The sequence below is a fragment of the Rhinatrema bivittatum genome, chromosome 1 (assembly GCF_901001135.1).
Source record: "Rhinatrema bivittatum chromosome 1, aRhiBiv1.1, whole genome shotgun sequence".
Classification (NCBI taxonomy): Eukaryota; Metazoa; Chordata; class Amphibia; order Gymnophiona; family Rhinatrematidae; genus Rhinatrema; species Rhinatrema bivittatum.
Window position 1 is genome coordinate 496,964,916 of NC_042615.1, and position 144,179 is coordinate 497,109,094.

The window sequence follows — 144,179 nt, forward strand, 5'->3', positions numbered from 1 at the left end:
TTATATACCGGTGTTTAGTTGAAGGATCATCACGTCGGTTTACAAAAATATACAATTTAAAAATTCACAATCCATACAGTAATACAATAAGCAATAACTTATCTAAAATTATAAAATTATAAAAATACTTCAGAATGAAAAATGATATAACATAAATCATTTAAGCTCGTAGTTTCTGCATTCAGGATTATCAAAATATATCTCTTAGCTTGGGCTAGTGTTATAAGCCTGATTAAATAACTGTCACATAGGCCTTGCATACTGTTACAGAGACCTTCCTGTTCGAGAAGGCCTTGCATACTGTTACAGAAGGGGAGCGCTGGGAGAGCGATCCCATCTTGAGAGGATTGTGTGCCCTTGGGCTTCGGCACAACCCCAGAGAACTCCAAGGCAGCACCGAGGGTTGGTGAGGCGTGTCCCAGCATGGGTGCAGATGGACGGTCTGACCCTCTGCCAGACCTGCATGCTTCTGGAGCCAATACAATGGTGTTGGTTATTGAACAGTCCTCTGACCATTCCCAGGCTTTTCGGACCTGCCACAAGGAATGACAAGAAGCAGCAGGCTGGACTACGGATGAGGGCAGATGAAGGCTCTTTAACATAGAGACTCTAGATGTAGACGAGGAACTTGGAGGTGCAGACGAAGACTCGTGCAAGGATTTTGGACGAAGGTTCAGAAGTAAGGTACTGCAGGCAAAGGTATTCAGAAGCAGGATCAAGTACTGGGTTGAGACTGCGACACAGTGCACCCTACACGGCCACTACCCATGGGCTGGTCGCGGACCACGCTTGAATGCGAAGCAGGCTCCAGAAGAGGTATGGAATGGATGAAAACCGGAACATGGTGAAGATTTGGTAGAAGCCTGTACCAAGGCGTGCCCTACACAGCCCATCCTAGGCTGGTCGCGGACCACACTGGATTGGCACAGGTTCAGTCAGAGTCTTAGGCATGGACGGACGCAATGCAAGGAACTCCGAAGACCAGGACAGACACAAGCAAGGATTCAAAGTCAACTCAGGACTGAAGCAGAAGTCTTCCGGAAGCTTTTACTTGCGCAGGTGAAGATGGTCTTGTATCATGAGCACCCTACACAGCCACTACCCATGGGCTGGTCATGGACCACAACATGACACGCCAGGAAAGGAGGCAATGAGGAACCTGGGGTACAGAACATTAGGAACAGGCAAGGAACATCAGGACTGGATCACAGACATCAGGAATAGGTGACGGACATCAAGACAAGACATGGAGCTCCAACGAAGAACGAAGGCCTGACGGAGTGCTGGAAGGCGAGACATCCAGGAGCAAGTAACTCCAATACAAGGCAAAGCAGAACTGAAAGAGAAGTCCTTTTATAGAGCAGGAAGCTGGCAACTCCCTGGTAGGAGTTTAGATGGGCCACACCCGGCTGGCCCTATAACTAAAGAGAAGAGCTGCGGGCCGACCTGACACTTTAGCTGATGTTAGGGATGGAATGGATAAAAGTCCTTTGTTTGCAGATCTAAGATGACGGGATGGTGTGTGAATTCTTATAAATGCAGTTAACCATTCAACTTGTTTTCCATATATGACTTTGTGGAGTATACATAATGATTTATATTGTATTCTTTGTTCTATGGATAGCCAATGTAGGTTTATTAGAATGGGAGTGATGTGATCTTGTTTATGTGAACTAGTCAAGACTCTAGCTGTCGAATTCTGTAGTATTTAAAGCGGTCTGATTGTAGACGAAGGTAGACCTAACAGTAATGCATTGCAATAATCTAATCAATTTAAAAATGAGAGCTTGCAGTATAATTCTGAAATCGTTTATGTTTAACAGTGGCTTGAGGAAGTGAACCATTCTAAGGTCTTCCCATTAAGACCTATTTCAATGAGCCTACATATCAAAATGACGTGATTCACAGAATCGAATAAACACACTGGCCCAGCTACTGCCTGCCATGGCTAAATAGTATTCAAATACGAAAAACACAAAGTCACAGAATCTTGATAAACATGTAACATCAGAAAAATACCTACCCAAAATCTATAATGAACCTCAAGGTTAAATCAATAGTTAATAGTTTTAGAAAATGTTTTTAGAAAAAATGTTTGTGTAAAGGAGAAAAAAGACTTCAGAAAGCAATAGGGCAACAGATTGCCACAGCAGTTGGGCTTCTTAATCATAAGTAAAAAATCCTCCTTTAGTTGTGTCCATATGTGTCTTCAAAAAATATGAAAGAAATGTGAATCAACAAAATTGAATTTAACTTCTAGAGATCCAATCTATCTTCAACCTGAAGCAAAACCTCCAATATAGGTAAAGTCGTATTATAATCCAATGTATGCTACTCTGACAATGGCCAGCACTTTGCCAGAATTGGCTGCATCAGGGAGTATTTTTTAATTCCCACTTCCAACAGACATTGTTATATTAGCTTCTACTGGGGAAAGAGAAATCTAAGATATGTTTATTCACAGATGATATGCTGTTGATTTTGGGTAATCCTGCTTCATTGCTCCATTTAATTTTAGACATAATTAACAAGTTTGAGACTTGGCAGGTTTAAAAATACATTTTACCAAGTCTGAGGGTATGCCTATCACTCCAGAGACTAGACAACTTTGGCCTAATGATTTTCCTTTTCCATGGGCTTTTTCTCATATTAAATATTTTGGGGTGGACTTCCGGTGATGTCATGCAGCTGTGACGTCATGTGTCCAAAGTGCTCTGCTCGGGCTGCCACTTTTACACCTGAAATCTGCCGTTTTACTGCGAAAAAAGCTCCTATCCCAGAATATAAGGGACAAGCAACAATAAGTCAAACAACTAATGAGAAGTGTGTGAAGGTATGATGGCTAAACTGCAACAACAAATGCGGGATAAGGTAAAGGCCGGAGATTTGCAAATGGAGTCGGGGTTCGAAAAATCAATGCAGGAACTTAAAGCTGATCTAATTAAAGAAATTTCAAAAAATGGGTCGGCACTCTTGGAAGATAAGTTAATTAAATTAAATTCGTCAATAGACAAAATAAAAGAATCTGTTGAATCACAGAACTGTAGGATCAAGGAACTTGGGTCCTGCATGGTGACGCAGGAATCAAATATGAACCACGTGGAGACGGAATTGCAGGCCCTAAAAAAAGAAAATTCCATTTTAAAAGATCGGTTTGAAGATCAAGAGAATAGAGGATGGCGAAATAACCTACGCATCACTGGCGTCCCGAAATCAGTGAGAAATCCTGATTTGCTGCTACTAGTACAGGTGTGGCTTCCAGAAATTTTGGGCCTATCTCTGATGACGGAGCCGGTGGTAGTGGAAAGAGCTCACCGGCTAGGCACAAATAACCAAAATGCTGTTAAACAGAGGCCGGTGATAGCTAGGATATTGAATTTTGCCAACAAACAAAAACTTTGCATAAACATAAATGGAGACTTAGCTGAACCCTTTATACTTGAAAGTGGCAGAAGACAGGGTTGCCCCCTATCCACCTTGCTGTACATCCTGACGATAGAACCGTTGGTTATTAAAATGAAAACCACCCCGGACATTCGTGGCTTTCGTTTAGGGTCGAAAGAGTATAAAATTTGTCTATTTGCAGATGACATGCTGTTATTTTTAAGAAATCCTCATATTGTATTACCAGCTCTAATGTCTCTTATTGAGCTATTTGGGCAATTCGCTGTCTTGAAGATTAATTTTTCCAAATCCAAAGCCCTACCTATATCACCCTCCCTACAGGCAACATGACAAGGTGTTTTTCCCCTATCTTGGTCTAAAGAGTCTTTTAAATATTTAGGTTTATGGATACCACGTGATCTATCCCAATTATATGATATGAATATTTCAGCTCTAATAGAAAATATCCGTGAGCAGCTGACGGCATGGAAAGACCTCCCTTGAACAGTGCCCTGTTCAAGATGGCCCTCTTGTCAAAATTGCCGTATAAACTGCAAACGCTCCCAGTTTGGATTAGGTGACAAGATTTCCTGCAATTATGAAAACGTTAATACATTTTCTTTGGAGGGGAAAGAGACAAAGTTAAGCTATAAAGTACTTATGTTGTCAAAAAAATATGGTGGTCTAAAATTACTGCATTTTTACTTTTATAATATAGCTTGTTAAATGTGATTTTGCTGGGATGGTATCATGCACAATATAAGTTTGAAGTTCCAGATTTAATAACATATTTTGTGCCTTCCCTTTAATACTACATTATTGAACTTGACCTACAATCCGGCATTTCTGCCTGGACTGAACAACCAGATGTTTGCAAAGTGGGAATCAAATGGTATAACATCTCTGGAGAACATATATTGTGCAACCCTTTGATCAATTGAGATCTCATTTTCAAGTCCCATCTAAGCAATTCTATGTTTTTACAAGTGAGACATTATTTGATGCAAATGCTGTCCTGAAACCCTAATCTCTTTGATCCAGAATCTGTAATTACCCTGTTCACTAAGGTGAAAAAGAATTACAACACATTAACTTTCTGGTATAAACTACAATTTAGCAACGAGTCTGAACAGCTCTGTGCACCAATACCCAAATCATGGATGGAATTGCTGGGGCACTCGATATCACAGAAAGAAATTATACTTTATTTCGGATGCTCCTTCTCCACAATAGTAGAAGTCAAAATCCAAGAAATGCAATTCAAGCTGCTGCATAAAATATATGTAGATAATGTGCGTACCTGTAAGATGCATATTTCTGCTACAGATATTTGTTTAAAGTGTCATAGGGATAGAGGCACTCTGGTACACAATTTCGTATTTTGCCCTTCTATATTCTCTTTCTGGAATACAGTTTTTCCAAGTTATTGAGGGTTCCATCCAGCAGAAACCACCATTCACTGGTGACTTTATATTGCTGGGATCCACACATTGGTTGTCTATCAATACTAATGCCATTGTGAAATATGACCTGTTTGGCCGAAAGTGTATTCTTTTTCATTGGATTAAGCCTCTTGGCCCTACGCCTCTTATGTGGTTCCGGAAACTTGTGGATTGAATGCAAGTGGAGAGATTAGATGTCAAATTTACTAGCCAAAAAGATCATGTGAATAGTTTGAAGCTCTGGGAATTAACCTATGCTCAATTGCTGGAAGCACTCAGGCAATCACTATTGGTTAGCGACTATACCAGTGACTGGTAACTTGCGAAGATCTCAGGTGCAAATTCAAAATGGAATTTTCCATTCAATTCCACTCCAATCGTTGAGTGATTGAATGGTGGACCTTATATAATACTTGGAGAAGACATCATGGCACAGCTGGATGAATGATAGGATGACTGAAGAGTGGTGGTGTGATTTAGATTATGAATGGTCGGTGTGAATGGTGTAAAACTCAAAAAATACACACTGGAATGGGATATTATAGGCATTTATTGTGAACTAACATTCCATCCATAAATAGTTTTTTTGTTAAGCCAAAAGTTTTGCAACTATTGTATAATCAAGCATTCTTGAGCTGTATCCCTCGTGTTAAATAAAGATCTAAAAAAAAGTATATATTTATTTTTTGGGATACTCATACTATATGATCAATCTCTATTATATATGTTGAATATTTCTCAAACAATTGCAGACTACAAGAAAAATTGTTGGCTTGGCAAGATTTACCTGTCCTTTTTTGGCAGGTGAGCATTGTTTAAAATGGTCTTCATGCCCAAACTACTTTACAAACTGTAAATGCTATCGTGCTGGCTTTCCACTAAAGATGTTCAGGCATTGTGTTCTATGGTTCTACAATTTATTTGACAAGAAAAAGGTGCAGAATTGGGTATACTAAATTATAGGGATGTGCATTCACTTTAAACAAATTTTTAAAAAATGCGACAAATAAGGGCAATTCATTTCATTAGGGGGGGCCCCAAAACGAATTGAGGGTCCTCCAAATGAAACAAACCTTATATGTTACATTCATTTAAAATGAATGCACTGGGACTATGCCTAGGCTCAAAGCCAGGGCATAGGCTGAGGCCCAACGGCCTATACCAGAGCATGACTCCAGCACCTTGGCCTAGGGCCGAAGCCTCATCTAGGGCCTAGGCCAAGGCCCAAAGCCTGGGCAATGCTAGAACCTTGACCTATGCTAGAGCCCAGGCCCTAGCCTGATGCTGGGGGGCTGGCCTGAAAGCCAGGTCCTTGGCCCAGAATCAGGCACGAAACCAGGGTCCAGCACGGCAGCTGGGTCCCAATGCCTGATGCTGCAGCCTGGCCCAGAGGCCGGGTCCCGATGCCTGAACTTTAGCTTAGATCAGAGTCCCTACCCAGGTCTAATGCCATGGCCTAGAGGCCAGGCCCCAATGCCAGGGCCTGGGCCAGATGCCACAGCCGCAGTCCAGTTGGATGTTGACCTAAACTGGAGCCCGGGCGCAGGACTGAAACCGGGGATCAACCCGGGGGCCGGGTCCTGATGCCCGTGCCTTGGCTCGGACTCAGGTCTGATTCTGGTGGCCAGCCCAGACACCAGGTTCTGATGCCTTGACTTTGGCCTACTTCCAATCACAGGTAATCCTAGTTTCATTCATGGTTCATATAACTCAGTCTTCCATGAATGGACTCACAATGGATTACATGATATTTCACAAATTTATTGTACGGGACAAAGTAGACTATTTTCATTTGAACAACTGCAGACACAACATCAGTTTAATCATAAGTATTTTTATGCCTATTTTCAAATTCAATATTATATTGGTTTCCAATACTTTTCTTGAATGATACTTTTATACCAATGTTTCAGTCAATGAAAAGTCAACGTAATAAGTCTTTTCTTCTTGGTACAAAACTCTACAATTTTAAGAGAAAATGTCAGAGTTATGTTCTTCTGTGGTGGCCTTTTAGACTGCAAATACAGGAAAACAAATTTCTTTAGAGGTTATGATATCTTATTTTGATATAGCCTTTAAAACAATGATAGATTCCAAATATCAAGAAATGCAATTAAACATTCCCATCATTGTCACATAGATGGGATTTGAGGTTATCGTATGGGTAAAGCTGATTCAGATGATTGTATCAAATGCCATATTGAAAAAGGTACCTTTTCACATTCTTTTTTATTGTGTCAAAACATTTTTCCGTTTTTGGGAATCAGTGTTTTTGACTATTGAAAAGGTAGGGGCTGCTAGGCCACCACATGAAAGTTCCACACTACTACTTGGATCTATGCATTGTACTTCAGGTTTACCTAAAGGTTTTGTTAAATCTATTAAAATGGCATTGTTGACAGCTAAATGTTGCATATTGGAACAGTGAATGCAATCATTACCTGTGTTGCTTTGGACCCGAAACATGGTGACGTGGATGCAGATAGAACGGTTAGATGCTAGATATCTACTTATATAAAAATGTTAGTAAAACTTATATGTATGCCTGGGTGGTATTTCATTCTCAATTTTCTATGACAATGAGAGATAAGTTATCTTTGTTAGGTTATACCATTGAATGGATTTGATTTATTATGGTTGTTCTATACTCTGGTAGGTTGAAGGGTGGGGTGAATGTGTGAAAATGATGAATGACAGTGTGTCTTGTCTTGCTGCCTTGGAAGTTCGTTTAGGTGCTTTATTTTATTTGTGTTTTGTTATTCTCATATGAATTGCACTGTGATGTATACCTTACCACAGAGTGTTGCGCAGGAGGTGAACCCTTGGGCCGAGGTGGGGTTGACGCTACCTGTAGGAAGGATCCTACGGGTCCCCACCATCAGCAGTTGGAATGGGCTGACTAACAGAGGCTGGCTGGAGCTTCGCCAATACCAGCCCTCGTTCCCCATGGGTTGAGTCTTTGGGTACAGGGGCCGGCTGGACTTCGGTATGTCGTCGTCGGAAGGTTGGAGAGGTCAGCCCAGAGGCAACAACAGTAGAACTGGAAAATCTGTACTGGACGAGGCAGAGTCCCAGAGACCCAGGCGCCAATAAAATCAGAGTCAGACGGGGACGCCCGAGCAAGAACAGGCCGAAGCCTGAATAGGCCAAGTCCAGGACGTAGACAGCAGAGGCGTCGTAGAGCAAGCTGGAATCAGGGCCGGTGGCAATCAAGGAGCGGCGGCAAGGCAAGGCTGAGGTCTCAGCTAGGAGATGATCGGTAGCGAAGTCAGGCAAAGTCGAGGTCTGGGCTTGGGAAGATCAGTAGCGTAGTCAGGCGAAGCCGAAGTCTGGACTTGGAGAAGATCGGTAGCGTAGTCAGACAAAGCCGAGGTCGGGTCCAGGAGAAGATCAATGGCATGGTCAGACGAAGCTGAGGTCGGGTCCAGGAGAAGATCAGTCTGTAGAAAAAGCAGATAGCAGGAACTCAGGAATGGGGAAAACCAGGAACAGGAACTCGAAGAGAACAGGAACCAGGAATGCGATGAAATCACCAGGAGGCAACGAAGTTCATGACCAGCATGGAGATCTGTTGCAAAGGCGACTAGCAGGAGCTGAGCCCGGCCTTATATACCAGAGCTTCAGCGACATCATCATCCGGGGCCGCAGCCAAGTTCCAGCCACGGGCCCTTTAAAATCAAGAGTGATGCGTACACGCCTAGGGAGGGCTGCGGCGCTGAACAACGGCGTCTCTCCGCAGGCCATGCAGAGAGGCCTGTCGCGGAACACAGGGGCTTGTTGCAGTAGCTGGAGCACTGGGGGTAGCCCAAGGATGGAGCCTGCAGCCCACTGCCGCCAGAGATGTGGAACCAGATGCTGGATTCAGCATCGGAAGGTGAGAGGGCTGGGCCACGGGCCTGCCGCAGCCGGCACACGCAACAGTACCCCCCCTTCCTTATGCCCCCCCTTGGAGGTCTGGGTTTGCCCGGATGGGCATGATGAAACTGGAGGAGGAGGTTTTTATCCAGGATGTTACGGGCTGGTTCCCACAAATTCTCTTCTGGGCCGTAACCCTCCCAGGAAAGGAGGTATTCCCACCGGCGGCCCCTATGGCCAACATCTAGGACTTCAAGGACCTTGTAAGTAGTGTCAGACTCCGCAACCAGCAGAGATGGTTCGGGAACTTTACGTGAAGGCCAGGATAGAATCACTGGCTTCAGAAGTGATACGTGGAACCTATTATAGATTCCCAAAGTGGGTGGCAGCCGAAGCTGGTATGTAACTGATCCAACATGACGAATAATTGGAAATGGTCTGATGTATCTCGGTGCAAACCTTTGGGAAGGTATCTTAAGCCAAATGTACCAAAGTGCTCAACCAGTCTTTCTGGCCAGGGAGGAACTCAGGAGCAGAGCGTTGATGAATATCCGCAGACTTCTTGGCCCGGGATGCAGCTTGGTGTAAGCGAAGGTTCGTCTGATTCCAGAGTGCCTTGAGGGCATCTGCAGTAGCTTGTGCAGCAGGAAAGGGTACTGATAATGGTATGGGTAGTGGTGGTCGAGGTTGCTTTCCATAGACGATAGAGAAAGGCGAAGTGCCTGTGGCAGTGGCAATGTGGGAGTTTTGGGAGAACTCCGCCCAAGGAAGGAGTTCGGACCAATTGTCTTGATGGTCATTGACATAGGCACAAAGGAAAGATTTTACAGAGTGATTCATTCGCTCAGCTTGCCCGTTGGCCTGCGGATAGTAAGCTGTGGTTAAACTGATGTTAATGCCTGTTATACTTGAACTTGGTTTGTGGGCCCCTGGGTCGTGGAGAGAGCTGACTCCACCCACACGGAGGAGCCCTGTGAGGCTCTCCACAACAGGCAGGGTCTCAGCAGTGATGGACACAGGAGTCAGAGATATATTTATTATACAGCAAAGAGAAACCCGAGGAATGGGTTTGTAAAATCAGTCCTTGAATAGGAAGACCTGAGATGGATTCTCCGGTAGTGGTCCGCAGAGCGAGGTAACCCGGGAATACTTGCTTCTTGGTAGTTCTTGTGCTTAGTAGCTCTGGTAGTGGTCCACAGTGCGGGGTAGGCTGGAGACAGATGTTGGCAGCAGGCACAAGACAGTGTGGATCCAGTAGTGGTCCGCAGAGTGGGGTAACCCAAGGATCCGCACAGTAAGAGAGAAGCAGAGTTGAGATCAGGTCTTGTTCTCACTCCGTGGTGTTGCAGTAGAGATATCATTATAGCAGCAGTGGAGACCTGGAGCAGGAACAGTGAAGGGTCGTCCGTAGAAATAGCAAGAGGTACTCACTAAGCTGGTGAAGGTGAGACTGGCAGAGAAGGCTCTTCGAGGAGCGGATAGCCCTGAGTCCAGCAAGGCCCCCGAGGAGCAGGTACCCGAGTCACTCAGTCTGGAATGCAGGAACAGCAAGGCGAAGCATCTCTGAGAAAGGAATTGAGCAAGATGGAATCCTTGCTAACTCGTTGGTAGGAATGTCCGGTAGGCTTAAGTACACATAGGCAGGTACATCATGCGGAGGAGACGACCCCGAGCTTCCCACCCTGACGTGGATAAGACTGAGGCAGGCATGCGCGTGCCCTAAGTTACACCAGATTCAAGATGGCGACCGGGATCGCCCATGCCGTCCTGGGAACGCCAGGGAGGTCGGCGTGCAGAGGCAATGGTGGCCATCTTCACTAGAATCGGAGCTATAGGGCAAAATGAGGTGAGCAGCAAAGGTCACAGCCATCTGGACCGAAGGGCGCAACAATGCCAAACTTGTTGCAGAGAGCGTGCCAGTAACGGGCGACAACCTATGAACCTCTGTCAGAAATAATGTCCTTGGGTAAGCCGTGCAGCCGAAATATGTGGAAGAAGAACAGGTGTGCCAATTCTGGAGCAGATGGTAGGCCCAGTAATGGAACAAAATGGGCCATTTTAGAAAACCTGTCAATGGTAACCCATATGACCGTGTGACCCTTGGATGGTGGTAAGTCCACAATGAAATCCATGGAGAGATGTGTCCATGGTTCTTCGGGAGCTGGAAGTGGTTGGAGCAAACCCCATGGTCGACCAACCGGGGGTTTCTGTTGAGCGTAGGTATTGCAGGAATCAACGTACGCTTTAGCATCAGAGACCATAGTGGGCCACCAGAAGAACCGCTGGAGCAAGACTAGAGTTTACGCTCGCCCTGGGTGGCCAGCAAATTTGGAATCATGTGCCCACCGGAGAACTCTTTCATGGAGGCGACGAGGCACAACAGTTTTCCCAGCTGGGACTGCATGAGTTGCAGACAAGCAGATACAAGCTGGGTCAATAACATGACCAGGTTCTTCGGGAATGTCTTCTGGTTCGAAGGAACATGACAGGGCATCTGCCCAAAGATTCTTTCCAGCTAGATGATAGCAAAGTTCAAAGTTGAACCTAGAAAAGAACAAGGCCCATCGGGCATGACATGCTTTGAGACGCTGGGCATGACTCAAGTGTTCAAGGTTCTTGAGATCGGTAAATATTGTGAATTTATGCTGAGCACTCTCTAACCACGGGCGCCATTCCTCCAAGGCTAATTTAATAGCAAGTAGTTCACGGTCTCAGATGCTATAGTTTTGTTCTGCAGGGAAGAACTTGCGTGAGTAGAACGAGCATGGAACCAGGGATCCAGAGGTTGAATGTTGACTCAGAATCGCCCCGGCCCCGATAGCAGAGGCATCTACTTCGACCAGAAAGGGACGGTTTGGGTCTGGATGATGAAGGCAAGGTCCAGCAAGGCAGGCCTCTTTGAGGCACTGGAAGGCTGTGACGGTTTCCTGGGTCCAGTTCCGGGTATCTTGGCCCTTGCGGGTCAATGCAGTAAGAGGAGCCGCCAAAGTTGAATAATGGGAAATGAAATGGCGGAAATAATTTGTGAATCCAAGGAATCATTGCAGCGCTTTAAGGCCTACGGGCCGAGGCCAATTTGGATTCCTTTGACCGGGGGAGAATCCTTGTTGTGAGATTATATACCCTAGGAAGGGCAAGCTGGATTTTTCAAAAAGGCATTTGTCCAACTTTGTGAAAAGATGATTCTCACGGAGACGCTGAAGGACCGTGCGTACATCTGATCCTTAGAGAAATCAAGAATGTCATCAAGGTATGCTACAACCATAGGGGCGGATTTTAAGAGCCCTGCTCGCCTAAATCTGCCCAAATCCGGGCGGATTTAGGCGAGCAGGGCCCTGCGCGCCGGTAAGCCTATTTTACATAGGCCTACCGGCGCGCGCAGAGCCCCGGGACTCGCGTAAGTCCCGGGTTTTCGGAGGGGGCGTGTCGGGGGGGGGCATGTCGGGGGGCGGGCCCGAACCGCGCAGCATTTTCGGGGCGTGTTTGGGAGCGTTCCGGGGGCGGGCCCGGGGGCGTGGCCGCGCCCTCCGGACCCGCCCCCAGATCGCGTCCCGGCACGCTAGCGGCCTGCTGGCGCGCGGGGATTTACGTCTCCCGTCATAGCTTTGGTCTCTGGAAGTGACAGAGGGTAGGTCCGCCCTTGGGGAGGAGTAGTTCCAGGCAAGAGTTCAATAGGACAATTAAACCTCTGAAAAGATGGCAGGATGTCTGCCTTCTGCTTTCAGAAGACATCTTCAAAGTCTGCATAAGGAGCTGGTATGCCTGAAGAGGTGGTAGCCAAGGGAACTGTAGGGGGTGGTACCACCTTTTATAAACAAGTCTGGTAGCAGGTGGGACTCCACTCCACCAGCTGGAGCGACCCCCAGTCAAACTGAGGGGGAATGACATTGGAGCCAAGGTAGCCCCAGGACTACCGGGTGAATCGATATTTCCAAGACTAGGAGTTCAATTTCTTCAACATGGAGGGGGCCAGTGAGGAGATGAACTGGCTCCGTAGTTAAGGAGATTCGGCCAGGTAATGGCTCACCATAAATCGAAGCAATACACAAGGGAGTTTCCAAGGGATGGGTATCAATACCCAAAAGTTGAACTAGATCCTTAAGAATATAATTTCCTCCTGCTCCGGAATTCACCAGAGCGAGGACAGGGAAGGACCGGGAATCTCAAGTCAAGGTGACTGGAAAGGACAGTTGAGGGGCCGGTGAAGCTGCACCCAAGTTCAGGACCCCTACTGAACTTAGGCCGGGTAGTTTCCTGGACAGCCTGGGCAAGTCTGTAGACGATGCCCTGGTGCTCCACAATACAGACATAGGCCTGATTGTCTCCGCTGGAGGCGCTTTTCCGGGGACAGCCACCCACAGCCCAACTGCATGGGATCTTCCATTTTGGCCACAAGGGGGACCCTACCGGAGGCAGGGCTAGGGTCGGTGGTGAGCTGGAGCGTAGCCGAGAAGGCCTTCTGGGCATCCAATTCTCCCGGTGGTGCTCTTGGAGACGATGGTCAATTCGGCCAGTTATATCGATAAGATCCTCAAGCGAGAGAGGGAGCTCCCAAGCTGCCAGTTCATCCTTCAGCAGCAAAGATAGTCCATCCAGATAGATAGTGCACAGGCAGTCTTCCTGCCAAGAGAGCTCGGTAGCTAAAGTCTGAAATTCAATCGTGTAATCAAATAGGCTCGTTTGGCCTTGTCGAAGATGAAGCAGATTAGCACTTGCCACAGCATGCCACCCAGGATCGTCGAAGGTCCGCCGAAACACAGCCACAAATCGAGATTGGATTCGCTCGGGCAAAAACTGTCGCTCCCGTAAGGATGAGGCCCAAGTCACCGCCTTCCCCTCCAGACGAGACAAACTTGTCCTGAGGCTCCCACAGCCTGTCGGGTTTTCAGGATATCCACAATAAATATGCATGAGATACATTTGCCTATCATGCAGACTTTTGTCTTTCTTTGTTAGGAAAAGAACCCAGAAGCATTTGTTGTAAACAGAGGCGTGGACTCATACTGTTTCTGCCCGATAATTAAATTCAATAATCACAATCAGCCCTCTTGAGAACGATCTTGTTAAATCATAGTGCACTAGTATTACTGAGGTCCTGCTGGTCTTGTGGGGGCCAGTTTTTAAAAACGACACCAACCACACTGGACGAGCCAAGTGAATACACTGTCTTGGTTGATTCTTACAGTCAGTTTCTTATCAAGGGGCTCGCACTAGTTCTTTTCCACTAGGTGAGGCTTTCCTTGTTTTCACAAAATTATTTAACTCTCCACTACCTCTCTCCATATAAGAAACAATACATTTTAGATATAACATACAATAATTTAACATTGAAAATTACATTCTAATCATGGGAATCTTAGCAGATTCTGAAACCTTTTATTGGTTCATTGTATGAATTAACTAAAAATATTGTACATGAGCTTTTGAAACCACAGTGACCACTTCTTCAGATAATTTATCAGAGACATTATTCACATCTGAAGAAGGGACCTATGTGGTCTCCAGAGTTCATGCATAACATTTTTGGATAATACTTATGTGGAGACTGGGATCTCCTCTAGATGGCTGTAGCTTAAGTCCTGAGTTAGGAGATAGGGATGGAGTATACAGTCCTAACTTTCTGAGGTTACATATTGAAAGTAGCAAAAAAAAAAAAAAAAACCAACAACAACAAAAACAAGCAAAATCCTAAAAAAATGGTGTTCCTTGCTTTCATTTTATGATCCTTACCCAAAAGAATGTTTCCTTCATGTAAGTGTCATCTCTACAGTCTGGATTCAAAATTTGCATCTAATTTGTTTTTTCTTTACAGTTCCTGATGTGCATCTAGCATCCTGTCCTGGTTTCCATGAGAGATATTAACTTTTGCTTCCACAGGCCTTGAGGGAGGCAGTGCTGAGGAACAGGAGAGTTGTGTTCCCTAAGCCAAGGAACCATTTAGTGATTTTTTTTCTCGCTCTTGTCTTCATCTCTTCCTCCTCTCTCCTGACATCTATAGAAACATGATAGCAGAAAAGACCATTACAGCCTCTCTAGTCTGCCCATCCACACCAATTATTCAGCTTTACAATGCCTACCACTCCCTCAGGGATTCTCTGTGTATATCCCATGCTCACTTGAATTCATATACAGTACTTGTCTCCACCATCCCCACAAGGAGGCTGTTCCATACATCCACCACCCTCTCGTTAAAAAAATATTTCCTTAGTCTACTCCTTTTCACTCTCATCCCATGACCCCTTGTTCTAGACACTCTTTTGCTTCGATACCTTGGAGGAATTTAAATGTGTCTATAATATCTCCCCTATCCTGCTTTTTCTCTAGGGTATACATGTTTAGATCTTTCAGTCTGTCCTCATATGCAGTAGAGCAAAGACCAGTGACCATTTTTGGTAAGCACCCTCTAGCCCAGTGGTTCTCAACCCTGTCCTGGGGACCCCCCCAGCCAGTAGGGTTTTCAGGATATCCACACTGAATATGCATGAGAGAGAACTTGCATGCACTGCCTCCATAACATGCACATTTGATTTCTTGCATATTCAGTGTGGATATCCTGAAAACCCGAATGCCTGGGGGGTCTCCAGGACAGGGTTGGGAACCACTGCACTAGACCAACTCCAACTGGTTCCACTGTATGCAAATCTATCTCATGCATATTCATTGTGGATAGCCTGAAAACCTGGCCTGTTTGTGACATCCAAGGAAGGGAGTTCGCCATCACTGCCCTAGACCATTCCTCGAGCTTCATTAGATTCCTTCTCATGTCTTTCTGGTTGTCTACTCTATTGCAAATTTTGGCATCATCGGCAAAAAGACAAACTTTTCCCAATAATCCTTCCATAATGTTGTTCATGAAAATCATGAAATGAACCATTCCAAAGACGAAGCCGTGCGGCACACTGCTAGTAGCATCTCTCTCCTCTGAGTGAGCTCCATACATCACTACCTTTTGTAATCTACCACTCAACTAATTTCTAATCCAGTCAGTCACTTTAGTTCCCTTACCAAGGGCACTGAATTTATAAGTCAACTACGTGAAACCATGTCAAAAGCCTTACTGAAATCCAAGTGCACTACTTCTAGTGCTCTCACTGATCCAATTCTCTGCTCACCCAATAAAAGAAATTGATCAGATTCATCTGACAAGACCTATTTCTGGTAAAACCATGCTGCTTCAGATCTTGTAATCCAGAAACTGCACTATCCTCTGTCATAGCAGCAGTTCCATTAATTTGCTCACCAAAGAGGTCAGACTTGCTGGCCTGTAGTCTGTGGTGAGCAAATTAATTCAATCGCTAGTATCTTTTCCTTTCATGTAATTTTCCTTCACATCTCTCTTCTCTGCCTCTAAATCTTTCCCTTCCATCACAATCACTTCACTCCCTTTATCCTGTCACAACTGGATCTCATCTCTTCTTCACCCTCATTTATCTTCTATCCTTCATCTATCACCCTCCAGTTCTTCCTGCCCCATATTTCACTTACCCAACTCTCACCTACTCCCCCGAGAGCCTCCCCTCTCTCATCACTCATCTTGTTCACTCATCCCCTCCAGTTTGTCTCCCTCATGGAGTCTTTATCCCCACTGACTCCCATGGCCCTCAATTATCCTCTTTCATTCTTTTTATCACCACACACTCTCTTATTCACTTTCATTTCAGTTGTCCCCTTGCATACTCTCTCCTCCCCCATTCAATGTCCTCTCTGACACACATTTAACCTTCACCCCTTATGGCTCTTACACACCAATCCCACATCACATCTCTCTCTCACATACTTCCTCCTCCCAATTATTCACTACCTCTCACAACCCCTTCTTCACCCCATCACACTTCTAGCTTTCCTCCCCCCCCCCCCCCCCCCCATCACTATCGCTAGCTTTTTTGTTACCATTCTCCACTTCTCCACCTCCGTCATCATCACCATATCTGACCCACCCCATCTCTGGCTCTCATCACCCCGTCACCACCTCTGGCGTTATTTGATACAGTCTATGCCCCTCCAGCAATTTTCACCCCTTCCCCAAATACTGTACCCCTGCACTTCCTCATATGCATCCCCTCCTCCCACATGGTTTTCATGAACCCCATATACTGACTCTCTCTAATCACCTCAGACAGTTCAAGTTTGCACTAATTTCAGGGAGATGGGGGAAGGAAGGCACATTCACCTTCCCTTATCCTTATCCTGCTACCCCCAGAATTCACCTACCTTTCCTCATACTCCCAGGAGAATTCAACCAGCTCCTCACTTCCCCAGTATTCACCCCCTTTTAGACCACTCCTTCCTGACAACCCCCAACATTAACCCTCCTCCCATTCCACTATTCACTTCCTCCTCATCAGTCATCCTTTCACACCACAAACATTCACCCACTCTTCACTCACCCCCTTTCACTTTACCTCCATAAAGATCACTTACAACTCTCTGAATCTTTATTTGTTCCACCCACGCTTTGCCCTCAGCTGAGTCCAGAATCCTGAGATCAAAGGTTGTGGCTAAGTCTGGTCCCCAGTTCCTCCCCTCTGTTGAAAGACGGGAGGGGATGAAATTAAAAAAAAAAAAAAAGCACATCAGAACAGAAAACAATTACTCTCTTCTCCTGTCCAGACACCTCCTTCCTCTTTCTCACCACATGCCGCCTGCAGGGGCTGCTCCTGTCTCAACCCCTCCCCTCCTGCGGGGACAAGAGGAGAAGGAGGGGACGATGGAGCAGGCACTGGAGAGAAGAAAACAATTGAGCTCCCTTTTCCAGCCCCAATCTTCCTGTTCCCTGAAAGCTGCCCCCAGGAAAGGGGCTGGAGCAGTCAACAGACAGATGTGGGGCATGAGCCCCTTGTACCCACTGCATCACTGGCGTTTGCATTAACGTTAACAAAAATCCACCCTAGGGGAAATGAGAATAGAGCCATGTGAAGCAAGTGCGTCCGGGAAAAGGGGGACCGGAAGTAGAAACAGACTGGCTCAGGCTGAAAATGGTGCAGGAGGGGAGAAACAACTAAGGGTAAAAATCACAGGGAGGAGCCGCCGAGTCCCTGGACCCCACCCTTATCTTCCCTAGAACTGGCTCCAGAGTAGCTGGGGAACAGGAGAGGAGGTGGCAGTGATTCTGTGCGGTTGAGGAAGAAGGTCCTAATCCTATCTACTTGCTGGTAATTAGAAAGGAGTTTGTTGTGCTGTTGAGTTAAGGAACATTTTTTTGCTTTGACTGCTCACCTGGGGCCAGGAGCCGGTCCTCAGGGGGCTTGTACCTGATGTTGGGGAGGGAGGGGCGCCTGCTCAGCACCTGAGCATTCTTCATGTACCCGAAGTGATAAATATTCTTAATGTGGCTAATCTTAAAACTATGTTTAGTGCTGTTTCATTTCATGGTTGTTGGGGCTTCAACTTCTGTCTTATGGATGGAAGTGTTTTGTCTTTATTCTGTGTAGGTGTGATAAATGTGGCTAATAAAAGGGGGTCTGTATGATCATCTTCTCTGTCGTTTTTTGTTAAATCTTTACAAGAGGCAACGTTCTAATACAACAAAAATCAAACTGTAAATAGCCATCTCTTCTGCCCCCCCCCCCCACCTCCATTTTCTACACCTAAACCCAGAGAAGGTGTAAATGTTTCCATAGTAATGAGGTAGATGATTTAAAGGGGGGGGGGGAAAAGCAGCTGGCCCCTGTACTCTGCGTGTTGGCTTCGTGTAACTAAAACTATATCCCATTTGCCAGCCCTAGAAGCGTCAGTGCTAATATTGCTCTTTATTGGAGACCTGTCAGCCTCTCCTTGCCCTCCTCTTTCCGGGTGTTTAGAGGCAAGTGGTGCCCCGGTCTGCTAGTGCTGATCACTTTTAATTAATCCCCAGATGAAGCTTTATTCTGTTACTTGGCAAATGAGCCTCGCTAGTAATTACTGTTCCTCCTAAGCTATGAGGAGCTGTGCTACCTCTGCTTTCTGTAGCTTTCAAGTGTATTGTCCAGTATTCTTCTAAGCCTTTTGGGATAACTTTTTAACAGACTTATATGTAAATGTAACTACTGTTGTAGCAACTGTCAAAAGCCATTTATGCATGGATAAAGCCTGTAGACAACTTGGTGGCATAATGTAGCAATCTTGAAAGGCCCACTTACCCTGAGTAAAGTGCATTTACATGTGCAAATGCTTTTTTTTTAAATTGGACCCTTTATTTGTATACATCTTACTGAGTCATCTAAATCTTTGTAATCCACTCTGGAGTGGCTAGCTGCCTTAAGTGCAATCCGGTTTAGACTCAACTTTAAAAAAAAAAAGGGGGTGGGGGTTCTACTTAGTACATTTTGACAGATCCATATCACAGGTAGTGAATGATGCTCTTTTAAGCTAGTAGAAGGGTTGGGTAACCTTGGTGGCAAGGATATGGCAAAGAGGGCAACAAAAATACTTATTCTACACAACTAAATGCACTTTAATGCTAGCATTAAAAGAAGCTGAGTCCATTGTTGGCCTACCACCTAATCTATATGCCACTCCATGTAAAAACTACACTGCTACTTATTTGCTGTATGTCTAATTACTACTTAACTTATTTTTTACTCTGATTTTTGTGATCCTTGTTGTAAAATTGTCATTGGGTTTATTGCTGCATTGAAGATATTGAAACACTAGCCCTGTTTTTATAATGATAGGGGAGAAGTCCTATAAACTGTTTGCAGAAAATAGACTTCAGCATATGCCTGAAGCTGAAATATTGTACTCTTATTTCCTGCTCTCAAAAAACCTTAGCTAACTTGTTGTGGGTTTTTTGTTTGGTTTTTTTTCTTTTGAAGGCTTGAAAGAATGGCTTCAGAAGCAGCTGAACAACAGGTAGGCATGAAATACTTTTGCTTGAGCTTGCTCAGTTTTCCATGGTTGCACTGTAGCTGGATTGCTAACTCTCTCCAAACTTTGACTTGCCAGAATGTGGCAGTGAGGGTGGCTAACCTGCCCTTGGTGAGCTCTACCTGTGACATGGTTTCATCTGCTTACGTCAGCACGAAAGAGAACCATCCCTACCTGAAGTCTGTCTGTGAGGTGGCAGAGGAGGGGGTGAAGACCATCGCTGCTGTGACCCTTGCAAGTACAAAGCCCATCATCCAAAAACTGGAGCCACAAAGTAAGTGATGGCAACTGCTCAACTGAATAGGATTTTGTTTTCCATCCATTTGAGGGAAAGCAAATGATTGAGGCTTGAGCTAATAGTATTTAACTAGAACTGGCCTTTTTAATAAGATCTTGTGGGTTTTACTTTTTTTTTTTTTTTTTTTAAAGTACACTCTTATCAATCTTATTTAATACTAAATATACCTTAACTCAGAATATGCATGGTTAATTTAATGTCTATTCACAACAACAATAATGGTTCAACTGGTCAAACTTAATTGAAATAATTCCTTAGCCAACATTAAGGTAAACTGGAATATAGGGATATTTTGAGGTAAGGATTGTGAGTGGTAACTTAGTGTCTAAACATCTGTTTTTTTAATGGTGTATGTATGAAATGGTGCTTAATATTGCATGATCTATAGGAGTAAGGGCCCTCTGACAACTGAATGGGAAATGCATACAAGGACATGCTGTACACCCTGCTGGCCAAAACTTCACTAAGGAAACGCACCCTCTCCACAGCTGGTCCTCCCCTTTGGAACTCACTCCCACCGGACCTCCGCCAAGAGCCCTGCCCTTTGGTTTTTAAAAAGAAACTCAAAACATGGCTATTCAGCCAGGCGTTCCCCGAGAGTTAAGGTCCAATGACACCCTTCTTAACCTCCCGGCTTGCTACTTCAGTTCTCCCCTGCTTTCCTATGGTGACCCCCCCTTCCCCGCCCTCTTTGGTTACTCCTTTGGGACTGGAAGTCCCAGCAGGTTTACCCCTCTGTTCCCTCATTATTATTTATGACCTCCTATTATTAATTATATTTACTTCTCCTCACCCCTCTGTATTTTTTTACTATTCCATAGCCAATAGCATATGGTAATTTATCATTGTTACTGTAATAGTCGCTAGCATTATCTTTATTCTATCACCATCCTTCACATCTACACTCATAACATTTTACTACAGCCTCCTCCGAATTGTTCCACTTATTCCACTGTAAATGTTTTTTAATTGTACTAATTATGTTAGTTAATCATGTTTTAATGCATTCCACTTGTTCACTGTAAATACATTGAAACAAGGTTGAAACGATATCTGCCCCTGGGGTGACAGTTCAGTTCTCTGTAAACCGGTGCGATATGTATTCTATACAGGAACATCGGTATTTAACAGGAGACTTTTTTTTTCTTATTCTCCTTTCATTAAAGGAAATCCAAACCTTTATTAGCTATGAGAGGGAGGTAGCATGCCACATCTTAAGACTTTTGCCATGGCAATCACCTGTACCTCTACTTGCATTTGCTGGGATTTTTTCCCTGTCTTTATTTTTCTCAACAGCTCTCAGCTGGTGGCCATGCATAGATCTCTGGCCAAAACTCTATAATTATGAGCTCTAAGTCTGGGCATTAAGTGGTGCATGGTGAGTGCAACCCCAGGCCCCCTAGGGACAGTCTAATACTGCCTCCCCAGCAGATTTGATCCAGGTCCTCCACATGGTGCACAGTAATGCTGCTGGGCCATCCCATCTTCTCTAACAGGACTGGACATCAACTGCAGGTAGAGCATCACTGCTACATTGGAAGACTTCATTTCCTGAATGAGCGTTCCCCCTTTTATCCAGCAGACCTTGCCTGATCTTTTGGTCTGCGTCTAGTATCTTTCCTACTTCTCTGTTGCATATGGCAACTTGGATTCTTGTTCTGGTGGTATTCAATTTCAATTAATACAAAAAATTATAGTAAATGAACTAGTAATGTGGGGGTTTGTGTTTGACTCCATCCTCCCTAACAAGGCAAGGGGAGGAGGTGTCACCTTTTGGTAGCTGCAAAGGTGGTAAAAGCCAGCCAACAGGCCTGGAACCAGGATTCTCCCACTAGGGAATAATCAAAACTTGAGGCCCAAGGGAATTATGTACCCAGCAAGAAAAAGTCAATACCAAAATTGTTTTAAAACAATCTGAAAATCAAGGTCTAGATGGAAAACATCAGCAGCATATTTCCAGAGTTAAACTTCAAAACCTTTCTACCCAATCAGCTGACCATTTTCAGAGCTTTCCCATTCAGTTGTCAGAGGGCCCTTACTCCTATAGAACCCCAGATGTAGCACTGGGCAATGTCTCTTCTCCTGCAAAAGTCTCAAGCTGTGGGCTTTCCAAGTTTAGACTGAACCCCACAGTCAACTAGGACAGTCTTTATCTCCTTGTAAACCTTCCTGGGCTACTTCTCCAGCTCTAAACCAATTTAGGCACTGCACAAGGTTACAAGCCTCCAAACAGACTTCTGACTCTCTCTCGTCTTTAGTGCATCATTTCTCAACTGCTCCAATCTCCTTTAGGAATAGAAAGCCTTCTCTCATTGTCCAAAATGCACCTTCTAGAACCTTCCTTTATTTGGAAAGTTCCCCATGTTAAACATAGCACAATTTAACCTTAAGCTGCCTCAAATTTTTTTTCCACTGGTGATCTGAGTTATTCTAGTCAAACACCAATTTCATCTCGTGCCTTCCTAGAGTGGTTCCCTGTCCTTTAGGTTGTTGAGGGAATGGGTTAGATGTTGACTGCTTGGTGTAATGGGCAGCAGGCAGGTTGCAATCTATGAACCATCAGGTAAAGTCAACCAGTACAGCTTATTCTCTGGGACAGAGAGCTCCATCTCTGCCTAAGCTTCCCAGCACTATTGTGGTTATAGGGGGAACTTCCCCCAGCTTATTGCTATAGGAAGTCTAGAATAAACTTATTTGTAGCCAGATCCAGGTGTGCTTAGTGGGTTTCCCCATACCTCCATGAGAAACATTACTATGAAGGAGAAATGACTCTGCTCTTCTGTGGAGGCATGAAAGGAATTCACTTGCTAACAAGTTACATCCTTTCTAGGTAACACTTAAATTCCCACCCTGTTACCATACAGGGTCTGACACAGCCAGGAAATGCTGACTAGTTTGGATGATGACCTTGTGCTAGCAGTCCTTGAGCTGCCTTCCTCTGCCCATAAAGCTGGTGTGGTAGCACCACTCCTGCTTTATTAGTGCACTTGTAGCCAATGGCAGTCATCCCCACCATTGCTTCCAGGCTTTGTTTGTGGGGCTGTCTGACAGGCCCTGCTTTTGTGGCCTTGTTCAGTCTCACTCTCGCTCTTTCAAATGCCAGCACTGGAATCCCCAAATAGTGTGCCTGCTGGAGTTGGCACATTGGCTCCTTGATGGGAAGCAATTTTGAGAAGCAGGGAGATCTGGATTGGGGGGGGCCACAACACCAGGGTCCAACTGTAGTCACTTCTCTTGCTGGCAACCTGTTTATAATGGACTTCATAGTTTCCTAGTCTCTCATCTTCCTATCCTGCTTGTCTGAATGTTCACTGAGCAGGAGTGTAGCTGTCTGTCTTTCTTTTGTAGTTGCTCTTGCCAATAACTGTGCCTGTGTAGGCCTGGACAAAATTGAAGAGAAGCTGCCTGTCCTTCACCAATCTACTGACAAGGTGAGGCTGTTCCTTTGTTAATCACAGCAGGTGACAAGAGATCTGCATTACAGATACAGTCTTTAAGGTGCTTTTCTAAACAGAAATAGCAACAGCACACGACTCTCTACCTTTCTAGGTATATTCCCCCCAAGGAAAAACTCTATCACCTAGAAAGGTAGAAAGTCATGTGAGCTGCAGCCAAATTCTAGCAACAAGCTGACCCCATTCTACTGCTTTCCTTTTTTTTTTTAATCTTTATTCATTAAACTGAACTACTTACAGGTGACTTATGAATGCTCACAAGTTTCCCATCCCATGGGTATTGAGAGAATGCAGGGTGCGCCTCAGGGTTGACTACTAGGGATTAACCAGGTTCTGTTTTTCATGGACAAATCAAAATGTCATGCATCTGAAAATCTGATCAGAATGTACTGAGGCTCTTAAAGCAGTGTTTCTAGTATATATAAATGCCTCTTGAATCTGTGCAGCTGAAGCTTCTCTATGCAAGGAAGGGTCAGTAAATGATGGTGGCTTCCATGTGGAACAATAGACAAAATGGCTAGATGTGATCATAACTGAACTGGAGTAAGGAAGGCAGTGAATAAAGATTAGGTAGGAGCAGGTTACAGCATATTGTAGAAATGAGGGCAGTTGATAACAGGGCCATAGATATCAAAGCTTAGTGTGATCAGGATTCCTGAGCTTGGACCACATTCTGTTCTCGCAGCCTGTGGAAACTTGATGCAAACAAGTGGCAGTCCTCAGATGTGACCATCTAGTACTAACTGTGAGATTCTTCATGTAGATTGTTGCTAATGCCACAGACATGGTGGTTGGTGCAAAAGAAGCTGTAGCAGGGACTGTGATGGGTGCCAAGGACACTGTTGCCCATGCAATCACTGGAGTGGTGGACAAGGCCAAGGGAGCTGCACAGGAGAGCATGGAAATGACAAAAGCTGTTGTGACTGGGAGCATTAACTCTGTTCTGGGAAGCCCCATGGTGCAGGTGGTGAGCACTGGGGTAGATGCTGCACTGAGCAAGACGGAGGCCCTTGTGGATCAGTATCTCCCAGTGACTGAAGGGGAAGCAGGTAAGGAGAAACTGGGCTTGCAAAAAGCTTCATGAAATGTCTGCACTAGCTTTTTAGAATAACTTGTGCCACTGACTGACAAAGTTGTTCCTGGATTCCTATCCTTCAATTATTCCCTTTCCTCTGGTTTTCTGTTTAGAATTAGTCATGTTGAGTATGGCCTAATGGGCAATTCCTGGCTTTTCTCTTTTTAGCCTTGGTGGTATTCCCTCTAATGCTGTTACTTTGTCAATGTAACCTTCTCCCCATTCCCTCCCCCAGGACTGGTTATATCCTAAGGTCCTTAAATGTATTTCTTGGGGCCAACTTCTCTAGTTCAAGGAGTAGATTCTCCTATTTTGGGGAGGGAGGCTGACATTCAAGGCCCAGGCAGTGTAGTGAAAATACCTCTGGTGTTACTGTACCCACTCGGTGATGGTGCTGCATGGTCGTCAAACTTTACTGTGACCTTTCATCATAAGGGTTCTGCTTTTCATCTGTGCCCCACCATGGTGTATGTACACATTGGATCCATTCCCCCCCCCCATGCATGTATCCTCAGAACAGGGTCCTGGGGTAGAGCTGGTCCCTCAGCATGAGAGGGGGGGGGGGGGTTCCCTTGCCCAACCAGGATCTCTCAATGGGAGGAGAATCCACTTTTAAACTCAAAATGGTGCCTGAAGTCCACATGAGTCAAACCCTCAAACTGAAGCCCCTCCTCCACGCCCACGACTTCCGCACTGTTATGCAAACCACCATACTATCTAAAATCGACTATTGCAACTCCCTTCTCATAGGTCTCCCAGCCTCCACTATTAAACCCCTCCAAAATGCTATGGCTAGAATCTTAAACACCAGGAAAACTGACCACATCACTCCCATACTACAAGATCTCCACTGGCTCCCCATTTCCTACCGTTCCCAATACAAAACACTTACTATCCTCCATAACACATTATACAAAAACAACTCCCCCTGGCTTGAGGATATGCCACATTTCTGCCAAACTAATCGCCCCACCAGAAACTCCCTCGCTGGCACCCTCCAAACACCTTCACTCAAAATTGGGCACCTTACTACTACCCGGGACAGAGCCTTCTCCATTGCGGGTCCTACCCTCTGGAACTCCCTTCCTGCTAAACTCCACTTAGAACCGTCCCTGAGCCATTTCAAAAAAGGAATCAAGACATGGCTCTTTAAACAGGCATACCCCAACTCCTCCCAATCCTAGTCATTGTCATGCCTCAAACTTACTCGGCTCCCGCTCAGCCTACACACCCTCTCCTCAACCTCCCCCTCACCATCCTAACTCCCCCTACCCCTCCCCTCTCTTCCTCCAAACAGCCTTTCCTTGAAAGTGCCATTGCCTTAACGTTCTCTTATACCCCTACCCCCTCCTCTCCCTGCCCCTGCATTTAATATTGTAAATAAGTTCATATGTTAAGCTCTTAAGTGCACATGCATCCTTAACATCCTGATGCATACCTAAACTTAACATGGATAATCATTATCCAGTTCGTTTTACAAAGTTGTATCCCTGCTCGTTGACTCTCTCTATCCTCGTTCATTGTAATTTCCTTTCTCAGTTAATTGTGAACCGACATGTGTCCTACGAATGCCGGTATATAAAGTGTCAGATAAATAAATAAAATAAACATAAGTCCAGTTCAATACCTATCCTGTGTCCCAAAATATGGATATCCAGAAACCATCCTCTGAGAATGAGTTACTGCTACCCTTCCCATTGCAGGGGAAAGGAGTACACAGGTCTTCTCACTCCTGGCCTCTGTATTCAGGTCTTGTCCCTTACAGCCTTGACAGTTCTACCCAGGGTACACCCAAAACTCACAAACTGTTACCAAAGGAGGAATAGACCCTTCCTGGCAAGGTGTGTACTAGAAAAATGAGTATCTTAAAGATGAGCAAAATGAGCTCCTTGCCTCAAACACAAATCACTGACCACCCTCTCAGGACTTCTAACTGTTGCTCTCCCCCCCCCCCCCCCCCCCCCCCCCCCCGGCATGAATTCACCCATTTCAGAGCTCCTCTGAGGGAGGTGCTCATGGGATGGTATCTCCTTCCTTGCTATCTATCCTAAGGGCAGGGATCTAGGGCCACCACAGACCAGGGATTTCTACATCTTTTTACTTCTGTCTCAAGATAAAAATGAGACTTGAAACCAGGCTGATAGTTGCTGTCTTCTTTCATTTTAGCCAAAGAAGCTACTGGCACCCAGAAGCCAAGCTACTATGCTAGACTGGGATCTCTGTCTTCCAAGGTTAGCAAGCAAGCTTATGAGCAGGCCTTGATCACAGTGAAAGATGCTAAATGCAGGAGCCAGGAGGCCATCTCTCAGCTCCATCACACCATTGATCTGGTAAGATGTGTGGTCTCCATTAATCTTGTTCCAAGAGCAATACTAATGTGCTAGCTTGGATGAAAGGAAGCCTGTACTGAACTCATCTGTTTGCCATACTTAGTATTGTAATTCAGCAGTGCAGGATAGGCTGGGTGCCTTTTGGTCTTGATGCATCAGCTGATGGTGTCCTGGTTTAAGACTGCTTGCAGGTATTGTCATTTTACCTTAACTAGTGTTCAGATTTTGGTTTTCTCCAGCTGGAGGAGAGGAGAGTGCTAAAGCAGAATGATTTTACAGTGAAGACTAACTTATTAGATGAGCTTCAGGTTTTTTCCCCCAATGTGTACCAAGCCCATTTATTAATAGCAGCACTGTCTCCTGATTTCAGATGGAGTATGCCCAAAAGAGTCTGTCTAGTGCCAACCAGAAGCTGCAGGATGCCCAAGAGAAGCTGCACCAGGCTTGGGTAGCATGGAAGAGAAACATAGGACAGCAGGATGGAGAGGAAGCTCCCAGTAGAGAGGTAAATGGCTTTTGAGTGGCTTAATTCAGTCTGCATAAAGCCCTAACACTGGCAACAGTCTAGATGCATTTCTGACATGCCTTGATCATTGTTCTCAGCCAGTTTAAACTTCCCTTCTGTAGAGAGCTGTATAGACAAGCTATAATTGTCTCTGCCCAATATAAGCAAAGCTATCCTGAGGCTGGAATGTCTTTGTATTCTCTAAATGGGAGGTGATGTTCAATAAATTACTCTTCCTGGACACAAAGGCCAACTTCTGAACAAAATTGATTTTTACATCAACCTCTCAATTCTACTTTTTGTTTGGGGTTTTGTTTTTTTGGGGGTTTTTTTTTTAATTGCTGATCTGCCGTCTTGGCCCCATATGCATTCTGAGCTACTCAGCCCAGCCATCATAGCAAGAGTCCTCTGCCTCAGCTCCTTCACAACATGAGATGTGCACCCCAAATCCAGCCACTAGGTATTGTTTCAGATGCCATACCTGACTAGCCGAGGGCCATAAAACCTGAGTCAAACTGCTCACAAGTACTGTGCATAGCAGTGGACAGCACAGCTCCTGAGCCATGGAGTCGGCCCCTCAACTATCTTTCTGATCCATTTTGACAAGGTGTATTAAGCTGGCGCCACTAAGCCTAATGAGACCAGTTGCCCAGAGCTTTGCATTAAGGGTGGCAGGAAGAGACCCAGCTCTTGATATCTAAGCTTTATGGGACATGGGTCTGTGATAAGCATTGCCCATCCTTTGCAGTAGTTGGTTTTTCTCCTAATATAGATCCAAGTTTCTGCCAAAAGACTGACTTGCTCAGTAATCTTTCCTGCCTTCCTCCCAGCTCCCATTCTGCTTTTATAATGGGCATATCTGGGAGTTATGGGGCCATGAGACTGCCAAGGTGGTTCTGATTTGGGAAGGACTAGGATTCTAGGACCTTAGGGCCAAGGATCCTCTACCTCAAGTAACACTTATACAATAAGTTGGTGATTCCAAAAAGGTTTATGGTAACAACTTGACCCCCCCTTCAAATGACATCATAGAACAAAAATCCAAACTGTTCAGCAGGGACTCTGGGGCTTACTGACACATACCTTATGATTCCATAAGAGAACCTCTCAGGCTATGACAACCTTTTTGATACTTGAATTGTGTGGATGGTTTCTCTTCTCACAACCCTCTTAAAGTAGGGCAACTTCCTTTGGCAGAATGCAGTGCTCCTCACTCATTATCTTATGAGACTTCTGACAATTCACACTAGAAGTGTCTGTAGCTATTTGGTGTAGGACCTCTTCTGCTGGTGCACACTCCATGGAGGTTGGACTACTTCCAGGATGTGTATTTCGGAGGTTACGTTAGTTTTTGTTTTTTTTAGAAAACAATTGAAGACTGACTCTAAATGTGCTTAACTCTGAGTTATGTGTTCTTTGTTTTGTAATCCACAGTGAATATTTAGAGCTGTGGAATAAAGTATTGCTAAATATTCCACAGATTCCAAAAGAATATGAAATCTGATGGGCTTATTCCAGTCACCTGCTCCAAGCACTCCTTCCCTCCTTGTGGCTCCAGAGATTTCAAATTTGAGTGCTGGACTGCTTCAAGAGAACAACAACTTTAGTTCCTGGCCTGTATTGTCTAAATATTAGACTTCAATAAGATGCTTGTCAGCACTTTTTCAAACAGATATGACTCAGAACAAATATAAATTTAATATTTCATATCTTTGGATGCACAGATGCCAACCTTGCAAGACAGAGCATCACTGTGTCTTACAATCTCTTGTGAAAGCTGTTACTTTATAGTTTTCAAACCATACATAGAAAATGCTTGTGAGGATCATTCACCAATTTGAAAGTGTCATAAACTGACCTCCTCTAACCTGAAACAACCTCCTCCCACCTTAAGTTCCTTTGTCTTAACATGGCTTTGATGCACTTTGTTCCTTCTGATATTCTTTGTTTTGTCAATAGATAGGTATATATTTTGTTGCTGGTTCAAAGCCTTTAATTAGTCTTGACCTCCAGGAATCTCCAGTTCACCTGGCTTGTCAGTCGAGATAGGAATCTGTGAGAACCAAGCTTGTATTATGGCTTAGATATCTGCCATTGATAACCTCATGGCCTTTAATTATAGGCTTTGCAGAGCCTACAGGTTTCCCAGCTCTTTCCAAAGTCTTGAATCTGAGGTCCGTCAAAGGTTCACTGTATCCCAGCAGTTTCAGTGTGAAGCAGACAGCTAAGGATTCTGGGACTGGCTAAATGAACCAAAGTTCTGAATCTTCATTATAATCGGTATTCAACTGATCAAACTGGGACATCTACCAGTGGGAGTGTCTAGAGCCACTCTGACACTTGACTAGTAAACATGTAATGACACAGACACCCTCCCCCAGACAAGCAAAGTGTAGCCATACAGACTTTACTCAATAGCCTGGGACCTCTGAGAAAGGAACAAAACAGAATGATTGGCAGAAATACTACCAGTATCTGATTTTTCATATCTGTAGGTCAGCTTTATCCAGTGAGCAGAATATAGAAGCCAGCCAGTTTCTGTGATTTAGTCTTTAAGGCTGTGATGTCTTTTCTGTTTTTAGCACATTGAATCACGTGCCCTGGCTATTGCCCAGGACCTGTCTCAACAGCTTCAGACACACTGCCTCACACTGGTATCGAGCATCCAAGGTCTGCCCCAAAACATCCAGAACCAAGCCCACCATATAAGCTGCCTGGCTGGAGATATCTACCAGAACCTCCACTCTGTTGGCTCCATCAGAGACCTGTCTGATCAGCTCCTCAGCACCAGCAAAGAACAGCTGAAGAAAATGAAGGAATCCATGGATGAGGTGATGGCTTATCTTGCTAACACCACACCACTCAACTGGTTGGTAGGACCTGTGAGCCCAGAGCAGAAGCAAGAACAAGCCAGCCAACAAGAGTCTGAACACAGCAGCTAAAGTGCACCAGTTCCAGTTCTGCTAAACTACAGAAGTGACTGTGTGGAGATGTTACATACAATATCAAGCCTGAACGATTGCCCTCTTGATGGGTCACATAGTATTGTGCTGTCTACTAGCCACTGGTGAGATGGATGTGGGAAGTCAAGGTGTCTTTCAAAAGGAACAATGATACAAACTACACTCTAGCACTGGTTCCACTTAATCTTTTCACAATAGGCATGACTGCCCCTTCACTGGTTTCCATGTGGGACTTGCAAATAGGAATAGTACTAAATATTTATAAAGAGAATAACTGTTTGTAATGGTGGCATGTGTGGTATAGCAATAAATGGTTTTGGCAACTACACTTGTTCATGATGGATTTCTTTAGTTTTGACAAATAGTGTTGGATAACATGTCTGTCTGAAAGGGTGATAGATGCTGAGAACTAAAATACCTGAGCCTATTTAGTGCATGGGGGTAGATTTGGGAAAGCAAGAGTGGGGGTTTGGAAGGGAGTTGGAAGATGGTAACCTATGTGTTCCCTTGCTTCAGCACCATATAAAGCACAGCAGATGCCAAGCTGGTACGCTTGTATATTTGTCAGGCTTCCCTCTACTAAAGCCCTACAATTTGGCTTGCAGCCTCCACCCTATGTGATTGCATTAGCTTTTGAGAATACTTGGTCCCTTGGATAGAGACTCCAGCTCTCCTCCTTCAGACAGTGTTTCAGTAATTCCTGCAGCTGCTAAACAGGCCATGGAGCTTCCACTAGCAGGCAGGCAATATATTCAGCCTCTTGTGAAGTGTCTTACTCCATTACATAATAAAATCCAAGTCCTAGCAGTGACTGAAGAACACTTGTAGAATCATGTTGCAGTCTACCACTGCTGTGATGGTCTGTATCCTTGGCCATCCACAGTAAGTTGATTATCTGAACTTGCTCTCAATAGCTTCACTAGTAAATAGTGGGAGAGGCTGGAAAAGCTATCAATTAGAGATCCTGAATATTCCAAAAGCAGCAGAACCTATTCCCTGCCCCTACTAGGACTGAATCCCTTCCTGAGAAGGGAATCATCTCAACTTTTATACCTTGCAAGATCCCTTAAATTGAGGGCAGTGTGGCTCCTTCATAAAAGAAACAGACCAGAGTGCCATGTACTATTTCCTTTTTTTGACACACTTATAGGTCACAAAACATAGATATGGTCCATTCCATAAAAGGATTGACCTCTCAAGAGGTTCTTGGTGCAGGACTAGTCTTCATTGCCTTTGCAAATGATAGTGTATATGCTACTTGTGCCCACCCAACATCTGGAACAGAGGTAGGCACTGGCATGCTGCAAACAGGTCGGTTTCAGGATATCCGTAACTAATATGCATTGGGTATATTTGCCTGCACTACCTCTATTGAATACAAATCTCACATCTTCGGTGTGGATAACTTGAAAACCAGACCTGGCTATAGCACACTACAACTACCTACCTCATTTCTAGAAACATAGAATGACCAATAGATTCTACAGCATTGCCACTTTAACTGCTCAGCATTTCATAGTCCATTCTTGGTGTACTTGTTCCATTCTCTTGAATGCTGATTATGGCTGTTCCCTCCTTAGGAAAGCTATTCCGGCTTCACAACTTTGACTAAAGATTTTCCTTAGAGCAGGAATTCTCAACAGACTTCAGGACACTGACCCAGCTGGGTTTTCAGGCTCTCTTCACTGAGTAAGGTGTGCAGATCATTCGTGCATGTTCAGTGTGGATAGCTTATCAACCAGGCTGGCTGGGTTTCTCTTTTTCCTGAGGATGGGTTTGAGAAACCAGTCTCACTTTAAAATACTTATTACCTGCTCTTCCTCTGGTTAGGGAGGAGTATAAGACATACATGTTCTATTTTAATCCATTTTATAAATCAAGTAGCATTAAAAGGTACATATGCCTCTGCTCAGTGCTCGGATATACATGGAATATACCTTTTTGAAACAGGTTTTCAGGGCTTTCCTAATTCTTTTCTCTTGTATAGGCCTAGCCATAGAAAAGGCATGCTGGTCCTTTTCAGCCAAGTGCAGTGCTTTTGTTGCAGGAATATCCAATACCGTAGTCTGACTTGAGAATCATAACATTCTCAAGGAAGTGTGGCCTTTCAACACAGCTGCAATCCATGGTGATGAAATGTTGTGCAGAAGAGTGAAGTGAGAGCAAGCTTATATTGAATTTGATAAGAGGATGCCAGTGTTAATGTCTCTGTAAAAATAGGAGTAATGTCTACTAATGTGGTCATTTTGGTGTTCATAGAAATGACAGCAGAAGACGACCAACTGGCCCATCCAGTCTGCCCAGCAAGCTTTGCATTTTTTCTCACTTATCTGTTTCTCTTGGTTCTTAGTAACCTTTTGATTCTATTTCCCTTCTACCCTCACCATTAATGCAGTGAGCAGTGTTGGAACTGCATCTAAGTGAAATAGCTAGCTTAATTAGGGTAGTAACCACAGCAATAAGCAAGCTACACCCATGCTTATTTGTTTACCCAGAGTATGTAATTCAGTCCTAGCTCTGTAACAAATAATAGTCATAAAAAGTAGCCAAATGTCCCACTTGTATGTAATAATTCAAAAAACACCGTGTTATGGATTTTTTATCTTATCAATGGGCCTCATAGGCATAAAACTCATTGTATGTAAGCAGAGATTATTCAATGCCAGATTGTAATCATAGGTCCAATAATTTTTTATGCTTGTGCATTCACCAATAATTGCTATCCATTTAAACATTTGTTAATTCTTATACCAGTTACAGTAACATATTCCAATTAAATGTTAGCTTCTTAGTAATTCATCGGAGAAACGCTGTTTTTAACTTCATGAGGCTAAGAATATCCGACACGGACCGTGTTTCGGCGGGAGCCTTCTTCCAGGGGCCAAAAATCTGCAAGAGTTTGAAACGGTCAAGTAAAAACATCTTACATATAGAGTCTCAATTGTAAAATACAGTGGTACTAGTAGATTGGTGGCATTCCTTCCAGCTAGCGGTGCATTTCCTCTCACAAACATTATACCAGCACCATTATTAAAGGGCTGTCAGCCAATAGGTTAACAACACGTCAGGTGAATTAAGTGACGTCAATACTTCCTACGATAATCAAATGACTGAATACCATTCTATGGACATGTTCAAACCATTGGGCTGCATACTATTTAAGTAAAAAAATCCATCGTTGCTCTTGCAAATTGAGGATAGTTTGTCGGACTAGTAATCTTAGACTGACAAACTAAGATTACTAAATATAAATGTGACTAGAAGGACGGTTTATCCCTGGCAATGCCGTCAAAATGCTAAAGGCGAGTGGCTTTTGCCAAATAGGATGAATCATCCTCTAGATCAGACGAAGTCCCTGCAACTTCTACAAATATTATGGGTGATAACCAGTTCAATTATTATAGAGCTTCCAACAGACTACCAGGATGACGGTTTTTTCGGAATCGGGGGGGGGGTCGCCCTCAGATGCGATCACAAAGTCAGCTAATTCCATCATAGTTCATTTATCAAATTTACCTCTTACCATCTCGCAAACCAGCTTATTGGAAAAAGGTCTGTTATTTGTATCTTTTTACTTTTATGATGCCTTTCAGACAAGACGGGATCTTTACCGGTTTTTTTGGAAAATACAAATTAAATTGTTTTTCGCAAGTTAGCCTTCTCAACTGGATGCTTCTATTGTTTTTCCAAAGTCCACATGGTTACCTCCAGGTCCTATCGATCCTCATGTGAAGACTTTCATAGACTTTGTACTTTTTGAATCAGATAACATTGAAACTGTTGTTGATCCACCTCGATATAATTTATCTAAATCAGTCAGGCTCTAAAAGAATTAAAAATATCTTCTTCCATTGTGATTAAACAAGCCGATAAAGGTGGGGCAGTGGTACTTATGGATAGATCTCATTATATTGATACAGTTAATGATCATCTATCAGATTCTAATAGTTATCAAATGCTTTCTAATGATCCAGGACCTGATTTATTGAGCAAAATTGAAGAATTAGTGGAAGATGGGTTCATTACTGGGTTTCTATCTGCTAAAGAACGCTCCTTTTTGAGCAACAGCTCATATCAAGCACCAACATTGTATATGGTCCCTAAAATACATAAAAACATCACCAATCCTCCTTGCAGATCTATAGTTAGCACGATTGGCTCATTGTTAGAACCGTTGTCTATTTTTATTGACATTTCTCCAGCCTTTGATCCCCAAGTTGGCATCTTACATTAGGGACACAAACTATGCTGACTAGATTAGCATCTATACAAGTGACCGATGTGTATTTTTTGGTGACATTAGATGTATGGGCTTTGTACACAAGCATTCCACAAGAACATGCGATATTGATCCTTGAACGAGCTTTGGATACCACATCGAGTACCGACTGGTTTTTTTGAAACAATTAGCACAAATAGCATTACAGGATAATTATTTTTTATTCAATGAAAATTTTTCAACAAATTCACGGCACTGCCATGGGTGCCATGATGGCCCCTAGCTTGGCTAACCTGTTTATGTCTGATTTTGAAGATACATACTTATATCCAGATGCAAGGTTTCATGATGTTTCCCATTGGACAAGATATATTGATGACATCTTTTTTATCTGGCATGGAGATGAACAACACTTACATTTATTCCTTGATTGGATCAACACTTTGGATACTAATTTTATTTTTTACCATGCAATTTCATTCTACACATTAATTTTTTTGATATCTTGATCACTCGAAAAGATCATCTCAGTACTACATTATACAAGAAACCTACAGACAGGAATACTCTTCTACATTTTTCAAGTTTTCATCCGTATTCATTAAAAAGCAATTTACCGATTTGGTCAGTTTTTAAGGTTACGCCGTTTATGTTCTGATAAATCTGAATTTCAATTTCAAGCTCAAATTCTTGCGTCTTGTTTACTACTTCATGGGCACTCTGCATCTAATCTAAAGAAAGCTATGAAACATGCAAATAATGCTCAACGCGAATGGCTTTTACTCGATAACCAGCATCTGACTGAAGAAACACCATTAGTGTATACATTAAGATATACATCTAAATCATCAGCAATAGCAACGACTATTTGTAATAACTGACATGTTTTAAAAACCCATTCTATTTTTGCTGATTTCCCCCCCCCCCCCCCCCCCCCCACCATTGCATATAGCCGTGGCAAACATTTGAGGGATTTGCTCACCCATTCTTTTTTACGTCCAGAACAGCCAGAACAAGATCACTTACCCATTGGCCGTGTAATAAGTGCTCATATTGTGCTAACACTTTTTATCTGGTCCTACATGGACCGATAATACTGGGAAAAAATACATCTGGCAAGATCATGCTCAAATTGTTTGACATCCCATGTGATTTACATTATTATGTGTCCTTGCCACAAGATATGTGGGCAGAACCAAACGCCCAATTTGAATCCAACTTACTGAACATCGTAGTTGCTTATCTACTGGTAAATTGCAGGCTCCGATTGTACAACATTGTTTACAATATCAACATCAATTTGTGGATTTGCAATGGATGTCGTCGCAGGGTGGTAATCCACAAACTATCCTCAATTTGCAAGAGCAACGATGGATTTTTTTTTACTTAAATAGTATACAGCCCAATGGTTTAAACATGTCCATAGAATGGTATTCAGTCATTTGATTATTGTAGGAAGTATTGACGTCACTTAATTCACCTGACGTGTTGTTAACCTATTGGCTGACAGCCCTTTAAAAATGGCGCTGGTAGAATGTTTGCGATAGAGGAAACGCACCGCTAGCTGGAAGGAATGCCACCAAGCTACTAGTACGTTAGTACCACTGTATTTTACAAGTGAGACTCTATATGTAAGATTTTTTTACTTGACTGTATCAAACTCTTGCAGATTTTCAGCCCCTGGAAGAAGGCTCCCGCTGAACCACGGTCCGTGTAGGGACCCGATATTCTTAGCCTCATGAACTTAAAAACAGCGTTTCTCTGATGAATTACTAAGAAGCTAAGTAACATTTAATTGGAATATGTTACTGTAACTGGTATAAGAATTAACGAATGTTTAAATGGATACCGATTATTGCTGAACTCACAAGCATAAAAAATCATTATTGGACCTATGATTACAACCTGGCATTGAATAATCTTTGCTTGCATGCAATGAGTTTTATGCCTATTTATGAGGCCCATTGATAATGAGATGGAAAAAATCCGTAACAAGGTGTTTTTTGTTATTACGTACAAGTGGGACATTTGGCTACTTTTTATGACTCTCATTCACTGCTATACATTCTAATTCTCCCATCTTACTTCTTAAACTTCTGGCATTAGCATACAAACATTTCACAGTGTGTTTTTTATTTGTATTTTCATTCTGCTTTTTAATTGATATGGAATCCTTAGAATTTTTTAGCTCAGATGAGTTTTTAGTTACAAGCACTTGGATTACTTTTCTTATTATTGGAATCTCACTGTTGGGATACCCTAATTCTAATGCATCATTAGTATCCTTTGAAGATACCTCCCTCCGAACCATGCGCTGCTGAGCAACTGTCGGCTTTCTCCTTTGTTCTAGTTTAAAAGCTGCTCTATCTCCTTTTCAAATTTGAAAGGAAAAAAAAAAGAAAATAATCAACTGGAATCTCAGTAACAGCCCCAGCACAGATGACTTCACTCTTCTGAGCACCTTCAGATGGTAAGACAAAACGAAGCCCTGCTGGGAACAGATGTGCAGGCAGAGCATCCATGGTGGACTACAGCTCTGCTCTGGGACTTCCTTCTCCATATCTGGGTCAATTTCAAGGTTACAAGGCCCAGCTTCCCTTCCACCTGACAAATCCCTTCCTCCTTAACTGCTGGGCTTCCCAAACTTGTCCTGAGGCCCCCACAGCCTGTTGGGTTTTCAGGATATCCACAATAAATATGCACGAGCTACATTTGCCTATCATGCAAACTTTTGTCTTTCTTCTCTGGGAAAAGAACCCAGAAACATTTGTTGTAAACAGAGGCGTAGACTCATACTGTTTCTGCTCGATAATTAAATTCAATAATCACAATCAGCCCCCTTGAGAACGATCTTGTTAAATCATAGCGCACTAGTATTACTGAGGTCCTGCTGGGGGCCAGTTTTTAAAAATCACACCAACCGCACAGATGAGCCAAGTTAATACACTGTCTTGGTTGATTCCTCCTGTCATTTTTTTATCAAGGGCTAGCACAGGGGCGGATTGTCCTATTGGTGCTTCGGGCATGCCCCGGTGGGCCGGTCAGGTCAGTCACATGACTGGTGTTGATCGCAGTGGGCCCCATGCCTGCAGAGCCGCTGCGATCACTATAAGGTACGCAGCAATTCATTTAGCAGAACAGAAGCCTCTCCTGAGGCTCTCTGCTGACTTCTTTATGTTTGCTTTTTGTGGAGCTGGAGCCGCGTCTCCACCTTTGTCTCCCCTCCCCGCAGCCGTGGCTACAGGGGCCTGCCTTTGTTATGCAATTGACCTCCCTCCTTCCCTCATCACCGTGGTGACAGGAAACACTCTCTCTTTTCACATCTCAGCTGCAGGAAGCCTCTCCTTAATCTCTGCCGGGGAGCCTCTCTTTGCCCAGGTAGTTTCAACATTAGACCCCAGAGCTTACTTCTAACTCTTAGGATGCTTCTTTGCTCAAAGCCCCTTTCTTCTGGGCAGCCAAAACAGCAGATTTCAGCCTAGAAGTGTCTGCCAAAAGGATTTTTTTTCTTCCATAGTTCCACTGAAGCAATTGGAGACAAAGCCACAAACGGTGTGACTTGCTTTACAAGTACAAGGTGATGTTCTTTGTAATTTTGCTTGCATCAGAAAGAGGAACGTACTGCATTAAAAAAAAAAAATCCACAAGAAAGCCCTGTGAACTGTAACTTACGCATTACAATAAAAATCGTATGTAGCTGTTGCGTTCGTGCCTGTTCTCGCCCTCGCTCCACCCTCTTTACCTTAGTGGCGACTCCCTTCACGTCTGACGGACAGATGCTGCCGTGGCTTGTAATAATACTCTATGCTTAGGGCCAGGGACACAAGAACACTTAGACTCAGTAAAAAGTATAAAGTAATTTTATTAGGCATTATAAGTGTTCTTGGGAAATGCTGGATACTGGGTGCCTTTAGTCTTTCAAACTGACCAGCATCTCGTTGGATACAGGAAGTGACCCTTCTTTTATAGTTAAACATACAATATTGTTGAAACTTCTAGACTTATGTGACTGCCCAAAGACTCATTTACAGAGTCACATCATCCTGTTGACATGACAACCTATCCCTGAACTGCCCTGACCAGTCTTCCCAGATGTAGCCCATTTGCCCTCATTCTCATGATAATCCTTTTGTTCTGTTAATTATCTTGTCCAGTGAGATAGTGCCTGAAGCTCCCGCGTTGGTTTCTTCCTTGTGACCCAATGAATAGGCTCACCTTTTTTGGTGCCAGCTTGTCTATCTGCTCAGAGACATTCTGCAAGTCATGCTCAGAAAGTCACTCAGAGTTCATTCAGCCCAGGCAGGCCAAAGGAATAGCGGATGTGTCTGGGTATTTTTCTTCTCTATGTTGGTTTCCTGTTTAGACATACTTCTCATTTCCCTCTTGTGCCACTGTCAAATGGCAAAGTAGCACACCCAAGTACCAGAGGTGAAGACAGAACAGTGAAAAGTGACTATGGCAAATGGGCTAAATGTGTAAGCTAACAACTAACCTTGTGTGTGTATTGTTATCCCTCTAGATTCCCCACTTTAAAGTAAATGAGGCTCATAGGCAGACATGCACTCATGAATTGACAAATAATAACAGCATAATTAATTTTCACTAGGTAGCCATTAGCTCTATAATTGAGCTATACAGATACCTGCATTATAAAAAGGACCTACTTCATAATAGCAAGACCACATATGTTATCTTTCAGAGTCAAGTAATTACATAATAGTGGTATAACATGTAAAGATAAGAAGAACAAAGAGAGACCAGTATGAAAGTATTATGTTTCTCATATAATACTAGATATACTAGACAAGTTTTTTCAAGGCGTACTGTTATTGTAAACAACTACCCAGGATAATATTCATTAAAATGGCAAGCAGGGATATAATCAATGCACGTTACCAGAAAAGTGAAAGAAGTCAATAGAATAGAAGAAAACCAAGAATCAGCAGAAGGACTCATACTGTGCTGTACATACATAATGTGGATCAAGTTATAAAAGTGTTGCAAAGCATAAGACATATTCTGGTCATAGGCTGCAGTGATGGAAGATCCAAATCATCGAAAGCAGAGGCATATGCATGGTAGGCAAAGGCATAGCAAAAGTCCAAAACATCATGCTAGTTCTGTAGGGTATTGATGGTGCTATGCAGTATTATGACAACAACCTGTAGCAGTGAAAGCAATCACTGTATGACAGTCCTAATTCAACTGTGGCAGTCACCTGTCCAAGAGATGATACAGCTGTGGATGGGAAGGCTTCTAAACCAGTTTTGGTCAAGGGGTACAAGTTGTTAAGGTAGATGAGGGCTAGTAATACTGCTTCGTCTTCAGGTACTTCTAGGGAAGCGGGGCTAATACCCCTCTTAGATGATGGTAAGTCTAAGTGTAATTGGAGATAATCATAGAAACAAGTGAAAGCTGACTCTGTGAGAGTCTATAGCATGCTATGCGGTCTAAAACAAAATAATGTACTTTGCAGGATTGATAAACCATCAGTGTGAGTTTTTGCACAGGGAAAGGAAGAAATGTAATAAAAATAAAAAACAGAAATAAGGAAAATTATATCTTCCCCTCTGGAATCCTAAATGGAAACAAACTAGCTTATAAATAGAGACAGAAGAGCATGTCAAGAAATCACATAATAGAAATGTTTGGACTGGAAATTTCTACAAATGTAAAAATTGCATAACCTCAAATTATATCATTAATTTAGGAAACCGAAATCATGGCACTTGCAAAGAGGCATAATAACTAGATACATATAACAATCAATTATCGCATGGCAGATCAAGGTGCATTGATACATGTGATCAAAAGAACTACATCAGAATAACCAAACATAAAACAAAAAAAGAAATCAGGGTAAAAAGGAAATAAAGATCAGCAAAGCGATTACCATAAGTACAGACCGCAGAACAAAAGAATAAGAATATAGCAAATAAATCAGTATGTATTTTAACATATGCTGGTGTGGAGGAGAAATATATATATATATATATCCCTCTTGAACCATGAATTATCATATTTGAATCACACTGAGACACATCACCCTCTATATGATCAAGGCAGCTTCCATAGATAAAGATAAAGAAAAAGAAAAACCTAGTACATATTCATTTAGCTGATTCAGCCTAGAAATACATATAAGTATTAAAAATTCTAAGACTGGAAAATTCTACTAAACTTGGAACATACAAACTAATAAAAATAGCATCACTTCAGATGATATCATTAACTTGAACACCTAAGTACTGGTAGAGAATGAAAGAACCTAGATTCTGCATAGAGTCACTCCCACAGAACAAAGAGAAAAACAAAGATCAAGTATAAATTGTAAGCATTTCAGTCCATATAGTATGTAATAACGTCTGTGGCCAAAGATAATTTCTGCAGTCAGTGCTGATGGCAGAGCAGAATCTCTTAGCTCCTTACTATGTGGGATACATATGGAACGAATTAAAACCTAAATGAAAGCAGAAGAAATCAAATTGATCAAATTAATCAATAAGGAAATTCCATATTTCATGGACTCCCAGTATCTAATTTGCATAATATTTCCACATTGTGTCAATGCAGCATGCACTGGTCCAAACCATAAATATAAATACTCAGACATTACATTAAAACATATATTTCACAAAACTGACTACATAATGCATGCATTCATTCATTCTTCATTCCCAGTATCACACATTTAACATATAACAGACAACATGACAAACTTTTGAGCTCAAAATTAAAAATAAAAAGTACTTTAAAAAAATAAAAGAATTGGAACGATCCACAAAAGAAAACAAAAAATCAGGCTTAAAATTAAAATAGATCTATTAAAAAAATGAAAAGGAATCAAACTGGAAAAAACTGTAACCGTCATCTCCCATGGAACAGAGACAGATGTGCTTTGTGCCTTGATACCCTGGAAAGAAATCTAGCATATGACAGTTAATATAATGATTAGAATTAAATTTAAAAATGACATTACAGGTTCCTTAAACTTCAGCATTCTGTTATACCTTACTTAAGCAAAAAGCAGTCAAAAAGCTACTTTCCTTTCTATAATGTTCCCTCTCTAGGAGGCGCTGTCCCCTGTGATAAGAGCGACTTCCATTTACAAATCTAAAACCCTTTTTTTTTCTGTGCTATAAACTCCTAACTCACTTAAAGAATGGACTTTGTTATACCAGAGAGCAATTAATTCCCTACTGTGCCCAACCCTGGGCACTCATTCATATGCATTAGCCAAAACCTGCAATTATATATGAGGGATCTCCCTGTTTTATTGTGTTGTTAAGCACACCACATCCCTCTTCCAAAAGTTAGCATTTAGTGAGATATAAGCAAAACTAAGAAATATCTATCATCATTAGAATATAACATAAGGTCTTTAATTAACAAAAACTTCAGCCGGGATGGTAGGCATATGAGGTTCTTTCTCCCTTTTTTTTTTCCTTCTTCTTACGTCAGTTTAATTAAATAACTTATATCCTTTAGTCCATCTTCTATCACATACTCACTCTATCCTCTAACATACCCAACCAAACACTTTACAATATCAAACAAAAACCTCAAAACTCTTACATCAGCGGAACTGTACAATTCATTTTAAAAGTGACTCACTCGCAGGTTTTTGTTTTTTTTTTCTTTCTCCTCAAATACATTCCTAAGGGGGGGGTCACCTCCTCTCCCGCCAAACAACTGTTACACTTCAATGAATAGGTTAGTTAAGTGATAAAACACTTTACATACCCTTATCCAGCATAAAAATAAAGCTCAATCCCCTCTTTAACATCACGTCACCCCTCAGCCCTAATATTCACTTCCCCATACTTTCCACAACACAAATTTCTTTAAAGCTGACCACTAATAATTTACTCCATGGGACTTCTAAAACAAGAAAAAGACAATACATCCCTTTCCAATGATAAATCATATCTAATTATGAATGGCTTTAAATAAACAGTTTCATGTTTTCTTACCCAATGAAAGTCTAGAATTTCTCAGAAATGAAACACAGCTCACATTGTTCTAAAAGCTCTTCACAATAAACTCTCATTAATAACACAGTTCTGAAAGCTTAGATGAAACTATGAGCATCTCTACATTAATGGTGGGAAATAGTACCAAAGAGCTAAGAGAAACAGATAAGTATGAGAAAAAATGTGTGAGGCTGGCTGGGCAGACTGGATGGGCCGCTTGTTCCTCCTCTGCCGGCATTTCTATGTTGACTGTAAATATAAGATTCCTTGTACCAGGCAAGGGTTAAATCACTCAGCCCTGTGCTCTCCTGAGAGAACCAAAAGATTCCTTTGTCTGTTTAATAATAACCTAACAGCAATCACGCTTTAACTCCAAAGCAAACTTAAGTATGACCTTATAAAAACTTACCCTATTTAACTTCAAACTTTTCATAATTCCCTCTTCCTCCTTTTGAAGCTACTGTGCTGCAATCTGTAAAAAAATCACCACTGCTCTCAAAGGTGCCTCAGCTTCAAACAGAAAAAAAATCACGTCATTTACTCTGCAGCTCCCCGTGCCCTCACAGGTGTAACTTGAAACCGCTGCAGAGCCAAGCTTCTAAGCCATGCGGTCTGAGGACAAAAGACCGACTTTTGCTAGCTAACCCTCTGTATACTGAAAATTTACTAAACACTAAAAAAAACCTGAAACAGCTGAATAAGTTATCATAAAATATACTACAAACAAACTTCGAAATTTCCTTATCTGGACCTGCTTTAATAACTTCTATCCCAGTCACCAATTTATTCTGATCCTCCCCCTTTCTCTCCTTTTTCTTTTTTTTTTAAACAGAAACCCTAAAACGCAATATTTGATACAAGATCTAACACACAATCTATACACTGTACAACATATGGAATATAAAATTTATACGCACAGATTGTTTTTGTTTTTTCTGAAGATTATTTACATACTTACAAAATGGATCCTAAAAAAACGCCGAACCTCCAGGATAGCATAAAAACTTCATTAAACCTCTTCTCTGAGCTCACATGTCTTCCGGGTAAATTCCTCCAGACCACTTAAGCCTGGGAACACTTCCTTCGGACTTAAAGCCAATTAAATGTCCGAGAACGTAGTGTATAATGGAGTTCTGTGCACCAAAATTCCAAACACTACCTAAAACAACAATAACCTCAGCTATTGATTGAGTCCCTTCATGGTCGCCAAAAATGTAATAATACTCTATGCTTAGGGCCAGGGACACAAGAACACTTAGACTCAGTAAAAAGTATAAAGTAATTTTATTAGGCATTAGAAGTGTTCTTGGGAAATGCTGGATACTGGGTGCCTTTAGTCTTTCAAACTGACCAGCATCTCGTTGGATACAGGAAGTGACCCTTCTTTTATAGTTAAACATACAATATTGTCGAAACTTCTAGGCTTACGTGACTGCCCAAAGACTCATTTACAGAGTCACATCATGCTGTTGACATGACAACCTATCCCTGAACTGCCCTGACCGGTCTTCCCAGATGTAGCCCATTTGCCCTCACTCTCCAGATAATCCTTTTGTTCTGTTAATTATCTTGTCCAGTGAGATAGTGCCTGAAGCTCCCGCGTTGGTTTCTTCCTTGTGACCCAATGAATCTGCTCACCTTTTTTGGTGCCAGCTTGCCTATCTGCTCAGAGACATTCTGCAAGTCATGCTCAGAAAGTCACTCAGAGTTCATTCAGCCCAGGCACGCCAAAGGAATAGCAGAGGCATCTGGGTATTTTCCTTCTCTTTGTTGGTTTCCTGTTTAGACATACTTCTCAGGCTTCTCCTTGCCGTTCTTCCTGGAATCCCCGGGCTGGCCTGATGCTGTGGATCCGCCATGTTCCTGATGACATAAGGGTGTGTGCTTCAGAGTTTGTACCGGCAAGGGCGCGAACCTTGGGAGCATCACCCCGTAGTGACGTCATCCGCTTTCACCTTAAAAGGTCTTTGCTTGCTACTATGAATTGAGTTAGCAAGGGGAATTCTTTCTCCGCTGCTCTGCCTCCACCTAGGGTACCCGCTCCTCGGGGGCCCCGCTCTCTCTTCTTGATTTCAGATTGCTAAGACGGGATCTGGTACTCGCTCCACGAGGGCCTATGTCCCTGAATGCTCAGAAGATTCCTACTAACTGGAAGTGATCGCAGACGTGAACACAGTGAGTTGTATTACAGATAGGAACCGGTATTCGCTCCACGAGGGTCTATGTTCCTAATCTCCGAAGACTCCCTTCTGTCTAAGGCGTTATCGCAGGTTTGGAGATCGTGTGTCATTACTGCAGATTGCAGATAGGAACCGGTACTTGCTCCACGAGGGCCCATGTTCCTAAATCCCTTCTATATCAGAATCTATCTTATCTTCTATACCAGAAGCTATCATATACCTATATCTTGTGCATTATAGAAACATAGAAACATAGAAACATAGAAATGACGGCAGAAAAAGACCAAACGGCCCATCCAGTCTGCCCAGCAAGCTTCACACATTTTTTTCTCTCATACTTATCATTTTCTCTTAACTCTTGGTTCTATTTCCCTTCCACCCCCACCATTAATGTAGAGAGCAGTGATGGAGCTGCATCCAAGTGAAATACCTAGCTTGATTAGTTAGGGGTAGTAGGGGTAACTGCTGCAATAAGCAAGCTACACCCATGTTTATTCCCTTTACCCAGACTATGTCATACAGCCCCTATTGGTTGTTTTTCTTCTCTCCTGCCGTTGAAGCGGAGAGCCATGCTGGTTATGCATTGAAAGTGAAGTATCAGGCCCTTTTGGTTTAGGGTAGTAACCGCCGTAACAAGCCAGCTATTCCCTGCTTTGTGAGTGCGAATCCTTTTTTTTTTTTTTTTTCTTCTCCCCTGCAGTTGAAGCTATTCTGGATATGCGTGAAGCCTCAGCTTTTCTTATTCCCCTGCTGTTGAAGCAGAGAGCTATGCTGGAAATGCTTGATGTATCAGCCTCTCCCATGCCATGAAGCAGAGAGCCATGCTGGATATGCATCGAAAGCGAAGTATCAGGCACATTTGGTTTGGGGTAGTAACCGCCGTAATAAGCCAGCTACTCCCCGCTTTGTGAGTGCGAACCCTCTTTTCTTCTCCCCTGCCGTTGAAGCAGAGAACTATGCTGTATATGCTTGGAAAGTGAAGTATTAGGCTTATTTGGTTTGGGGTAGTAACCGCCGTAACAAGCCAGCTACTCCCCTCTTTGTGATAGCAAATCCTTTTTTCCACATATCCTCTTGCCGTTGAAGCTTAGAGCGATGTTGGAGTCACAGTAAGCATCTGTATGTTTATTTAATAAGGGTATTGTCTCCGGGCAGTAGCCATCTTTCTGGTGAGCCACCCACTCTACATTGGCGGTCTCTTGACTTTATGGATCCACAGTGTTTATCCCACGCCCTTTGAAGTCCCTCACAGTTCTGGTCTTCACCACTTCCTCCGGAAGGGCATTCCAGGCATCCACCACCCTCTCCGTGAAGAAATACTTCCTGACATTGGTTCTGAATCTTCCTCCCTGGAGCTTCAAATCGTGACCCCTGGTTCTGCTGATTTTCTTCCTACGGAAAAGGTTTGTCGTTGTCTTTGGATCATTAAAACCTTTCAAGTATCTGAAAGTCTGTATCATATCACCTCTGTTCCTCCTCTCCTCCAGGGTGTACATATTTAGATTCTTCAATCTCTCCTCGTACGTCATCCGATGAAGATCCTCCACCTTCCTGGTCGCCCTTCTCTGTACCGCTTCCATCTTGTCTTTGTCTTTTTGAAGATACGGTCTCCAGAACTGAACACAGTACTCCAGGTGAGGCCTCACTAAGGACCTGTACAGGGGAATAATCACTTCCCTTTTCTTACTCGATATTCCTCTCTCTATGCAGCCCAGCATTCTTCTGGCTTTTGCTATCGCCTTGTCGCATTGTTTCGCAGACTTCATATCATTAGATACTATCACCCCAAGGTCCCTCTCCTGCTCCGTGCACATCAGCCTTCCCCCCCCCATCGAATACATTTCATTCGGATTTCCACTCCCCATATGCATGACTTTGCATTTCTTTGCATTGAATCTCAGCTGCCATGTCTTCGACCACTCTTCCAGTTTCCTTAGATCCCGTCTCATTCTCTCCATTCCTTCCGGCGTGTCCACTTTGTTGCAGATCTTAGTGTCATCCGCAAAAAGACAAACCTTACCTTCAATCCCGTCCGCAATGTCGCTCACAAAGATATTGAACAGGACCGGTCCCAACACCGATCCTTGCGGTACACCACTTATAACCGCTCTCTCCTCAGAGAAGGTTCCATTTACCATCACACATTGTCTTCTGTCTGTCAACCAATTTGCAATCCAGGTCACCACATCGGCACTCACTCCCAAGCTTCTCGTTTTATTCACCAGTCTCCTGTGCGGAACCGTATCAAAAGCTTTGCTGAAATCCAAGTATATGATATCGAGTGCTCTTCCTCGATCCAATTCCTTGGTTACCCAGTCAAAAAAGTCAATCAGATTTGTCTGACAGGATCTTCCCCTGGTGAATCCATGTTGCCTCTGGTCCATCGATTCTCCGGACTGTAGATTGTTCACTATTCTCTCTTTCAGCAGTGACTCCATTACTTTTCCCACCACCGAAGTGAGGCTAACTGGTCTGTAGTTTCCAGCCTCCTCCCTGTTGCCACTCTTGTGAAGCGGGACCACCACCGCTCTTCTCCAATCACTCGGCACCACTCCCGTTTCTAGGGATCTATTGAACAGGTCACACAGTGGAGCCGCCAGAACATCTCTGAGCTCCCTCAATATCCTTGGATGGATACCATCAGGCCCCATGGCTTTGTCCACTTTCAGGTTCTTTAGCTCTTCCCACACATTTTCTACTGTGAAAGGATTTTCATCTATTCCACTTCCCTCCAGTTTCTTGTTGTGTAGAGATGGTCCTTCTCCAGGGTCTTCTTTAGTGAACACAGAGCTGAAGTATTCGTTTAATATTTCTGCCATTTCTTTGTCACTCTCCACACATTGATCATTACCACCTTTCAATTTTGCTATACCACTTTGGACCTTTCTCTTTTCGCTGATGTATCTGAAAAATGTTTTGTCACCATTTTTTATCTCCTTGGCAATCCTCTCTTCCGCTTGACTTTTTGCCAACTTGATTAATTTCTTTGTCTCCCTCAGTTGATTCAAATATGCTTCTTTGTGCTCCTCCCTTTGGGATCTTTTATATATCTTGAATGCTGTTCTTTTAGCTTTAATTTTGTCAGCCACCTCCTTTGAGAACCAGATAGGTTTCAGTTTCCTTTTGCTTTTCTTTACATTTCTAACATATAGAGCAGTTGCCTTGGTGATTGCTCCTTTTAGATTGGTCCACTGCTGATCCACATCTCTCTCGTTCTCCCATCCTTTTAGTTCTTCCTCCAGGTACTTACCCATTTCCTCAAAGTCTGTGTTTTTGAACTGTAAAACTCGGGTCTTTGTGGTTCTTTTCCCTATTCTTTTATTGATATTAAACCATACCGTTTGATGGTCACTGCTGCTGAGGTGGGCTCCCACCTGGACATCTGAGACATTATCTGCATTAGTGAGCACTAAGTCGAGTATAGCTCCTTCTCTCGTGGGTTCCAACACCATTTGTTTGAACAAAGATACTTGCATGGCATCCACTATCGCTCTACTATTTTTAGTTTCTGCAGATGGGATTTTCCAGTCTACATCTGGCATATTAAAGTCACCTACGATCACCACTTCTCCCTTCTTACCTATCTTATGGATGTCTTCAACCAGCTCTCTGTCCAGCTCTTCCTTTTGGTTTGGAGGCCTGTAAACCACTCCAATATAAATGGATGCTCCGTCATCTTTTTTTAGGTTGAGCCATAGAGCTTCTTCCTTACCCCAACTTCCTTGTAGCTCAGTTGCTTGGATGTTTTGTCTGACATAAAGAGCCACACCTCCCCCTTTTCTATCCTTTCTGTCCTTCCTTAACAAGTTGTAGCCTGGTATTGTTGTATCCCATTCATGAGATTCTGTGAACCATGTTTCTGTTATAGCAACAATGTCTAATTCTGCCTCAGCCATTAGGGCCTGCAGATCTGGGATTTTATTTCCCAAACTATGAGCATTTGTGGTCATTACCTTCCAGGTACTCTCTTTAAGGTTATTGCATTTCCTGGACTCCTTATAAGATACTAGTTGAGATTTGTTATTCACTTCACTCTTTCTTTTTGTAGTTGTGCCACTGTTGACAGAGTTATTCCTCTCAATTACTATTATAGATTGCAGATAGGAACCGGTACTCGCTCCACGAGGGCCCATGTTCCTAAATCCCTTCTATATCAGAATCTATCTTATCTTCTATACCAGAAGCTATCATATACCTATATCTTGTGCATTACTATTATAGATTGCAGATAGGAACCGGTACTCGCTCCACGAGGGCCTATGTTTCTAAAACTCTCCAGACTCTCTTCTATTCCATAAGCCATCTCATACACAGATATTGTGAGTTCTTATTTCAGATTGCATATAGGAACCAGCACTCGCCTACGGCTCTTGTTCCTGAATATACTGAAGACTCTCTGTTGCAAAGAAGCCATTACAGATCTCTACAATTGTGAGTGTATCATCTACTACTGGTTATGTATCCAGCATATCCTGTCTACTCACTACCTATAGTCTCTCTCTACAGCTCAGCAACCCAGAGACTGCAATTCCAGTATCTGAGGGACTTCAGCCCTGCCGGGCACATCAACTCACTACTGCCACCTCTGGTGGTTCTACTTCCTGTCTAATAAAGAACTATCTGTGTTTGTCTCCATACTCCAGCCTAGCCGGTGGTCCCTCTCGGGATATCCTCCTGCCATCAGCCCATAGATTCATCAATTTACCTCTAGTGTTCATTCCTTACACTACTAGAGCGGTATTATATGACTGCCACTCTGTGGGAAGCCAAGCCACAACAGATCATTAACTCCACCTACGGAGTATTATAAATGTTAGCTCCTCCCCCTGGCAGACTTATAACAGATTGCTACGCCTAGCAGCAAGGATTGATAACAAATTGTTAATTCCTCCCTCTTCAGGAGGAGATCCATAACTGACTGCTAACTCCTCCCCCTACAGGAGGAGCACGATAACAGATTGCTACTCTGAGCAGCAGATTTATAACAGATTGCCAAATCCTCCTCTCTGGAGGAGCAGATCTACAACAGTAGCATAACTCACTGCTGTTTATATTTTCGAATAGTCCCTTAAAAATTATCAAAGTAAGAATTATGTCTGCTCTGACATAGTCCAAACATGAACTATTCCCCTGGGATGAGACATTCCTGGAAATGTTTGTGGTGCAGTTTTCCTGCAGGGAGGAGAAACTCTGACCTCGATATAAAACAAACAGATTTTTACTGTCCTGCTCTTGTCACAATGCTAAAATGGAGTAATAACAATTATGAATGCTAAACAGAGCTTCTGCTGCCTAGAAATTGTACCAGCTGTGGATTTTTGCCAAGCTAGAGGCAGCTGGATATCAGGAAATAACTATATAAGCTTATAGTATGATTTAGGTAAGATCTGGTTCATGGGTACCTTCCAAACTGATTCTTTTGGGTAAATCATCTCAGTGTATTCATTGTAACATAGTAATGGCGGCAGAAAAAGACCAAAATGAACCATCTAGTCTGCCCAGCAAGCTTCCCAAGGTAGTAACTGCAGCTCCGTGCAGGTTACCCCCACTTTTCTGTTAATAACTGCCGCTCCATGCAGGTTACCCCCAAGCTTTTTTATTTATTCCCATCCCAGGGGTGGATTGGCCTATTGGGGGATCGGGCTTCCCCGGTAGGCCGGTCTGGCCAGTCACGTTGTCTCGACTCTGAGGTGGCGCCGAGTGGCTGTTAGTGCAGCTGCAAGAGACCACTATCTTCCTCAGCCCTGCCTGCCCTCCATCAAGATAGGTGGTGAGGCTGCAAAAAAGTAGGGAAGAGGCCCAGAAGCAGTAGTTTCAGTACTCCCCCCTGGAAGTGAGGGCCCACCAACGAAGAAAAGTGCTGGGACTCGAGGCCGCTGCAAGGAAGTGCTGCTGGGAGGAAGGCCAGGCCCCAACAAGAAAAAGGTGTGCCGGGATTCGAGCCGCTGGGAGGAAGGCCAGGCACCGCCGCCCCGACAAGGAAGAAAAGTGCAGGGACTTGAGGCCGCTGCAAGGAAGAGCCGCTGGTAAGAAGGCCAGGCCCCGACAGGGAAGAAGAGTGCCGGGACTTGGGCTACTCCAAAGAAGAGCCGCTGGTAAGAAGGCCAGGCCCCGGTCCCCACCCCCCCAGCGAAAGACAACTGAGTTAAGGAAGAAGGGAAGGGACAGGATGAGAGAGGAAGCGAGGTGAAGGGAGTGAGAAGGTTGAGAGAATGAGTGGAGTGAATGAGAAAGGGATAGGAAGGCAGAACGTATGGAATATGAGGCTTAAATGAAGAGAGGGGAGAGATGAGAGGGAAAGGTGGGAAAGAAGTGAATGTGTAGGAGGGAATATGAGAGGTGAGTGGAGAGAGAGAACATAAAGAAGATGGGTGCTAGCAAGGCTCTCGCATCCCCCCAGCAGAAAGACAACCTAAGAAGAGGAAGAATATTGGATGAGTGGGGGGGAAGGAAAGGGAAAGAAGGTGTGTGGGTGAGTAGGGAGGACAGAATTAGGCTTGGCATGGAAGAGAGAGAGAGACCTGGTAGGGGCCATCACAGCCAAAGGAAGAGGGGGGCAGGGGAGAGAAGGAGGGCTGGTAGCCAAATAAATAAATCCCGTCCAGCTGGTAGCAGAAGGAAGGTGAGAGAGAGATAACCCTGGTGAGGCAACGTGTGTATGTATAAGAGAGGAGGGAGTGCATGAGAAAGTGCAGGAGAGAGAGGGTGATAGTGCTTGAGGGAGAGCATGTACTTGAATAGGAGGGAGTGCATAAGAGAGAGAGAGCATGCATGTGATTAGGAGAGGGAGGGCATGCATGTAAGAGTGAGAGAGGTGCATAATATGACAGAGAACATGTCCATGTTAGAGTGTGTGCCTGTGAGAGAGAGAGGAGCTAGTTTGTGGGTCTCTCCCCCCACAAGTTGCACTACATACAGTGTCTGTCTTGTTGCAGTTTCCTTTTCATTTTTTGTCTGCAGGTTTCTATTTATGCTTCACGGTCTCTTTTTTTATTCTGTATTTGGGACCATGGATTTTATAACATATACGTGCTGGGTAGCTTTTTTTTTTATGTTTTAAGGGGTGTGTACATATTTGTAAATTATATTGTATGTGTAATTCGGTACCCATAGGCCAGTATGGAGGAAAATCCCCCGAGCCACTATTTTCCCACAATCCGGCCCTGGGCTCGCACTAGTTCTTTTCCACTTAGTGAGCCTTTCCTTCTTTTCACAAAATTATTTAACTCTCCACCACCTCTCTCCATATAAGAAACAATAAATTTTACATATAACATACAATAATTAAACATTGAAAATTACATTCTAATCATGGGATTCTTGGCAGATTCTGAAACCTTTTATTGGATCATTGTATGAATTATCTAAAAATATTTTATATGAGTTTTTCAAACCACAGTGACCACTTCTTCAGATAATTTATCAGAGACATTATTCACATCTGAAGAAGGGACCTATGTGGTCTCCAGAGTTCATGCATAACATTTTTGGATAATACTTATGTGGAGACCACCTGGGATCTCCTCTAGATGCTGTAGCTTAAGTCCTGAGTTAGGAGATGGGTTTGGAGCATACAGTCTTAACTTTCTAAGGTTACATTTTGAAAGTAGAAAAAAAAGCAACAAAAAAAGTAAAATCCTAAAAAAAATGGTGTTCCTTCCTTTTATTTTATGATCCTTATCCAAAGACTGTTTCCTTCATTTAAGTGTCATCTCTACAGTCTGGATTGAAAACTTGCATTAGATTTATTTTTTCTTTACGGTTCCTGATGTGCATCTAGCATCCTGTCCTGGTTTCCATGAGAGATATTAACTTTTGCTTCCACAGGCCTTGAGGGAGGCAGTGCTGAGGAACAGGAGGGTTATGTTCCCTAAGCCAAGGAACCATTTAGTGATTTTTTTTCTCACTCTTGTCTTCATCTCTTCCTCCTCTCTCCTGACATCTATAGAAACATGATAGCAGAAAAGACCATTACAGCCTCTCTAGTCTGCCCATCCACACCAATTACTCAGCTTTACAATGCCTACCACTCCCTCAGGGATTCTCTGTGTATATCCCATAGGGATGTGAATCGTGTGATCGATCGTCTTAACGATCAATTTTGGCTGGGGGGGGGGGGAGGGGAAATCTGATCGTCATGGTTTTTTTGGTTAAAAAATCGTTTTATCGGGGGAGGGGGGAGGGCGGGAAAACCGGCACACCAAAACAACCCTAAAACCCACCCCGACCCTTTAAAACAAATCCCCCACCCTCCCGAACCCCCCCCAAAATGTTTTAAATTACCTGGGGTCCAGTGGGGGGGGGGAGTCCCGGCGCGATCTCTCGCTCTCGGGCCACGGCTGGGTTAATAGAAATGGCGCCGGTGGCCCTTTGCCCTTACCATGTGACAGGGCAAAGGTAGCGCTGGTGCCATTTTGGTTCCTGGCACCCGACGTCACGAGTGCAGATCGCTCCCGGACCCCCGCTGGACCCCCAGAGACTTTTGGCCAGCTTGGGGGGGCCTCCTGACCCCCATAAGACTTGCCATTAGTGAGAGCAAAGGTAGCGCCGGCGCCATTTTGAATATTGGCAATACGACCCGCGTGCAGGAGGTCGCTCCCGGACCCCCGCTGGACTTTTGGCAAGCCTTGTGGGGGTCAGGAGGCCCCCCCAAGCTGGCCAAAAGTCCCTGGGGGTCCAGCGGGGGTCCGGGAGCGATCTCCTGCACTCCTGACATCGGGTGCCAGGAACCAAAATGGCACCGGCGCTTCCTTTGCCCTGTCACATGGTAAGGGCAAAGGGCCACCGGCGCCATTTCTATTAACGCAGCCGTGGCCCGAGAGCGGGAGATCGTGCCGGGACCCCCCCCCCCCCCACACTGGACCCCAGGTAAATTAAAACATTTTGGGGGGGTTTGGGAGGGAGGGGGATTTGTTTTAAAGGGTTGGGGTGGGTTTTAGGGTTCTTTTGGTGTGCCGGTTTTCCCGCCCTCCCCCGATTTACGATTTTTTGATGATAAATTGGGGGAATTGCTATTGTATTGCGGCTCTAAAGATTTTTGACGATTTAAAATATATCTGACGATTGTTTTAAATCGTCAAAAAACAATTCACATCCCTAATATCCCATGTTCACTTGAATTCATATACAGTACTTGTCTCCACCAGCTCCACATGAGGCTGCTCCATACATCCACCACCCTCTCATTAAAGAAATATTTCCTTAGTCTACCCCTTTTCACTCTCATCCCATGACTCCTTCTTCTAGACACTCTTTTGCTTCAATACCTTGGAGTAATTTAAATGTGTCTATAATATCTCTCCTATCCTGCATTTCCTCTAGGGTACATATGTTTAAGTCTGTCCTCATATGCTTTACAACAAAGACCAGTGACCATTTTTGGGAGGCACCCTCGAGACTGACTCCAACTGGTTTATATCCTTTTGAAGGTGCAGACTCCAGAACTGCACACAGTATTCCAAATGAGGTCATGCCAGGGATTATACAGGGGCAATATCACCTTTTTTTCTGCTGACCATTCCCTTCCCTATGTACCCAAGAATCTTTGACTTTTGCCATTGTCTTATCCAATGGTTTGGCCAATTTAAGATCATTGGATAAGTTCACCCCCAAATCCAGTTCTTCATAAAAACATGCCATACTGGGTCAGACCAAGGGTCCATCAAGCCCTGCATCCTGTTTCCAACAGTGGCAAATCCAGGCCATAAGAACCAGGCAAGTAGCCAAAAACTAAGTCTATCCCAAGCTAATGTTGCTAGTAATAGCAGTGGCTATTTTCTAAGACAACTTAATTAATAGCAGATAATAGACTTCGCCTCCAAGAACTTATCCAATCCTTTTTTAAACCCAGCTACACTAACTGCACTAATCACATCCTCTGGCAACAAATTCCAGAGATTAATTGTGCGTTGAATGAAAAAGAACTTTCTCCGACTGGTTTTAAATGTGCCACATGCTAACTTCATGGAGTGCCCCCTACTCTTTCTATTATTTGAAAGAGTAAATAACTGATTCACATTAACCCATTCTAGGCCTCTCATGATTTTAAACACCTCTATCATATCCCCCCTCAGCCGTCTCTTCTCCAAGCTGAACAGTACTAACCTCTTTAGTCTTTCCTCATAGGGGAGCTGTTCCATCCCCTTTATCATTTTGGAATTTCACCCCATACTGTACCTCTCCCCTAAGTTTTTCCATCCTAAATGCATAACTTTACATTTTATTTAGCATTAAATCTTAGCTGCCAGACCCTAGACCAGTGATGGCTCACTCCAGTCCTCGAATGCCACAAACAGGCCAGGTTTTCAGGTTATCCACAATGAATATGCATGAGATAGATTTGCATGCACTGGAGGCAGTGTATGCAAATCTTTCTCATGCATATTCATTGTGGATAGCCTGAAAACCTGGACTGTTTGTGGCACCCAAGGAAGGGAGTTCGCCATCACTGCCCTAGACCATTCCTCGAGCTTCATTAGATCCCTTCTCATATCTTTCTGGTTGTCTACTCTATTGCAAATTTTGGCATCATCAGCAAAAAGACAAACTTTTCCCAATAATCCTTCCATAATGTTGTTCATGAAAAGAACCATTCCAAAGATGAAGTGTGCGGCACACCACTAGTAACATCTCTCTCCTCTGAGTGAGCTCCATACATCACTACCTTTTGTAATCTACCACTCAACTAATTTCTAATCCAGTCAGTCACTTTAGTTCCCATACCAAGGGCACTGAATTTATAAGTCAACTACGTGAAACCGTGTCAAAAGCCTTACTGAAATCCAAGTGCACTACTTCTAGTGCTCTCACCGATCCAATTCTCTGCTCACCCAGTAAAAGAAATTGATCAGATTCATCTGACAAGACCTATTTCTGGTAAAACCATGCTGCTTCAGATCCTGTAATCCACTGGATTCCAGAAACTGCACTATCCTCTGTCATAGCAGCAGTTCCATTAATTTGCTCAACAAAGAGGTCAGACTTGCTGGCCTGTAGTCTGTGGTGAGCAAATTAATGCAATCACTATTATGTTTCCCTTTCATGTAATTTTCCTTCATATCTCTCTTCTCTGCCTCTAAATCTTTCCCTTACATCACAATCACTTCACGCCCTTTATCCTGTCACAACTGGATCTCATCTCTCCTTCGCCTTCATTTATCTTCTATCCTTCATCTATCACCCTCCAGTTCTTCCTGCCCCATACTTCACTTACCCAACTCTCCTGAGAGCCTCCCCTCTCTCATCACTCCCCATCATGTTCTCTCATCCCCTCCAGTTTGTCTCCCTCATGGAGTCTTTATCCCCATTGACTCCCACGGCCCTCAATTATCCTCTTTCATTCTTATCACCACACACTCTCTTATTCACTTTCATCTCAGTCCTCCCCTTGCATATTCTCCCCTCTCCCATTCAATGTTCTCTCTGACTTTCTATCACACACCCTCACCCTTCACCCCTTATGACTCTCACACACCAATCCCACATCACTTCCCTCTCTCACATACTTCCTCCTTCCAATTACCACTACCTCTCACAACTCCTTCTCCACTCCTTCACACTTCTAGCTTTCCTTCCCTCCCCCCCCCCCCAATCACCATCTCTAGCTTTTTCGTTACCATTCTCAACTTCTCCACCTCATTCTCTGGCTCAGATACACCTCCATCATCATCATCACCATATCTGACCCACCCCATCTCTGGCTCTCATTACCCCATCACCACCTCTGGAGTTCTTTGACACAGTCTATACCCCTTCAGCAATTTTCACCCCTTCCCCAGATACTGTACCCCTGCACTTCCTCGTATGCATCCCCTCCTCCCACATGGTTTTCATGAACCCCATATACTGACTCTCTCTAATCACCTCAGACAGTTCAAGTTTCCACTAATTTCAGGGTGATGAGGGGGAGGAAGCCACACTCACCTGCCCTTATCCTGTTCCCCTCCAGAATTCACCTACCTGTCCTCATATTCCCAGGAGAATTCATCCAGCTCCTCACTTCCCCAGTATTCACCCCCTTTTAGACCACTCCTTCCTCACATCCCCCAACATTAACCCTCCTCTCATTCCACTATTCACTTCCTCCTCATCAGTCATCCTTTCACACCACAAACATTCACCCACTCTTCACCTCACCCCCCTTCACTTTTCCTCCAGGTCGATGACTTACAGTTCTCTGAATATTTCTTTCCTCCACCCAACGCTTTGCTCTTAGCTGAGTCCAGAATCCTGAGATCAAAGGTTGTGGATGAGCCTGGTTCAGTTCCTCCCCTCTGTTGAAAGACGGGAGGGGATGGTAAAAAAAAAAAAAAAAAAAAAGCACAGCAGAACAGAAAACAATCACTCTCTTCTCCTGGCCAGACACCTCCTTCCTCTTTCTCACCACATGCCGCCTGCAGGGGCTGCTCCTGTCTCAACCCCTCCCCTCCTGCGGGGACAAGAGGGGGAGGAGGGGACGATGGAGCAGGCACTGAAGAGAAGAAAACAATTGAGCTCCCTTTTCCAGCCCCAAGCTTCCTGTTCCCTGAAAGCTGCCCCCAGGAAAGGGGCTTGAGCAGTCAACAGACAGATGTGGGGCATGAGCCCCTTGTACCCACTGAATCTCTGGCGTTTGCATTAACCTTAACAAAAATGCACCCTAGGGGAAATGAGAACAGAGCCATGTGAAGCAAGTGCGTCCGGGAAAAGGGGGACCGGAAGTAGAAACAGACTGGCTCAGGCTGAAAATGGTGCAGGAGGGGAGAAACAACTAAGGGTAAAAATCACAGGGCGGAGCCGCCGAGTCCCTGGACCCCACCCTTATCTTCCCTAGAACTGGCTCCAGAGCAACTGGGGGACAGAAGAGGAGGTGGCAGTGATTCTGTGCGGTTGAGGAAGAAGGTCCTAATCCTATCTACTTGCTGGTAATCAGAAGGTAGTTTGTTGTACTGTTGAGTTAAGGAACATTTTTTTGCTTTGACTGCTCGCCTGGGGCCAGTCCTCAGGGGCTTGTACCTGATGTTGGGGAGGCAGAAAGGGAGGGAGGGAAGCCTGCTCAGCACCTGAGCAGCTCTGTCTGTGTCTGAGAACTTAATTCATTTGGAGCTTGCAAGGCCAGATATCCTTTCATTCTTCATGTACCTGAAGTGATAAATATTCTTAAATTCTTTAGTGCTGTTGCATTTCATGGTTGTTGATACTACCATCTTATGGATGGAAGTGGTTTCTCTTTATTCCGTGTGATAAATGTGGCTAATAAAAGGGGGTCTGGATGATCATCTTCTCTGTCGTCTTGTTAAATCTTTACAAGAGTCAACGTTCCAATAGAACAAAAATCAAACTGTAAATAGCAATCTATTCTGTCCCCCCCCCCCCCTACATCCATTTTCTACACCTAAATCCAGAGAAGGTGTAAATGCTTCCATAGTAATGAGGTAGATGATTTAGGGGGGGGGAGCAGCTGGCCCCTGTACTCTGCGTGTTGGCTTCATGTAACTAAAACTATATCCCATTTGCCAGCCCTAGAAGCGTCCTGCTAATATTGCTCTTTATTTGAGACCTGTCAGCCTCTCCTTGCCTTTTTCTTTCCTGGTGTTTAGAGGCGAGTGGTGCTCCGGTCTGCTAGTGCTGCTCACTTTTAATTAACCCCCAGGTGAAACTTTATTCTGTTACTTGGCAAACGAGCCTCGCTAGTAATTACTGTTCCTCCTAAGCTACGAGGAGCTGTGCTACCTCTGCTTTCTGTACCTTTCAAATGTATTGTCCACGATTCTTCTAAACCTTTTGGGATAACTTGTTTTTTTTGTTTTTTTTTAATTTGTGTAAATGTATTTACTGTTGTAGCATCTTCAAAAGCCATTTGATAAAGGGGATGGAACAGCTCCCCTATGAGGGAAGGCTGAAGAGGTTTGGGCTGTTCAGCTTGGAGAAGAGACGGCTGAGGGCGGATATGATAGAGGTGTTTAATGAGTAGATGTTAATCAGTTATGTACACTTTTGGATAACTGAAGGGCTAGGGGGCATTCCATGAACTTAGCAAATTATTTTTCATTCATGGCACAATTAAGCTCTGGAATTTGTTGCCAGAGAATGTAGTTAGTTCAGTTAGTGTAGCTGGGTTCAAAAACAACTTGAATAATTTCTTGAGGTCCATTACCTGCTACTAATCAAGTTTACTTAGGGAATAGTCACTGCTATTAACTGCATCAGTAGCAAAGGATCTTTTTAGTGTTTGGATAATTGCCAGGATCTTGTGGTCTGGGCTTGAAGGACCCTTGATCTTACCCAGCATGGCAATTTCCTATGTTTTTTTTATTTATGCACATAATGCATAGGCAAAGCCTGTCGACAACTTGGTGGCATAGTGTAGTAATTTTCAAAGGCCCACTTAAAAGTGCAAATGCTTTTTTAAAATTGGGCCCTTTATTTGTATACTTTTTTACTGAATCTAAATCTTTGTAATCCACTCTGGAGTGGCTAGCTGCTATAAGTGCAATCCAGTTTAGAGTCAAATTTAATTTAAGAAATAAAAAGGGGGGTTCTTAGTGAATTTTGACAGATCCATTATCCCAATAGCCACCTGACCACAGGTAGTGAATGAAGCTCCTTAAAAGCTAATAGAAGGGTTGGGTAGACCTGGTCTCAATGCTGTATCAATTGCAAAAGGATATATGAAAAGTCAACAAAAAAGTACTTATTCTACACAACTAAATGCACTTCTGTGCTAGCATTAAAACAAGCTGAGTCCATTGTTGGCCTACCACCTTCTCTGTATCCCACTCTCTGTAAAAACTACACAGCTACTAGCTGGCTTATTTGATGTATGTCTAGTAATTGCTACTTAACTTTTTTTACTCTGATTTTTGTGATCTTTGTTGTAAAATTGTCATTGGGTTTATTGCTATATTGAAACACTAGCTCTGTTTATGATAGGGGAGAAAAGTCCTATAAACTGTTTGCAGAAAATACAGACTTCAGCTTATGCCTGAAGCCAAAATATTGTACTTCTCTCAAAATGTAGTGGGTTTTATTTTCTCTTTTGAAGGCTTGAAAGAATGGCTTCAGAAGCAGCTGAACCACAACAGGTAGGCATGAAATACGTTTTGAGCTGGCTCAGTTTTCCATGGTTGCACTGTAGCTGGATTGCTAACTCTCTCTCCAAACTCTGACTTGCCAGAATGTGGCGGTGAGGGTGGCTAACCTGCCATTGGTGAGCTCTACCTGTGACATGGTTTCATCTGCTTACGTCAGCACGAAAGAGAACCATCCCTACCTGAAGTCTGTCTGTGAGGTGGCAGAGGAGGGGGTGAAGACCATCGCTGCTGTGACCCTTGCAAGTACAAAGCCCATCATCCAAAAACTGGAGCCACAAAGTAAGTGATGGCAACTGCTCGCCTGAATAGGATTCATTTGAGGGAAAGCAAATGATTGAGGCTTGTAGCTAATAGTATCTAACTAGAACTGGCATCTTTAATAAAAATCACAAGCAGATCTTAGAGGGTGCTTTATCAAAGTCTACTTATTACTAAACCATGTATATTCTGCGTTAAGGTCTAGATTTAATGTCTAGACTCAACTGTCTTTATGGTGTATGTATGACATATTAAGCACTCTATTGCATGAGGAATTATATACCCAGCAAGAAAGGTAAATACACAAATCTTTCCAAGAGAATTTAAACAATCCAAAAATCAAGGACCAGTTGGAGCTCCAAGATGGGCAATTTCAGCAGCATACTTCCAGAATTAAACTTCAAAACATTTCCAATCACCAAAAAACCTTTCTACCCAATCAGTTGTGTTTTTTTTCAGTGCTTTCTAAGTCAATGTCATCCAAGGGCCCTTACTCAAATAGGACCCCAGATGTAGCACTGCATGCTGCCTCTTCTCCTTCAAAAGTCCATGTCCCAAGCTGTGGGCTTTCCAAGTTACACAGAACCCCTAAGTCAACTAGGACAGTCTATCTCCTTGTAAATCTTCCTGGGCTACGTCTCCAGCCCAGAAACCACTTTGGAGGCTTGTAACCTACGTACCTAGACTTGACTCTCGAGTCTTAGCGCACTGTTTCTTAACTCTTCCAATCTCCTTTAGGAATAATGCACCTTCTAGAACCTTCCTTCAGCTGGAAAGTTCCCCATGTTAAACAATACACAATTCAACCTTAAGCTGCCTTAACTTTCTCTCTTCCATTGGTGATCTTTGTTCTCGTCCAAACACCAGTTTCATCCTGTACCTTTCTAGAGAGGTTCCTTGTCCCTTCAGTAGCTGGGAAACTTGCCCACAGCTGAGGGAATGGGTTGGACAAAGTTGATTGCTTGGTGTAGTGGGCTGCAGTCCCATCAGGAGACACTGGAACCACAGCAGGCAGGTTGCAATCTATGAACCATAAATCAAATTCAACTAATACAGATTATCTTGGATCCACACCTCCATCTCTTGTCTAAGCTTCCCAGCACTATTGTGGTTATAGGGGAAACTTCCCCAGCTTATTGCTATAGGAAGTCTAGAATCAACTTGTTTATAGATAGACCCCGGTGTGCTTAGTGGGTTTAATACCTCCAGGAGAAACATTACTATGAAGTGGAAACAACTCTGTTCTTCTGTGGCAGCATGAAAGGAATACTTTACAGCAACAAGAGTAGAAAAACAAAACAGTGCATGCTTCTATACATGCTAGTCTGGTGTCACCAGACGAGGGAGGAAGATTTACTCACTAATTACATCCTTTCTAGGTAACACTTCTAAATTCCCACCCTGTGGATCTGGTGACACAGCTAGGGAATGCTGACCCCCTTCCTGTCTACTTTGGATGACCTTGAGCTGCCATAACTGGCACCTTGCCACCACATCAGCTATATGGGCAGAGGAAGGAGAGCATCACTCTTGCTTTTAGTGCACTTGTAGCCAATGGCAGTCATCCCCACCAGGCTTTGCTATGTTCATGTGGGGTTGAATGACAGGCCCTGGTTTTGTGGCCTTGTTCAGTCTCACTCTTGCTCTCTCAAATGCCAGCACTGGAATCCCAAAATAGTGTGCCTGCTGGAGTTGGCACGCTGGTTCCTTGATGGTAAAGGCTTTTGAGAAGCAGGAAGAACTGGATGGGGAGCCCGCAACACCAGAGTCCAAGTGTAGTCACTTCTCTCTCTGGCAACCTGTTTATAATGGACTTCTAGGTAATGTCATAAGTGGGTTGCATGCATAGTTTCCTAGTCTCAATCTTCCTATCCTACTTGTCTGAATGTTCACTGAGCAGGAGTGTAGCTGTCTGACTTTCTCTTGTAGTTGCTCTTGCCAATAACTGTGCCTGTGTAGGCCTGGACAAAATTGAAGAGAAGCTGCCTGTCCTTCACCAATCTACTGACAAGGTGAGGTTGTTCTTTTGTTAATCACAGCAGGTGACAAGAGATCTGCATTACAGCAATAGCACATGACTCTACCTTTCTAGGTGATAGGGAGTTTTTTTTTTTTTTTTGTTGTGGGGTGTTAGTATAAAGCCTTTAATATGTATGCACTAATAGTATATGCTAATATACCTTTCTAACAGCACCCCTCCCCCCTGAAAAACCTCTCTCCATATCACCTAGAAAGTCATGTGAGCTGCAGCCAGAGCAGTAGCACAAGCTGACCCCATTCTACTGCTCCCTTTCCTTCCTTTTTAAGTCTTTATACACTAAACTGAACTACTTGCATGTGACTTATGAATGCTCACAAGTTTCCCATCCCATGGGTATTGAGAGAATGCAGGGGGCTCCTCTGGGTTGCCTTAACTGGGGATTAAGCAGGTTCTGTTGCTTTTCATGGACAAATCAAAACTTCATGCAGCTGGAAATCTGATCAGAATGTACTGAGGCTCTTAAAGCAGTGTTTCTAGTATATATAAATGCCTCTTGAATCAGTGCAGCTGAAGCTTCTCTATGCAAGGAAGGGTCAGTAAACAATGGTGGCTTCCATGTGGAACAATAGAGAAAATGGCCAGATATGATCATAACTGAACTAGAGTAAGGAAGGCAGTGAATAAAGATTAGGTAGGAGCAGGTTACAACATATTGTAGAAATGAGAGCAGTTGATAGCAGGGCCATGGATATCAAAGCTTAGTGTGATCAGGATTCCTGAGCTTGGACCAGATTCTGTTCTCGCAGCCTGTGGAAACTTGATACAAACAAGTGGCAGTCCTCAGATGTGACCATCTAGTACTAACTGTGAGATTCTTCATGTAGATTGTTGCTAATGCCACAGGCATGGTGGTTGGTGCAAAAGAAGCTGTAGCAGGGACTGTGATGGGTGCCAAGGACACCATTGCCCATGCAATCACTGGAGTGGTGGACAAGGCCAAGGGAGCTGCACAGGAGAGCATGGAAATGACAAAAGCTGTTGTGACTGGGAGCATTAACTCTGTTCTGGGAAGCCCCATGGTGCAGGTGGTGAGCACTGGGGTGGATGCTGCACTGAGCAAGACGGAGGCCCTTGTGGATCAGTATCTCCCAGTGACTGAAGGGGAAGCAGGTAAGGAGAAACTGGGCTTGCAAAAAGCTTCATGAAATGTCTGCACTAGCTTTTTAGAATAACTTGTGCCACTGTCCAAGTTCTTCCTAGAATCCTATCCCTCAATTATTCCCTTTCCTCTGGCTTTATTTAGAATTCAATCATGTTGAGTATGGCCTAATGGGCAATTCCTGGATTTTCTTTTTTAGACTTAGTGGCGTTCCCTCTAATGCTGTTACTTTGTCAATGTAACTTTCTCTTCTCCCCCCCCCCCCCTCCCAGGATTGGTTATATCCTAGGAGTCCATAATGTTTCTTGGGGCTAACTTCTCTGGTTCCGGGGAGGGAGGCTGACATTCAAGGCCCGGGCAGTATTTATTTAAAAGTTTTTATATACCACACACTTGGGCATTTACATGTCCATCTAGGTCAGGGGTAGGGAACCTATGGCTCGCGAGCCAGATGTGGCTCTTTTGATGGCTGCATCTGGCTCGCAGACAAATCTTTAATAAAGTAAAAATCTAACAAAACCCCCCACCTTCCTGATGCCCCCCAAGTCCTCCAAAATTAATTTACTACAACCCCCCCTCCCCAAGACCTGCCAAAAGCCCCTGGAGGTCCAGCGAGGGTCCAGGAGCGGTCTGGGAGCGATCTCCTGGACTTGGGCTGTCGGCTGCCAGTAGTCAAAATGGCGCCGACGGCCCTTTGCCCTCACTATGTCACAGGGGCTACCGCCGTCATTGGTCGACCCCCAGTGACATAGTGAGGGCAAAGGGCCGTCGGCGCCATTTTGACTACTGGCAGCCGACAGCCCAAGTCCAGGAGATCGCTCCCGGACCGCTCCTGGACCCCTGCTGGACCACCAGGGACTTTTGGCAGGTCTTGGGGGGGAGGGTCAGGAGGGTGGGGGGGGCGCCAGGAGAGTAGGGGGTTGTAATAAATTAATTTGGTAGGTCTTGTATGGCTCTCACGGAATTACATTTTAAAATATGTGGCGTTCATGGCTCTCTCAACCAAAAAGGTTCCCGACCCCTGATCTAGGTGGTTTACAAATGTACATACATAACAAAACAAACTTAATCTTAACAAGATATTAGATCAAAGAGTTAGGGTTAAATAGCAGTACAAGATAGGTATCAGTTATTGAGTTTATAGGCATAGTTAAACAGGGTTTTTTAGCATTTTTTAAATTCTTTGCGGTTAGATGTCATTCCAATAAAATCGGGGATGGAGTTCCACAGAGTCGGACCTATGACAGAAGGCCCTCTTCCTTGTTAAAGCTAAGCTAGTTGTTCTGACCGATGGAAGCTCTAATAGACATTTTGTCTATAGATCATAACTGTCTTGTAGGTTTGTATATATGTAACCTAGTGCAGATCCATGCAGTGTAGTGACATGCCTCTGGTGTTACTGTACCCACTCCATGATGGTGCTGCAGGAACAGTCTGGACAGCTTGCATGGTCAACAAACTTTACTGTGACCTTTCATCATAAGGGTTCTGCTTTTCATCTGTGCCCCACCATGATGTATGTACACATTGGATCCCCCCCCCCCCTGTGCATGTATCCTCAGAACAGGGTCCTGGGGTAGAGCTGGTCCCTCAGCATGAGAGGGGTTTCCTTGCCCAACCAGGATCTCTCAATGAGAGGAGAATCCACTTTAATCTCAAAATGGTACCTGAAGTCCCCATGAGTCCAGTTCATACCCATCCTGGTTCCCAAAATATGGATATCCAGACTCTTCCTGAAGTGACTTTATCGTGAAGCTCTGCTGCTTGATGCAGCCAAGCTCCAGGGTGGGGAGGAGGGGTGCTAAACCTTTCAAAGCCCCAAAAAAATCCTCTGAGATGAGTCACTGCTCTCCTTCCCATTGCAGGGGAAAGGAGTACACAGGTCTTCTCACTCCTGGCCTCTGTATTCAGGTCTTGTCCCTTACAGCCTTCACAGTTCTACCCAGGGTACACCCAAAACTCTCACTTTTACCTGGCAAGGTGTGTACTGGAAAAATGAGTATCTTAAAATTAAAGATGAGTAAAATCTGCTCCTTGCCTCAAAATCCAAACCACTGACCACACTCTCTGACTTCTAGTCCCCCTTCTAGGCATGAATTCACCCACTTCAGACCTTTCTCTGAGGGAAGTGCTGATGGGATGATATCTCCTTCCTTGTTATCTACCTTAAGGGCAGGGATCTAGGGCCACCACAGAGACCAGGGGTTTCTACATAGAAGTAAAAATATCTCAAGATAAGATTTGAAACCCAGCTGATAGTTGCTTTCTTCTCTTTTTAGCCAAAGACGCTACTGGCACCCAGAAGCCAAGCTACTATGCTAGACTGGGATCTCTGTCTTCCAAGGTTAGCAAGCAAGCTTATGAGCAGGCCTTGATCACAGTGAAAGATGCTAAATGCAGGAGCCAGGAGGCCATCTCTCAGCTCCATCACACCATTGATCTGGTAAGATATGTGGTCTCCATTGATCTTGTTCCAAGAGCAGTACTAACATGCTAGCTTGGATGAAAAGTAAGCCTGAACTGAACTTATCTGTTTGCCACCACTAGTATTGTATTTCAGCAATGCTTGTTGCAGTGCAGGATAGGCTAGGTTCCCTTTGGTCTTGATGCATCAGCTGATGGTGTCCAGGTTTAAGACTGCTTGCAGGTATTGTTGACCTTAACTAGTGTTGAAGTTTTGATTTTCTCCAGCTGGAGGAGAGGAAAGAGGGCTAAAGCAGAAATTCTTCATTGTAAATCCAACTTATTAGATGAGCTTCAGGTTTTTCCCCAGTGTGTACCAAGCCCATTTACTAATAGCAGCACTGTCTCCTGATTTCAGATGGAATATGCCCAAAAGAGTCTGTCTAGTGCCAACCAGAAACTGCAGGATACCCAAGAGAAGCTGCACCAGGCATGGGTAGCATGGAAGAGAAACATAGGACAGCAGGATGGAGAGGAAGCTCCCAGTAGAGAGGTAAACAGCTTTTGGGTGGCTCAGTGTTTCCAGGCATTCAGTCTGCATAAACCTCTAACACTGGCAACAGTCTAGATGCACCTTCTGTCATGCCTTGATCATTATCAGCCATTTTGAACAGCCTCAATTATACCTTTTTCTTTGTGGCTTTATTTTTATTTTTATTGGCATTGCTGATCTGTCCTCTTGGCCCCATATTTATTATTCAAACTGAACACGAGTACTGTGGACAGCACAGCCTCTGAGCCATGGAGTCAGCCCCTCAACTAACTTGCTGATCCATTTTGACAAGGTGTATTGAGCTGGCTCCATTAAGCCTAATGAGACCAGAGACCCCAGCTATTTGTATCTAAGCTTTATGGGACATGGGTCTGTAGTAGCTTTTCCCATCCTTAGCAGAGAAAATAAACTACTGCAAAGATAGACCAAGTTCCTTCCAAAAGACTGACTTGCTCAGGAATCTTACCTGCTTTCCTCCTAGCTCCCATTCTGCATTTATACTGGGCATATCTGGAAGTTATGGGGCCATGAGACTGCCAAGGTGGTTCTGATTTGGGAACAACTGGGATTCCAGGACCTTAGGGCTGAGGATCCCCTCTACCTCAAGTAACACTTGCACAATAAGTTGGTGTTTCTAAAAAAAAGGTTTATGGTGGTACTGGGAGAATTGTAACAACTTGACCACCCCTTCAAATAACATCCATAGCAGAACAAAAATCCAAATGTTCAGCAGGGGCTCTGGGGCTTACTGACACACATACCTTATGATTACATAGGAAAACCTCTCAGGCTATGACTTTCTTTATCCTTTTTGATACTTGAATTGTGTAGTTTCTCTTCCTCTTAAAATAGGGCAAATTCCCTTTGGCAGAATGCAGTGCTCCTCACTCACTGTATCTTATGAGACTTCCGACAATTCACACTAGAAGTGTCTGCAGCTATTTGGTGTAGGACCTCTTCTGCTGGAGCACACTCCATAGAGCTTGGACTACTTCCAAGATGTGTATGTCAGGCTATATTTTTAGAAAACAATTGAAGACTTTTTTTTTTTAAGGTGTGAATTGTTCTTTGTAATCCACAGTGAATATTTAGAGCTGTGGAACAGAAGTATTGCTAATTATGCCACAGATTCCAAAAGAGCATGAAATCTGGGCTTCCCTTCACCTGCTCCAAGCACTCACTCACTCCCTCTTGTGGCTCCAGAGATTCCAAACTTGACTGCTTCAAGAGAGCCCCGACTTCAGTTCTTGCCCTGTATTCAACTGATCAAACTGGGACATTCCCTCCCAGTGAGGGAGAATCTGGAGCAACACTAGACCCACTGACACTTGACAGACACCCTCCCCAGTCAAGCAAGGTGTAGTCATACAGACTCTACTAAATAGCCTGGGATCTCTGAGAATGACAGAAATACTACCAGTATCTGATGATATTCATATCCATAGGTCAACTTTATCCAATGAGCAGAACATAGTAATACAGCCAGCCAGTTTCTGTGATTTCTAAATTGTCGGTTTTTTTTTTTCGTTTTCTTTAGCACATTGAATCACGTGCCCTGGCTATTGCCCAGGACCTGTCTCGCCAGCTTCAGACACACTGCCTCACACTGGTATCGAGCATCCAAGGTCTGCCCCAAAACATCCAGAACCAAGCCCACCATATTAGCTGCCTGGCTGGAGACATCTACCAGAACTTCCACTCTGTTGGCTCCATCAGAGACCTGTCTGATCAGCTCCTCAGCACCTGCAAAGAACAGCTGAAGAAAATGAAGGAATCCATGGATGAGGTGATGGCTTATCTTGCTAACACCACACCACTCAACTGGTTGGTAGGACCTGTGAGCCCAGAGCAGAAGCAAGAACAAGCCAGCCAACAAGAGTCTGAACACAGCAGCTAAAATGCACCAGTCTAGCACTAATTCCAGTTCTGCTAAACTACAGAAGTGACTGTTGTGTCAAGATGTTACATAGAATATCAAGCTTGACCAATTGCCCTCTTGATGGGACACATAGTATTGTGCTGTCTACTAGCCACTGGTGAGATGGATGTGGGGAAGTCAAGGTTCCTTCTTTCAAAAGGAACAATGATACAAATTACATTCTAGCATTGGTTCTACTTAATGTTCTGATTTGAAATAAGAGATGGAGTTCTCTAATCCTAGTATGAGTCATTTTTTTATATAGGACTTCTGCAAAAAGAAATGTCTAGATTGTCTTCCCAGCATAGCCCACCAAAGCAGAGTTCTGTAACCCGGTTTGAAGAGCACTGGAAGTCCTGTTTGCTGATAAAAATAGGCAGATCTTTGACTTCATGAAGCAGGGTTGCTTAGGAACTCCACATAGACCCTTAAATGTTATAAGACAGTTCACAATAGGCATAACTGCCCCTTCACTGGTTTCATGTGGGACTTGCAAATAGGTATAGTACTAAATATTTGTAAAGAGAATAAATGCTTGTTTGTAATGGTGGAATGTGGTATAGCAATAAATGTTTTGGCAACTACACTCATTCATGATGGATTTCTTTAATTTTGACAAATAGTGTTGGATAACATGTCTGTCTGAAAGGGTGAAAGATGCAGAGAACAATACCTGAGCCTAAGCATATTTAGTGCATGGGGGTAGATTTGGGAAAGCAAGAGTGGGGTTTGGATGAAAGATGGCAACCTATGTGTTCCCTTGCTTCAGCACCATGTAAGGCACAGCAGATGCCAAGCTGGTACGCTTGTATATTCGTCAGGCTTCCCTCTGCCAAAGCCCTACCATTTGGCTTGCAGCCTCCACCCTCCACTGTGATTGCATTAGCTTTTGAGAATACTTGGTCCCTTGGATAGACTCCAGCTCTCCTTCAGATGCTCAGAACAGTGTTTCAGTAATTCCTGCAGCTGCTAAACAGGCCATGGAGCTTCCACTAGCAGGCAGGCAATATTCAGTCTTATGAAATGTCTTACTCAATTACATAATAGAATCCAAGTCCTAGCAGTGACTCAAGAACACTATTGTAGAATCATGTTGCAGTCTACCACTGCTGTGGTGGTCTGTATCCTTGGCCATCCACAGCAAGTTGTTTATCTGAACTTGCTCTCAATAGCTTCACTAGTAAATAGTGGGAGAGGCTGGAAAAGCCTGAATATTCCAATAGCAGCAGAACTTATTCCCTGCCCCTACTAGGACTGAATCCCTTCCTGAGAAAAGGGACTCATAGCTAAACATACCTTGCAAGATCCCTCTAAGCATTGATGGTGGTGTGGCTCCTTCATAAAAGAAACAGACCAGCGTGCCATGTACTTTTCCTTTCCTTTTTTTTATTTATTGAATTTTCTCAAATTTTAAATAAGAGCAATCTTGAATGGAAAACAGGTATTGTTTGACAAACACTTAACAGCAAGAATTTTACACAAACACTCTCCTATAACAAATACCAATCAAAGTCCTCAATGGGGAGAAACCAAAACACTATCAAAAGAATTTAGTGCAATACTAATCATAGGAAGGCACAGTAACTGATACATTGCGGTATATTTTTATATTTGAGGAACATTATCCTGAGGGTTTACAGGTAGAGGATCCACATCAGAACTAATCTCAGGAGTTTTTCCTATTAAGAATAGTGACAACTGAGGAGGGTCAAAGAACACAGGAAGCATTTTGATACTTCACCAAACATTTACAAGGGAACTTTAAAATAAAATGACCCCCACTCTGTTGTACCATAGACCTCATTAATAGAAACTGTTTACGTCTTTTCTACGAGAAACATCAGGAAAAATATTTACTTAGATTAGAAACCTTTATGCAATTCAATGTCTGAAACAATTTCAGTAACCAATCTCAGTCTGGCTCAAGAACTAGTGAAACTATAAGTGTAGCAGGTATTGCAATGTCTGAATCCGATGTTTCAATTATTGCTGTCAAGTCCAGTGGTGGAACGACCGCAGGCTGTAATATTTCCATTCCATCCCTTTGACTTAGTTCTCTTCTATGTGTTGGTAAATAAAATACCTTAGATGTTGGATAGCATTTTCAATACTTAATAGAAATCTCTTAAATATATCCTATGGGGAGACAAGAACTTTGGGAAAATTTTATGATCCTCAAATTCTTATTCTGGCATTTTCCAGCATCTCCACTTTCAATGCTATATTAGCATTGTCCTTAGCCAGTGAATAATGATTCTACTGAATAGAAGTTGTTTGCACTCTAATGGTGGATATTTGTTGGTTCAAGTCCACTGCTGTATTACCCAAAGATAGTATTTTCTGTTCCATTTCATTACTCCTAACTATAGGTGCCAGCTGTTTTGTGTTAGAAGCACAAAACTCAGCAATTGCATCCCAAATATATAATAAAGATATCTCAGCTGGTCTTTGAACAGGAAGCAGTTCTGGAATTGTTAGTTCAGTCCATGTAGACTCCTAGTAACCTCCAAGGTTTCCCTCTCCTTCCCCGTCTCAAACTCCTCCTGACCGCACCTCCAACGATGGCCGTCAGGCTTGCAGATTCCTCCACATCACTGTCCCCCCCCCCCCCCCCCCCCCCCCCCCCTCGCTGAATCGACTGACTGAACCACTCAGGTCCTCAGCATCTCCCCAGCCACTGAGATGGTGGCTCATTTGCTGGGTTACCAGGAGGTGTTCCTTGCACCAGGCTCAAGGGTGACAGAGCCAGGGCGAGAGGGGAGCTTAAATTCCCCCTCCCTCCAGCAGCTCCTTTCCCGGTAAAGGAGTACTGCGGGAGACATGGGCGTCCATGGAACCCAGCACCGTTGAGCGTGCCGCTGTGCACACAGCGCAGATGCACGTGCCGCTGGGCACACAAGTAGTTTATGCACCCGGCTCGCTGCTGTGCACATGGCTCAGCTGTGTACAGCGATCAAGGGGAGGAAATGGCACCGACAACCACACAGGCAAGATGGTGGCCCCTCGTACTGGATCAGGGTCTAGCCCAGACAGCGCTGTTCAACCCGCTGGGACAGATGCCGGAGGGCGATCTGTGCAGCTATCCGAGCCTCAGAGACCGGAGACTTTAAGAGGTTTCCTACCTTACCTTGTCTCGGCACTTCCTGGTCTCGTGCCGCACGGTCTCAAACTGCAGGGGAAGAGGGAAAAACCTTCACCGCTGTACTCGGTATTGCACCCGCTACCTCTCAGCCACTCCCGTTCCTGGGGGTTAAGTCCACACTGGGAACCAGACTGAGGCTTACCTCTGAGGGATCTCAGAAATCACGTCAGGATTCTCGACTGGGGGAGGGACCTTTTAGGTATCACCGCAGGAAAGTGGGGCTAGTCTTGTAAAGGTAAGATTTTTTTATCTTCTTTGGTTTGGATTTTGTAACGCTGTGCAAGCTTGTGTAGAGTCCCAAACTGCTAAGGAGATGGAGAAATACTGAAGAGCAGAGCTTCCTGCACCTGGTATATGTAGCACTGACATCAGATTGAAATCTGACTCAGTCTCCAACTGCTATCAGGAGTACACTATACCCATTGGTTCTGAGTCCATCTGCTATATGCTAGGAAAATCTTAGTTAAGAAGGGAAATAGTTCAGTAGGATGAAACAAGAGTGGTGTCCTTTCCAGATTTAGGGAGCAATTGGAGAAATTACTTACCTGGTAATTTCGTTTTCCTTAGTGTAGACAGATGGACTCAGGACCAATGGGTATAGTGTACTCCTGTTAGCAGTTGGAGACAGATCAGATTTCAATCTGACATCAGCCCCTAGTACATATACCCCTGCAGGAAAGTGCAGCTCTTCAGTATTCGCCTTGAAAAGCATTGTGGATATATGTGTGACTGACTGAGTAACTTAATAATATGAGTAACTTAACTTCATAACTTGTTAGAATGTTTAAACTTGATTAACTTGAACTGGTTGACTATAGCTGGAGACCACCCTTGCACTCAACCTGAAGGCGTCGACACTCGGCAGGGTGGATTCCCTGGGTAGATGAAACATGGCTTACCCTTGATTCCTTGACAAAACTCCATGTAAAATGGCAGCCAAGGGTGGGATGCTGAGTCCATCTGTCTACACTAAGGAAAATGAAATTATCAGGTAAGTAATTTCTCCATTTCCTAGCATGTAGCAGATGGACTCAGGACCACTGGGATGTATAAAAGCTACTCCTGAACCGGGTGGGAGGCTGCCATGGTCCACTTAGAATTGCCCTTGCAAAGGCCGTGTCCTCCTGAACCTGCACATCCAGATGGTAGAATCTGGAGAAGGTATGGATGGAGGACCACGTTGCCGCCTTGCAGATCTCGGCAGGTGACAGCATTCTAGTTTCTGCCCAGGATACCGCATGGGCCTTGACCTGTAGAGGTGATGGTTTTCCCGCTTCTACGTAGGCCGCCTTGATGACTACTTTGATCCAGCGGGCAATGGTTGCCCACGAGGCTGCTTCTCCTTGCCTTTTTCTGCTGTGAAGGACAAAAAGGTGGTCCGTGTTTCGTACTGGTTCCGACATTTCCAGGTATCTGGATAGGAGTCTGCCGATGTTGAGGTGGCGTAGACTATGGGCTGCTTCCGAATTCTTCAAGCCATCCAACGTTGGTAGTGAGATGGTTTGGTTAAGGTGGAAGTGTGAGACCACTTTGGGGAGGAAGGAGGGCACCATGCGTAGTTGGATGGACCCCCGGGGTGAGTCTGAAGAACGGCTCATGGCAGGACAGTGCTTGTAGTTCCGAAATGCGGCGGGCCGAACACACGGCCAGCAAGAACACAGTCTTTAAGGTTAACAGATGGAGGGACAGTCCTTGGAGGGGTCTGAAGGAGGATCCCGCTAGGAACTCCAAGACAAGGTTGAGGTTCCATAGACGTACTGGCCACTTTAGTGGTGGGCGGATGTACTTGACTGCTTTCAGGAAGTGTGATACATCTGGGTGCGAGGCTATGCTGTCTACCTCGCTCCCGGAGCCGTAGCATGACAATGCTGCCACTTGTATCTTGATGGAGTTGAGGGACAGACCCTTCTGTAGTCCGTTCTGTAAGAATTCCAGGATTACAGGAACATTAGAGGAGTGTGGTTTGATGTTGTGGTCTTCGCACCAGGCCTCAAACTCTCCAGATCCTTATGTACGTTAGAGATGTGGAGAACTTGCGTGCTCGGAGGAGAGTATCTATTACCGCCCCCGAGTATCCGCTCTTTTTCAGGCGGGACCTCTCAATGGCCAAACCGTAAGAGAGAATTGAGCTGGGTCCTCGTGAAGGATCGGGCCTTGTTGTAGTAGGTCTCTGTGTGGGGGCAGGGGTAGTGGATTCCCTGCCAGTAGTCTTCTCATGTTTGCGTACCAGGGTCTTCTTGACCAATCTGGAGCCACCAGAAGAACTAGTCCCCTGTGTTGCTGTATCTTGTGTATGATTGCGCCCAGCAAGGGCCACGGTGGAAAGGCGTATAGCAGGGTCCCCGGTGGCCAGGTCTGTACCAGGGCATCAATCCCCTGGGACTGTGGATCTCGCCTGTGGCTGAAGTATCTGGGTACTTGAGCGTTGGATCTGCTTGCTAGGAGGTCCATGTCTGGGGTCCCCCACCAACTCACTATCATCTGGAAGGCGGTGGACGACAGCTTCCATTCTCCGGGGTTTAGACTTTCCTTCCTGAGGAAGTCTGCCGTGATGTTGTCTTTCCCGGCGATGTGGACGGCAGAGATCTCCTGGAGATTTGCTTCTGCCCACGCCATTAGGGGGTCTATTTCTAGGGACACCTGTTGGCTTCTGGTTCCGCCCCGTCGGTTGATGTAGGCCACAGTCGTGGCGTTGTCCAACATCACCCTGACCGCTTTGTCTCGGAGTCTGTGGGCGAACCGCAGGCAGGCTAGTCTGACTGCCCGCGCTTCTAGGCGGTTGATGTTCCATCCCGCCTCTTCTGCGTTCCACCGTCCTTGGGCGGTTAACTCTTCGCAGTGTGCTCCCCATCCGTGTAGACTGGCATCTGTGGTGAGCAGGGTCCAGGATGGGGAGGATAGTCTTGATCCCCGGCTCATGTGGCTGGTCTGCAGCCACCACTGTAGTTGGGTCTGGATTCTGCCCGGAAGTGGTAGACGTACGGTGTAGTTCTGGGACCGTGGGCTCCATCGTGATAGGAGTGAGCGTTGTAGGGGCCTCATGTGGGCTCGCGTCCATGGCACCACTTCCAGTGTGGATGCCATCAGCCCAAGGACTTGCAGGTAGTCCCATGCTGTGGGACGAGGAGCGTTCAGCAAGGTCTGTAGCCGGTTCCACAGTTTTGACCTCCTTGAGGGGGTCAGGCTGACCTTGTCTTCCTTGGTGTCGAATCGGACTCCTAGGTATTCAGTGACTGTGAGGGCTGTAAGGAGCTTTTGTTTGTGTTGACCACCCATCCTAGGCTTTCCAGTAGTGTTATGACTCTGCTGGTTGCTTGGTGGCTTTCCTCCGGTGACTTTGCCCTGATCAGCCAATCGTCTAGGTAAGGGTGAACGAGGATCCCTTCCCTCCTCAGTGTTGCCGCCACCACTATCACCTTGGTGAACGTCCGGGGTGCTGTGGCTAACCCGAAGGGTAGTGCCCGGAATTGATAGTGACGATCCAGGACCTTGAAGCGTAGGTAGTGCTGGTGTTCCCAATGAATTGGTATGTGTAAGTAGGCCTCCGAAAGATCCAGGGATGTGAGGAACTCCCCTGGTTGTATTGCACGTATGACTGATTGTAGGGTTTCCATGCGGAAGCGGGGGATCCTTAAGTGGCGGTTGACAGACTTGAAATCCAGGATAGGCCTGAATGTACCTCTTTCTTGGGTACGACAAAGTAGATGGAGTAATGTCCAGTATTCATTTCCTGTGTAGGCACCGGGGTTATGGCCTCAAGGTCCCGAAGTCTGGATAGGGTAGCTTCCACTGCCGCCTTCTTGAGGAGGTCGTGGCAGGGGAATTCTACGAATCTGTCCGGAGGGGTTCGAAGGAAATCCAGGTAATACCCCTCTCGGATGATGGCTAGGACCCACTTGTCCGAAGTTATCTCGACCCATCTGTGGTAGAATAAGGCTGGTCTGCCTCCTATGGCTTCTTTCCTTGGATGGGTCGGCTGATTCTCATTGTGGGGTGCGGCTAGGGCCTGTCCCCGAGCTGGTTCCCCTCTTGTTTTGCTTGTTCCGAAAGGACTGGTTCCTGCCCGCAGGGCGGAGGGCTTGGTAGTTGCTCTTGTAAGGGTTGAAGCTCTGCGAGCTTCTGCTCCTGGAGGACCTGTGGAAGGGACGCTGGTTTCTCTTCGTCTTATCTTCTGGCAGGCGTGGTAATGGGGAGTCGCCCTATTTGTTGGCCAGTTTCTCTAGTTTGCTGCCGAACAGGAGGGATCCTTTGAAGGGCATCCTCGTGAGGTGCGTCTTGGAAGAGGCATCAGCCGACCAGCTTCGAAGCCAGAGTTGTCTCCTGGCCGCCACTGCGGACGACACTCCTCTGGCTGCTGTGCGCACTAGGTCGGAGGCAGAGTCAGTGAGGAATGATACTCCTGGTTCCATGTCTTCTCCCGGGGGTGTTCCTGGCTTGGGATAAGCAGGCGCGTGTCACCACGGTGCAGCAGGCTGCAATCTGCAGGGACATTGCTGCAACTTCAAATGACTGTTTTAGGATGGCTTCCAGGCGCCTGTCATGGGCATCCTTGAGCGCCGCTCCTCCCTCCACTGCGATGGTAGTGCACTTGGCGACCACGCAGACTATGGCGTCCACTCTAGGGCATGCCAGAAGCTCCTTGGTCGCTGGGTCCAGGGGGTACATGGCTGACAAGGCTTGTCCCCCTTTGAATGTGGACTCTGGAGCATTCCATTCCAGGTCAATTAGCTGTTGTGCCGCCTGTGGGAGAGGAAAATGGCGGGATGTCTGGCGAAGGCCCTCCAGCAGGGGGTTCGTTCTAGGTTCCCCCGAGGTGCCTTGGCCCGGGATAGCAAGTTCCGTTAGACATTGGGATATGAGGTCCGGGAGCTCGTCCTTTGTGAAGAAGCGTCTCATGGTTCGGTGTGGCTCTGTCCCCGAGGGGAGTTCCCCCTCTTCCAGGGGCTCGACTTCCTCTTCGGAGAAATCAGTGTCCCCGTAGATGGGGCTTTTGGGTGGTGGGAGCCTGTGCCTAGGCCTCAAGGGTCCTGGGGCATGAGGGTCCTCCGGTGGAGCATGTGGCTGATCAGCCAGAGGCTCAGTTTGCATTTTGACAAAGGCGTGAATCCCCTTGAATAATTACACCCAGGATATCGATGCTGGGTCTAAGTTGAGGGGCGCAGGTTCCCTGGGGGTCCCCGACTGTGGGGTGGACCCACTGGGGCCTGCTAGGTCCGGGGTACCCCCTGAGGAGCTAGCACTGGGTGGGACTGGCCCTGACCTGGATCTCCCAGGGCCTCCTCACAGTGTGTGCACAGGGCATCGACCTCCTCGCTCTGTGCGGCTCTGATGTGGCATGCAGGGCAGAGGCCTTGAGCTTTTAATTCTTGTTTCTGGAGGTGCCATGTCTGCGGACGCATAAGCTCTTGTGCGCTCCAGTGTGCCAGAGATGTGTGCGTAGATATGCGCCCGGCTCTGTGCGTGCAACTTATGCACGCAAGGTTTTACGTGCGCGTAAGTTTATGCGCACAAGGCTCCTTGTGCGCTTAGGTCGATTTGTGCGCTCGGTTCGGGCAGCAGACGATGCAGTGAATAGGGCCAAGATGGCGACGGTGAACATGCGGGTAATATGGTGACCTCCTCGGAGGGTCTCCACGTGGGCAGACCCTAGGAAATGGCAGGGGCCTGGCCCTGCTAGGGCGGATCAACCCGGTGGCACTGGTTCCAATCGGTGACCTGTGCTCCTCCTCGATCCTCGGAGACCGGATTCAAACAGAAGATTTTTACCTTACCTTGTCTTTGGCGCTTCCCGGGCGGTCCCCGGCTGCAGGGGGAGAGGGCAAATACCTTCACCGCCGCGCTCGAGGGCTGTACCCGCTGCCTCTCAGCCGCGCCCGAGTGGATCTCCCAGATCGGGGGCTAGGTCCTCGCCGCGATTCGGCCGCCGGACCGAGGCTCACCTCTGAGGGACCACGGAAATCACCTTGGGAATCTCAACTGGGGGAGGGACCCGAGGGTATCACCGCTGGAGAGCGGGGCTCGTCTTCAGGTAGGTTCTTTCCCCTTTAAATTTGGTTTTCTTCTTTGGATTTGGTTCAAACGCTTGAGAGCCTGCAGAAAGTCCCTAACTGCTATAGAGACGGAAAATACTGAAGAGCTGCACTTCCAGCAGGGGTATATGTACTAGGGGCTGACGTCAGATTGAAATCTGATCCGTCTCCAACTGCTAACAGGAGTACACTATATCCATTTGGTCCTGAGTCCATCTGGTAAACGCTAGGAAAATTATATTGGCTAAATTATGGCCTTTCTCAAATTCACCCCGGTCCCATGCAGTGTGGAACATATCCCTCAGAGAAGTAAGAGTGAGGTTGCCCAATAGTTTATAGAATTCTGGCCCTGGTGTTTTTAAGAGCTTCAACTTGCTGATGGTGCCACGGATCTCAGCCTCTTTATAGGCAACTCAAGCAAGACCCGTACTTGTTCACTCAGCTCTGGTAGATGAAACTGCCGAAAAAGGATTGGTATTCCCATTCATTCTCAGACCCAGCTGTGTAAAGTAATTTGTTATATCTGACAAAAGCCTCAGATAAGGAAGAAGTAGTAGTGAGATTAAGTGATTTGGGTCTGGATGTGGGATGAGCCCTTTGCGGCAGCCAGTGGAGAACACCGCTTTGGCCAACAATTTACCTGATTTACTGCCCCACTAATATAACATATTTAAGGAATTGTATATTCTGATGGGCTTTAAAATCTAAATGGAAGTTGAGTTTCCTCCGGGCTTCCTCCGATTGAGCCCTGGTGGCTTGCCCAAGATCTTGCCCGTGAGCCCAGCCCCATAATTTTTTTTTGTCAGGCTTATCACGCATGACCTCACAGCCTTAGCCACATTCCAGAAAAGTATGGGATCAATTCTGGGAGTTAAGTTAAAATCTACATATTCTTTCCATTTGTCCTATAGATAACCAGCAAAGCGCTTGTCTTGGTAGAGATAAAGGGGCATGGACCAACATGTTGGAAGCAGTTCAGATTTGACAAGCACCATAGCATGGTCTGAGAAGGAAACATTATGAATCTCACTAGCTACCAGTTTATTAAAGAGGTTTTCAGAGATGAAAATATAGTCCAAACAAGAATACACATTGAGCAGATGTGAATAGAAGGTGTAATCCTGATCCTCCAAGTGTAACATACGACATGAATCAATTAGGTGCAGTTCTTGGGATAGGAAGCTCACCCCCAGATCAGCTTCATTTTTCTTAGGAGTTTTGGCTGGATTACAATCCAACAAAGAGTTATCTACGACATTAAAATCGCCTCCCAAGATCAAATTGTAACCATCCCACGCCATATGTTTAGCAAGAAGATTAGAGAAAAAGCTATGAGAGCAGACATTGGGAGCATATAAATAAACCATAACTACCTGTTATCTCTTGAAGTTTCCCCACCACAATAACAAACCACCCATTAGTTGGAATAGCATTTTTCCTTCTAAAATGAAAGTTACTTGTGGATTAATATCATCTCCCCTCTCTGTGTCAATGAGAAGAAAACGTCCAACCCACTCATGTTGCAACTTATGTTCTTCATCGGCCAGAGGCATCTCCTGGGAGAAACACCACATGAGTTCCACACTTGCGCAGATCATTAAGGAGCTTTTACCTTTTGATCGGAGAATGAAGACAAGCAATACTGATGGAAGAAAATACGAGATTAGATACTGAAATCAACAATTGCATAAATCCAAGGCAATAGGTTATATAGCATAAAAAGAGGGCTCCCCCAGCATCGATCCACTCCCCCCTCATTAAAACACATACAGAGAGAAAACAGTGGTGCTGTGCTCAATTAGGCAAACACTCACACACACTCAAACACATCCATTCACACACAAACACTTACCACCCTGAAAAGACCCTGTTGTTTATAAACCCCAAACTCTCAAAACCCCAACCCGGGGGATGCTCTCCTATTATACAGGTACTTTCTCCCTCACTAATAGGGGACATCCACACCTGACAGAGCTCTCCTACCCAATAGTACACTAGGTACCCTGGAGTGTGAGGAAAGGAGAAAAGAAGGGAGAAAAAAATATATATATATATACACAGCTGGGGGGGGGGAAGAGACATGCAAAATCTCTAGAAAGTTTCACAAGGAGGTAAGGGCCCAAAAAGTGCCAGAAGAACACGATGCCAGTCTGAGCAATCTGAGGAGATTGGGATAGAATGAGTTGTCCAAAAAGAGCCAGACTTACAAAATCCTGATAAGCAAAAAAAAAAAAAAGGGAATCTGTTACAGAAAGGTCCTAATAAAAAGAAGAATGAGACACAAACCCTTGAGTCAGTCCAGCCACTGCCAAGCTGATTAGGAGACACAAAAATAGCCAGGCGGCTGCATTAATCAGGATACCCACAGAACTTGGTGAGATGAAATAGGTCAGAGCAACAAGGCTAAGGCAAGAGGCCTAAGCATCACATGGTCCAACGGCTGTACTAGGAATGGCCTATAAACCCAAAGGCGCCCTTAGTCTTACTGAAGAACACAAGAAGTTCTGCCAGTTCACAGGCTTCAGTGGACCATATCAGGCCTGAAGCTGATCCAAGTATGCTTTAGCTTCCTAGACTGAAGAGAGCAATTTAGGTGTGCCCAGATGAAATACCTGTAAGCTGGCTGGGAATTGGAGAGAGAACTTCATTCCTCGCTGGAATGGTTGAGTGCAGTATGGTGAAATTTCCCTCCACGCAGCTTGTACCTTGTTGGAAAAATCAAAAGCTTTGCCTCCTGACACACCAGCTCCCTTCTGCTCAGTAAGCCTGTAAAACTTGGCTTTATCCAAATAGTTCAGGTACTTCACGATCACTTGCCAGTACCATTTCAAATCCAGACCCCCAAGGCCTGAAGCGATGCGCCCTTTTGATTAAGATGGGGCGGCTGCACAGATCAAGTTGCAATAACTCCAGGATAGTTTGCTCACAAAGGCACGTCAATTTTTCGTAAATGGCCTCTGAGACTCCAACGATGCGTAAATAATTCCTTCTGCTGCGATTTTTTAGGTCATCTAATTTGTCCACGATGAACCTGCAGCGTTTCCCCAGCTCGACCGCACCAAAATGTAGGCCTCTCAGCCTCTCCTCATGTTCGTCTAATTTTGATTGCACCACAGTTAGTGCTGACGCATAGCTTTCCATTTTATCGCGGATTTCATCCATGGAGGACCGAATCCACTGAAGTTGGTCACCAAGAGCAGCGGAGACAGCACCGGTCAGTTCTTTGATCGCTGTCTGAGAGGCCTTCCATATTTGGGCCTTCTGCCACCGTCTTGTCATGCCCGCTGCTGAGCTTCTCAGGTCCTGCACATTTTGTGCAGCTCATCATCTCATCCTAGCGAGGATGGGCAGGTTAAAAAAAAAATTAGCACCCCTTTACAGCCGGTTGCGATATTTATCGGCAATCAATTAAGGGGAGAAACAGGGAAACCTAACCAGGCCCCAGGGAGCATGAGCCCGGAATATTTTGATTTCTGAAAGCAAGTTTTTCTGGAATGTGAGAAATCTGAAATCAAGAGAATCAATCTTGGTTTTAGTGACATTGAGATCAAGTTTGTTCTGATTGTCAGTCATGGCTGGTAGAAAAGCATAAATAAATGAATTTCTCTGTGAGACCATGATGTTTTGAGAGGAAAGAAATTGAATATCATCTGCATATAACTTAATGTACCCCAAGGCCTGCAAGCAGATGACACAAGGGATTCAAACAGATGTTAAAGAGGGCTGCTGACAAGTCTGGTGTACCCCAAGGCTCTGTATTAAGTGGAAGCTAGGTTGATGTCTCAGATCCAACTGTGACTTGTTATACTGGGTCAGTGAGATAAGAAATGAACCAAGAAAGGTCAGTACCCATCATACCAAGTGACCGTAACCTAGAAGGAAGAATCGAGTGATCAGTGGTGTCAAAAACGGAAGAATGTCTAGTAGGCCGGTCAGATCCACAGCGTCCATGGCCTCAGCAAACTGTAAGCAACGTGGACCCTTGAGTTGCAACAAGATTGGTACTACCACCAGGACAGGGCCCCTGGTGGTCCTTCTCGTTGGAAGGCGGAACAGGCACAGATGGCCCCACTGGAGCTTCACCTAAACCAGCCCTCATTCACCGCAGGTTGAGCCCTTGGCTACCGGGGCTGGCAGGACTTAGACGGGGGCCTCTCACGGTGTCAACCCAGAGGAAGAGGCAGTGGCGGCGGCAGACTGAATGGAGTCAAGGCGGGCGGAGGACAGGCAGAGCCAGGAACAGGCCAGATCAGGACGGGCAGCAGGCAGGGTGAAGACAGAAATAAAGGCTGTAGGTCAGGGCAGGCGGAGCTCACTCAGAGACGGATTACCAGGCGGAGTTCAATCAGAGTCCTATTGCCAGGTGGAGGTCAGGCAGGTGGAGGTCACTCAGAGTCAGATTACCAGGCGGAGGTCAGGCACCAGGAAGACAGTCCAGAAGGGCAAGGAGCAGGCAGGGACAGAACAGGAATCAAGCAGGAATGCTGGGACAGAGATCATGCTGGAACACACTCTCACAGAGCAGGACCCGTTGCTGAGGCGAAGTGGACGAGTCAGGGCCGGTTATAAATACCCATGGCATCTGACACCATCATAGTGTGCAGAGGAAACTTTTCCCACCGCTGGGCCTTTAAATCCGGCAGCGTGGTGCGCGCATGCCTAGGAAGTCGGGCCAAGAGCAGCGCGTCGGCAGCCTGGGATCGCAGTGAGAGTAGGCTGCGGTCGCTGCCTCCACTGAGGGAAGTCAGCAGAGGTCAGTGCGGGTCTCCCTTCAGTCTGTGTGAGGAGGCCTGGCTGGGGTCTTCTACGGGTGGGAACCCCAACCAAGTGTTCTGTAGTATTTTCTAGTTCTGTAACTTCTAATACTTATATACATTTACTTGCTGAGTCAGCTAAATGATTGTTTGATGTGCTCTCCTTTACCTTTATCTATGGAAGCTGATTTGATCACGCTAACCAATCACCTTGTTTCACTGTTTGCCACTTTACTGTGACCGTTGCATTTTAAGTCTCTTGCATGTTATGATACCTTTGCCAAGCGTTTTTCAATGCACTATTTTGGATGCTGACTCATTAATTGGCTCCACCTCTTGGTGATTTTAAATTGGTTTTAGCTTAATTAGAGGTGGTGATAACATTGATGCTCTTTCTTTTTGAATTTCTTGTTCCTGTCTGTGCTGGGCCGTACTGAGATGCTGCCATGTTCCTGAGAGTTCCTGATTCTCTGCTCACCTGGCCTTTCCTCTGCATTTTCCCTTCTCTGTTGTGAACCTCGTTGTTTCAGTGGTGATTCGAGGGTCAAGAGGGATGTATAATTCTGCCTGCTGGACTGCATGCCCGCACATGTCAGATACATGCTGTTCTGTTTACTGTAAGGAATGCAGGTAATTAGTGAAGGCCATCTCGCAGAATGAGATTCAACTACAAAGGAGAACAGAGACTGATAAGAGATGATCTATGCCTTTCTACAAAGTATTGGAAGGAGATGGAAAGTTGGACATGAAAGAAAGAAAGGAAGAATGAGAACAGATGTTGGGTGCAGGTGGTTTAGGGATGATAAGCCAGGCCAGAATGACACATTTGAAATGGTTAATACTTGGCAAAGGTAACTAAAACAATTGTGGACAAGTCTTGTAAGATTGTGACATAGGCAAGGAGGGATCTTATGCCTTCCACCTTGTGGTATCAACTAATGTATAAATACTCTCTTGCATCGTACCCCAACCCCTCTTTTATTGCTTGTTCTCAGCATTTTCATACTGCTCACATGACAGGTTTTCTCCTTACTATACCATTAATCCCTTCAAATGCCTCCTGTTTTTATCGTTCTCTTGCTTGCCCTACTGCTGCTGCCTCCGCACAAGTCTGTTCCTGCTTCAACGGCAGGGGAGTTCCCTGCTTCAACGGCAGGGGAGAAGAAAAACAACCAATAAGGGCTAATAACATAGTCTGGGTAAAACAAATAAGCATGGGTGCAGCTTGCTTATTGCGGCGGCTACTACCCCAAACTAATCAAGCTAGATATTTCACTTGGATGCAGCTCCATCACTGCTCTCTACATTAAAGGTGGGGATGGAAGGGAAATAGAACCAAGAGCTAAGAGAAACAGATAAGTATGAGAGAAAATATGTGTGAAGCTTGCTGGGCAGACTAGATGGGCCATTTGGTCTTCTTCTGCCGTCATTTCTATGTTTCTATGTTTCTATGTTCCCTTATTTCTTCTTCTGCAGCCTGTTTCTATTGTAATCACATTGCTGGTCTTCCATATTCCGTTCCCCCTGCTTCTAACCTTAACCAACATCCTAAATTTGGTTATTCTCCTTCTACTATAATTTCCCTGAATAATGTTTTTGGGCATTTCTTCCTGTAACACTACCTATTATGCTATGTACCTAGATTTTGGTTCACTACCTCTCATGGATGTTTGTTTTTGGAGTGTGGCACTTCTATTTACCTATATTCCCACTGCTGCCTATGACCATAACATGTCTTATGATTTTCAACACCTTCGTGATCTGTCCCACATTAAATATGCACAAGGTGGTGTGAATTCTTCTGCTGACTCTTAGTTTGCCTCCTTATGTTCCTGGCTTCTCTCACTTTCCTGATTTATTCCTCATGCAGATTGCTGTTAGTTTTTCATACAGTACCTCTTTGCTCATGCAATGTAAACCATAACTTAAGACTAATGTCATGATAATGTAGCCATACCTGACAGAGCTGAATGACTTTTAGTGGAACTCAGTCTTAATGCTACCATTTGCTAACTGGTGAATGTATATATATAAATAAATGTGTGTGAGTATCACTTACATTATTAGGGATCTAGAGGGATACATTCACTGTTCTGTACACCTGATACAAACCAAAGATTAATTGCTAGACTGCACTTTTATGCCTACTTGCCATGATCTATCTTCACTGACCTGTTGTCCTCTGTGGTACTTTGAGGTACCACTTTTGCTATTTGAAAGTGGCACAAGAGGGAAATATGTGTGCCTGAGTCTGAGACCACTATGGAGACTGTGATTGACCCTGAATCCTCTGATGCCTTGGCTTACTTGCAGTTCTGGCTATGTGAACTCTAAATGCCCTATTGAACCTGATTTGGAGAAATTACAGGAGACATCTGGACAGCAGCCAGAGCTGTCTAAAACTTGTGATGGGTGGTCATAGGGTCACAATAAGCAGAAAGAAAGGGTCAGAATCTCAGGCTAAAATATCAACTAAAGTGGCACCTGTAAAAATTGCAGATCTCCCTGAGGGTGAAAAAATGACAGGACAGAGGACTAACAGAAGATTGATGTGAACACCAGGCAAGTAGGCCCCAATTTGGGAAGGGGATCAGGGTAACATAGGTCTAATTTATCTTCTTTTTGACATGAGAAACTGTGTATGTGTTAATCCCATAGGTTCATGCAATTTAGGGACTTATTTGAGATTGCCTGTCTTATCTATAAAAGAAGAATTATCAGATGTATAGAGTGGAGGCAGAGAGTAGTTCTTTTCCTGGCTGGCTTGTCAAGGAAATGCTGCTTCACTGTATCTCCCAGGGATACCTGTATTACTTACTGATATACAATAAAAAATTGATTTGTATCTACAAAATTTTGGTGTGGTATCCCTGTGTCTGTGGAGAAGCGCCTTAGGTTTGTTTGGCGCTTAACATACTAAAGCTTGAGAGAGAGTGCAGGCTACACAGCTGTGCCTGAAATTGATAAGAACTCAGAGGGAGGGAACATTGCTGCTTTTCCCAAGCATTTAAAGGTTGATTTTAAGATCCACGCGAGGTTCCCAGCGCATGCACAGACATCGTATTTTATAACGTGCGCATATTATAAAATCAGTGCGTCCATGTGCATGCGCCGGGAACCGCGCATGGATCTTAAAATTGTCTTCTAAATGCTTGGGAAAAATAGCGATGTTCCCTCCGAGTTCTTATCAATTTCAGGCACAGATGTGTGTCCTTCACTCTCTCTTAAGCTTTAGTATAAGTTAATTGATTGCTTTCTCATCATAGACCTACTGAAATAACTAAAATAATCAGACTCTTGCCTGTTCATAAGCATTTCACAGTGCAAAATGGTAAATATGAGTTCATTCATAGGTTGGCCTGTGGTCTTCCAACTAGTCTGCGTCTGGGTGAGAACTCTGAATCCACATGCCCCAACCTCCACACATCCTCTGCCAAAGTAACAAAAAATGACTCCAACATGGTGGTATTAAAAGGCAATATTGTCTTGTTGCTGTTCTTGTATGTTGTGTATTTTGGTGTGTCGAATGAATGGGGTTTCGGAGTTTTTGTTGATGTGTTGTACTATGTTAGAATGGATATTATGAGGTTAAAAAGTGTGAATGTGACTACCAGGGTGTGGATAATATTACCTTTTGGGTTTCTATATTCTTGGTTTGTGTACTTGAGCTGGGGAGTAATCCAATTCTTAATGGATATTTTATTTGCTGCTTCTTCTTTTTTCATGATGATAATGGCTGATTTTAAAATTTTATCCCCTATTGAAAGGAGGAAATTATTATCAATTAATCGTGAAAAGCCACAGATTGTGTTTTTACAATCTCAGCTGCCAGAATACTTACTGGTAAAGGCAGAAGAGATCATATTACCCAAACACTTGCGGATTTACACTGGCTCCCAATAGGACAGAGAGTACAATTCAAAACACTTTGCACAATTCATAAATTAATTAATGATGAAAACACCGACTGGCTAAACACTGCTTTACGATTACATGTCCCACAAAGAAATCTCAGGTCGGCCAAAAAAAGCACTGCTAACTATACCCTCAGTCAGAACAGCAAAGTTGACCCAAGTGAGAGAGAGAGCTCTATCTTTGGCAGGACCATTATTGTGGAACATATTACCACTTGAATTGAGATTAATGAAAGAATTAAAACTTTTCAAAAAAGGCCTAAAAACTTGGCTTTTCAAAAAAGCATTTCACAATGAGAGCATTGACTAACAATACATACAGCTGAAAAGTCACCAATAAACGGAAAATTTGACAATTTTATTATTTGTTACCCATTATTAAATATTAAATTGAAACAGTATACACAAATATGATTATCCCAAAATCATATAGATGGTAACCCCAACCCATCTCTCATTTAGAGTATATTACTGAACTATTAACCGTAAAATATTGGCACACCATGGATAACCTAGAAACCTAACCAACCTATTTCGTGCCGAAATGTAAACCATTGTGATGGTATATTACTAAACGACGGTATAGAAAAATTTTTTAAATAAATAAATAAATACAAGAAACACACCTTACTGATGTCAAGCATCATAACCTTAAATGTGACTCGGTTGGTCAGTGTTATTTTTCTTCTTTTTAAAGTAGACAACGTGTAGTGGCTATCCCGATTCATAAAAATCTTCCATTTGTACTTAATAAGAAGATAGCAGATCGAGATGGCCGCTTCATTTTAATTAGTGGGACTTTATGTTCTATGAAATATGTCTTTTGTAATAACTATACCCCTAATTTATATCATCATTCCATTTATACAAAGATAGTAGCTGAAATGGGTCAATTTCTTGTACACCAGTCTATTTTGGGTAGTGATTTTAATTTAATAGCTGATATGCAAATGGAATCCAAGCCAAGTCGAACAACAAATCAGTGTAAGATACATGAGGGTATTTCTTTTTTGATTCAAGAATTGCAACGAGTAGATGTGTGGTGTATACGTTGTCCTTCTCAATATGATTACACCTATTCCTCTAAGCCACATAATTTTATTCTCAAACTGATTATTTGCTCCTCTCTTCTTCCTCCTTTTCTCATGTTATATCAGCTGATGCTGGAACTATAAAGTCATCCCAACATGCTCCTATTTCATTGGTTTTAGGGGCGCATGCTTCTTATTCTAAAGCTTTTCAGTGGAGGATGCATCCCTCTCTCTAGCATGATAATGAGTTTCACACATATCTGCAACTGAGATGGAAGGAATATAAGCAATGAAATCAATCCCCTGACATTTTGCCAGATATTCTTTGGGAAGCTGGGAAAGCTGTAAGATGTGGGAATATTGCTGATTATGTAGCTCACAAGGTAAAATTGAGACTAAGAAATTATGCATTTAAATGTACGTTTGGAAGGCTTAAAATCTATCCATATTAAACAGCATAGTGCAGAAGAAGTAGCTGAAATCACAAAAGCCAAAATTTGCTTGAATTAATAATTGTTTCATAGGTAAGTTAAGTCAATTTTGAATTTTTGCCGTCCAACTGTTTGGATATGGCAATAAAGCTAGTAGGCTAACTACTTTGGTTAAAAATGTTAAACCAAAAAATGTTATTTTACAATTGCAAGATTCTCAAGGCAAAACTTGTCATATTACTACCAGTATTGAGGTAGATTTTTATAAGTGCGTGCAGGTCCATGTGCACGTGCTTTCCGGCGCGCATAGATGGATGTGCCGATTTTACAACATGTGTGTGCCAGCGCACGCATGTTCTAAAATTGTTGGCCTGCGCGCACATATGCACCAGATTTTGTAATCTACGCACGCAAGGGGGGGCTAAAGTTCTGCAAATTCGAATGGCGATGCATCGCAGACTTCTCCAGTTCCCTCCCAGTCCGCTCCAATTAAGAAGAAGACTGGGAGGGAACCTCCCTTCCCCTTCCCCTCTCCCTATCTTAGCTATCCTTTTCTTCGGCCTGGCACTTCTGCACGTAACAGGAGTTATGCGCGCGGCCGGACCACTTCTAAAATGTGTGCAGAGCATCCAAGGCCCAGCCATGCGCATAACCTCCAAATTTTACACACACGACAGATTAAAAATTCACTTAAATATGATTATTTTTGTTGAATTTTATAAAGTTATATTCTGTGCAACCTCTTTCCATCTCTGAGTTTTCTATCTTTTTTCAAGACCTATTCTTGCCTACTCTAACAAGATCACAACAACAAGCACTTGAACAACCTATATCTCCCATGGAAATTACAGTGGCTATAAATAAACTGTGCCAAGCAATATCTCTTGGTATGGTTGGGTTGGGAATAGAATTGTACAGAATATTGAAAGCTGATGTTTGTGAACCTCTTTTACAGATGTGCAATTTTTGTTTTATAAAGCGTAGTTTCCTGACAGCTGTTTAGTCAAGCCTTAATTACTGTATTCCAAAGCCAGGCAAGAATCTCTCTTATCCTGAATCTTAGTGGCAATAATGCTGCTTAATGTTGATATGATTAGCAGATTAAATTTGATTTTGCCTTTTCTAATTGCGCCAGATCAAATGGGTTTTGTGCGTGGCCAACATGGAGTAATAATGTTCAGAAATTATTAACAAAAAACAAAAAGCCACAGGTACTTGATAAACATCTAACATCAGAAAAGTTCCATCCCCTTTATCACATTGGTTGCCTTTCTCTGTACCCTCTCCATCGCAACTATATCTTTTTTGAGATGCGGCGACCAGAATTGTACACAGTATTCAAGGTGCGGTCTCACCATGGAGCTATAGAGGCATTATGACATTTTCCGTTTTATTCACCATTCCCTTTCTAATAATTCCCAACATCCTGTTTGTTTTGACCACCGCAACACACTGAACCGAGGATTTCAATGTGACGCTTAGATCTCTTTTTTGCTTCTAGGATGTTTTTTTGTTTTGTTTTTTTTATCAATGTCTATGCCTCTTGCACACTTTTTACCGTTGTAGCTGCTGCTTTCAGTTTTTTTCCAACTATTTTTCTCATTTTATCAAAGTTTCCATTTTGATGGTTTAGCACTAGAGCCGTGGATTTGCTTACTATCCCCCTTCCAGTCATTAATTCAAATTTGATATTATGATCACTATTGCCAAGCGGCCCCACCACCATTACCTCTCTCACCAAATCCTGTGCTCCACTGAGAATTAGATCTAAAATTGCACCCTCTCTTGTCAGCTCCTGAATCAATTGCTCCATAAAATGGAGAAATTACGTACCTGATAATTTTGTTTTCCTTAGTATAGACAGATGGACTCAGGACCAATGGGTATTGTGCTCTCCTGACAGCAGATGGGAGACGGAGTCAGATTTCAAAGCTGACGTCAGTCTACATATACCCGTGCAGCATTTTTAGCTCTTCAGTATTGTCTTCGAAAAGCCAGTGTGGATTTATGTTGCTTAATACTTGATTATATTTGATTAACTTTGAACTGGTTCAACTGATTATATATATAAAACATTTGGAACTGGAGACCACCAGTGCACTGAAACAATAAACACCGACACCTGGGTAACTGCGGGTGTCTTGGATTAGAGGTAGGCCGTGGCTTACCCGTACTTGTTTAGTCTCGAGATTTGATATCAGAGGTTCTCTATTTCTGGAGCAGCCATGAGCACGATGCTGAGTCCATCTGTCTACACTAAGGAAAACAAAATTATCAGGTAAGTAATTTCTCCATTTCCTAGCATGTATCCAGATGGACTCAGGACCAATGGGATGTACAAAAGCTACTCCCCCTATAGGGTGGGAGGCTGCCCGTAGCCCACTTAGTGCTGCCCTTGCAATGGCTGTGTCCTCCCTTGCCTGAACATCCAGGTGGTAGAATCTGGAGAAGGTGTGTAGGGAGGACCATGTTGCCGCCCGACAGATCTCGGCTGGTGAAAGCAGCCTGATTTCAGCCCAGAAGACTGCCTGGGCCCTTGTAGAATGTGCCTTGATCTGTAGAGGTAATGGTTTTCCTGCCTCTATGTAGGCAGAATTAATAATTTCTTTGATCAAGTGGGCTATGGTGGCCCGCGATGCCGCTTCCTCTTGTTTCTTCCCGCTGTGAAGAACGAACAGGTGGTCAGTTTTGCGCAAGGATTCTGATCTCTTCTGGTATCGGACTAGGATTCTGCCGACATTCAGGTTGCGAAGGAGTCGAGAGTCTTCCGAATCCCTGTGTCCATCTGGTGATGGTAAGGATATGGTCTGGTTCATATGGAACTGGGAAACCACTTTTGGAAGGAAGGATGGTACCATACGCAGCTGTATGGTGCCTGGGGTGAACCTGAGGAACGGTTCCCAGCAGACTAATGCTTGAAGTTCGGAGATGTGCCGGGCTGCGCATATTGCGATCAGGAATACTTCTTTAAGGTCAGGAGACATAAAGACAGGGCGCTTGTTGGTCTGAAAGACTCCCCTACTAGGAAGTATAATACTAGGTTGAGGTTCCATGGAGGCACTGGCCACTTTAGTGGTGGTCGAAGTTGACTGACCCCTTTCAGGAAACAAGACACATAAGGATGAGCTGATAGTCTGATACCATCCATGTCGAACCTGAAGCAGGCCAGTGCTGCGACTTGGACCTTGAGGGAGTTGAGGGACAACCCCTTCTGCATGCCGTACTGTAGGAATTCTAGGATCGTGGGAATCTTGCCTGTCCTCCGGAGGAGGCTTCGAATACTCTCCAGATCCATATGTAAGTCAGAGATGTGGAGAACTTGCGTGCCTGAAGCAGGGTGTCAATCACAGCTTTTGAGTAGCTGTGATTCTTTAGGCTAGTCCTCTCAAGGGCCATACCGTAAGAGAGAATCGAGCCAGGTCTTCGTGGGAGATCGATCCCTGCTGAAGAAGGTGCCTGTATGGTGGTAGACGCAGAGGATTCACCGCCAATAGTCTTCGCATGTCCACGTAGCATAGTCTTCTTGGCCAATCTGGGGCGACTAGTAGGACTAGTCCCCTGTGGCGTTCTATCTTGTGGATGACCCTGCCCAGTAGCGGCCAGGGTGGGAAGGCATACAGAAGGCTTTCCTCTGGCCAGTTCTGGATGAAAGCGTTGATTCCCTGAGATTGTGGTTCTCGTCTGCGGCTGAAGAATCTGAGGACCCAGACATTGCGACAAGTTGCTAGTAGGTCCATGGCTCGGAGACCCCATCGATTTACTATTAGCCAGAAGGCTGTGTCCACCAGTGACCACTCCCCCAGGTCTAGGCTTTCTCTGTTGAGATAATCCGCAGAGATGTTGTCTCTTCCTGCGCTGTGAGAGGCTGAGATCTTGTAGATTTATTTCTGCCCACTCCATGAGGGGGTCTATTTCTAGAGACACCTGCTGGCTCTTGGTTCCTCCCTGTCGATTGATGTAAGCAACGGTCATTGCGTTGTCCAACATGAATCTGATGGACTCGTCTCGGAGTCTGTGGATGAATCATAGGCAGGCTAGTCTGACCGCTTGCACCTCCAGGCAGTTTATGTTCCATCCCGCCTCTTCCATGTTCCATTGTCCCTGGGCCGTCAGTTCCTGACAGTGGGCTCCCCACCCTCGCAGGCTTGCGTCCATGGTGAGCAAGATCCAATTTGGAGCAGATAGGTTTACACCTCTGCTTAGTTTTCTTCCTGTAGCCACCATTGAAGCAGTTCCCGAACCTCTGTCGGTAGCTGGAGGCGAATTGAGTAGTTCTGGGATACTGGATTCCATCTTGATAGTAGGGAACGTTGTAGCGGACACATATGGGCTCTTGCCCACGGTACAACTTCCAGAGTTGATGTCATGAGGCAGAGGACTTTAAGGTAGTCCCATACCTTGGGGCAGACCAAGGTCAACAGCTTTTGTAATTGATCCATTAGTTTCCTTCTTCGTGGAGGGGGAAGGTAGACCTTGTTCTGTTTGGTATCGAACTGGATTCCCAGGTATTCTAGTGACTGGGAGGGTTGTAGGCAACTCTTGGTTGTGTTCACGACCCACCCAAGTTCTTGTAGTAGATTCTTGACTCTGGTGGTCGCATGGCGACTCTCCTCTGGAGACTTTGCCCTGATCAGCCAATCGTCCAAGTAAGGATGTACCAGGATTCCTTCTTTCCTCAGTGCTGCTGCCGCTACCACCATGAGTTTGGTAAAGGTTCTGGGGGCGGTAGCTAATCCAAAGGGTAGCGCTCGGAATTGATAATGATGGCCCAGTATCGCAAATTGCAGGAAGTGCTGGTGGTTCTGATGGACCGGGATGTGAAAGTGGGCTTCGGACAGGTCCAGGGAGGTTAAGAATTCTCCCGGTGGTACCGCCATTATAACGGAGCGTAGGGCTTCCATGCGTAAGTGTGGAAGCTTAAGGTAATGGTTGATGGCCTTGAGGTCCAGGATAGGTCGGAATGTTTCTTCTTTCTTGGGAACGATATAATAGATGGAATAGTGGCCAGTATTTTGTTGAAGCGTGGGCACTGGGGCTATTGCCTTCAGGATGAGTAGTCTTGCTAGCATGGTTTCCACTGCCAGTCACTTGGAGTGGGATTGGCACGGCGATTTCATAAATTTGCCTGGGGGAATGCTTTGGAATTCCAGCGATTACCCCTCTCGAATGATAGTTAGGACCCACTTGTCTGAAGTTATCTCGACCCATCTGTGGTAGAATAGGGTAAGTCTGCCCCTATGTCTTCTTCCTGTGGATGGGTCTGCGTCTACTCATTATGGGGTACGTCCGGGGCCTGCCCCTGAGCTTGCTCCTCTGTTCCGAAAGGACTGAGACCTTCCTGAAGGGCGATGTGCTTGGGACTGTGTATTCTTGTAAGGTTTAAAGCGCTGCGATCCTCTACCCTTGGTTCTTCTGGGGCAGGAGCGCTGATATGTTCTTTTGTTCCTGTCTTCAGGTAATTGGGGACTGGAGATTCACCCCATTTGTTGGCTAATTTCTCCAGTTTGCTCCTGAACAGGAGGGATCCTTTAAAAGGCATTTTTGTGAGGTTCGCTTTGGAAGTCGCGTTAGCCGACCAATTCCGGAGCCATAATTGTCTTCTTGCTGCCACTGCGGTGGCGGCACCCCTGGATGAGGTGCACATGAGGTCTGCGGTAGCATCGGTGAGGAAGGAGACCGCAGGCTCCTTCGCTTCTCCGGGCGTGGTTGCATCTCTGATGAGGATCAAACAGGAATGTACCACTAAGGTGCAGCAGGAAGCAATTTGTAGCGTCTTGCTGATACATCAAAGGACTGCTTAAGGATGGCTTCCAGCCTTCTATCCTGGGCGTCCTTCAGTGCCGCTCCTCCCTCCACTGGGATCGAAGTGCATTTTGAGACTGCACGGATCATAGCATCCACTTTGGGGAAATGTAGAAATTCTTTAGCCGTGGATTCCAGCAGGTATAGGGTTTCTAGAGCTCTCCTCCCTTTGAAAGTGACCTCTGGAGCATTCCATTCTAGGTTAGTCAGTTCCTTAATGGGCTCCAACATAGAGAAATAGCATGAGGCCTTACGGAGGTACACCAGCAGGGGATTCTTCTTCGGTTCTGCCGTGGACTCCATGCCTGGAAGACCCATGTCTTCATAGTCTGGGACACTAGGGTTGGTAATTCATCCTTGTGGAAGAATTGGAGCTTGGTCCAGTATGGCTCCATCCCTGGGGGAATTTCTCCTTCTTCCAGGGAGTCTGTTTCATCCTCTGAGGTATCTGGATCCCCAGAGAGGCTCTTGGCTAGGTGAGGCATGTACCTCCGTAAGGCCTCATGCTATTTTCCTATGTTGGAGCCCATTAAGGAACTGACTAACCTAGAATGGAATGCTCCAGAGGTCACTTTCAAAGGGAGGAGAGCTCTAGAAACCCTATACCTGCTGGAACCCACGGCTAAAGAACTTCTACATTTCCCCAAAGTGGATGCTATGATCCGTGCAGTCTCAAAACGCACTTCAATCCCAGTGGAGGGAGGAGCGGCACTGAAGGACGCCCAGGATAGAAGGCTGGAAGCCATCCTTAAGCAGTCCTTTGATGTATCAGCAATGACGCTACAAATTGCTTCCTGCTGCACCTTAGTGGTACATTCCTGTTTGATCCTCATCAGAGACGCAACCACGCCCAGAGAAGCAAAGGAGCCTGCGGTCTCCTTCCTCACCGATGCTACCGCAGACCTCATGTGCACCTCATCCAGGGGTGGACAGCAGAGTGGACAGCAGGGGCTGGTTGTGCCTGGACAAAGGTTTTCAGCCCTCTGAAAAATTCCACCCAGGAGAAGGTTCCTGGATCCATGTTGATCCCAGGAGGGGTTGTAGAGGTAGCCCCGGAGGAGTTTTCCTGTGGGGGCGCCGAGTTGGAGATACTTAGGTCCGGGATGCCATCATCTGTAGAACCGGATCCCTCTCCTTGCTGTAGAGGGTCTTGATTTGGTTCTCCCTGGTTCTGTTTGCACTGCTGGCACAGGAGGGATTCCAATCCAGGCTTTGCGGCTCTTAAATGGCAGGCCGAGCAAAGGAAGGGTCCCATGGCATGACATAGCACTGTCCCTTGGTTGTCCTCCTTCCACCATGTCTCTGTGATGCCAGTTAAGTATATATCATCATTCACTGCTATACATTATAATTCTCCCACTTTACTTCTTAAACTTCTGGCATTAGCATACAAACATTTCACAGTGTGTTTTTTGTTTGTATTTTCATTCTGCTTGGTTGCAAAAAAACTCAAACAACGTGCGTCCAAAAGCCAACCATGGTTTACTAATGAACTTAGAAACCTCAAACTCAGTCTACGTCAGAAAGAAAGTAAATGGCGTAAAGCCCCTTCCCCCTCCATTCTTTCTGCATACAAACTTGCCCTCCACTTATACAAGAGCTCCACATTAAAAACAAAAAGGGACTTCTACGCACATAAAATTCATGATCTTATCTTCGACTCCAAAGCCCTTTTCGCATACGTCTCCAATCTAACTCAAACCAATGCGCCTGACATACCACTTAACCAAGCCCAAGCAAAAGCAGATGAGCTGGCCCTCTTCTTCAGTAATAAAGTCACGAACCTCCTATCACAATTAACGCCTAATGCTGGCTCTCCAGCCAGCACCTATATGACACCACAACAATGACATATCCCTCCACTCCCTCGAACTCATCACATCCGCAGAGATCCAAACAGTTCTGAAGAAAATGAAACCTTCATCACATCCCTTCAACCAAATCCCATCCAAACTGCTACTTCTAATCCCGGACACCATCGCCAAAACCCTGGCGGACATCATTAACTGCTCATTTACCCAGGGTTTCTATCCAGACGACCTTAAACTAGCATCCATCAAACCACTCCTCAAGAAACCTAACCTGGATCCCAAAGATCCCAACAGCTACCGTCCAATCTCCAACCTTCCATTCATTGCCAAGGTTATGGAGAAATTAGTTAACACACAACTATTGGACTACATTGAAGAACACAAAATTCTTTTCCCTACTCAATACGGATTCAGAAAAGCTTCAAGTACTGAATCCCTACTCATCTCCTTGACAGACTACCTCACCATGGGCCTCGACAAAGGACAGGCCTTCCTATTGATCTTACTGGACCTCTCGGCAGCATTCGACACCGTAAACCACGCCAAACTACTAAACCCGCTGGTGAACATCGGCATTACAGGAACAGCACTAACCTGGTTCAAGACATTCCTAGAGAATAGAGGGTTCAAGGTTAGAATCCATAACAAAGAATCCCACCGGTACCCTTCCTCACTAGGAGTTCCGCAGGCTCCTCACTCTCACCCACACTTTTCAACATCTACCTTCTCCCGCTTTGCCAGCTGTTAAACAAATTGAACCTAAAACACTTCCTATATGCCGACGATGTCCAGATCGTGATCCCCCTCAAAGAATCCATCACTAAAACTCTAGAATTCTGGGAAAACTGTTTTCAAGAAATCAACGGCCTACTCTCCAGCTTAAACTTAATTCTAAATTCATCAAAAAGCGAATTCCTGCTCATCTCTCCAGAAAACAGCAACATCACTATGAACCCGCCAGCCAACTTTCAAATCTCAAAAGTAAGAGACCTAGGAGTTATTATAGATAACTGGCTAAACCTAAAATCATTTATTAACCAAACAACTAAAGACTGTTTCCACAAACTACATGGATTAAAAAGAATAAAGCCCCTCTTTCATTTTCATGATTATAGAACAGTTCTGCAAGCAATAATATTCGCTAAGATAGACTACTGTAACGCTATCTTACTAGGTCTCCCATCATCTCATACTAAACCTCTCCAAATGATCCAGAACACTGCAGCCAGAATATTAACAAACAAGAGAAGAAGAGACCACATTACTCCCGTCCTCAAAGACCTGCATTGGTTGCAATCCACTACAGAATAATCCATAAGTCCCTCACCACAATCTACAAATCTATTCATGGACTTGCTCCACTCCATCTACAAATAACTCTCATAAAACACTCCTCCTCCAGACCCATTAGAGAAGCGTACAGAGAATATCTACAAGTACCACACGCCAAAGCCACCCAACATATAACATTGAGAGATCGGGCCTTTTCCACAGCAGGACCCCCACTATGGAACTCCATCCCCCTAGAATTACGACAGGAACCTTGCCTTCTCACTTTCAGAAAAAGACTTAAAACATGGTTGTTCAAGCAAGCCTTTCCGGACCCTTACTGATTTGTCCTCCTTCAAACTGAGCCAGACTTTCCACCACCTATGTTAAACTGCTATCATCTTCTTCTTCTTCTCCCAGTTCGAATCATCCCTGTTTTATTGTAACTTCATCTTTTCTTTGCACTTGTTATAGTTTTGTAATGTATATGCTCATGTTATAGTTTTGTATGTTATACTATTATTGTTCACACCTTGTTCAATGTAAACCAGCATGATACGACCAACCGTGAATGCCGGTATAGAAAAGCACAAAATAAATAAATAAATAAATAAATAATTGATAGGGATAAATTTGAATTTTTTAGCTCAGGTGAGTTTTTAATTGCAGGCACTTGAACTACTTTTCTTATTATTGGAACCTCACTGACGGGATGCCCTAATTCTAATGCATCATTAGTATCATTTGAAGATACCTCCCTCCGAACCATGCGCTGCTGAGCGACTTTCCGCTTTCCCCTTTGTTCTAGTTTAAAAGCTGCTCTTTAAATTTGAAAGGAAAAAAAAAAAAGATAATCAACTGGAATCTCAGTAACAGCCCCAGCACAGATGACTTCACTCTTCTGAGCACCTTCAGATGGTAAGACAAAACGAAGCCCTGCTGGGAACAGATGTGCAGGCAGAGCATCCATGGTGGACCACAGCTCTGCTCTGGGACTTCCTTCCCCAGATCTGGGTCAATTTCAAGGTTACAAGGCCCAGCTTCCCTTCCACCTGACAAATCCCTTACTCCTTAACTGCTGGGCTTCCCAAACTTGTCCTGAGGCCCCCACAGCCTGTCGGGTTTTCAGGATATCCACAATAAATATGCACGAGCTACATTTGCCTATCATGCAAACTTTTGTCTTTCTTCTCTGTTGGGAAAAGAACCCAGAAGCATTTGTTGTAAACAGAGGCGTAGACTCATACTGTTTCTGCCCGATAATAAAATTCAATAATCACAATCAGCCCCCTTGAGAATGATCTTGTTAAATCATAGCGCACTAGTATTACTGAGGTCCTGCTGGACTGCTGAGGGCCAGTTTTTAAAAACGACACCAACCGCACTGGACCAGCCAGTTGATTCCTACTGTCATTTTCTTATCAAAGGCTCGCACAGGGGTGGATTGTCCTATCGGGGCTTAGGGCATGCCCCGGTGGGCCGGTCAGGTCAGTCACGTGACTGGTGTTGATGGCAGCGGGCCCCATGCCTACAGAGCCGCTGCGATCACTATAAGGCACGCAGCAATTCATTTAGCAGAACGGAAGCCTCTCTGCTCACTTCTTTACGTTTGCTTTTTGTGCACCTGGAGCTGCGTCCCCACCTTTGTCTCCCCTCCCCACAGCCGTGGCTACAGGGGCCTGCCTTTGTTATGCAATTGACCTCCCTCCTTCCCTCATCACCGTGGTGGCAGGAAACACCCTCTCTCTTCACATAAGAACATAAGAAATTGCCATGCTGGGTCAGACCAAGGGTCCATCAAGCCCAGCATCCTGTTTCCAACAGAGGCCAAAACCAGGCCACAAGAACCTGGCAATTACCCAAACACTAAGAAGAACCCATGCTACTGATGCAATTAATAGCAGTGGCTATTCCCTAAGTAAAATTGATTAATAGCCATTAATGGACTTCTCCTCCAAGAACTTATCCAAACCTTTTTTGAACCCAACTACACTAACTGCACTAACAACATCCTCTGGCAACAAATTCCAGAGCTTTATTGTGCGTTGAGTGAAAAAGAATTTTCTATGATAAGTCTTAAATGTGCTACTTGCTAACTTCATGGAATGCCCCCTAGTCCTTCTATTATTCGAAAGTGTAAATAACCGAGTCACATCTACTCGTTCAAGACCTCTCATGATCTTAAAGACCTCTATTATATCCCCCCTCAGCCGTCTCTTCTCCAAGCTGAAAAGTCCTAACCTCTTTAGTCTTTCCTCATAGGGGAGCTGTTCCATTCCCCTTATCATTTTGGTAGCCCTTCTCTGCACCTTCTCCATCGCAATTATATCTTTTTTGAGATGCGGCGACCAGAATTGTACACAGTATTCAAGGTGCGGTCTCACCATGGAGCGATACAGAGGCATTATGACATTTTCCGTTCTATTAACCATTCCCTTCCTAATAATTCCTAACATTCTGTTTGCTTTTTTGACTGCTGCAGCACACTGAGCCGACAATTTTAAAGAATTATCCACTATGATGCCTAGATCTTTTTCCTGGGTGGTAGCTCCTAATATGGAACCTAACATCGTGTAACTACAGCAAGGGTTATTTTTCCCTATATGCAACACCTTGCACTTGTCCACATTAAATTTCATCTGTCATTTGGATGCCCAATCTTCCAGTCTTGCAAGGTCCTCCTGTAATGTATCACAGACTGTTTGTGATTGAACTACTCTGAATAATTTTGTATCATCCGCAAATTTGATAACCTCACTCGTCGTATTCCTTTCCAGATCATTTATATGTATATTGAAAAGCACCGGTCCAAGTACAGATCCCTGAGACACTCCACTGTTTACCCTTTTCTCTGAGAAAATTGACCATTTAATCCTACTCTCTGTTTCCTGTCTTTTAACCAGTTTGTAATCCAAGAAAGGAATCGCCTCCTATCCCATGACTTTTGAGTTTTCGTAGAAGCCTCTCATGAGGGACTTTGTCAAATGCCTTCTGAAAATCCAAATACACTACATCTACCGGTTCACCTTTATCCACATGTTTATTGACCCCTTCAAAAAAATGAAGCAGATTTGTTAGGCAAGACTTCCCTTGGGTAAATCCATGTTGACTGTGTCCCATTAAATCATGTCTTTCTATATGCTCTACGATTTTGATCTTGAGAATAGTTTCCACTATTTTTCCCGGCACTGAAGTCAGGCTCACTGGTCTATAGTTACCCGGATCGCCCCTGGAGCCTTTTTTAAATATTGGTGTTACATTGGCCACTCTCCAGTCTTCAGGTACAATGGATGATTTTAATGATAGGTTACAAATTTTAACTAATAGATCAGATATTTCATTTTTGAGTTCCTTCAGAACCCTAGGATGCATACCATCCGGTCCAGGTGATTTGCTACTCTTTAGTTTGTCAATCTGGCCTACTACATCTTCCAGGTTCACAGTGATTTCATTCAGTTCATCTGACTCGTCACCCCTGAAAACCATCTCTGGAACTGGTATCTCCCCAACATCCTCATTAGTAAACATGGAGGCAAAGAATTCATTTAGTCTTTCTGCAATGGCCTTATCTTCCCTAAGAGCCCCTTTAACCCCTCTGTCATCTAATGGTCCAACCGACTCCCTCACAGGTTTCTTGCTTTGGATATATTTTAAAAAGTTTTTATTATGAGTTTTTGCCTCTATGGCCAACTTCATTTAAAATTCTTTCTTCGCCTGTCTTATCAATGTTTTACACTTACCTTGACAATGCTTATGTTTTATCCTATTTTCTTCAGATGGATCCTTCTTCCAATTTTTGAAGGATGTTTTTTTGGCTAAAATAGCCTCTTTCACCTCACCTTTTAACCATGACGGTAATCGTTTTGCCTTCCTTCCACCTTTCTTAATATGCGGAATACATATGGACTGCGCCTCTAGGATTGTATTTTTAAACAATGTCCAAGCCTGTTGAACACTTTTAACCTTTGCAGCTGCACCTTTCAGTTTTTTTCTAACTATTTTCCTCATTTTATCAAAGTTTCCCTTTTTAAAATTTAGTGTTAGAGCTGCAGATTTACTTATTGTCCCTCTTCCAGTTATTAGTTTAAATTTGATCATGTTATGATCACTGTTGCCAAGTGTCCCCACCACCGTTACTTCTCTCACCAAATCTTGTGTTCCAATAAGAATTAAATCTAAAATAGCTCCCTCTCTTGTTGGTTCCTGAACCAATTGCTCCATGAAGCAATCATTTATTACATCCAGGAACTTTATGTCTCTAGCAAGTCCTGATGTTACATTTACCCAGTCAATATTGGGGTAATTGAAATCTCCCATTATTATTGCACTGCCAAATTGATTAGTTTCCCTGATTTCTCTTAGCATTTCATCATCTGTCTGACCATTTTGTCCAGGTGGACGGTAGTATACACCTATCACTATACTCTTACCCAACACACATGGGATTTCTACCCATATAGATTCTACTGAGCATTTATTCTCTTGTATGATCTTTATGCTGTTGGTCTCTATACCCTCCCGGACATAAAGTGCCACACTCCCACCAAATTGATCCTCCCTATCATTGCGATATAATTTGTACCCTGATATAGTTCTGTCCCATTGGTTATCCTCCTTCCACCAAGTCTCTGTGATGCCAATTATGTCAATCTCATCATTTGCTACTATACACTCTAACTCTCCCATCTTACTTCTTAGACTTCTGGCATTGGCATACAGACATTTCAAAGTGTGGTTTTTGCTTATTTTAACAACCTGCTTTTCAGTTGTTTGGGGTAATTCAGAAATTATTAGCTTTGGTGATTTTTTACATATAGGCATATGAACTATGTTTTCGTTTAATGGAACCTCTCTGTTGGGATGCCCTACCTCTCCTGTTTCATTAGTATCCTTCAAGGATACATTTCTCAGAACCATGCACTGCTGAGTGACTGTCCACTTTCCCCCTTGTTCTAGTTTAAAAGCTGCTCTATCTCCTTTTTGAAAGTTAGTGCCAGCAGCTTGGTTCCACTCTGGTTAAGGTGGAGCCCATTCTTTCAGAAAAGTCTCCCCTTTCCCCAAAAGTTTCCTTACAAAGCTGAATCCCTCTTCCCTGCACCATCATCTCATCCACGCATTGAAACTCTGGAGCTCTGCCTGCCTCTGGGGACCTGCACATGGAACAGGAAGCATTTCAGAGAATGCCACCCTGGAGGTTCTGGATTTCAGCTTCCTACCTAAAATCCTAAATTTGGCTTCCAGAACCTCTCTCCCACATTTTCCTATGTCATTGGTGCCCACATGTACCATGACAGCCGGCTCCTCCCCAGCACTGTCTATAATCCTATCTAGGTGACGCGTGAGGTCTGCCACCTTCGCACCAGGCAGGCAAGTTACCAGGCGGTCCTCACGTCCACCAGCCACCCTGCTATCTACATTCCTAATTTATTTGTTTATTTGAAAACTTTTATATACCGGTATTAGTATGCAAACATCATACCGGTTCACATTGTAACTAAAGGCAGAAATTACAATCAACAGGGAGGGGAAAACAAGGAGGATTATACATAGAGCAGGGGGCATAGAAATTAAAGCATTAAAACTGTAACGAGCTATTTAGAGGAATATATACAAGTTTAGGCAGATTATTTACAAGAGTTGAGGCTGTAACGTGCTATTTACAGGAAAGAATACAAATTTAAGTGGGTTACTTATAGGAAAGTATAGGAGAGGGTTCAGGTGGGTTACTTATAGGGAAGTATAGGAGGGTTACTTATAGGAAAGTATAGGAGAGGGTTCAGGAGGGTGGGGGTTGGTAGGGGAGGGGGAGGAGCAATAAGTTAATAATCGAATCACCAACTATGACGGCCGACCTAACCCTTCCCTCCTGGGCAGTAGCCCTGGGAGATTTGTCCTCAGTGCGAGAGGACAATACATCACCTGGAGAGCAGGTCCTTGCTACAGGATCACTTCCTGCTACACCAGGGTGATGTTCTCCTACTGGGAGACCTTTCTGATCCAAGGCAGCACTGGGGCTGCCAGAATGGATTTGGGACTTGGCTACTATGTCCCTGAAGGTCTCATTAATGTACCTCTCTGTCTTCCTCAGCTCCTCCAAGTCTGCTACTCTAGCCTCCAGAGATCGGACTTGTTCCCTGAGAGCCAGGAGCTCTTTGCACCGAGTCCACACATACAATCTCTCACCGGCGGGTAAAAAATCATACATGTGACACTCAATGCAAAAGACTGGAAAGCCCCCCTCTTGCTGCTGGACTGCTGCCTTCATCTTAGTATTATTGAGTTCCTAGTTAAGTTTAGGATACTAAGGGAGTTGGAATGAGAGTACTTTGAATTTACAGGTGAATTTAGTAATTAATCAGCTAGTGTCCTACAAGGGGATAAATTAAAGGGCTGGTACAATATTATGTTTTGGATAAGACCCTGATTGATTTTTAATGAGAAAGTGTCTTGTGCCTAAAAATCAGGGGTTGAGTGGGTGGGAAAGACAGACACTAGAATTAACTATCTCTGGCTTGCTTATTACTTCAGAAAATACAAACTCTAAAGAATATATCCCTTAATTTCACCTTTCACCAAACTTTTATAAGCCCCAAAATTTCTGAAAACTATACTTTCCAATCCTCTTAAACCACGGGGGATGCTGGGAGCACTATGCAGATGAGCCTTCCGGTCCTCCTCTACTGCCAACATCTCAGCTGCAGGAAGCCTCTCCTTAATCTCTGCCGGGGAGCCTCTCTTTGCCCAAGTATTTTCAACATTAGACCCCAGAGCTTACTTCTAACTCTTAAGATGCTTCTTTGCTCAAAGCCCCTTTCTTGAATCTGGGCAGCCAGAACAACAGCAGATTTCAGCCTAGAAGTGTCTGCCAAAAGGATTTTTTTTCTTCCATAGTTCCACTGAAGCAATTGGAGACAAAGCCACAAACAGTGTGACTTGCTTTACAAGTACAAGGTGCTGTTCTTTGTAATTTTGCTTGCATCAGAAAGAGGAACGTACTGCATTAAAAAAAAATCCACAAGAAAGCCCTGTGACCTGTAATTTACCCATTACAATAAAAATCGTATGTAGAATTACTCTCTGCTGTTTATATTTTCAAATAGCCCCTTAAAAAATATCAAAATAAGAATTATGTCTGCTCTGACATAGTCCAAACATGAACTATTCCCCTGGGATGAGACATTCCTGGAAATGTTTGTGGTGCAGTTGTCCTGCAGGGAGGAGAAACTCTGACCTCGATATAAAACAAACAGATTTTTACTGTCCTGCTCTTGTCACAATGCTAAAATGGAGTAATAATAATTATGAATGCTAAACAGAGCTTCTGCTGCCTAGAAATTGTACCAGCTGTGGATTTTTGCCAAGCTAGAGACAGCTGGATATCAGGAAATAACGATATAAGCTTATAGTATGATTTAAGTAAGATCTGGTTCATGGGTACCTTCCAAACTGATTCTTTTGGGTAAATCATCTCAGTGTATTTATTGTAACATAGTAATGGCGGCAGAAAAAGACCAAAATGATCCATCTAGTCTGCCCAGCAAGCTTCCCAAGGTAGTAACTGCCGCTCCGTGCAGGTTACCCCCAAGCTTTTTTATTTATTCCCATCCCAGGGGCGGATTGGCCTACTGGGGGATCGGGCTTCGGCCGGTGGGATGGTCTGGCCGGTCACGTGGTCTCGACTCCGCGGTGGCGCCGAGTGGCTGTTAGTGCAGGCTGCAAGAGACCACTATCTTCCTCAGCCCTGCCTGCCCTCCATCAAGATAGGTGGTGAGGCTGCAAAAAAGTAGGGAAGAGGCCCAGAAGCAGTAGTTTCAGTACTCCCCCCTGGAAGTGAGGTCCCACCAACGAAGAAAAGTGCTGGGACTCGAGGCCGCTGCAAGGAAGTGCTGCTGGGAGGAAGGCCAGGCCCCAACAAGAAAAAAGTGTGCCGGGATTCGGGTCGCTGCAAGGAAGGGCCGCTAGAGGGGAGGCCAGGCTCCGCCACCCCAACAAGGAAGAAGAGTGCGGGGACTTGAGGCCGCTGCGAAGAAGAGCTGCTGGGAGGAAGGCCAGGCCCCGACAAGGAAGAAGAGTGCAGGGACTGGGGCCGCTCCAAGGAAAAGCCGCTGGTAAGAAGGCCAGGCCCCAACAGGGAAGAAGAGTGCCAGGACTTGGGCTGCTCCATATTCATTGTGGATAGCCTGAAAACCTGGCCTGTTTGTGGCATCCAAGAAAGGGAGTTCGCCATCACTGCCCTAGACCATTCCTCGAGCTTCATTAGATTTCTTCTCATGTCTTTCTGGTTGTCTACTCTATTGCAAATTTTGGCATCATCGGCAAAAAGACAAACTTTTCCCAATAATCCTTCCATAATGTTCATGAAAATCATGAAATGAACCATTCCAAAGACGAAGCCGTGCGGCACACTGCTAGTAGCATCTCTCTCCTCTGAGTGAGCTCCACACATCACTACCTTTTGTAATCTACCACTCAACTAATTTCTAATCCAGTCAGTCACTTTAGTTCCCATACCAAGGGCACTGAATTTATAAGTCAACTACGTGAAACCGTGTCAAAAGCCTTACTGAAATCCAAAGAAAAGAAATTGATCAGATTCATCTGACAAGACCTATTTCTGGTAAAACCATGCTGCTTCAGATCTTGTAATCCACTGGATTCCAGAAACTGCACTATCCTCTGTCATAGCAGCAGTTCCATTAATTTTCTCACCAACGAGGTCAGACTTGCTGGCCTGTAGTCTGTGGTGAGCAAATTAATGCAATCACTACTATCTTTCCCTTTAATGTAATTTTCCTCCACATCTCTCTTCTCTGCCTCTAAATCTTTCCCTTACATCACAATCACTTCACTCCCTTTACCCTGTCACAACTGGATCTCATCTCTTCTTCACCCTCATTTATCTTCTATCCTTCATCTATCACTCTCCAGTTCTCCCTGCCCCATACTTCACTTACCCAACTCTCCCCTTCTCTCCTGAGAGCCTCCCCTCTCTCATCACTCCCCATCATGTTCACTCATCCCCTCCAGTTTGTCTCTCTCATGGAGTCTTTATCCCCACTTTGACTCCCACGGCCCTCAATTATCCTCTTTCATTCTTATCACCACACACTCTCTTATTCACTTTCACTTCAGTCCTGCCCTTGCATACTCTCTCCTCCCCCATTCAATGTCCTCTCTGACTTTCTATCACACACACTCACCCTTCACCCCTTATGACTCTCACACACCAATCCCACATCACTTCCCTCTCTCATACTTCCTCCTCCCAATTACTCACTACCTCTCACAACCCCTTCCCCACTCCATCACACTTCTAGCTTTCCTTTTCCACCCCCCCCCCCCCCCCCCATCACCATCTCTAGCTTTTTCGTTACCATTCTCCACTTCTCCACCTCATTCTCTGGCTCAGATACACCTCCATCAACATCATCACCATATCTGACCCACCCCATCTCTGGCTCTCATCACCCCATCACCACCTCTGGAGTTCTTTGATACAGTCTATGCCCTTCCAGCAATTTTCACCCCTTCCCCAGATACTGTACCCCTGCACTTCCTCATATGCATCCCCTCCTCCCACATGGTTTTCATGAACCCCATATACTGACTCTCTCTAATCACCTCAGACAGTTCAAGTTTGCACTAATTTCAGGGAGATGGGGGGGGGGGGAGGAAGCCACATTCACCTTCCCTTATCCTGCTCCCCCCCAGAATTCACCACCTTTCCTCATACTCCCAGGAGAATTCAACCAGCTCCTCACTTCCCCAGTATTCACCCCCTTTTAGACCACTCCTTCCTCACATCCCCCAACATTAATCCTGCTCTCATTCCACTATTCACTTCCTCCTCATCAGTCATCCTTTCACACCACAAACATTCACCCACTCTTCACTCACCCCCTTTCACTTTTCTTCCATGTCGATCACTTACAGTTCTCTGAATATTTCTTTCCTCCACCCACGCTTTGCCCTCAGCTGAGTCCAGAATCCTGAGATCAAAGGTTGTGGATGAGTCTGGTCCCCAGTTCCTCCCCTCTGTTGAAAGACGGGAGGGGATGAAAAAAAAAAAAGCACAGCAGAACAGAAAACAATTACTCTCTTCTCCTGTCCAGACACCTCCTTCCTCTTTCTCACCACATGCCGCCTGCAGGGGCTGCTCCAGTCTCAACCCCTCCCCTCCTGCGGGGACAAGAGGGGGAGGAGGGGACGATGGAGCAGGCACTGCAGAGAAGAAAACAATTAAACTCCCTTTTCCAGCCCCAATCTTCCTGTTCCCTGAAAGCTGCCCCCAGGAAAGGGGCTGGAGCAGTCAACAGACAGATGTGGGGCATGAGCCCCTTGTACCCACTGAATCTCTGGCGTTTGCATTAACGTTAACAAAAATCTACCCTAGGGGAAATGAGAACAGAGCCATGTGAAGCAAGTGCGTCCGGGAAAAGGGGGACCGGAAGTAGAAACAGACTGGCTCAGGCTGAAAATGGTGCAGGAGGGGAGAAACAACTAAGGGTAAAAATCACAGGGCGGAGCCGCCGAGTCCCTGGACCCCACCCTTATCTTCCCTAGAACTGGCTCCAGAGTAGCTGGGGAACAGAAGAGGAGGTGGCAGTGATTCTGTGCGGTTGAGGAAGAAGGACCTAATCCTATCTACTTGGTGGTAATTAGAAGGGAGTTTGTTGTACTGTTGAACTAATATTGTTTTTGCTTTGACTGCTCACCTGGGGCCAGGAGCCAGTCCTCAGGGGGCTTGTACCTGATGTTGGGGAGGGAGGGGCGCCTGCTCAGCACCTGATCTGCTCTGTCTGTGTCTGAGAACTTAATTCATTTGGAGCTTGTAAAGGCCAAATATCCTTTCGTACTTCGTGTTCCCGAAGTGATACATATTCTTAATATGGCTAATCTTAAACTCTTTAGTGCTGTTGCATTTCATGGTTGTTGGGACTTCAACTTCTGTCTTATGGATGGAAGTGGCTTCTCTTTATTCTGTGTGATAAATGTGGCTAATAAAAGGGGGTCTGGATGATTATCTTTACAAGAGGCAATGCCAACGTTTCAATACAACAAATCAAACTGGAAATAGCCATCTCCTGCGCGCCCCCCCCCCCCCCCACACCTCCATTTTCTACACCTAAACCCAGAAAAGGTGTAAATGCTTCCATAGTAATGAGGTAGATGATTTTAAAAGGGGGGGGGGGGGAAGCAGCTGGCCCCTGTACTCTGCGTGTTGGCTTCAAATAACTAAAGCTATCTCCCATTTGCCAGCCCTAGAAGCGTCCGTGCTAATATTGCTCCTTATTTGAGACCTGTCAGCCTCTCCTTGCCCTCCTCTTTCCTGGTGTTTAGAGGCGAGTGGTGCTCCGGTCTGCTAGTGCTGATCACTTGTAATTAACCCCCAGGTGAAACTTTATTCTGTTACTTGGCAAATGAGCCTTTCAAGTGTATTGTCCAGTATTCTTCTAAGCCTTTTGGGATAACTTTTTAAAAGATTTATATGTAAATGTAACTACTGTTGTAGCAACTTTCAAAAGCCATTTATGCACATAAAATGCATGGATAAAGTCTGTAGACAACTTGGTGTGGTGTAGTAATCTTCAAAGGCCCACTTACCCTGAGTAAAGTGCATTTACATCTGAAATGCTTTCATAAAATTGGGCCCTTTTGTTTGTTTACCTTTTTAATCCACTCTGGAGTAGCTATCTGGCATAAATGCAATCCAATTTAATTTTAAGAAAAAGGGGAGGGGGGGGGTCTGCTTATTGCATTTTGACAGATCCATATCACAACACCCACCTGGTCACAAGTAGTGAATGATGCTTTTTAAGCTAGTAGAAGGGTTGGGTAACCTTGATGCCAAGGATATGGCAAAGAGGAAGATAAAAATAAGTACTTATTCTACATAACTGCATGCACTTCTGTGCTAGCATTAAAACAAGCTGAGTCCATTGTTGGCCTACCACCTAATCTAATCTATATCCCACTCCATGTAAAAAGTACACAGCTACTTACAGGCTTATTGATGTATGTCTAGTTAATTATTACTTATTTACTATGACTTTTGTGATTCTTATTGTAAAATTGCCATTGGGTTTATTGCTGCATTGAAGATATTGAAACACTAGCTCTGTTTATGATAGGGGAGAAGAGTCCTATAAACTGTTGGCAGAAAATGCAAGCTTCAGCTAACATTTTTTTTCTTCTTTTGAAGGCTTGAAAGAATGGCTTCAGAAGCAGCTGAACCACAACAGGTAGGCATGAAATACTTTTGCTTGCGCTGGCTCCGTTTTCCATGGTTGCACTGTAGCTGGATTGCTAACTCTCTCTCCAAATTTTGACTTGCCAGAATGTGGCGGTGAGGGTGGCTAACCTGCCCTTGGTGAGCTCTACCTGTGACATGGTTTCATCTGCTTACGTCAGCACGAAAGAGAAGCATCCCTACCTGAAGTCTGTCTGTGAGGTGGCAGAGGAGGGGGTGAAGAGCATCGCTGCTGTGACCCTTGCAAGTACAAAGCCCATCATCCAAAAACTGGAGCCACAAAGTAAGTGATGGCAACTGCTCAACTGAATAGGATTCATATTTTTTCCATCCATTTGAGGGAAAGTAAATGACTGAGGCTTGTAGCCAATAGTATCTAACTAGAACTGGCTTTTTTTTTTTAATACTAATGTATGGTTAACTTAATGTCTAGACTCATCTGTTTTTTATGGTGTGTGTGGCATATTAAGCACTCTATTGCATGATCTAACAGACTTTTTTTTTTTCTTAAAATTCTCCCTTTCATTAAAGGAAATCCAAACCTTTATTAGCTATGGGTGGTAACATCCCACATCCTACTGAGATTTATTTTGCCCTGGCAATCACCTGTATCTTTAGGTTCCAGCCTCCCTTGCACTGGGACACTAAGCTTTTACTTGCATTTGCCTGGGATTTTTTCCCTGTCTATTTTTCTCAGCTGGTGGCCATGCATAGATCTCTGGCCAAAACTCTATAACTATGAGCTCTAAGTCTGGGCATTAAGTGGTGCATGGTGAGTGCAACCCCAGGCCCTAGGGACAGTCTAATACTGCCTCCCCAGCAGATTTGATCCAGGTCCTCCACATGGTGCACAGTAATGCTGCTGGGCCGTCCCATCTTCTCTAACAGGACTGGACATCAACTGCAGGTAGAGCATCACTGCTACATTAGACTTCATTTCCTGAATGAGCGTTCCCCCTTCTATCCAGCAGACATTGCCTGATCTCTTGGTCTGCTTCTAGTATTTTTCCTACTTTATTGCCTATGGCAACTTGGATTCTTGCTGTGCTGCTGATATTCAATTTCAATTAATACAAAAAATTCTAGTAAGAACTAATAGTGTGGAGTCTTTTTGTTTTGGTTTTTTTAACTCCATCCTCCCTGACAAGGTGACAGGAGTGGGGATGTCACCTCTTGGCAGCTGCAAAGATGGTAAAAGCCAGCCAATTGGTCTCGAACCAGGATTCTCCTACTAGGGAATAATCAAAATTTGAGGCCTAAGGGGGTTGTGTATTGACTTTTCTTGCTGGGTACATAAGTAGTTTCTCCATATTTTTTTTTAAAACAAAGAACCAGTTGGTGCACAAAGATGGAAAACATCAGCAGCATACTTCCAGAATTAAACACCAAAACCTTTCTACCCATTACTTGCAATTCTCAATCAGCTGACCATTTTTCAGAGCTTTCCCAGTCTGTTGTCAGAGGGCCCTTATTCCTATAGGACCCAAGATGTAACACTGTGTGATGCCTCTTCTACAAAAGTCTGTCACAAGCTGTGGGCTTTCCAAGTTACACAGAACACCTTCATTCAACTAGGACAGTCCTTATCTCCTTGTAAACCTTCCTGGGCTACTTCTCCAGCTCAGAAACCAACTTAAGCACTACACAAGGTTACAAGCCTCCAAACCTAGACATCTGACTCTCTAGTCTTAGTGCACCATTTCTCAACTACGCCAATCTTCTTTAGGAATAGAAAACCTTCTCATTGTTCAAAATGCACCTTCTTTCAGTTGGAAAGTTCCCCATGATAAACATAGCACATAATTCAACCTTAAGCTGCCTTAAATTTTATTTTCCACTGGCGATCTGTTTAAGCTATTCTAGTCCAAACACCAGTTTCATCTCGTGCCTTCCTAGAGTGGTTCCCTGTCCCTTAGGTTTCTGAGGGAATGGGTTGGATGATGTTGACTGCTTGGTGTAGTGGGCAGCAGTCCCACCAGGAGGCACTGCATGCCTGGATCCACAGCAGGCAGGTTGCAATCTATGAACCATTAAGTAAAGTCAACTAATACAGCTCATTCTCTGGGACCCACAGCTCCATCTCTGCCTAATCTTCCCAGCACTATTGTGGTTATAAGGGAAACTTCCCCAGCTTATTACTATAGGGAGTGTAGAATAAACTTCATAGACAGATCCAGGTGTGCTTAGTGGGTTCCCCCATACCTCCCATGAGAAATATTACTATGAAATAGAAATGACTCTGCTCTTCTGTGGAGGCATGAAAAGAAACCTTTAGAGCAACAAGAGTAGAAAAATATCAGTGCATGGTTCTGTACATACTATTCAGGTGCCACCAGATAACATTTCAATTCCCACCCTGTTACCATACAGGGTCTGACACAGCCAGGGAATGCTGACCCCTTGCTGTCTAGTTTGGATGATGACCTTGTGCTAGTAGTCCTTGAGCTGCCATAACTGGCACCTTCCTCTCCTTCTGCCCATAAAGCTGATGTGGTGTCACCACTCCTGCTTTTGTTAGTGCACTTGTAGCCAATGGCAGTCATCCCCACCACTGCTTCCAGGCTTTGCTATGTTGTGAGGCTGTCTGACAGGCCCTGCTTTTGTGGCTTTGTTCAGACTCTTAATCAAATGCCAGCACTGGAATCCCAAAATAGTGTGCCTGCTGGAGTTGGCACACTGGCTCCTTGATGGGAAGCACTTTGAGAAGCAGGGAGAACTGGATGGGGGGCCCACAACACCAAGTGTAGTCACTTCTCTCGCTGGCAACCTGTTTATAATGGACTTCTAGGTAATGTCATAAGTAGCTTGAATGCATAGTTTCCTAGTCTCTCATCTTCCTATCCTGCTTGTCTGAATGTTCAGGGAGCAGAAGTGTAGCTGTCTGCTTTTCTTTTGTAGTTGCTCTTGCCAATAACTGTGCCTGTGTAGGCCTGGACAAAATTGAAGAGAAGCTGCCTGTCCTTCACCAATCTACTGACAAGGTGAGGTTGTTCTTTTGTTAATCACAGCAGGCAACAAGAGATCTGCATTACAGAAACAGCCTGAAAGGTGCTTCTATAAACAGAAATAGCAACAGCACACGACTCTCTACCTTTCTAGGTAATAGGGAGAGATTTATTTATTTTTTTGGGTATGGGGAATTAAAAGGTTATATACTAATATAGAGATGGGTATATTAGCATACTAACAACCCCCCCCCCCCCCCAGAAAAACATCTCTCCATATCACCTGCAAAGGTAGAAAGTCATGTGAGCTGCAGCCAGAGCTCTAGCAACAAGCTGACCCCATTCTACTGCTCTTTCCTTCCTCTTTTTTTTTTTTAAATCTTGATTCACTAAACTGAACTACTTGCAGGTGACTTATGAATGCTCACAAGTTTCCCATCCCATGGGTATTGAGAGAATGCAGGAGGCTCCTCAGGATTGCCTTAACTGGGGATTAACCAGGTTCTGTTGCTTTTCATGGACAAATCAAAACTTCATGCAGCTGGAAATCTGATCAGAATGTACTGAAGCTCTTAAAGCAATGTTTCTAGTATATATAAATGCCTCTAAGTGCAGCTGAAGCTTTTCTATGCAAGGAAGGGTCAGTAAACAAGGGTAGTTTTCATGTGGAACAATAGAAAAAAATGGCCAGATTTGATCATAACTGAACTGGAGTAAGGAAGGCAGTGAATAAAGATTAGATAGAGCAGGTTACAGCATATTGTGGAAATGAGGGCAGTTGACAGCAGGACTCTGGACAGGTAAAAAGGAGCCATAAATATCAAAGCTTAGTGTGATCAGGATTCCTGAGCTTGGACCAGATTCTGTTCTCGCAGCCTGTGGAAACTTGATGCAACAAGTGGCAGTCCTCGGATGTGACCATCTAGTACTAACTGTGATTCTTCATGTAGATTGTTGCTAATGCCACAGACATGGTGGTTGGTGCAAAAGAAGCTGTAGCAGGGACTGTGATGGGTGCCAAGGACACAGTTGCCCATGCAGTCACTGGAGTGGTGGACAAGGCCAAGGGAGCCACACAGGAGAGCATGGAAATGACAAAAGCTGTTGTGACTGGGAGCATTAACTCTGTTCTGGGAAGCCCCATGGTACAGGTGGTGAGCACTGGGGTAGATGCTGCACTGAGCAAGACGGAGGCCCTTGTGGATCAGTATCTCCCAGTGACAGAAGGGGAAGCAGGTAAGGAGAAACTGGGCTTGCAAAAAGCCTCAATTATTCACTTTCCTCTGGTTTTCTGTTTAGAATTCAGTCATGTTGAGTATGGCCTAATGTGAAATTCCTGGCTTTTCTTTTTTTAGACTTGGTGGCTTTGTCGCTGTAACTTTCTCTTCTTCCCCCCCCCCCCCCCCCCCCCAGGATTGGTTATATCCGAAGGGTCCATAATGTATTTCTTGGGGCTAATGTCTCTGGTTCCAAGGAGTGGATTCTCCTATTTTGGGGGAGGGAGGCTGACATTCAAGGCCCGGGCCGTGTAGTGAAAATACCTCTGCTGGTGTTCTGTACCCACTCCATGATGGTGCTGCAGGAACAGTCTGGACAGCTTGCATGGTCAACAAACTTTTACTGTGACATTTCATCATAAGGGTTCTGCTTTTCATCTGTGCCCCACCATGATGTATGTACACATTGGATTCCCACCCCCCTCCATGCATGTATCCTCAGAACAGGGTCCTGGGGTAGAGCTGGTCGTCACCATGAGAGGGATTTCCTTGCCCAACCAGGATCTCTCAATGAGAGGAGAATCCACTTTAATCTCAAAATGGTACCTGAAGTCCCCATGAGTCCAGTTCATACCCATCCTGGTTCCCAAAATATGGGTATCCAGACTCTTCCTGAAGTGACTTTATCGTGAAGCTCTGCTGCTTGATGCAGCCAAGCTCCAGGATGGGGAGGAGGGGTGCTAAACCTTTCAAAGCCCCAAAAAAATCCTCTGAGATGAGTCGGTGCTACCCTTCCCATTGCAGGGGAAAGTAGTACACAGGTCTTCTCACTCCTGGCCTCTGTATTCAGGTCTTGTCCCTTACAGCCTTGGCAGTTTCACCCAGGGTACACCCAAAACTCACAAACTGTTACCAAAGGAGGAATAGACCCTACCTGGCAAGGTGTGTACTGGAAAAATGAGTATCTTTAAAATTAAAGATGAGTAAAATCTGCTCCTTGCCTCAAAATCCAAACCACTGACCACACTCTTGGACTTCTAGTTCCCTCCCCCCCCCCCCCCCCCCCCCCCCCCCCCCACCCCTTCTAGGCATGACTTCTCCCACTTCAGAGCTCCTGTGAGGGAAGTGCTGATGGGATGGTATCTCCTTCCTTGCTATCTATCTAAGGGTGGGATCTAGCACCACTGCAGAGACCAGGGGTTTCTACATATTTTTACTTCTGTCTCAAGATAAGAGTAAGATTTGAAACCAGGCTGATAGTTGCTTTCTTTTCTCATTTTAGCCAAAGAAGCTACTGGCACCCAGAAGCCAAGCTACTATGCTAGACTGGGATCTCTATCTTCCAAGGTTAGCAAGCAAGCTTATGAGCAGGCCTTGATCACAGTGAAAGATGCTAAATGCAGGAGCCAGGAGGCCATCTCTCAGCTCCATCACACCATTGATCTGGTAAGATATGTGGACTCCCATTTATCTTGTTCCAAGAGCAGTACTAACATGCTAGCTTGGATGAAAAGGAAGCCTGTACTGAACTTATCTGTTGGCCATCACTAGTATTGTATTTCAGCAGTGCAGGGGAGACTGGGTGCCTTTTGGTCTTGATGCATCAGCTGATGTCTAGGGTAAGACTGCAGGTATTGTCATTGACCTTACTAGTGTTGATGTTTTGACTTTCTCCAGCTGGAGGAAAGAGGGCTAAAGCAGAATGATTTACACTGAAGACTAACTTATTAGTTGAGCTTCAGGTTTTTCCCCTAACGTGTACCAAGCCCATTTACTAATAGCAACACTCTCCTGATTTCAGATGGAATATGCCCAAAAGAGTCTGTCTAGTGCCAATCAGAAACTGCAGGATGCCAAAGAGAAGCTGCACCAGGCTTGGGTAGCATGGAAGAGAAACATAGGACAGCAGGATGGAGAGGAAGCTCCCAGTAGAGAGGTAAACAGCTTTTGGGTGGCTCAATGTTTCCAGGCATTCAGTCTGCATAAACCTCTAACACTGGCAACAGTCTAGATGCATTTTCTGTCATGCCTTGAACAGCTCTCAATTATAACATTTTTCTTTGTGGCGTTATTTGTTTTGGAATTGCTAATCTGTCCTCTTGGGCCCCATATTATTCAAACTGCATTCAAGTACTGTGCATAGCAGTGGACAGCACAGCCTCTGAGCCATGGAGTCTGCCCCTCAACTATCTTGCTGATCCATTTTGACAAGCTATATTGAGCTGGCTCCACTAAGCCTAATGAGACCGGATGCCCAGAGTAAGGGTGGCAGGAAGAGACTCAGCTATTATTGGTTTCCAAGCTTTATGGGACATAGGTCTGTAGTAGCTTTTCCCATCCTTTGCAGTAGTTGGGTTTCTCTGCTAATATAGACCACATTTCTTCCAAAAGACTGACTTGCTCAGTAATCTTACCTGCTCTCCTCCCAGCTCTCATTCTGCATTTATACTGGGCATATCTGGATGTTATGGGGCCATGAACCCCATGAGACTGCCAAGGTGGTTCTGATTTGGGGAGGACTGGGATTCCAGGATCTTAGGGCCGAGGATCCTCTACCTCAAGTAACACTTGCATAATAAGTTGGTGATTCCAAAAAGGTTTATGGTGGTACTGGGAGAATTGTAACAACTTGACCACCCCTTCAAATGATGTCCAAACTGTTCAGCAGGGGCTCTGGTGCTTACTGACACCTACACCTTACGATAAGTCCATAGGAAAACCTCTCAAGCTATGTCTCTATCCTTTTTAGATACTTGAATTGTGTGGGTAGTTTCTCTTCCCCCCCCCCCCCCCCCCCCTCACAACCCTCTTAAATAGGGCAAATTCCCTTTGGCAGAATGCAGTGCTCCTCACTCATTGTATCTTATGAGACTTCTGACAATTGACACTAGAAGTGTCTGTAGCTATTTGGTGTAGGACCTCCTCTGCTGGTGCACACTCCATGGAGGTTGGACTACTTCCAGGCTGTGTATGTCAGGTTACTTATTTTTTTAGAAAACAATTGAAGACTTTAAATGTGCTTAACTCTTTGAGTTCTGTGTGTGTGGTTTGTTTTGGGGTTGGTTTGTCTTGTATTTTTTGTTTTAAGGTGTGAACTGTTCCTGAATTGGGTGAGTAATCCACAGTGAATATTTAGAGCTGTGGAATAGAAGTATTACTACATATGCCATAGAATCTGATGGGCTTGATCCTTCACCTGCTCCAAGCACTCACTCCCTCTTGTGGCTCCAGAGATTCCAAACTTGAGTGCTGGACTGCTTCAAGAGCCACAACTTCCAGTTCCTGGCCTATATTCCACTGATCAAACTGGGACATTTCCCAGTTAGGGAGTGTCTGGAGCAACACTAGACCCACTGACACTTGACTAGTAAATCTGTCATGACAGACACCCTCCCTGTCAAGCAAGGTGTAGTCGTACAGACTCTACTCAATAGCCTGGGATCTCTGAGCATGACAAATGCTACCAGTATCTGTTAATCATATCTGTAGGTAAACTTTATCCAATGAGCAGAACATAGTAATACAGCCAGCCAGTTTCTGTGATTTCTAAAGTGTCTCTTCTGTTTTTAGCACATTGAATCATGTGCCCTGGCTATTGCCCAGGACCTGTCTCGCCAGCTTCAGACACACTGCCTCACACTGGTATCAAGCATCCAAGGTTTGCCCCAAAACATCCAGAACCAAGCCCACCATATAAGCTGCCTGGCTGGAGATATCTACCAGAACTTCCACTCTGTTGGCTCCATCAGAGACCTGTCTGATCAGCTCCTCAGCACCAGCAAAGAACAGCTGAAGAAAATGAAGGAATCCATGGATGAGGTGATGGCTTATCTTGCTAACACCACACCACTCAACTGGTTGGTAGGATCTGTGTGCCCAGAGCAGAAGCAAGAACAAGCCAGCCAACAAGAGTCTGAACACAGCAGCTAAAGTGCACCAGTCTAGCACTAATTGCTATGCAAGCTAGCATTACTAATAGCACTAATTCCAGTTCTGCTAAACTACAGAAGTGACTGTGTGGAGATGTTACATACAATATCAAGCCTGAACGATTGCCCTCTTGATGGGTCACATGGTATTATGCTGTCTACTAGCCACTGGTGAGATGGATGTGGGAAGTCAAGGTGTTGTCTTTCAGAAGGAACAATAATACAAACTACACTCTAGCACTGGTTCCACTTAATGTTCTGACTTGAAATAAGAGGTGGAGTGCCTTTAACCCTAGTATGAGTTATTTTATATAGGACTTCTGCAAAATGAAATGGACTAATCTTAAATTTCTAGATTGTTTTGGTAGGCTATGCTGGGAAGATAAGCAATGGAAAGCAGAGTTCTGTAACAGGTTTAAAGAGCACTGGAAGTCCTGTATGCTAAGTAATCTGCAGATCTTTGACTTCATGAAGCAGCATTGCTTAGGAACGCCACATAGACCCTTAATGTTACAAGACAGTTCACAATAGGCATGACTGCCCCTTCACTGGTTTCCATGTGGGACTTGCAAACAGGAATAGTACTAAATATTTGTAAAGAGAATAAATGCTTGTTTGTAATGGTGGAATGTGTGTTATAGCAATAAATATTTTGGCAGCTACACTTGTTCATGATGGATTTCTTTAATTTTGACAGTGTTGGATAACATGTCTGAAAGGGTGATAGATGCTGAGAACCAAAATACCTGAGCCTAAGCATATTTAGTGCATGGGAGTAATTTGGGAAAGCAAGAGTGGGGTTTGGATGGAAGATGGTAACCCATGTGTTCCCTTGCTTCAGAACCATATAATATGATACAAAAAAATGAAGAACCATATGTAGGGAAACTAAGAACTAATTACAAAAAGGAGAAATGCTCATAAATGAGCTGAAGGTATAACACATGTAATAGCATTTTATAAATTGTTCACTTATATCAGTAACACGGTACATTAAGTGTCACTGATTTAAGAGGAGCCTGGAAATGCCATGGCCACTGTTACAACAGGAGAGAAAGCTCTCATTGTAAACTCAAAACTTATAGTTATTAAAGCCCTTGAAGGTCCACAAAACACATGCTGTGTCGGGCAAACATAGGAAGATAAAAGATAATTGTCTTGTTTAATATTGGTCTTTGAAGAAAATGTTCTCATTGTGGCATGTATAAGCTGAATTTGGAGAACCCATGATTACAAGTTTGAGTGGGTATTTCCTAACACTTTGGTAGCACTTAAATTTACCATGGTACTGATGTAATTGCATTTATATAAATTGTTCACCTATAAGTGTTTATAGCTTCAGCTCATTTGAGGGTTTCTTCTTTTCATAAATTCTTGGTTTCCCTACATGTGGTTCTTTTTCAGCACCATATAAAGCACAGCAGATGCCAAGCTGGTACGCTTGTGTATTTTGTCAGGCTTCCCTCTGCCAAAGCCCTACCATTTGGCTTGCAGCCTCCACCCTCCAGTGTGATTGCATTAGCTTTTGAGAATACTTGGTCCCTTGGATAGACTCCAGCTCTCCTTCAGATACTCAGAACAGTGTTTCAGTAATTCATGGAGCTTCCACTAGCAGGCAGGCAATATATCAGTTTCTTCTGAAGTCTTTCTCAATTACATAATAGAATCCAAGTCCTAGCAGTGACTCAAGAACACTATTGTAGAATCATGTTGCAGTCTACCACTGCTGTGGTCTGTATCCTTGGCCATCCACAGCAAGTTGTTTATCTGAACTTGCTCTCAATAGCTTTACTAGTAAATAGTGGGAGAGGCTGGAAAAGCAGCGGAACTGGAGGACCCAGGCCCGTGTGCATGGCACACATGGGGAAGCAGTTCTGAGGCCGTATGGCCCACTAATCTCATTTTTTGGGGGGGGGGGGGGGGAGCAGAAGCACAGCTTCTGCTCCCCCCCCCCATAGGAAGATCTGTGGGCTGTACAATCTGAAGATAGGAGGCCAGTGGCAGCAGGAGAGGCCAACTGCTCTTCCTCATGGGGAGGAAGCAGTACCGGAAGCTGTGCATGGGCTTGTGGGAATGAGAATGGCAGCTTCAGTGTGTGTCAGAAGCCTGGGTTTGTTTGTGGGTGAGAATGGCAGCTTGAATGTGGGGTGAGAATGGGTACATGGATGTGTCTGTGTTCATAAGAATGAAACTGGGGGTGTGTGTGAGACACTGAAAGAATTAGGAAATGAGACAAGGGAAAAAAATAGGAAAGAGACCAGGACCAATTGATTAGAAAAATACAAAGGTTAAAAAAATTATTTTGAGACGTTAGCAATTTAAATGTCATCTTTAGGAGTGTGCATTTTTGTATTTTGCTCTTCAGTATTCCACTGTTAAAACCAAAATTTCTTATCTACATGTTTGTTTCTAATTTGTAGTCTTTTATTTCTATATTAGGTAAGGGTCAGTCTCTGTTTTGCCTGTGTAATTGAAATGCAGTATTTCTGCTAGCATGTAGTTTCTCTATAGTATTTTTATATACCACGGTACATTTGGAACATCACCTCAGTTCACAAGTAACATAATATAGCAACAGGCTTTACAAAGCAGACTTGTAGTATGATAGGAACTGAAGGGATATAATGTGCCCACAGGCTTAAGAAGGAAAGTTCACAAGTAACAGGAATTAACTAGCAACGTCTCTTAAGTAGGAGTCAGTGCTGTGACTGTATAGCAAGGGTCTAGATGGCTTTTTTTTTTTTTTTTTTTTTTTTTTGCAAATTTCACACAAATAGCAGTGGAGGGTTATTTTTTGCTGAGGTGACACCAGAATTACAACTTTTTTTCATGCTAATTGCAATGTGAATTGCCCTAGCTCTGTGCTGCACCTGTTCTGATTGATTATATTGTATTTATGATTTCTGGTTTTCTGCAAAGATGGCTCATGAAAATACATTAATTTGTTTTACATGACTGGATCTGTTTTCTATACTTCAGCATTTATAAACTGCAATAAATATAAATTCTGATTAAGGAATTTTTAATGCTAGTAAGTGCTTGAAATTGAGGTAAATTTTAAAGTTTCATACATGATGCATAATGGCTGTTGCAAATTACTTAGCCAATCCAGGGTGCAGTATGGTATTTATCAATAAAAAAAAAAATAGACCTGCATGCCCACCCAAAAAAATCAATTCTGGCTACGCCACTGGTCCTGAATATTCCAATAGCAGCAGAACTTATTCCCTGTCCCTACTGTAATTGAATCCCTTCCTGAGAAAAGGGAATCATCTCTAAACTTTTATACCTTGCAAGATCCCTTGAAGCATTGAGGATAGTGTGGCTCCTTCATAAAAGAAACAGACCAGAGTGCCATGTACTTCTCTTCTGATATGAACCTAGAGGTAACAAAACATAGATATGGTCCATTCCATCAAAAGGAATGACCACTCAAGAGGTTCTTAGTGCAGGACTAGTCTTCATTGCCTTTGTAAATAGTGTGTGTATATATGCTACTTGTGCCCACCCAACTCCATAGGAAAGCTATTCTAGGCTTCAACTTGGACTAAAGATTTTCCTTAGAGCAGGAATTCTCAGACTTCAGGACACAAAGTCAGCTGGGTTTTCAGGCTCTCTCCACTGAGTGAGGTGTGCAAATCTTTCGTGCATGTTCAGTGTGGATAGCTTATCAACCAGGCTGGCTGGGTTTGTCTTTTTCCTGAGGATGGGTTTGAGAACCTAGTCTCATTTTAAAATTCTTATTACCTACTCTTCCTCTAGTTAGAGGAGTATAAAACATACATGTCGTATTTTAATCCATTTTATTAAGTCAAGGAGCACTAAAAGGTACACATGCCTCTGATCAGTACTCAAATATACATGGAATATGCCTTAGGTAAGCTCTGAAAACCTGTTTAACTTTACTTATCTCCGGTGGAAGAGAATTCCCATGGATAGGCCTAGCCGTAGAAAAGGCATGCTAGTCCTTTTCAGCCAAGTGCAATGCTTTTGTTGCAGGAATATCCAATACAGTAGTCTGATTTGAGGATCATAACATTCTCATGGAAGTGTGGCCTTTTAACACAGCTGCAAACCATGGTGATGAAATGTTGTGCAGAAGAGTGAAGTGAGAGCAAGCTTATACTGAATTTGATAAGAGGATGCCAGTGTAAATGTCTTTGTAAAATGGGAGTAATGTGGTCATCTGGAGATTCATGTTAACAACGTAGCTGTGGAATTTTATGAGCTGTAAAAGATGAATTATATAAGCCATAACCCTAATGAAGTTGCAGTAGTTGAGACTGGAAGAGAGTGAGGAATGGAGAACAGTGTGATTTTTGAGGATCCAGTATAGGCTTCAGATAACTGTAAAAGCTCTAATTTGAATAGAAGTCTAAGGCTGTGATGTGGAGCTGCATTGAAAGGGATCACTGAGAATGCCAAGAGTGCAAACGGTTTCAGAGAGGAATAGTTTGACCTACTTTTTTATATATTCATCTTTATTGGGTCATTGCTCTTTTGAATGTATCTTCAAACATAACTCCCAAGAACAGTCATAGCAATGGCTATAATCAACTATAGTGACCCAAAATTTTCAATATGACCCCCATTCCAAACAATCATTTTCAGCCATTCCCACACCTATTTGAGGACAACACCCACCAGCGAACAAGCTTGGTCAGGCAGGATAGCAAGCTCAAAGTTTTCAATACTATTTACTAGCCTGCAGTACTTTATGCCAACATAAAGCTCACTATACTACAGTGCGCTCCAGTGGAGAGCACTGTTGGCCCCCCTTTGGACACACGTTTGATGCGCTAGCTTTACCCCTTATACAGTAAGGGGTAATAGTGCATCAAATGTGCATCCAAACCCCCCCCCCCCCCCCGAAACTAATAGCGCTCGCAACATGTAAATGCACGTTAATGCACCTATTCGTTATTCCTACACAATACAGAAAGTAAAATGTGCAGCCAAACAGATTTTACTTTCAGAAATTAACACCTGCCGGCATGGGGAACGTGGGGAAAAGCAGAAAAAATTGCTTTTGTTTTCACCCTCCGACTTAATATCACAGCGATATTAAGTGGGAGGCCCCAAAATTTAAAAATTAAATCAGCTGGTGGCCGGTGGGTTGGAAGACGGATGCTCAATTTTGCCGGCTTCAGTTCTTGAGCCCACTGACAGCTACGGGTTCAAACAGATGCCGGCAAAATTGAGCGTCGGCTGTCAAACCCACTGACAGCCGCAGCTCCTGTCAAAAAGGGCACACTAGTGTCCCTAGCACCTCCTTTTTATCGCTGGTCCTCATTTGCATACAGACTCACGCACCCAGAAGAGGGGCCTGGGTGCGCGTCTGGAGAGCAAGCGCTCGCTGGCTCTCCCGCACTTTTTTCTGTATCAGCCCGATCGAAAGTAACCTTCTAATGCTTGATGCGCCTTATGGGAAGCCAGATCCCTCATGCAAAAGGATTCCAATTGCGTGATGTGGAATTTCCTTCCACTGTGCAAAAGAAGGTGCCTTTTTTTTCCAAGGAGGATAACTACTGCAAGGAATTTCCTACATATATGCACCCCCGCCCCAAGAATAGGATCTCACTTATCCCAAAGACATAAGAAGGATTCACCAGCCCAAGAAATGACATCTCAACAATTTGTCCAAATATATGTGGTAACATGGTGCCAAAAGGGTTGTAGGTTAGAGCACCCAGTGACCATGTGCCAAGGGGCTGCCAGATATTTGAATCCCACAAGTTCATCAGAACACCCCATGCCCTGGTAATTCAAGTTCTATGTAATAGCTTGAACTGGATTTCCCTCACGGCAGCTGTTAGGTAGTACTGGTAGATCAATTTAAAAGTGCATGAAAATAATTGCAGTGCGATGACAGAACCCAGATCTGCACTGTATTTTGATGCAAGGAGTGTCAAAGGTGGGGCTGGCAGATCAGAAAGAAGCTGTTTCCCCCAGATAGCAACCTGGCCTAGCTTTTACAAAGTTCTTAGAAATTAACTTCAGCATCTGTAAGAGAATCAAGTGATGTCATTTTTGCTAACAGCATGGCAATAATGTTGGGCCTGCAGCTAGGCAAAAGTGTGATGTCTCTGATTCTCCCACTCTTTCCATATCTGCTCAAATGAATAGAGACAGTTGGACTCCAAGTCCAACAAATGTGCTTGACACAAATCCCCTTGCCCGCCCAATCCAGAACTATAGAGGATTCCAAGCCAGGTAAAAAATCCACGTTGCCAACAAATTGCACCAAAGGAGAGACTGTCTCACTCTGACCCATCCACTGCTGCCCCCCACCCCCCTCCACCTCCTCCAGGCTTTATGCTGAGCAGTAAGCCAAAACCCAGAAACCTTCAAAGTACATAATCCAGTGGCGTAGCGAGGGGTGGGCGGCCGCGCCGGGTCTAAGGGGGCGCCAAAACGCATGAGGGGTACGCTCTAGGAATCACAAAGCTCCTGTTACGCTCTCCGACCAACTTTTTCCATTCCCATGCGCACCGCCTCGTGGCAGCAGTTTACCATAGCTTGTCACGCACGACTGGAAGGAACCCCAATCGTTCCCGTCGCCGGCACGCGCAGACTGTAGCAGAGAAAAACTGGCCGCGAAGTCTCCCCAACCTTGCTCGCGCGTGTCCCCTATTGGCGGCAGTCTCTCATCTGTCTTCGCTGCTGCTGCCCTCTGATTGGCGGAGCCGGCCGGCAGTCAGGTGTTTCCCGGGAGACTGTGAGTGAACTTGCTTGGAGAAGACCGTGGCGGGCGGAAGCTCATTCGAGCTTGGTTTCTGTTTTGACTGAGGCGGTGGTGGCGCCGCCTTTCTTTTGGGAGCTTTCCTTGTTAGTCAACCGAGAGTCCAGCAGCGTTGTTGCAGAACTGCCCTCCTCTTTGTAGCGGCCAAAAGGAAAGGGGGTGGTACAGGAAGAAGGCGTGTGGCCGTGGAGGGCCCCTGCAGCACCGCGTACTGAGTGCAGGTCAGACACTGAATGTTGTGTGTTAGCCGCCGGCAGCGGGGAAATCAGTATAATCTGTGAACTGAGCTGGACTGGGATCTTGGAGACTTCCACGGTGATCACATGCGCCACTATCGTGTTTCTCTTATCCTTCAGAAGGTCTAATGGGGGCGGGGTGATGCTGCTATCTGACAGGCCAATGTAATAAGACTGCTGCTTTTCTGCGTGGATTTTTTTTGTGCGCATCCTGCAAAAACTTGTGGAAGTACGGGATGTAATAACAGCCATGTATACTAATTAGACACTGTATAAACTCCATGCACACTGAGCATATGTGCCGGGTCTAAGGGGGCGCCAAAACGCCTGGCTCTGCAGAAAAATAGCACCAATTTCAATGCAAATCATTGATGGAGGGAGGGGGCGCCGAAGAAGTCTCTTGCCCTGGGCGCCAAATTGTCTAGCTACGCCACTGACATAATCTACTGGAACTGAGATTAATCTAATTGATCAGAGAGTAGGGTATAGTCAAATTCGGCATCAGGCCCTCTAGATCAAATTTTGGTTACTTTGATACCTACTCTTGTATGTAGCAGAGCAGGCATGCTCCATTATAGATAGGTATGTCAGGGAGTGCAGCCCTGCCCTGCTCTCCACACAACTCCAAGTATGCCTAGTTTACTCCCCCCCAAAACAACACCTCACCACTTATTGAACTTATTACTGACCACATCAATATGGACATACCTACTGTCCTTCTTGGAGACTTCAACCTCCACATAGATGCCATTCCTCCATCCTCCTCCTGCGAAGACTTCCTTGTCTCCATGAATGCCATTGGCTTTAAACAGATTATAACCAGCCCTACACACAAAGCTGGCCACATGTTAGACCCATTTTCACAACTCTCACTTCAACCCCCCCCCCCCCTCCCTTCAAGACACCTATATGCACCCCTGTCCTCTGGTCAGACCACTTCCTCATCACAACTAACCTCCCATTAGTGAAAAAATCATCCCACCCATCATTCACTCTCCACTACCATCCAATTCAGAAAACCATGCTCCAAAGACTACTTAATTCTCTCCCTCACTGACACCCTCAAATACCTCGATCTTTCCACCCCTGAATCTGCCCTTTCCAACTGGCACAATATCACCAATGACATTGCCAATAAAATCTGCCCCCTAACAACCAAAAAAACCGAACCCCTCCTGCAACGCTAGGAACCCCTGGTATACCTCTGAACTAAAAAAAAACAACTTAAACTCGACCTAAGAAAATCAGGAAAAAAATGGTGATCAAACCTCTCCCCCTCCCTCCTTGCCACATACAAATCTGCCCTTACCCTCTACTGAACCTCCATACTAAACACCAAGCGCAACTTCTACTGTCAGAATTCACATCATTCACTACAACGCCAAAGCCCTCTTCTCCTATGTCTTCAACCTCAGCAAAATTGCCCCATCTCCTATCCCTGAAAATGACACCAAAACCATGTGACTTGGCCCTCTTTTTCCACAACAAAATATTTAAGCTTACCTCCAACTTTCCTCCCTCCACCACCCTCTCAAGCTTCCCCATTAAAATCCACTATGAGACCCTTGACTCTTTCGAGACCACCTCCGCCTCTGAAATAAAAACCTTCCTAAAGAAAATTAAACCAGCAGCACATCCCACTGACCCCATCCCCCCAAAATACCTCCAGACTATCCCTAACCTAATATCCAAACCTTTAGCCAATATCAACTGTTCCATCACCTCTGACAACGTCCCCTCCCCCTTAAAACAAGCCATCATCAACCCTATCTTCAAGAAACCCAATCTCAACCCCTCTGACCCAACCAACTATTGACCTATATCAACATTCCCCTTCTTAGCCAAACTAATGGAAAAAATAATAAACATCCAATTATTTGACCACCTTGAAAAAAAACAATATTTTGTACCCCTCCCAATTTGGCTTCTGCAAATTCCACAGAACCGAAACCCTCCTGATCGCCCTCACTAACACCCTCCTTAAAGGTATGGACTCCGGGCAGTCCTATATTCTAGCAATGCTTAACATCTCCTCAGCCTTCGACACCATTAGCCACAAGATTCTCCTAAACTGCCTCACTGAAATTGGCATTGCTGGCACCGCCCTTCTCTGGCTTGAATCATATCTCAACAATAGATTCTACTCAGTCAAAATTGGTAACAGCGAATCTGATCCTATAAACAACTCGAGGTGTACCCCAAGGCTCCTCCCTCTCCAATATACACATGCTGCCCCTATGCCAACTCCTTTCCGACCTAGGACTCTCCCATTTCATTTACGCTGATGACATCCAAATCCTTATCCCCATTACCGAATCCATCTCTAAATCCCTCAAGACATGGGAATCCTGCCTATGTTCAATCACTCACTTCCCCTCCAACCTGAACCTCTCACTCAACACCTCCAAAACTGAACTTCTTATTATAATCATGCAATCCCAACACTTTGGGCCACCACCGACACTAACTTCCTTCCCCCCCCCCCCCCCCAACTCCTTTCGCCCAACACGTACGAGACCTTGGCATTATACTGGACAGCCAACTAAACCTCAAAAAGTTCATAAGCTATACCATAAAAGAATGTTACCACAAACTTCATGTCCTCAAAAAACTTAAACTCCTCCTTCTCATTGACAACTTCTGCACCGTCCTCTAGGCTATATTGTTTTCCAAATTAGATTACTGCAATTCCCTTCTTCAAGGCCTCCCCTCTTCCAGCATCAGACCCCTCAAAATGCTGCAAAATGCCGCTGCTAGAGTTCTCACTAAAAGTCGCAGAAAGGACCACATCACCCCCGTGCTTAAAAACCTCCACTGGCTCCTAATCTCCTTCAGAATCCGCTACAAAAATCTAATAATCATACACAAGACACTACATAATCATAAAATACACTGGTTCAACTACTCCATACACTTCCACACCTCCAAGAGACCCACCAGCTCCACATACAACAGTTCATTACACATATCCCTCACTAAATCCTCCCATCTTTCATCACCAAAGAAAGAGCACTATCCATTGCAGGACCTTCAAACTAGAACAATATGCCACCTTACCTGCGGCTGGAACCCTGCCATCACAAATTTAAAAAAAACAAACCTAAAAACCTGACTTTTCAAACAAGCCTTTATATCCACCAAGCTCCATTTTTGACACTGTAAACTCCCTGTTAGATGATCTAGGGGTTAAAGGAGCACTTAGAGAAGATAAGGCCATCGCGGAAAGATTAAATGATTTCTTTGCTTCGGTGTTTACTGAAGAGGAAGTTGGGGAGGTACCCGTAATGGAGAAGGTTTTCATGGGTAATGATTCAGATGGACTGAATCAAATCACGGTGAACCTAGAAGATGTGGTAGGCCTGATTGACAAACTGAAGAGTAGTAAATCACCTGGACTGGATGGTATACACCCCAGAGTTCTGAAGGAACTAAAAAATGAAATTTCAGACCTATTAGTAAAAATTTGTAACTTATCATTAAAATCATCCATTATACCTGAAGACTGGAGGATAGCAAATGTAACCCCAATATTTAAAAAGGGCTCCAGGGGCGATCCGGGAAACTACAGACCGGTTAGCCTGACTTCAGTGCCAGGAAAAATAGTGGAACGTGTTCTAAACATCAAAATCACAGAACATATAGAAAGACATGGTTTAATGGAACAAAGTCAGCATGGCTTTACCCAGGGCAAGTCTTGCCTCACAAATCTGCTTCACTTTTTTGAAGGAGTTAATAAACATGTGGATAAAGGTGAACCGGTAGATATAGTATACTTGGATTTTCAGAAGGCGTTTGACAAAGTTCCTCATGAGAGGCTTCTAGGAAAAGTAAAAAGTCATGGGATAGGTGGCAATGTCCTTTTGTGGATTGCAAACTGGCTAAAAGACAGGAAACAGAGAGTAGGATTAAATGGCCAATTTTCTCAGTGGAAGAGAGTGGACAGTGGAGTGCCTCAGGGATCTGTATTGGGACCCTTACTGTTCAATATATTTATAAATGATCTGGAAAGAAATACGACGAGTGAGATAATCAAATTTGCAGATGACACAAAATTGTTCAGAGTAGTTAAATCACAAGCAGATTGTGATAAATTGCAGGAAGACCTTGTGAGACTGGAAAATTGGGCATCCAAATGGCAGATGAAATTTAATGTGGATAAGTGCAAGGTGATGCATATAGGGAAAAATAACCCATGCTATAATTACACAATGTTGGGTTCCATATTAGGTGCTACAACCCAAGAAAGAGATCTAGGCGTCATAGTGGATAACACATTGAAATCGTCGGTTCAGTGTGCTGCGGCAGTCAAAAAAGCAAACAGAATGTTGGGAATTATTAGAAAAGGAATGGTGAATAAAATGGAAAATGTCATAATGCCTCTGTATCGCTCCATGGTGAGACCGCACCTTGAATACTGTGTACAATTCTGGTCGCCGCATCTCAAAAAAGATATAATTGCGATGGAGAAGGTACAGAGAAGGGCTACCAAAATGATAAGGGGAATGGAACAACTCCCCTATGAGGAAAGACTAAAGAGGTTAGGACTTTTCAGCTTGGAGAAGAGACGACTGAGGGGGATATGATAGAGGTGTTTAAAATCATGAGAGGTCTAGAACGGGTAGATGTGAATCGGTTATTTACTCTTTCGGATAGTAGAAAGACTAGGGGGCACTCCATGAAGTTAGCATGGGGCACATTTAAAACTAATCGGAGAAAGTTCTTTTTTACTCAACGCACAATTAAACTCTGGAATTTGTTGCCAGAGAATGTGGTTAGTGCAGTTAGTATAGCTGTGTTTAAAAAAGGATTGGATAAGTTCTTGGAGGAGAAGTCCATTACCTGCTATTAAGTTCACTTAGAGAATAGCCACTGCCATTAGCAATGGTTATATGGAATAGACAGTTTTTGGGTACTTGCCAGGTTCTTATGGCCTGGATTGGCCACTGTTGGAAACAGGATGCTGGGCTTGATGGACCCTTGGTCTGACCCAGTATGGCATTTCTTATGTTCTTATGTTCTTAATGTACTAATCTCTTTGCTCCTTCCCTCTTTCTCCTTGTTATTATGCCTTATGTTGTTCATCTTATGTTCTCCCCAGTTATCTTCTTATGTAATGTATTTTCCTCCTGATTCATGTAAACTGATGTGATGTCCTTCGAACATCAGTATAGAAAAGCCACAAATAAAAATAGTTTAGAGCACCCAGTGAACATGTGACAAAGGGCTGCCGCGGCTACATTACACTTTAAACAGATGTTTGAATCCCACAATTTCATCAGAACCCCCTACGCCCTGGTAATACAAGTTCTATGTAATAGCTTGAACTGAATTTCCCTCATGGGAGCTGTTAGGTAGTGCTCTTGATCAATTTAAAAGTGCATGAAAATAATTGTGGCATGAACACAGAACCCAGATCTGCATTGCATTTTGCTGCAAGGTGCATCAGATCAGAAAGAAGCAGTGCTCTTTTAAGCCAAATCCCTCTTTTTTGTAGTTACAAGTTTGGTGTGTGCACATGCAGATGTCTCAGTTGTAGTGTACATCAAGGCATTGCACCGTGCATCTGTGGGCAGTTTTCCAGACACACATATATTGGTACAGAGGTGTTCATTCACCAAAAAAGAAATAATTATTTTAATTGAAATCCCTAATAGGCAGTGACATTAAATCCATGATGTCGGGGAAAGATAGACATGGTCAAGTGATTGGGTCTGGCAGAGGAGGCACTTCAAAAGGCAGTGCCAGTCCCTCATTAAAGTTAAAAAGGGAGCTGTTCCAATCTAAAATCTCTGGAGGTGCAGGCAGTTCCATCTGGAAAAAACTGAAAGTTAAAGATGATGCACTGCCACCACCTGTTTCTGACCCTGTAGTTTTGGAGGTGAGGGAAGGGGAGGCTGAGTCATGCAAGACAAAGGGTGAGACCCAAAAGCAGCAGTGTGACAGCAGACTCAAGTTAGCATTGAAAATGTAGTGCAGGCACTGTTTGCTTCTGATTCCGATGAAGAATCATTTTGTGTGGGATTCTCATCATCAGAAATGGAAGAAGTAATAGCTGAAGAAGGTGTAGGAAGATTACTTAGTTCTGTCTTAGCCTCCACTTCATTGCTGCAGGGGAGAGATGAAACTGATGCTGAGGAGGAGGAAGAGCAGTCAGCGCAGGCACAGAGTGTGACTGATGCCCCTGGCATTCCTTCTCAGGGTGCACCCACTACTTCAACTCCAGTGCTAGCATCCATCTCAAAGACTATAGAGAAGGGATCATGAAAGAAATCTGTGAGCTGGAGCCACTTTAAAATGATGGACGACCCGCATTTTGCTCAGTGTAATTACTGTGCCAGGAATATTAGCAGAGGCAAGCAAATGGGACATCTAACTAATTTTGGCATGATGCATCGTATGCAGAAGCAACACCCAACAGTACTGCCATCTGGGGATGGTGGCAGTACCAGTCAGGGGACCCCTCTTTCCAGGCAGTGTACAGTGGTTGAAAAGGAGCAGAAACATCCCATGCCCTCAGCCCCTTCTAGCAGTCAGGTGGCAGGCCAGAAGCCCCCTGCCATGTGTCAGACGTGACAGCCCACCATGGAGGAAATGGGGTGGTGTTGGTAATGCTATTCCGGAGAAGGAGGCAGGCAGCCTCAAAAGTTGTAACCAGGAGCATCGGGGAAATGATTGCCCTTGATGACAAGCCCTTGCAGGTAGTGGAGAATGTGGATTTCAAGCATTTGCTGAAGGTCTTAGTTCCAAATTACAAAGTCCCCTCCAGAACCACATTTAGCAGAAAGGTCATCCCCAGCCTGTACAACCAATATCGCAGTCGTATACAAGTTCTGCTAACTAAGGCACAGGGGAGTATGCATTTCACCTGGGATATCTGGACCTCCATAAATGCTGCACACACTTACCTCTCCCTGACAGCACACTGGTGGGACCTGGCTGAGGCAGGGGCAGGCAGCAGCTCCATTAGTGAACAAGTATTGGGGTGAAGGTGGGCTTTACTGCACACGCACCTGATGGACGAGGCCCATACCTCAGCCAATATTCTAGCATGCATCAGACAGATGCTGGCGGGCTGGCAGCTACACCAGCAAGACAGGAATCTCCAGGCAGGGTTCTTTGTCACAGACAATGGTGCAAACATGGTAAAGGCAATATGCAACAGGTGCTTTCAGAACATCTGATGTTTTGCACACACTCTGCACCTGGTAGTGAAGTCAGCTCTGGGGTTGAAGTCCAATCACCAAGAGAATGAATACCTGCATACGTTAATACACAAGTGCTGGAACATAGCAGAGTACTTCCACGGAACTGTGAAGGCGGAGCAGGTTCCCTGACAAAAGCAGACTGATTTGGAGATGCCTCACAAGCGTCTCATTCAAGACATTGGCACCCGGTGGAATTCCACCTATATGATGCTGCAGAGGTTAGGGGAGCAGCAGACACCCATTCATGAACTTTCTGCGGCAATGGACACAGGTGTGCAGAATCCCCTAGGGCATCATGATTGGTTAGTCATGAGTCAGCTGGTAAAAATTCTGCAGCCCTTCAAGGATGCCACGGAGGAGCTGAGTTCCAGAAGTGCCAAGGCTGACATCATCCCTATAGTTAATTTTCTGGAGGAAAATTTGGAGGGCTTTAAACAGGAAGAGGGAATGACAGCAGAGGTGCTGCATTGTCTGGACATTTTGCAGAAGCAGGTGCAAGAGAGATTAAGACCTTTAACAAAAGACCACACATACATGCTCGCCACAGTCTGTGATCCCCGTGTGAAAGGGAAACTTGCCCTACAGTCCAATTGCCTCACATTTGTGAAGGTCCTGCTATTAGTAAAAGTCCGTGAACAGGAGCGCCATAGGCAGAGTCAGATTAGGCATGAAGCAGAGGAGGAAACAGCGGGCACTTCAGAGAGTAGTGCAAGCCCAAGCAGGAGCAGCACTCTATCAGCAACATCTAGTACTTCTTCCTCCACTTCAATATGCCAAAGCCATGTTGCCCATAAACAAGCATCTGTTCTGGAATGGGCTAGAGCGAAAGCAGCTGGCAAGAAGGACTCTCAGCCCACCCAAGCAAAGGAGACACCAGCACAAATGCAAGTGACAGATGGAGAAGGTACAGAGAAGGGCTACCAAAATGATAAGGGGAATGGAACAACTCCCCTATGAGGAAAGACTAAAGAGATTAGGACTTTTCAGCTTGGAGAAGAGACGACTGAGGGGGGGATATGATAGAGGTGTTTAAAATCATGAGAGGTCTAGAACGGGTAGATGTGAATCGGTTATTTACTCTTTCGGATAGTAGAAAGACTAGGGGGCACTCCATGAAGTTAGCATGGGGCATATTTAAAACTAATCGGAGAAAGTTCTTTTTTACTCAATGCACAATTAAACTCTGGAATTTGTTGCCAAAGGATGTGGTTAGTGCAGTTAGTTTAGCTGTGTTTAAAAAAGGATTGGATAAGTTCTTGGAGGAGAAGTCCATTACCTGCTATTAAGTTCACTTAGGGGCGGATTTTCAGAGCCCTGCTCGCCTAAATCCGCCCAAAACCGGGCGGATTTAGGCGAGCAGGGCCCTGCGCGCCGGTGAGCCTATTTTACATAGGCCTACCGGCGCGCGCAGAGCCCCGGGACTCGCGTAAGTCCCGGGGTTCTCCGAGGGGGGCGTGTCGGGGGCGGTCCCGGTCGTCGCGGCGTTTTCGGGGCGTGTCGGCAGCGTTTTGGGGGCGGGTACGGGGGCGTGGCTATAGCCCGGGGCGGTCTGGGGGCGTGGCCGCGCCCTCCATACCCGCCCCCAGGTCGCGGCCCGGCGCACAAGAGGCCCGCTGGCGCGCGGGGATTTACGCCTCCCTCCGGGAGGCGTAAATCCCCCAACAAAGGTAAGGTGGGGGCTTAGACAGGGCCGGATGGGTGGGTTAGGTAGGGGAAGGGAGGGGCAGGTGAGGGGAGGGCAAAAGGAAGTTCCCTCTGAGGCCGCTCCGATTTCGGAGCGGCCTCGGAGGGAACGGGGGTAGGCTGCGCGGCTTGGCGCGCGCCGGCTATACAAAATCGATAGCCTTGCGCGCGCCGATCCAGGTTTTTAGCAGATACGCGCGGCTCCGCGCGTATCTACTAAAATCCAGCGTACTTTTGTTTGCGCCTGGAGCGCAAACAAAAGTAGGCCTATTCGCGGAGTATGAAAATCCGCCCCTTAGAGAATAGCCACTGCCATTAGCAATGGTTACATGGAATAGACTTAGTTTTTGGGTACTTGCCAGGTTCTTATGGCCTGGATTGGCCACTGTTGGAAACAGGATGCTGGGCTTGATGGATTCTTGGTCTGACCCAGTATGGCATTTTCTTATGTTCTTATGTATCTCACAGAGCCCATAGAGGACATACAGAGAGTTCTGCTGGCATATTGGGCACACAAGTCCACTGTCTGGCCACACCTAGCCAAAGAGGCTCAGTGATATCTGTCATGTCCACCAACCAGTATGCCCAGTGAACGTGCATTTTCAATGCCAGGGGATATCATGAGCCCTCACCGCTCAAGGCTGGCACCAGAGTTGATGAAAATGCTAGTGTTTTTGAAAATAAACATGCATTTGCTTAGGTTTCCAAATTTTCTCTGTTAATGGCAAGATGAATAAAAGCAATTTAAAGCCTTGCAGCAGCTCCAACTGCCTTATATGCTCCAGATAATATAAGCACTTGTACCTGACCTCAACTGCTGTGCCTGTCTGTCCACTGTCCAGCCCTTATGTCACAAGGGCCTCACCTTACTGTGCCTGTCTGCAGTGTCCACTGTCCAGCCCTTATGTAACTACAAGGGCCTGACCTCAAATGCTGTACCTGTCTGTCCACTGTATAGCCCTTACGTCACTACAAGGGCCTGACCTTAAACACTGTGCCTGTGTGTCCAGCTCTTGCACAAAGGAAAGGGAACTCTCCCCGGGTGTAGCCAGCCTATCTCTTAGTACCCGTTGACCCACCAAAACCGTTGTTCACATGGAAACTTCCTCCACATCGACTCGCCACACTTTGAATGCTTGTGCTCCACTCTAGGGGCCAACCCATTCTAGGGAGCCCTTTCCTGTGCAAAGGAAAGCGAACTCTCCCCGGGTGTAGCATATCTCTTAACACCCACTGACCCATGCTGAACCGCTGTTCACATGGAAACTTCCTCCGCCTCGGCCTTCAAAATTCTTGTTTGTATATCTGCTATGTCCACCAGATTTTAAAAGATGAGCAAGAGCTCACTAGACACCAACGGAACCACCCCACTCTAGGGTTGAACCCATTCTAGGGAGCCCTTTCCTGCACAAAGGAAACGGAACTCTCCCTGGGGCCAGCCTGTCTTGCCCCTATCAAAACCACAGGGACCTGACTACCTCAGCTCTGCCAGCCTGTCTTGCCCCTATCAAAACCACAGGGACCAGGCTGCCTCCGCTCTGCCATCCTGTCTTGCTCCTATCAACTTTCTGCTACTCTGCCTTGCTGCCATATACCAGACGATTCTACTCCATGTGGTGTTCTTGCCACTATCATGGTTCCTCAGTGTGTTGGTGCTAGTCTTTCTGCTGCTTTGTCCCTTTATCGGTGCCTTGTGGTTTTTTCTGACACTCTTTCTGCTTGCTTTGTTCATTGTGCTGTAGGATATTGATGCCACTTGTCTTGTCATTTTGCCTGTCGTGCTGCCTTCGATGGTTCATGCAACTGTTATCGGTGCTCTCTTTTGAAGCTGTGGTGTGTTTTTGACACTCTCGCTGCTGCTTTGCACCTCTGTTAAAGCATTCTTGCCACTCCTGGTACCCCTTTGCCCCTATACACTGCCTTGGCTATTCATGCCACTTTGCCACAGTCTAAATACCTTGGAGCTCTTTTCTCGTTCTGATGATTGCTCCCCAGACGTTTCATCAGAATTGATAAGAAACCCCCAATTCTGCAGCCAAAAATAGGCTGCAAATACTTCCCCCATTTACTTTAATGGCAAATGAAAAACAAATAAAATGAATTGCTTTTTCCCCCTATGTAACTAATGAAACGCATTTGGGTCCCAGCGAAATGAAAAATGAATCGAAACAAATTTTTTCCTTCTGCACATCCCTAGAAATTATCTTCAGCATCTGTAAGAGAGTCAAGTGATTATGTCATTTTTGCTAACAGCATGGCAATAATGTTGGGCCTGCAGCTAGGCAAAAGCTTGATGTCTCTGATTCTCCCACTCTTCCCATATCTGCTCAAATGAATAGAGACAGTTGGACTCCAAGTCCACAAAATGTGCCAGAAAACAAAACCCCTTGCCCGCCCAGTCCAGAACTTTAGAGGATTCCAAGCCAGGTAAAAAAATCCATGCTGCCAACAAATTGCACAAAAGGAGAGACTGTCTCACTCTCACCCATCTGCCCCCCCCCCCCCCCCCCCCCACACACACACACACACACACTTCCAGGCTTTATGCTGAGCAGTAAGCTAAAACCCAGAAAGCTTCAAAGTACATAATCTACTGGAACTGAGATGAATCAAATTGATCAGAGAGCGGGGTATAGTCAAAACGGCCATCAGGCCCTCTAGATCAAATTTTGGTTGGTGTGATACCTACTCTTGCATGTAGCAGAGCAGGCATACTACATTATAGATAGGTATGTCAGGGAGTGCAGCCCTGCCCTGCTCTCCATAGACCAAAAAGCAAGTATGGTCAAAGGTTTAAGCCATAACGGCAGCATTTGTAGCGGGTATAAGAGTTTGGAAAGGATAGCCATCTTGACCAGAGCACAACAACCTGAAACAGAGAAAGGGAGTGCCTTCCACTTCTGCAATAAAGCCTTTGTATTATGTAGAACTGAATCTATATTCAAATCATAAAGTTTCTCAATGGATCTCGCAATAGGGATGTGCAGAGCAAAATTTTATGTTCATATTTCTTATGTCCGAAAGTGGGTCCCACTTGCGGCCAATATGGACATAAAAAAAATCTAATGAGTTGGGTATATGTACATATGTCGCCCATTAAAGTCAATGGGGGAAGGATTTCCAGCCTATTTTTGGCTGCAGAATTGTGGTTTTCTTATCAATTGGCCCAGGAGAGAGTTCCCTTTCCTTTGTGCAGGGAAGTACTCCCTGGAAAGGGTCCACCCCTAGAGTTGTGTGTACCCGGTGTTTACATTGGCGTCCAGTGAATATCGTTGGCGTCTAGTGAATTCCGTTGGCGTCTAGTGAATTCAGACGGTACTTACGCACTTCAGCAGATGACAAAGGAATTGGAGGATCTCTCAGAAATAAGAATACGTGTGGGAATACAAGGTCTGGATGAACAGGCAGGCACAGCAATGGAGTTAAAACAGCAGTAGGAACACAAGGCCTGGATGAACAGGCACTTCATTCGAGGACAGAGGTCAATCCCAGCTAGGGACACAAGGCCTGCATGAACAGGCACAGGAACTAGGTTAAAACACTGGTAGCTCGCCAGCATCTTTCTGATGCATGCTAGAATATTGGCAGCGGTATGGGCATGGTCCGTCAGGTGGGTGTGCAGTAAAGCCCACCTCCACCCTCATGCTTGTTCAGGGAAGGACTCCCTGGAACGGGTCCACCCCTAGAGTTGTGTGTACCCGGTGTTTACATTGGCGTCCAGTGAATATCGTTGGCGTCTAGTGAATTCCGTTGGCGTCTAGTGAATTCAGACTGTACTTACGCACTTCAGCTGATGACAAACGAATTGGAGCCTAGGATCTCTCACAAATAAGAATACGTGTGGGAACACAAGGCCTGGATGAACAGGTACATCATTCGAGGACAGAGGTCAATTCCAGCTAGGGACACAAGGCCTGCATGAACAGGCACAGCAACCAGGTTAAAACACTTGTGGGAACACAAGGCCTGGATGAACAGGCACAGCCACTGAGTTAAAACACCTGTGGGAACACAAGGCCTGGATGAACAGGCACCGCCACTGAGTTAAAACACCTGTGGGAACACAAGGCCCGGAAGAATGGGTACAGCAACTGAGTTAAAACACCTGTGGGAACACAAGGCCGGGATGAAGAGGCGCAGCAGTCGAGCACAGAGGTCGATCCCAGCTAGGGACACAAGGCCTGGATGAAGAGGCACATCATTCGAGGACAGAGTTCAATCACAGCTAGGGACACAAGCCGCGGAGGAAAAGACACTAACCAGGATCCTCCAAGCCCTCATTTTCTCCAAATTAGACTACTGCAACTCTACATTTCTTGGACTCCCTTCCTCATACACAAAACCACTCCAAATGGTTCAAAACGCAGCAGCCCGTCTACTAACAAACACTAGGAAAAGAGACCACATTTCCCCAGTCCTAAAAGACCTCCACTGGTTACCAATTCAGTTCAGAGTCATTTACAAATCCATCACCTTGATATACAAAATCTTTCACCAACACACCATAATCGACCTACAAATTCCTCTCCGTTTATACAAATGCACAAGACCGACCAGGGAAGCCTACAGAGGATGCCTCCTTGTTCCACCCTCCAAAACCACTTATCACAGCACCTTTAGAGATTGAGCCCTTTCCACAGCAGGTCCACCGTTATGGAACTCCATCCCCCCAGATCTCAGAAATGAACCTTGCCTCCTAACCTTTCGGAAAAGACTCAAGACATGGCTTTTCAGGCAAGCCTTCCCGAACTGCACCTAACACACACCATCAATAAATTCTCAGCTCAGAAGCTGTATATATTGGACGCCATATTTGTAATGTACTCTTGTATATTTTTATATTCTACACATGTATATAATTAACCTCCTCTATCCCTCTTTATTTCTTACACTCCCAGTTCATAGCCCCAGTTAATTGTAACTGCATCTCTTCACCACGTGTATTTATGTTATAGGTTGTTTTCTTTGCACCCCTGTTTTCTGTAAAGCAACATCATGTGAACGATTTCATGAATGCCGGTATAAAAAAACCTTAAATAAATAAAATAAATAAGTAAGTACCGCAAGGGAAAGTTGAAAACAACTTTGAAGAGGGAGTTCAAGAGGGCGTGAAATTGTAAAGAGGTAAATGGGTGGGGTCCGTGCAGTCCGCCCGCAGGATTCAACCCGGCGGGTTCGGTCGGACCGGGGTTTCGGCGGATCCCCCACCCCCACCCCTTTCGCGGGGGGTGGGGGAGGGGCGGGGAACGCCTCTCGGACGGCCCCGGCCCCCGCAGGGCGCATTTCCTCTGCGGCGGTGCGCCGCGACCGGCTACGGTTCGGCTGGGAAGGCCCAGGGGGGGCAGGTGGCCCGCTGCTCCAGCGGCGCGTGTTATAGCCCCCCCCTCCCGGCGTTTCCTCCTTCCCCTTTGGCAACTGTTAACTTGTCTTAACCTCATTCACTACATCTATGCAGACGATGTTCAGATTCTTATTCCCATAACAGAATCTATTAACAAACTTGGCTATTCTTACAAGCCTTCCCTGATCCTTCAAACTTTCACTAGATAAGTAAAGCTACTCAGCTTTCAATATGGAACTTCGCCCCTCCAATATTCTCCTCATTTAGCTACCCTACTTATGCACTTCAGAAAATGACAAAGGAATTGGAAGATCTCTCAGAAATAATAATACATGTGGGAACACAAGGTCTGGATGAACAGGCAGGCACAGCAATGGACTTAAAACACCAGTAGGAACACGAGGCCTGGATGAAGAGGCACATCATTCTAGGACAGAGGTCAATCCCACCTATGGACACAAGCCGCGGAGGAAAAGAAACTAACCAGGATTCCCTCCGTAACGGCGAGTGAAGAGGGAAGAGCCCAGCGCCGAATCCCCGCTCGTCCGGCGGGCGCGGGAAATGTGGCGTACGGAAGATCGCCTCTCTGGCGCCGCTCGGGGCCCCAAGTCCTTCTCATCAAGCCTCAGCCCGCGGACGGTGTTAGGCCGGTAGCGGCCCCCGGCGCTCCGGGACCGGGTTTTCTCGTAGTCTGTTTGTTTGGGAATGCAGGCCAAAGTGGGTGGTAAACTCCATCTAAGGTTAAATACCATTTCCGGCGCGTGTTATTGCCCCCCCCCCCCCCCCCCGGCAGCAGCTTCGCCGTTTCCCCCGCCGTTTCCTCCTTCCCCTTTGCCAACTGTTAAGTAGTCAACCTCATTCACTACATCTATGCAGACGATGTTCAGATTCTTATTCCCATAACAGAATCTATTAACAAAGCCATCGCACTTTGGAACAACAGCTTACAAGCCATCACTAATCTCCTCAACAGTCAAAGCATGAGATCTTATTAAGAAACTGACATTATCCTCAACAAATTCTTACTCCTAGCAAAACCTATACCAAGTAAGTACACAGGGGTCTGTATTTTCATACCCCATTGCTTGCTGTTTGAATACCGCTCTTGCCGTACCGACCCGCAGGGTCCACCTAGGGACACAAGCTGTGGAGGAAAAGAAACTAACCAGGATTCCCTCAGTAACGGCGAGTGAAGAGGGAAGAGCCCAGCGCCGAATCCCCGCCTGTCCGGCGGGCGCGGGAAATGTGGCATACGGAAGACCGGCTCCCCAGCGCCGCTCGGGGGCCCAAGTCCTTCTGATGGAGGATCAGCCGGCGGACGGTGTTAGGCCGGTAGTGGCCCCCCAATAAAACCACCAAAGACTGCTTCTATAAACTGCAAGTTTAAAAAAGGATAAGACCACTCTTCCACGCCAAACACTTCAGAACCATCCTCCAAGCCCTCATTTTCTACTACTGCAACTCTACATTACTTGGACTCCCTTCCTCATACACGAAACCACTCCAAATGGTTGAAAACGCAGCAGCCCGTCTACTAACAAACACTAGGAAAGGAGGCCACATTTCCCCAGTCCTAAAATACCTCCACTGGTTACCAATTCAGTTCAGAGTCATTTACAAATCCATCACCTTGATATAAAAAATCATTCACCAACACACCATTATCGACCTACAAATTCCTCTCCGTTTATTCAAATGCACAAGACCGACCAGGGAAGCCTACAGCGGATGCAATGCCGGTATAAATAAATAAAATCAATAAATAAAATCAATAAGTACGTAAGGGAAAGTTGAAAACAACTTTCAAGAGCGAGTTCAAAAGGGCGGGAAACCGTTAAGAGTTAAACGGGTGGGGTGCGTGCAGTCCGCCTGGAGGATTGAACCCGGCGGCGGGTTCGGTGGGACCGGGGGTGGTTTCGGCGCATCCCCCACCCCTTTCGCGGGGGGGCAGGGAACGCCTCCCGGACGGCCCCGGCCCCATCCAGGAATAAAAAAATAAAGTAAAGCAATAAAATCAATAAGTACGTAAGGGAAAGTTGAAAACAACTTTCAAGAGCGAGTTCAAAAGGGCGGGAAACCGTTAAGAGTTAAACGGGTGAGGTGCGTGCAGTCCGCGGCCCCGGCCCCATCCAGGAATAAAAAAATAAAGTAAATATATAAAATCAATAAGTACGTAAGGGAAAGTTGAAAACAACTTTCAAGAGCGAGTTCAAAAGGGCGGGAAACCGTTAAGAGTTAAACGGGTGAGGTGCGTGCAGTCCGCGGCCCCGGCCCCGTCCAGGAATAAAAAAATAAAGTAAATATATAAAATCAATAAGTACGTAAGGGAAAGTTGAAAACAACTTTCAAGAGCGAGTTCAAAAGGGCGGGAAACCGTTAAGAGGTAAACGGGTGGGGTGCGTGCAGTCCGCCTGGAGGATTCAACCCGGCGGCGGGTTCGGTGGGACCGGGGGTGGTTTCGGCGCATCCCCCACCCCTTTCGCGGGGGGGCGGGGAACGCCTCCTGGACGGCCCCGGCCCCGTCCAGGAATAAAAAAAATTAAGTAAATATATAAAATCAATAAGTACGTAAGGGAAAGTTGAAAACAACTTTCAAGAGCGAGTTCAAAAGGGCGGGAAACCGTTAAGAGTTAAACGGGTGAGGTGCGTGCAGTCCGCGGCCCCGGCCCCGTCCAGGAATAAAAAAATAAAGTAAATATATAAAATCAATAAGTACGTAAGGGAAAGTTGAAAACAACTTTCAAGAGCGAGTTCAAAAGGGCGGGAAACCGTTAAGAGTTAAACGGGTGAGGTGCGTGCAGTCCACCTGGAGGATTGAACCCGGCGGGTTCGGTGGGACCGGGGGTGGTTTCGGCGCATCCCCCACCCCTTTCGGGGGGGGGGCGGGGAACGCCTCCCGGACGGCCCCGGCCCCGTCCAGGAATAAAAAAAATAAAGTAAAGCAGTAAAATCAATAAGTACGTAAGGGAAAGTTGAAAACAACTTCAAGAGCGAGTTCAAAAGGGCGGGAAACCGTTAAGAGGTAAACGGGTGGGGTGCGTGCAGTCCGCCTGGAGGATTCAACCCGGCGGCGGGTTCGGTGGGACCGGGGGTGGTTTCGGCGCATCCCCCACCCCTTTCGCGGGGGGGCGGGGAACGCCTCCCGGACGGCCCCGGCCCCGTCCAGGAATAAAAAAAATAAAGTAAAGCAGTAAAATCAATAAGTACGTAAGGGAAAGTTGAAAACAACTTTCAAGAGCGAGTTCAAAAGGGCGGGAAACCGTTAAGAGGTAAACGGGTGGGGTGCGTGCAGTCCGCCTGGAGGATTCAACCCGGCGGCGGGTTCGGTGGGACCGGGGGTGGTTTCGGCGCATCCCCCACCCCTTTCGCGGGGGGGCGGGGAACGCCTCCCGGACGGCCCCGGCCCCGTCCAGGAATAAAAAAAATAAAGTAAAGCAGTAAAATCAATAAGTACGTAAGGGAAAGTTGAAAACAACTTTCAAGAGCGAGTTCAAAAGGGCGGGAAACCGTTAAGAGTTAAACGGGTGAGGTGCGTGCAGTCCGCGGCCCCGGCCCCGTCCAGGAATAAAAAAATAAAGTAAATATATAAAATCAATAAGTACGTAAGGGAAAGTTGAAAACAACTTTCAAGAGCGAGTTCAAAAGGGCGGGAAACCGTTAAGAGTTAAACGGGTGAGGTGCGTGCAGTCCGCGGCCCCTGCCCCGTCCAGGAATAAAAAAATAAAGTAAATATATAAAATCAATAAGTACGTAAGGGAAAGTTGAAAACAACTTTCAAGAGCGAGTTCAAAAGGGCGGGAAACCGTTAAGAGTTAAACGGGTGAGGTGCGTGCAGTCCGCGGCCCCGGCCCCGTCCAGGAATAAAAAAATAAAGTAAATATATAAAATCAATAAGTACGTAAGGGAAAGTTGAAAACAACTTTCAAGAGCGAGTTCAAAAGGGCGGGAAACCGTTAAGAGTTAAACGGGTGGGGTGCGTGCAGTCCGCCTGGAGGATTGAACCCGGCGGCGGGTTCGGTGGGACCGGGGGTGGTTTCGGCGCATCCCCCACCCCTTTCGCGGGGGGGGCGGGGAACGCCTCCCAGACGGCCCCGGCCCCGTCCAGGAATAAAAAAAATTAAGTAAATATATAAAATCAATAAGTACGTAAGGGAAAGTTGAAAACAACTTTCAAGAGCGAGTTCAAAAGGGCGGGAAACCGTTAAGAGGTAAACGGGTGGGGTGCGTGCAGTCCGCCTGGAGGATTCAACCCGGCGGCGGGTTCGGTGGGACCGGGGGGGCTTTCGGCGCATCCCCCACCCCTTTCGCGGGGGGGCGGGGAACGCCTCCCGGACGGCCGCAGGGCGCATTTCCTCCGCGGCGGAGCGCCGCAACCGGCTCCGTGTCGGCTGGGAAGGCCCAGGGGGGGCAGGTGGCCCGCCGCTCTGGCGGCGTGTGTTATAGCCCCCCCTGGCAGCAGCTTTGCCGTTACCCCCGCCGTTTCCTCCTTCCCCTTTGCCAACTGTTAAGTAGTCTTAACCTCATTCACTACATCTATGCAGACGATGTTCAGATTCTTATTCCCATAACAGAATCTATTAAGAAAGCCATCGCACTTTGGAACAACAGCTTACAAGCCGAAGCCACCACTAATCTCCTCAACAGTCTAAACCTGGTCCTCAATGCCTCTAAAACTAAACTCCTCTTCATTTCCTACAAGCAAGAAAACCTCCCATCTCAGATCCATCACAAACACCTTCTCACCCACAACCATGTGAGAGACCTGGGAGTAATTATAGACAACCGTCTTGACCTAAAGAATATGATCCAAACCACAACTGTAAGATATAATATTATATCTTAATGGGCCTCGACAAAGGAAACTCTTTCCTATTGATCTTGTTAGACCTTTCCGCAGCGTTCGACACGGTCAACCACGCCATCCTCCTAAACCAGCTTTCGTCCATAGGAATCAGCGGCACCGTCCGATCCTGGTTCAAAACGTTTCTCGATAACAGAGGTTACAAAGTTAAACTCCAAAACAAGGAATCCTCAAGATTTGACTCTGTCATAGGAGTCCCTCAAGGTTCTTGATTATCTCCGACCCTATTTAATATCTATCTTCTTCCTCTCTGCCAACTTCTTACCGACCTCAATCTAAAGTACTTCCTTTACGCAGATGATATTGAAATCATCATCCATATCAAAGACACATACTCTAAAACTCTTGACTACTGGGAAACATGCCACCAGAAAATCAAACAAGTAGTAAACAACCTACACCTCATCTTAAACTCATCCAAGACAGAAATCCTACTCATCTCTCCTGAAAACAATATCTCCAACACTACTCTTCCCACCAACCTACCTACCACATAAGTTACAGACTTAGGAGTGATAATAGACAACCGGCTAAACTTCAAGGCACATATCAACAAAACAACCAAAGACTGCTTCTATAAACTCCAGGTTCGGAAGAGGATAAGACCTCTTTTCCATGCTCAAGACTTCAGAACGATCATCCAAGCAGTCATTTTTGCGAAATTAGACTACTGCAGTTCCCTATTGCTAGGTCTGCCCTCATCCTATTCCAAACCACTACAGATGGTTCAAAATTCAGCAGCCCGATTACTAACAGGCGCAAGAAAGAGAGACCACATATCTCCCATTCTGAAAGAGTTACATTGGCTACCCGTCCACTTCCATATCATCTATAAAGCCATATGTGTCATCTTCAAAACTATTCATCAACGCATCTTATGCACTTTAGCTGATGACAAAGGAATCGGAAAATCTCTCAGAAATAAGAATACGCGTGGGAACACAAGGTCTGGATGAACAGGCACATCATTTGAGGACAGATGTCAATCCCAGCTAGGGACACAAGCAGCGTAGGAAAAGAAACTAACCAGGATTCCCTCAGTAATGGCGAGTGAAGAGGGAAGAGCCCAGCGCCGAATCTCCGCCACTCCGGGTTCGGGGATCTGAACCCGACTCCCTTTTGATCGGCCGAGGACGACGGAGGCCATCGCCCGTCCCTTCCGAACGGCGCTCGCCTATCTGTTAGGACCGGCTGACCCATGTTGAACTGCTGTTCACATGGAACCCTTCTCCACTTCGGCCTTGAAGAAGAAAGCTCAGTCTGTTTAAAATAAGAAAATTAACGGACCCACTCTGAAGGTCAATGCTCAGTCTGTTTAAAATAGCAATATCAACAGACCCACTCTGAAGGACAATGCTCAGTCTGTTTAAAATAACAAAATGGAACTGCCCAGCTAGGGACACAAGGCCTGGAGGAACAGGCACATCATTGGTGGACAGAGGTCAATCCCGGCTAGGGACACAAGGCCTGGAGGGACAGGCAGGCACAGCAATGGAGTTAAAACACCAGTAGAAACACAATGGCTGGAGGTACAGGCAGGAACAGCAACGGAGTTAAAACACTTGTGGGAACACAAGGCCTGGAGGAACAGGCACATCATTGGTGGACAGAGGTCAATCCCGGCTAGGGACACAAGGCCTGGAGGGACAGGCAGGCACAGCAATGGAGTTAAAACACCAGTAGAAACACAATGGCTGGAGGTACAGGCAGGAACAGCAAC

The 144,179-nt window shown here is 44.9% G+C and overlaps 3 protein-coding genes and 1 long non-coding RNA gene across 11 annotated transcripts; 3 read left to right on the forward strand and 1 right to left on the reverse strand.

Moving 5' to 3' along the window:
• Nucleotides 1–17,710: 17,710 nt before the first annotated feature.
• LOC115095401 (perilipin-2-like) lies at nucleotides 17,711–30,480 on the forward strand. 2 transcript variants are annotated; one of them, XM_029608984.1, is made up of 8 exons: nucleotides 17,711–17,833; nucleotides 19,475–19,511; nucleotides 19,605–19,800; nucleotides 23,173–23,255; nucleotides 24,043–24,328; nucleotides 26,521–26,684; nucleotides 27,055–27,189; nucleotides 29,772–30,480. In XM_029608984.1, exons 2-8 carry the CDS (start codon nucleotides 19,485–19,487, stop codon nucleotides 30,129–30,131), a joined length of 1,251 nt encoding a protein of 416 aa, XP_029464844.1. In that variant the 5' UTR covers nucleotides 17,711–17,833; nucleotides 19,475–19,484; the 3' UTR covers nucleotides 30,132–30,480. The 2 variants fall into 2 exon arrangements, with proteins under 2 accessions (XP_029464844.1, XP_029464855.1); XM_029608995.1 differs by having other exon boundaries at nucleotides 17,714–17,833; nucleotides 19,475–19,505; nucleotides 19,602–19,800.
• Nucleotides 30,481–51,860: 21,380 nt separating this feature from the next.
• On the reverse strand, nucleotides 51,861–106,448 carry LOC115095438. 3 transcript variants are annotated; one of them, XR_003857770.1, is made up of 3 exons: nucleotides 106,399–106,448; nucleotides 56,694–56,796; nucleotides 51,861–52,466 (listed from the first exon to the last, which is right to left on the reverse strand). It is a non-coding gene; the product is annotated as an uncharacterized LOC115095438 (long non-coding RNA). The 3 variants fall into 3 exon arrangements; XR_003857771.1 differs by lacking the exon at nucleotides 106,399–106,448 and adding an exon at nucleotides 57,121–57,269; XR_003857768.1 differs by lacking the exon at nucleotides 106,399–106,448 and adding an exon at nucleotides 56,907–57,269.
• LOC115095330 (perilipin-2-like) lies at nucleotides 57,318–68,457 on the forward strand. Of its 5 annotated transcripts, none has more exons than XM_029608861.1 (8): nucleotides 57,318–57,426; nucleotides 59,547–59,586; nucleotides 59,679–59,874; nucleotides 61,783–61,865; nucleotides 62,719–63,004; nucleotides 65,273–65,436; nucleotides 65,815–65,949; nucleotides 67,487–68,457. In XM_029608861.1, exons 2-8 carry the CDS (start codon nucleotides 59,557–59,559, stop codon nucleotides 67,844–67,846), a joined length of 1,254 nt encoding a protein of 417 aa, XP_029464721.1. In that variant the 5' UTR covers nucleotides 57,318–57,426; nucleotides 59,547–59,556; the 3' UTR covers nucleotides 67,847–68,457. The 5 variants fall into 5 exon arrangements, with proteins under 5 accessions (XP_029464721.1, XP_029464729.1, XP_029464739.1 ...); XM_029608869.1 differs by having other exon boundaries at nucleotides 57,321–57,437; XM_029608879.1 differs by having other exon boundaries at nucleotides 57,339–57,403.
• A 148-nt stretch (nucleotides 106,449–106,596) lies between the features above and the next one.
• LOC115095356 (perilipin-2-like) lies at nucleotides 106,597–117,055 on the forward strand. Its single transcript, XM_029608906.1, has 8 exons — nucleotides 106,597–106,704; nucleotides 108,253–108,292; nucleotides 108,388–108,583; nucleotides 111,199–111,281; nucleotides 112,196–112,481; nucleotides 113,745–113,908; nucleotides 114,264–114,398; nucleotides 116,033–117,055. Exons 2-8 carry the CDS (start codon nucleotides 108,263–108,265, stop codon nucleotides 116,390–116,392), a joined length of 1,254 nt encoding a protein of 417 aa, XP_029464766.1. The 5' UTR covers nucleotides 106,597–106,704; nucleotides 108,253–108,262; the 3' UTR covers nucleotides 116,393–117,055.
• The last annotated feature ends 27,124 nt before the right edge of the window (nucleotides 117,056–144,179 follow it).

Excerpts from the sequence above, each read along its gene's own strand:
- LOC115095401 (XM_029608984.1), top strand. The coding sequence starts at position 19,485 with ATGGCTTCAGAAGCAGCTGAACAACAG. Across the intron at positions 23,256-24,042 it reads TTCACCAATCTACTGACAAG|ATTGTTGCTAATGCCACAGA; the intron begins GTGAGGCTGTTC and ends TTCTTCATGTAG. Across the intron at positions 27,190-29,771 it reads AGGAAGCTCCCAGTAGAGAG|CACATTGAATCACGTGCCCT; the intron begins GTAAATGGCTTT and ends TTCTGTTTTTAG.
- LOC115095356 (XM_029608906.1), top strand. The coding sequence starts at position 108,263 with ATGGCTTCAGAAGCAGCTGAACCACAACAG. Across the intron at positions 111,282-112,195 it reads TTCACCAATCTACTGACAAG|ATTGTTGCTAATGCCACAGA; the intron begins GTGAGGTTGTTC and ends TTCTTCATGTAG. Across the intron at positions 114,399-116,032 it reads AGGAAGCTCCCAGTAGAGAG|CACATTGAATCATGTGCCCT; the intron begins GTAAACAGCTTT and ends TTCTGTTTTTAG.
- LOC115095330 (XM_029608861.1), top strand. The coding sequence starts at position 59,557 with ATGGCTTCAGAAGCAGCTGAACCACAACAG. Across the intron at positions 63,005-65,272 it reads AGTGACTGAAGGGGAAGCAG|CCAAAGACGCTACTGGCACC; the intron begins GTAAGGAGAAAC and ends TTCTCTTTTTAG. Across the intron at positions 65,950-67,486 it reads AGGAAGCTCCCAGTAGAGAG|CACATTGAATCACGTGCCCT; the intron begins GTAAACAGCTTT and ends CGTTTTCTTTAG.